At 53.5% G+C, this 116,350-nt stretch overlaps 2 protein-coding genes and 1 pseudogene across 4 annotated transcripts; 1 reads left to right on the top strand and 2 right to left on the bottom strand.

Annotated features, from left to right (window-relative positions):
* Positions 1 to 20,244: 20,244 nt before the first annotated feature.
* On the bottom strand, positions 20,245 to 40,240 carry TEF (TEF transcription factor, PAR bZIP family member; the record flags this gene model as incomplete). 2 transcript variants are annotated; one of them, XM_079715820.1, is made up of 4 exons in its annotated part: positions 20,245 to 20,460; positions 21,618 to 21,838; positions 26,415 to 26,732; positions 40,138 to 40,240. In XM_079715820.1, 4 exons carry the CDS (start codon positions 40,238 to 40,240, stop codon positions 20,245 to 20,247), a joined length of 858 nt encoding a protein of 285 aa, XP_079571946.1. The 2 variants fall into 2 exon arrangements, with proteins under 2 accessions (XP_079571946.1, XP_079571945.1); XM_079715819.1 differs by lacking the exon at positions 40,138 to 40,240 and adding an exon at positions 29,987 to 30,143.
* Positions 40,241 to 47,519: 7,279 nt separating this feature from the next.
* Positions 47,520 to 80,382, bottom strand: ZC3H7B (zinc finger CCCH-type containing 7B; the record flags this gene model as incomplete). The annotated part of the gene is made up of 22 exons (XM_079714801.1): positions 80,324 to 80,382; positions 75,526 to 75,559; positions 75,197 to 75,394; positions 74,151 to 74,309; positions 71,685 to 71,765; positions 70,802 to 70,858; positions 64,812 to 64,854; positions 63,968 to 64,161; positions 63,299 to 63,620; positions 62,384 to 62,442; positions 61,487 to 61,586; positions 59,218 to 59,379; positions 57,234 to 57,439; positions 56,126 to 56,226; positions 54,957 to 55,138; positions 52,763 to 52,848; positions 49,255 to 49,388; positions 49,040 to 49,145; positions 48,792 to 48,900; positions 48,426 to 48,559; positions 48,128 to 48,291; positions 47,520 to 47,766 (listed from the first exon to the last, which is right to left on the bottom strand). The coding sequence occupies exons 1-22, from the start codon at positions 80,374 to 80,376 to the stop codon at positions 47,520 to 47,522; spliced, it is 2,931 nt and encodes a 976-aa protein (XP_079570927.1). The 5' UTR covers positions 80,377 to 80,382.
* A 2,660-nt stretch (positions 80,383 to 83,042) lies between these two features.
* On the top strand, positions 83,043 to 83,417 carry LOC307060388 (large ribosomal subunit protein eL31-like; annotated as a pseudogene). Its single transcript has one exon. The product of its transcript is annotated as a large ribosomal subunit protein eL31-like (transcript).
* The last annotated feature ends 32,933 nt before the right edge of the window (positions 83,418 to 116,350 follow it).

Raw genomic sequence — 116,350 nt, 5'->3', positions numbered from 1 at the left:
GGAAAAGAAACAAGACTCCTGAGCGGAGGAGCGAGGGGGTAAAGCCATGGGCACAGCAAGTGCAGATGACCCCCTTCACGGAGCCACAGAGATATCCAGAGGGCAGAAATGTAAAACTAAAACTATAAAATGTTTAAAAGAAAACAAAAGAGGGCTTCCCTGGTGGTCCCGTGGTTAAGATGCAGCGCTCCCACTTCAGGGGGTGCGGGTTCAATCCTTGGTCTGGGAACTAAAGTCCTGTATGCTGCACAGCCGAAAAACAGAAGAAAAAAAAACAACAACAAGAGAAAATATTTGTGATCTTTAGTTATGCAAAGATTTCTTAGATATGACTCCAAAAGAATGATCCATAAAAGAAAAGACTGATAAATTGGACTTCATCAAAATTAAAAACTTCCCTTAGATACTGTTAAGAGAATAAAAAGACAAGCTATAGACTGGGAGAAAATGTAGGCAAAATACAGTCTTTGTAAAAGAGCTTTTATAGAGAATCTATGAAGAACTTTCAAAACTCAATTATACCATTTTACAGTATACACAAATATCAAATCACTACACTGTACACCTGAAACTAATATAATTCTGAAAGTCAGTTATATCTCGGGACTTCCCTTGTGGTCCAGTGGTAAAGAATCTGCCTTACAATGTAGGTTCAATCCCTGGTCAGGGAACGAAGATCCCACATGTCCCGGGGCAACTAAGCCCACGTGCTACAACTACTGGGCTCTTGTGCCTCAACTGGAGAGCCTGTGTGTGGCAAACTACAGAGTCCACATGCTCTGGAACCTGTGCACCACAACGACAGAGCTCATGCGCCCTGGGGCCTGCATGCCACAACTAGAGAAGAGAAAACTCAAACACCACAACTAGAGAGAAGCCCGTGCACCACAATGAAAGATCCCGCATGCCTCAACAAAGATCCCACATGCTGCAACTAAGCCCCGATGCAGCCAAAAATAAATAAAATAAATAAATAAATCATAAAAAAAAGTCAGTTATATCTCAATTTTTTTAAATCCTCAATTATAAGAAAACAAACAGCACATCCCTGGTAGCACAGTGGTTAAGAATCTTCCTGCCAATGCAAGGGACATAGGTTCGAGCCCTGGCCCGGGAAGATCCCACATGCCGCAGAGCAACTAAGCCCGTGTGCCACATCTACTGAGCCTGCACTCTAGAGCCCGCAAGCCACAACTACTGAGCCCACGTGCCACAACTACTGAAGCCCGTGCACCTAGAGCCTGTGCTCCGCAACAAGAGAAGCCACCACAATGAGAAGCCCGCGCACCGCAACAAAGAGTAGCCCCCGCTCGCCGCAACTAGAGAAAGCCTGTGTGCAGCAACGAAGACCCAACACAGCCAAAAAGAAAGAAAGAAAGAAAACAAACAACCCAGTACAAAATTGGGAAAAGATCTGACTATATCAAAAGAAGATATATCGATGGCAAATAAGCACATGAAAAGATGTTCAACGTCATTAATCATTAGGAAAATGCAAACTAAAGCCACAATGAGCACACCTATTAAAACAGCTACAATTAAGGGACTTCCTTGGTGGTCCAGTGGGTAAGACTCCGCGCTCCCAATGCAGGGGGCCTGGTTTCAATCCCAAGTCAGAGAACTAGATCCTGCCTGCATGCTGCAACTAAGAGTCCATATGTCGCAACTAAGACCTGCTGCAGCCAAATAAATAAATAAACAGACTTTTTTTTTTTAAGTTAAATCAGGGGCTTCCCTGGTGGCGCAGTGGTTGAGAGTCCGCCTGCCAGTGCAGGGGACACGGGTTCGTGACCTGGTCTGCGAAGATCCCACATGCCGCGGAGCAGCTGGGCCCGTGAGCCGTGGCCGCTGAGCCTGTGCGTCCGGAGCCTGTGCTCCACAATGGGAGAGGCCACAACAGTGAGAGGTCCACGTACCGCAAAAATAAATAAATAAATTAAAAAAATAAAGTTAAATCAAATTGAACATTTGGAAAAATAATAAATGATTTATTTTATTATTATTTTTTTTTGCGGTACGCGGGCCTCTCACTGCGTGGCCTCTCCCGTTGCGGAGCACAGGCTCCGGACGCGCAGGCTCAGCGGCCATGCCTCACGGGCCCAGCCGCTCCACGGCACATGGGATCCTCCCGGACCGAGGCACGAACCCGTGTCCCCCGCATCGGCAGGCGGACTCTCAACCACTGTGCCACCAGGGAAGCCCAATAAATGATTTTAAAAATAGCTAAAATTAAAAAGAAAGGCAATACCAAGTGTTACCGAAGATGTGGAGGAACTGGTAACTTTTATACACTGCTGGTGAGAATGTAAAATGGTACAACTACTTTGCAAATAATTTAGAAGGTTCTTTAAAAGTTAAACTTCTGCGGCTTCCCTGGTGGCGCAGTGGTAAAGAACTGCCTTACAATGCAGGGATGCAGGGGACACAGGTTCAATCCCTGGTCAGGGGACTAAGATCCCACATGCCGCAGGGCAACTAAGCCCGAGTGCCACAACTACTGAGCTCGCACCTCAACTAAAGCCCACGTGCCGCAAAACTACAGAGCCCACACGCCCTGGAGCCTGCATGCCACAACTAGAGAAGAGAAAAGCCGCATGCCAGAACTAGAGAGAAGCCCGAGTGCCACAACGAAAGATCCCGCATGCCTCAGCGAAGATCCTGCGTGCCACAACTAAGACCCGATGCAGCCAAAAATAAAATTTTAAAATAGGTATTTAATTTTTTAAAAAGTTAAACATCTACCTACAATATGATCCAGCCATCCCATTCTTATTCACCCGTAAGAAAAGGAAATAACTGTCCATACAAAGAATCGTACACAAATGTTCATAGCAGCTTTATGTGTTAGCCCTAAACTGTAAACAATCCAATGTCGTTCATGGGGTGAATGGCTGAACAAACTCTAGTACACCCACACTATGGAATACTACTTAGCAATAAAAAGAAATGAACTACTGGGACTTCCCTGGCAGTCCAGTTGTTAAGACTCTGCGCTTCCACTGCAGGGGGTCTGGGGTTGGATCCCTGGTGAGGGCACTAAGATCCCGCATGCCGTGTGGCACGGACAAAAAAAAAAAAGACAAAAAAAAAAGAAATGAACTACTGATACATGAATGAAGCTCAAAATATCAATGCTGAGTGAAAGTCCTAGCAAAAACAAAAAACAAAAAAAACACACATACTGTTTCAATCCATTTATAGAAAATTCTAGAAAATGTAAACGAATCATGTAGCAAGAGAAAACAGATTACTGGTTACTTGGGGACAGGAGAGGAGGAAGGGAAGGGGCTGGAGGGAAGGATTAAAGTGGGGAACAAGGGAATTTTGGGGGGTGATGGATTCATTATCTTGATTGTTTCACGGTATATAATATGTCAAAACTTATCAAATTATAATCTTTAAGTACATGCAGCTTATAGTTTATCAATTATTCCTCGATGAAGCTGTTGGACAAGACAAAGTCCCTGCCCTCACCAAATTCATGTTCTAGTGGGCAAGATAAATAGTAAACCTCATAAACAAATGAGAAAAATACCCTCAGGGAAACAAAAGGGCGCCACATGGTGAGAACGCGACAGAGGGGGTGGTGAGGACGGCACCCGTTCCTCCCCCGTCTCTGTGCCCCTCTCTCCCTGGGGCGGCCCCCTTCCTGTTCCCCATGGTGAACTCTTAACTCAGCCCCTGTGGGGCTTTGCACAAACTGCTCTGCAGCTCAGCTTCCTTAGCCATGGGGGGCAGGAGGCAGGGGAGATAAGGCTGTGTCCTCTCACATCTCGGCGTCGGCACGGGCCCCGCAGTCGGTTCTCTGCCCAAGGGGACCTCTCACCTGCTCTGGCTGGATTTGGGGACAGGGAGAGCAAAAATGCCAGGAGCAGGAAAATAGGCTTCTCAAGAGCCCAGCTGCCTTCCCCTGAAAGGCACCCCAGGGAGCCTGTCCCTCAGGACTCAGGGGTGCCTTCTGGGGAGAGGAAGGTTTGGAGCAGCGGGCACCCCTCTTCAGCAGGGCATGCAGAGAGGCAGGAGGGGCTGAGGCGTGCCAGGCCTGGGGACAGGCCAGGTTGGCCTGAGGCCCAGAGGGGCGGGGCAGGAGGTCATCGGCCACGGGCGAGGGGCCCACTTGGCGCTCTCTCTGGACACAATGTCCTGGACTGCTCCAGAGCTTGGCTGGCAGACAGGGAACAGTGACTGGCAGAGGGTTCGGGGAGCCGGCCGAATGGCGGGGGGCGCGGCCGGGGGGAGCAGCCTGGCCTGAGCGAAGGGCTGGTTCTTACAACCTGTCCTGCCACCTTGGGCAAGCAGAGGGCCAGCTTGTCCGGGCGGCAGGCAGGGGGCCTGGCGCCCTGTGGGGACCTCAGCAATCCCTCCCTACCCTGTGCCCTAGTTGCCCCATATCACCAGCAGCTGCCGTAACTTGAGCTGAGTTCTCCAAGAGTACAGAACCCTGCAAATGGCAGTCCAGCTGCTCGCCGTGTGGCCTTAGGCAGGTCACAACCTCCCTGAGACACAGAACTCCACCTGAAAAATGGTGTCTACTTCTTCGGGCTTCAATGCTTGGAAAGCATTTAGGATAGTTACCCTCACAGAGGAAGCCCGTGATGGAATAGTTTGCTATAATTACCACATTATAGCAACAATAACAATGTTCGTATATTGAGGGCCTCCAGGGTGCCAGGAGCTTTACCTACATTGCCTTGAATCTCCAGCAGCAACCGGAAAGCAGCTTTATCACCCTCATTTTATAGGTGAGGGAACTGAGCTCCAAAGTGACACAGCTGATATCAGGGGGCAGTGGCTCCCCCAGGAGGAACCCAGCCTCCCCTGTGGGCAAAAGGGTAAGGGCCTGATGGGTGGACCCTGGGGGGTTCCTTGTGGCAGAGCTGAACCAGGGAAGGGCCAAGGGGGTGCTAGGAACTCAGCAGCAGAACCCAGAGACCTCAGGTGCTTCCCATAGGACTCTCCTAGATGCTGATATACGAGCCACGGTAGTCAACAAGGGTTGGAGGCAGGTGCAGGAAGAGATGCATTCGTACATTCAGCAAATACTGATGGAGGGAAATACAGTCTGGTGCTGCTGCACATGGCCTCTGGAGTCGGACTGCCACTTTGGACTCAGACACTGTCACTAGCGAGCTGTGTGGCCTGGTGACTCCCAGTTTTCCCATTGAAAGTGTGTTTGTCCCTGGGCAAACCAGGACTTTTGATCACCCTACCTGGAGGAGTTACTCCACTTCTTGGTTTCCCCAGCTGTAAAAGGACACTAATTCTCACCTCAAGTTGCTGTTTAAAGGTAAAATGAACATGTAGCCCTGGACTCACACTCCAGGCCCGATAAAGGTGAGCAGGGTTAGAGGCATTTCATCTCATCCTGGCAGAGGCCAAGCAAGAGGGGAGGAAGGGAGGTGTGATTATGCCCATTTTGCAGACAAAGAGACTGAGGCTCCCATTGTGTCTGAGCAGCACCAGAGGTCTGGGCAGATACCTCCTTCATCCCAAAGCCTGTTCTTAGAAGGTGCTCAAAACGTGTTGGGTTGGCTACCTCAGAGAGTGAGACCATGGGTGGCACTGCAGGGGATCTCCAGGTGCTCCCAGGGGTCTTGTGCGAGGACAGCCGGGCAGGGCCTGCTGTGCTGCACCAGCGGGCCCTTCAGGAACAGCCTCAGCTGCAGCTGCCGGCCGGGCCTCAGGGCAGACCTGGACCACGTGCTCCCTGGGCAAAAGCCAAGGTGCACCGGGAGTTGACTGGCCCAGTGGGGCACCGCCTACCAGCCCAGGGCCAGGCCCAGGTCCTGCACTTTGCCAGGCCCTGGGAGGGGTAAGTGGAGGATAAGGACAGTTCACAGTTACCTTGCTAAGCACTCAACAGGTGCTGAAATGCGGGGTTCTTTCCTAAGACCTCAGAAGGAGGGCCTGCGAGCAGCACCATTTTATAGGTGGGGACAGTGAGATTCAGAGAGGCAGTTTACCCAAGGTCACCCAGAGGGTAGGCGGACGTACCAGTCACCACTGGCCTTCACTGCCTGACTTTAGAATTCAAGATACTGGTGGCCCACACACAGTGGGATGGGAAAAGCAGCTGCGGTAGACTCCTCAGCAGGGGACCTCCAGAGCTCCCAACGTCAGGGCCAGGGAGGGAACTTTTGGTCAGACGAGGAAGCCATGGCCCCAGCCGGAGTTGGGGCTTTCACCGCAGTCTGGGCTCCCCTGGGGGCCCAAGGACCCTAGAGAGGGCGGTTACCCCCATCCCCGCATGCACCCCCACTCACTGTGCCCTGCTGGACAGCTGCCTCAGTTTCCCCTCGGGCACTAAGCAGAAGGGGAGGATGCCGGGCCAGGCAAGGCAGCGCCGAGGGAGGCAGCCCTGGCGTCTCCTTTCCCAGCCCCACCCGACAGCGGAGCACGAGGGGGAGGGGGAGGGGGAGGGGAGAGGGAGGGGAGGGAGGGGTTACGTAATGGGCGCGGCGCGGGGCGGGGCGAGGTGGGGCGGGGCGGGCGTCAGCGCCGGCGCCGGGTAAGGGGAAGGGAGGCGCTGGGGGCGCCCTCTCCCGGGAAGAGCCAGGCTGTTCCGTCTTCTCCACACTAGGGCAGCCCCCTCCGCGCTCCCTTCCCCGCTCCTGCCCGCGAGTGCTGGGGAGCTCGGCGGGCCTACAGCTGGAGAGACCGAGGCCCAGAGCGGGCGCGGCGAACTCGCCGAGTCCCGGGCTGGGGTTGCGGAGTGGCCGAGGCCGCTCACCGTAGGGAGTCGCCTGCGCAGAGCCACTCGCTGGCTCCCCAGTGCCCGGCCTCGGCGCGCCGCCCCCTCCTCCCCAGCCCCTAGCCAGGCCTTGTCACACCTCCGGCTCGGGCCTGGCTGGGAGCTCAGCAGACCCGCCTTGAGGCCTGGAGGCCGCGCCCCCCATCCCCCGCCCGAAGGTCACCCGGGACCCGAGGGAGCTCCCGGCCCGCGTCAGCCGCGCGCCGCCCCGTTCCCGCTGGAGCGCCTCTGCCTCCCCCGCTCCCCGGCGGCCGTTCCTGCCTCCCTGCTCGCACTTACTTCATCCGGCCCGGCCTCGCTGTTATTTATATCCGAGTTTGTCTCCCCAGCACTGAAGGGAGGCGGCAGCAGGCCCGGCGCTGAGGCCTGCAGGCACACCTGGTGCGGCAAATGCCGCTCGCCGCTGGGCCCACCTTTGGCGGGTAGACTGAGAAAGTCCTGTGCCTAAGGCCTGGCAACTGCCACCGGAGGTCGTCCCCAGCCCCGAGTCCCACCTTGACGGCACTGGCTCTCCCTCCCTGCCCCTCGTCAGGGCATTATCTTGGGTCTCCGTGTTGTATCCCAGGAAGCTCCTAAAGTAGGATCATCGGGGCCACTGGGAGGCTGCTTAACAGTGCTGATTCCAGGGTTCCGCACCAGGTCCCTCTGAGTGGGCCTCCCGGGAATGAGGCCTGGGTCTCTGCATTTGCAACAGGCTCCCTAGGAGAATTCTGAGCCTTTCTAAGATTTGAGAGCGGTCTGTGCTGTGGTTGCTTTTGGGAGAGGGAGAAAGCAAACAGCAGGAGGGTGGCAGATTGGGACTGCCCCTGCTTTGATTTGATGGAGCAGGATGGAAAGACCCCGCAGGGGAGAGAGGTTAGGGCAGAGCAATTGACGGCCTGTGGGGAGGGTAGCCTGGGAGACTTGGCTGGAGAATGAATTGTGGACGCTGAGCAACACCCCACCCCCACCAGTAAAGCCCTTTAAGGCCAACTAAGGGACAGACCCCACCGTTCTCCTGCAAAGTGGGCCTTGGCCCCGCCTTACAAGGCTCAATTTAATCCCTACATCCAAGCGCTAGCTAGACCCTGGGCTTGGAGAGCGGAGTACCATACTGTTGCTGCCCCGCCAGTCCAGGAAGAGAGGCGGGCAGCAAACATACAGCAGTTACAATCAGAGTCATAACTGTGATTCGATGGAGAAATGAAGGCTCAGAGCAGAATTGTGAAGGATGAATAGGAATTCCCCGGGAAGATAGGATACAGGAGGGGGCATTCCAGGCAGCAGGAACATCTTGTTCAAGTGCTCAGAGGCCTGAAATAGCAACCTCTGTAGGAATCTATGAGCAGTTTGGTGAGGCTGAGTGTCAGGAACATGGTGAGAAATGAAGCTGGATGTGCAGGGCGCGCCTTGGCCAGGCGAGGAGGCCAGACTTGGTCCTGAGTGCATGGGGGCTTGGAGCCTCTGGAGGAGGGATGAGGAAGAGGAGGGATGGGAGGGAAGCTAAACACAGGACACCGCCACAGCAGAGGTGGCAGGGCCTCCCTCCCACCCCTTCCCTGTATCCCCATGGCAGCCCCCTATACCCACTCGCTCTGGAAGCTCAAGCTGGAGACTGCCAGGGGACACTGGACCCCATCCCACCTGGGTGTGATGTGCTGTGAGGCCTGGAGTAGGTGATTTTTGTGCTCCTGGGTCTCAGTTTCCTCATTTTATAGAAAATGGGGGCAGCACTAATCCCTGCCAGTCCCTCCTTGGGATGAGAGTGAGGAGCAGAGGAAATGGATAGGCGGAAGGAGCTTGCTTGTTCTGAACAACGTTGAGCACAGACCTAGGCACTTGCTCAGCTGATGCCTCCCCCCTGCCCTCGTCCAAGTGAGCCTTCTCCCCAAATGGTCCCCCACCCCATGCCCACCAGACTTCAAGAATCACTACTTGAGAGCCAGCACTGCTGGCTTCCAGTTCTGGAGCTGTCAGATCTCTCAAAGTAGGGGCCTCAGGCAAGTCACAGTCTCTCTGGGCCTCATTTTTCTCAGATGCAAAATGAAATGCTCCCAAGTGTTGGGGGAGGAGGGACCCCTGGCAGCCCCTCTGGATGGTGACAACCCAGGGTGGCTCTCCCCAAACACAAACAACTCCCAGGTGCAGGAAGTGCAGATGAGGACCCCCTCTGTCCTACCTTGTCCCCTCTGCCACCTCCAGTCACTGCCAGGGACATCCTGTGCCCTGATGATGTCACCAGGCCCTGGGAGCCATGGCTGGCTGTAGCTGACAGCACTCAGGCAGGGCTTATTTATTCGTATTTTATTATTTATTTTATTTTTGGCTGCGTTGGGTCTTCGTTGCTGCGCGCGAGCTTTCTCTAGTTGCGGCGAGCGGGGACTACTCTTCGTTGCGGTGCGCGGGCTTCTCATTGCAGTGGCTTCTCTTGTTGCGGAGCACAGGCTTCAGTAGTGCGGCACGCGGGCTCAGTAGCTGTGGCGCACGGGCTTAGTTGCTCCGCGGCATGTGGTATCTTCCCAGACCAGGGCTCGAACTCGTGTCCCCTGCATTGGCAGGCGGATTCTTAACCACTGCGCCACCAGGGAAGCCCCAGGCAGGGTTTAGTTTTAAACTCTCAGGGCTTGGTCAGCTCCTTGCCCCCTCCCCACCCCACCCTGCCTACCCTGTCTCCCACAGCCCAAGCCCCCAGGCCCCTCCTTGAAGCTTCTCTTCACACATGCTCTGCTTTCCTGACTGCATCCACCAGGCTTCTGAGGGCCATGCAGAGCCAGGCCATTGGCCAAATGTGTCTGATCACCAAATCCAGACCTGCCAAGGTAAACAGATGGGCCCCTGGAGGTAGACCGTGGCCTCCTGTGCCTCCTGAAGTCCAGAGAGGGCAAGGGACTTGCCAGGGTCCCACAGCCAGGGCTGGGGGTCATCAGACAGGCACTGTAGACACCTGGAATCCGTGACTGGGCCTTGGGGTTGTCACCGTCTTGATTTGAATTCATTTTTTAAAATTAATTTTTATTGGAGTATAGTTGCTTTACAATATTGTGTTAGTTTCTTGCTGTACAGCAAAGTGAATCAGTCATACGTATACATATACCCACTCTTGAATTCCTTCTTAAAAACAGCTTTTTGCCCGCGGGCCTCAAGTCTTTCTTGATGCCGTGCAGCTCAGACCAGCTGCAGAAATAGACAGAGTGCTGGGGCAGCTCCCAGTGGGACCACGGCCCTCACCAACACCCTGGGTAGGGTGTGTCCATCACGGTTGTCACATACTTACCCTCTCAAGTGACTTTAGACTAAGGACCTGTCAGCACCCTGAGCTTGGAAACTTATGTTGATCAACACCCCTTTTATCAGTGTCATATGCTGGCCTTCTGGAGAAGATTATGGCTGAAAAACGAGGTTCTGTTGGATAAATCCATTTGAAAATGACTTGGACCTTGACTCCTCACCGCTGCTCTGGGAGGCTGGACAAGGGCTGACGTACAGAGGACAGAAGGAGGTGGGATGCAAACCCAGGCTCGATGGGCAGACTCTGAGTGCAAGTCCTCCCAGGAACTCCTCATTCCAGACACCTTGCTCTGGCTGAGCCCCCGTTCTCCCCACACGTCCCTCTCAGGCTTACACGTCTACTCCCTGCCCAGAAAGAGCCTAAAAGTACAGGCCCTGGGAGGCAGCCAGCCTTCCCCTCTTCCAGGCTCCTTGGATACCTCTAGACAGTGTCTGCCAGCAGCCGCTGGAGCGCAGGCAGGGCGGGGCCGAGGCAGCTGGTGCCTCACAGCACCGCCTGGCACGGGGAGGCCCCGTGAGGCTTTGCTGAGAGGACAAATCCGGAGGCTGGACCAGAGGTCACCGCCCAGGGATGTGTCTGCAGCGCCACCTGGTGGTGACAGTGGCGCTCCTGCCACACCAGCCCTGGTCTTGTCATCCTGTCCCTGTGGGTTTGGCAGACAGTGCCAAGCACCAGGCAGGCCAGGCACCGTGAATGGGGCTGGGCTGAGAAGATCTGGGGGACAGCGCTCCAGGCAGATGGAACGGCAAGTGCAAAGGCTCTGAGATGGGAAGGAGTTGGGCGTGACCCAGGTGGAGCAAAAAGGTCAAAGTGCCAGGGGTGGAGAGGGAGGGGAAGTGGACCAGTTAGACAGCCAGGTCTCAAAGGGCTTTTTAGGCTGAGGTGACAAGTTTGGATTTGTTTCTGAGTGTGTTGGGAGCCACGGGATATGACGATGGTTATAGGCAGCTGTGAGGAGGACAGTCTTCAGGGTGAAAACAGGAAATCAGGAGGAGGCTGCCATAACCCCAGGCAGGACATATGGTGGCTCGGACACCACGGGGTGGCCTTGGGGGTGGGAGGAAATGGCTGGATTCTAGAACTGACAGGAATTGTGGACGGATTGGATGGGGCTGTGAGATAAAGCAGGTGATCAAGGATGACCCCAAGGCTTTATTCTGAGCACCTGAGGAATGGTGGGGCCCCTCACTTTGAAGGGAAAACTGAGGAGGAGTAGCTATGGGGAGACCAGGAGCCTCTGGGCAGGTCAAGGTGGAGCTGGCAAGGGAGCAGGTGGAGGCACGAGTCTGGAGCCCAGGGGAGAGGATGGGGCTGTAGACACCTGTGGGAGTTGCCGGGGCATGGATGGCACTCCAGGCCTTGAACAGAGTGAAAGACCCGGGGAGCAGGGCACCTGCTGACCCTGGGGCCTCTGACATTTAGAGTTCGGGGAGACAGGAGGAGCAGCCACGGAGGGAGGTGAATCTGGCGCCGGGGAGAGAGGGTTTCTAGAAGGCAGGAGTGAGCAACTGGGCCAAACGCTGCTCAAAAGCAGAGAAAGATGAGCTTGAGATCGACCCAGGTTGATGTGGCAACACCAAGGCGGTCATCAGTGTGACCTTGAGAAGGTGGCTTCAGTGGAGGGTGGAAGTCTGAGGGGGGCTGTGAATGTAGGACTCACTCCTGTGGAGTTTCACAGTAAAGGGAGCAGAAGAATGGTGGTAGCCGGAGGGCAATGGGGACTCAGGTTATTTAATTTTTAGGATGGAAGATTTTAGAACATGTTTTGGGCTGACGGAATGATCTTGTGGAGAGGGAGGGACTGATGACACGGGAGAGAGAATCTCAGGGGCAATGTCCTTTCCCAGGCAAGTGGGGATGGGATGGGTGCCCTTGGGAAGGGACTGGGTTACTGGGGGCAGGACACTTCATCCCTAGTAACAGGCAGGAAGGCTGAGAGGGAGGGCCCTGGAGTTGGGCTGCCTGCGTCCAAATCCTGGCTTAACCACTGACAAGGTGTGGGATTAGAACAAGTCATTCCTGGGACTTCCCTGGTGGTCCACTGGTTAAGACTCCATGCTTCCAAAGCAGGGGGCTTGGGTTCAATCCCTGGTTGGGGAACTAGGATCCCACATGCTGTGCAATGTGGCCAAAAAGAAAAAAGTCATTCCTTTTTTCTGAGCCTCAGCTTCCTCACCTGTAAAATACAGGTGGTGATCAGAGTAATAGCTGGCATCTACGGCTGCTTGCTCCACGTCAGGCACTATTCTAAGCATTTCACAAGTTTTAACTCATTGGATCCTCAGCTCAAGTGTGAGGGAGGGAGGGGGCCTGGCTGGGTGGCCTGCAGAAGGTGTGGGACCATGCAGGGGGAGCAGCTGATTCCCAAGAGTGTTGGTGAAGCCTTCCTGGTGGAGGTGACTAGGGCCTAGAGGGATGACTAGGAGTTTGTGAGGCAGAGAAGAGACTGAAGGGAAGGCTGGGCTTGCCCACACCTGGGGTGTTCCCGAGTCTGAACCTCAGTACTGAGATCCACAAGTTCAGGACTCTTGGGCAGGTGGGGAAATTGAGGCCCAGAGCAAGGAGGAGCCCAGCAAGTCTGGTGGGTTGGGCACTGGCTCCTGGCTCAGGACTCCGGCCCCAGCTTTTGGCACCTCCACTTGCTCTAGTCACGCCCCTGCAGCCTTGGCAAGGCTCTAGGGTAGGCTCTTAGGGCGATTTGAGCTTGGTCTAGCAGCTTCTCAGAGGCCTGGGGTCGGGGGCATGGCCCAGCCTTGCCACAGACCTGGGTCAAAGCAGTCTGGACTCAGACCCCAGGAAAACAGCCATGCTCTTCAGCCCTGAGTGACCCGGCCCTGCTGGCTTCCAGCCCCTTCTGCTCGCCACCATCCCCAACCCCCTGGCCCACAGGGACTTGTAGTCAGCCTGGAATCTAGGTGGGAGCGGGTACCCCCCACCCAGCTTGGAGACACCTGTAGCCTGGGAGCTGACAGAGGCTGAGCACCGTGCACGGGGTCCCGGCATCAACCTGCTCGGTTGGGAGGGTTTGCTGAAGTGAGAAGCTGATGAGAGCGCAGGGAGCGCTGGCTGGGGGCTGGGGGCTGGGGGCACCCACCTTCAAACCTGTCTCTGATTTCCTCTGCTGCTCAGCCCTATCTCTGGCTGGCAGCTTTCCCGGATTAGGTGCTGACGTCAGGAGCTGCCAGCTGGGCCAGTGTGGCACAGCCGCGGGGGGTGTATGGGGCTGTGTGGTAGTTGGGTACAGTCAAGGAAGGGGGCATGTGTCCAGCTTTGGAGATTTGTCCTCCAGGGAGGCGGGTGGGAGGGAGGACTGTGTCAGAGGAGCTGCACTGTGTCAGGCACTCGCACGTTATCTGTGTAGCACATCCTTGCTGTACAGAGAGGGAAACAGCTCAGGGAGGTGGAGCCACTTGCCTGGGGCCACAGAGCTGCTCCAACCCTGGCTGCAACCCACACCATCCGGTGGACACCCCCGTACCCCTTGCCATGGCTGGCAGCTGCCAGGCCTTGAGGGCTCATCTCTGTGCAGCTCACTACCCTCTGCAGCATTGCCACAACAGCAGCTGCCTTGTGGGGAGCACCCACCCTGTGCCAGGTGCCTGTGAGGCTGGTGCCCATTCTATAGATAAAAAAACAGAAACCCAGACAGGGGAAGTGACTCGCCCAAGATCACACCCCAAATTGGTGATGGAGGCAGATCTGATCCCAGGACTAATTCCAAGCCTGTGCTCTTACCTGCTACATGCTCGGCAGAGATCTCCCAGCTTTGACATAGTCCAAGCCCACAGCCCCTGTGCTTCCCGTGGCTGCACAAATCTCTGCTGTGGGTGAGAGCATTTGTATGCAGAGCAGAAAACACAGTGGGTTACAACAGTTCATCTCCAGAGAGAAACCTCAAGTTCACAAATCTCAGAGAAGGGCCTCGAAGGCCCAGTTGGGTCACATGTTCACTCTTTGACCAATCAACTGTGCCCAGGGCTAGGGTCAGCTAACCATGTAGCAGCCCCTGGAGACCACAAGGTGGCTCAGGGGTGGGGCAGGGCCTGCACAAGGCCTTTGCCTAAAGATTTGACCCCTGGACCAAAAGTTCTGTTTGAGTTACATCTGCCTCCCCAGGCTTCTTGGCATCTTATTCCCAACCTCAGTAACAGGAGGCTGGGGTGTCAGGGTTGCATGCACCCTGGGTCCTCTCGTAACTGCTTTTCTGTGCCCATTCCTTTTTGGCCAGCTGGTCTGGCCACATCTGCCCGGGAAACTGAGGTGTATGGATGGAGGCCAGAAGCTGCCTGAGGGGACTTCCCTGGTGGTCCAGTGGTAAGGAATCCACCTTACAATGCAGGGGACATGGGTTTGATCTCTGGGTGGGGAACTAAGATCCCACATGCTGCAGGGCAACTAAGCCCACGTGCCACAACTACTGAGCTCGCGCGCCTCAACTAGAGCCCACATGCCGCAAACTACAGAGCCCATGCACTCTGGAACCCGTGCGCCACAACTAGAGAAGAGAAAACCCGCGCACCACAACTAGAGAGAAGCCCGCACACCACAACGAAGAGCCCGCATGCCTCAACGAAGATCCTGTGTGCTGCAACTAAGACCCAACGCGGCCATAAATAAATAAATAAATCTTTACAAAGAAAGGGGAAAGAAAAAAAAAAAGCAGCTGCCTGAGGACTTGACTCTGTGCCCAACTTGTGTGGGAGCCTTGGGGGCAAGTCACATCCATTCATCCTCTGGTCTCAGCTTAAACACCACCCACAAAGAGGTCTTCCCTGACCCCTCCAATATAAACGTTCTCTCCCAGATTCCCAATCTTCTCAGCCACATCACTTACCACAATCCGTCATTCTTATTTTTACCCGTGTAACGTTTGTCTTTCCAAGCAGATTGTGAAGTCTGGAGGCAGGGCTGACACAAAATACACATTTAATAAATATTTGCCGAACGAAGTTTCTCTAACCTTTGGTTTCCCCATCTGTACAAGGGGGTAACAACATCCCCCCATGAAGTTCAAATAAGATAGTGCCTCAAAGCACCCAGACCTAGGAATGTGGTAGGTGCCCACGATGCTGGGAGCAGGGATGGGGGGGGAGGCTGAGCTGGAAGGCTCTGTAAGCTGTCACGAATGGAAAGATCCAAGGGTGAAGTTGGTGAAAAGATGGGGTGTGTGACACTGCCCTGAGCCCAAGGTCAAGAACCGTCTAGGAATTTGAATTTGAAAAGTTGAAACCCACCCTGGGTTTGAATTTTAGCCCTGCTGCTTTGGTTTGCTTTTCTGAGCTTCAATGTTTACTGTAAAATGGCCATTTTAAAAAGCCCACCTTGGGACTTCCCTGGTGGCGCAGTGGTTAAGAATCCGGCTGCCAATGCAGGGGACACGGGTTCGATCCCTGGTCCGGGAAGATCCCACATGCCGCGGAGCAACTAAGCCCGTGCGCCCCAACTACTGAGCCTGCACTCTAGAGCCCGCGAGCCACAACTACTGAGCCTGCACTCTAGAGCCCGTAAGCCACAACTACTGAGCCCGTGTGCTGCAACTACTGAAGCCCGCGTGCCTAGAGCCCGTGCTCCACAACAAGAAAAGCCACCACAATAAGAATCTGCAACTAGAGAAAGCCTGCGCGTAGCAATAAAGACCAACACAGCCAAAAAAAAAAAAAAAAAAAAAAAAAGTCCACCTTGCCAGCCCATCTCCAAACTCCAAATGCATGTTTATCCCCTTAGAAACAAAATAGTTCCTGGTCCCTCAAACCACAGGAACCCTGAGCATTAACAACACGCAGCACGGGAAGCAGAAGAGAACAGCCACGGTTGTCCACAGGCAGCTCTGGGCCTCACTGAGGAAGCAGGAAGCACTAGCTCCGCACATGCACACAGAGTGAGCGGAAGCAGCGTGAAGAGTGGGTGGAGATGCAGAAAGGGGGTGGAATTTGCAGCAGGCTCTGCCAAGGGTGGGCCACCCTATTCCGCACCCACCCCAGGAGCCTGGGCCCATCCTTGAGTAGGGATCTTGAGGACGCCAATGCTGAGCGGATCAACAAGAGGGTTCTGGTGCTGTGCAAATAGCTGCATCCTTGTGTATAACCGTGTCCAAACTTCCCTGACCAGGGATCCTAGGGATCGAACCCACACCCCCTGCAGTGGGAGCACGGAGTCTTAACCACTGGACTGCCAGGGAAGTCCATAAACTTGTCTTTTCTTATATATATATAAATTTATTTTATTTATTTATTTTTGGCTGCGTGGGGTCTTCGTTGCTGTGTGCAAGCTCTCTCTAGTTTTGGCGAGCAGGGGCTATTCTTCATTGCGGTGCATGGGCTTCTCACTACAGTAGCTTCTCTTGTTGTGGAGCACAGGCTCTAGGCACGCGGGCTTTAGTAGTTGTGGCATGTGGGTGCAGCAGTTGCAGCTCGTGGGCTCCAGAGTGCAGGCTCAGTAGTTGTGGCACACAGGCTTAGCTGCTCCGCGGCACGTGGGATCTTCCCAGACCAGGGCTCGAACCCGTGTCCCCTGCATTGGCAGGCGGATTCTTAACCACTGCGCCACCAGGGAAGCCCCGTAACCTTGTCTTAATTGTGACGGTCTCATGGATGTAGACAAAATTTGGCAAAAGGAAGACCTCTAGAATCCCACCACCAGCCCCTTTTCCACGTTGCCACTGATGGTTCCCTGTTTGGGGACACTTTTCATGAGCAGTTCCCTGTATTTCTATCAGCTGTGCAGCACTTTGATTTGTTCTAACTGCTTGGGGCCTCATACTTGTCCTTCCTGAGTAAACTGTGAGGTTAGGGGGCAAAAATTACTTCTAGCTGACAGACAAGGAAACTGAGGCACAGTGTGGTTAGGTGACTTGGCCTTGAAGTGGGGAGGAGGAGAGAAAAGACAGCCCCACAATTCTCGTCTCAAAATATTTAATTTCATTTGAAAAGGATACATTCCCCGCTTCCCTCCCGCCACATCACTCCAGCCCACCGGCAGCGGCACACTCGCACGCACACACGCACGTAAGGCCAGTGGGCTACGCTCTGCCTCTGCCCTCACCGGCTGGGAAGAAGGGTTTGCGCCTTGCCTCCTTCCCCAGCAAAGGTAAAGGAGAGAGAGGCCTGCTGGAATGCCAGCTCCCAGGGGAGGACGCAGAGCCCCACACACTCTGTCACGTCACATGCACTTAGAAAAATAAAACCAAGTGGTGTTCTGGCATCCCCAACACTGTAAGACAGCAATATCCACCTGGAAGTCATCTTTGCCATTTTCTAGAAAAATTTATTGCACTTAATTAACAGATGTTAAAGGAGCTCTGGGGTGGGGCTTTGCCATGAAAACCAGGGGCTTTCAGCCCTTTGCTCCCAGGGCCCTGGATGGAGAGCTGCACAGCACGAAGGGGCCCTTTTCTGCTGGCCCCCACGCCTGCCACCGCACCTCAAGCAGGAGCTGCCTGCCAGGGCCACAGCAGGTCCCCTCACCAGGGTGATGCTTACCGAGTCAAGGTTCACTACTACGTGCCTTCCGCAACCTCAGGACCCAGACAGGCAAACCCTTTCCTTTGGCCAAGGGTAAGAGTAACCCAGGTCCTCCACAAGGCTGCTGGCCACTGTGAAAGCTCTCTCTCTCTAAATATATATATTTCTCTATCTAGATATACATTTATTATATGCATATTCTTGCAACATTCTAGCTCATTCATTCGTGATTTGTCTGTTCTGAGGTTGCAGTGAGGCTGAAGACAGGGTGTTTAGGTAGGGATGGCGCTTCCCAGCCCACTACAAGCCCATAGAAAGCCATTTACATTGGCGTCTCTAGTCTCCAGTGCTTTTTAGAGGATGTCAAAGATCTGAGCATAGGCGCCTCAGTCTTTGGCTGTCAGCCCCAAGACAGAGACGGTCCAGCGGGGAGTCAAGGAGACTCCTAACTCCACAACAGAAACTGAGTAGGCACCACCCTCTCCTCCTGCAAGGACTTGACCCTTAAGCCTGGGAAGAAGACATGCTTACCTGAGCACCCTTTTCCCCAAAATGTCAACCTCCACGGACATCTCCTTCCTGTCCCTGCCAGGCTCCTGGCTCAAAGGGGCTCTTCTAAAAGAAGCCAGCACCACACTCTTCCCAAGTAAGGAGAGAACCAGACACCCACTGGCTGGTGGCAGGGGCGGGGGGGAGGTGTAAAAGGGGAGGGTGCTGGCCAGGCAGAAGGTGGGACAAAGAGAAGAGACATCAGGCCATCATCTCACCCGCTGGGGTCGGAAAGCAGACGCCACCCGGAGACTAAATGTCCATCCCTTAGGGAAAAAAACAGAAAAAAACACAAACCATACACTTCTGGCCAAAGAAAATGAAGAGCTTTTAAGCTGGTGGCTCTTCTACCAATAACAAAAATGAGAAGTGCCCTCTTGGTGGGTGGCCAGACCAGAGGGAGTGTGCCCGGGCGGGCGAGCTGCCCAGGGCAGGACACTGACATGCCGGATGCAACTGCCCTGTTGTGGTTACAATAGAGTGAAAAGTGTGAACACGGTTTTCATAGAACCACAAAGTAAAAGTCAGGGGCCTGCAGGGAGGGCGCTGACATCCCTTGGCCTCAGGGACCCTTGTCAAGTCCCCTGGAGAGACAGGTGTGCAGGTCCCTGGAAGGCCGTGGCGTTCCCCTGGGGTGTGGTCCACGGCCAGTGGATGGCTTCCCCTGCTCTTAACATCTGTTATGAAAAGTCTTTAGGGGTCAAGGCCCAGGACTCCAAGCCACCACTTTAAATAAAGCCAGTGGTGAATGTGACAAAGTGTGCCTGTTACCTCTGACCCCTCCTTACCACAGGCTGCCTGCCCTGAGCAAATAAATACACCCATCTCTGGGTGCCCCAGCTGACCACAGCGAGCAGATGCTTCCACGGATCTCCTTAATTAATCTTTCGGGCAGAGCCAAAGGACGAGTCCAGCTGGACACAAGAGAAAGGAGCAGCTGGGAGGTGGGCCCCTCCGCACCACACCACAGCCAGGCTTGCATGGGTGGCTGTCTCCTGGGACCCAGATCGAGGGGACTCTAGCCTATGTAAATGTCCCAAGAGCCCGCTGTTCCAAAAGAGTGGTGCTGCGACCAGGTGACCACGTGTCCTGCCCGGTGACGCCCTCCAGGCCGCTCGCACGGGGTGGATCCTGAAGCCAGAACTGGGAAGCCCTCTTCTGCTTTTCAGGGAGAGCGGACTCGGGCCCGGCCCGCACGGGAAAGCAGAGCAAGAAAGAGCGGGAGCTTCTCGAGAAACATGCCCCAGCTCCCCACCTACAGCGTGAGGGGCTGTGGAGACCAGTTTTCTGAACACCATGCAGAAGGTGCATCCCATCTCCAGGAAGTTAAGAGACTTTTTCTTTTAAGTCCAAGATCTGAGCTTGGTCACTGGATGAAAAGAAACAGCAGGCCCAGAGGCCCAGTCTGGTGGGACAAATTTGACTCAGGCGGCCTCCACAAGTGACCTGGAGAAGAGGAGATAATGCACGGCGACCAAGGCTCAGAGACCACCACCCTGGGAGTCTCTCCCCAATGGCGGATGGAACGCAGAGGGAACCCCTCACCAGGGCCTCCTCCTTCCAGGCCTCGGAGCCACAGAGAAAAGGGGTGAGGGAGCCAGGAATGGTTGGGTGCACTTCTGTTGCAGGCCCAGACGCAAAGCCCGTCCCAGGCTGTGCTGACACGCAGCCGCTGCGGCCTGGCACCCACGTGGACACTACAGAGGAGCTGGCATATCTTTTTACCTTTGAGGAAGATGGGAACGGATGTTTTTCTCTAAGACTTTCTGGGGAGGACAACAGACCCTCCCTGCCTGGAAATGCGCCCTGCTACCTGAGAAGATGTAAGGGCAACAGCCATCATGACTCATTCTGCAGAGACAGGCCTGGACGGCCCAGGCTGGAGAAGCAGGGAGAGTCAGGGAAGCCTGGGTACCCTGGAAAAGAAGAGCCCATGCTCCAGAGGTCCCCTTCCGGTCCAACTGAGACAGCCAAGAACAGAGACTAAGGCTGGGTCACCACCTCGTAGATTCTCTCGCATCCCGCCAGGGAGGAGGCTGGCCCCCAGGGAAGTAGCCGTGCTGGCCATGTGATAATGAAGCTTGAACGTGAAGGCTCCTGGGGCAGGTGCACCGCCATGCGCCCACGACGAGTCATAAGTCTCCACGCAGGGGTGGGTTTCAGGGGTCCCAGGCAGAGGTCTGAGGTGAGGCAGCGCGCCCGGGCAGGGGCACGGGTTACAAGGGCCCGTACTTGGTCTCATACTTGGACACGATGGTCTTGCACTTGCCCACCTCCTTGCGCAGCTCCGCCACCTCCGTCCGCAGGGCTGTGTTCTCCTTCTCCAGGAAGGCCGCCCGGATGGTGATCTGGTTCTCCTTCAGGCGCCGGGCGTCCCGGGACCGCTTGGCCGCCACGTTGTTCTTCTTGCGTCTCGTCCAGTACTTCTCGTCCTGTCGGGAAGGGTCCTCTGTGGGTCTCTCCTCTTTGCCATGAGGGAACCCAACCTTCCCCTCCTGCCAGCACTGCACACACCCGATTCCTCTTTTAACCCACGTGGTCCAGCCAGAATGAGAGCTGGGACCCCGGGGAAGGAGCTGCATGTGCCTGGGACACCGAGGGGCCCCGCCCTTTCCCAGGGAGGCGGGATGAGAATGCAAGCCTTTGGTGGCATCCGTGTGGAAGGAAGGGCGCTGCACCTACTGGTGGCCTGCCCTGTGCTGCTCCAACATAAAGTACTGCCTATACTCTTGCCTCCCTTAGGCACTCTGGCTGTGGCTAAGGGTGGGTGCTCTGAGTCCAGTCCCCTGAGTTCACATCTTGGTTCTGCCACTTTCTAGCAGTGGAACCGTGTGAGTTCCTTAACCTCTCAATGTCTCATGCCCCTCATCTTTACAACAGGGGATAATTACAGTAATTACCTCATACAGTTGCTTGAGGATAAAATGAGTTAATATGTACAAGGTGCTTGGCTTACCAGTGCCTGGCTTACAGTAAGGACCACATAAAGGTTTACCGTATTTATTGTTGTTATTATTAAAGCCTCAGAAACATCTCAAGAGGCAGGTATGGTTATTCCTACTTTACAGATGAGGAACCTGAGGTCTGCCTGACTCCAAAGCTTATAAGAAAAGTCCTTATGAGTTTTTCACCAGAGGGAAGGGAAAAACTGCAAAATCCTCCTCTCTCTCCCCACTCCCAGTTCCTACAAAACCACCAGCTTGAAGGCTGCTTGCTAATCCCTGGGATGGCAATACACAACTATCCTCTGTCCTTCAAAGTGAGGGCTTGTTCAACCCCAGTTTCTGTGGCCTAGTGAGCTCTTGCCCGAAGGCTGGGTTGAAGCCAGGGAAGTGAGAGCATCAGCACAGCTGGCTGCCAGAAAGGAAAGAGAGAAGCTGCAGGGAGTCATGCTGGGGCCAAATGCCACCCAACTCCTTTTCTTTCTCTCAATTGCTGCAGGATGTGGCTCTAAGCTCTGAACTCATGCCTTTCTAAACATGTCCACAAGGAGGGAGCGTCCTCTAGATGAAATCGGATGTGAAGAAGCACAGCCCCTTGGCTTCTGAACCAACACGGTACCTTCACTATAGTGGATATACCAGGTTACCTTCTGCTCATCGGGGACAAAGACCTTCTTGGCCTTTTTGATCATGGGCTGGGGCTTCAGGTCCTCCTCTGCAAACTTGTGCTTCCGAGGGTTGAACAGCTCCCCGCCTGGCACACTGGAGAGGACCAGGTCGGCAGGGTCGGGATTGAAGTTCACATCCACCTCCACGCAGTTGGGGTCGATGGGACTGGGTGTCTCCCTCTCCTTTTCCAGGGAGGCTTCTGAAAGACACAGAGGCAGGTGGTCCTGAAAGAGTCTAGACTCACTGGACAGCCAAGACTCACGTCACACACCCAGACACCTGCTTGAATCTCAAGGTTGCACAAGCCACTGCCGCTTGGAGGGAAGAAAAACTACAACAGCACCAGCCCCCAAGCCAGATTGGCATATGTGATTCAATTCAACAACACAAACATGGAAAGAATTCTTCCCTTTAGGAACAAAATGCTCAAAAGGAAACAGAGGCCCTCGAAAATGACAAAATTTTCCGATTGTTTTTTCCCCCCCAGAAATGTTAAGCAAAACATTAAATCATCATACCCCCTTAACTTCCTGTGGTTTCAAGTTCTCAAGTAATGAGAAACAGCTGAATCTCACCAGGAACTGTAATGGGTTAGGGACACAGACTGAATAACGAAATGGCTTCCATTTCTGAATCCCCTGAGAGAAATCAGTGGCTCATTTAGTCTTATAACAACTCTGAAAGGGAGACGGGTGTTAACCTTATTTTATAGATGAGGAAACTAAGGCACAAAGAAATGACATGGTTTTCCCAGGATCACATGGATGGTAAATGACTGAACTAAAATTTAAGTCTGGGTCTGGCTGACTCTGAATCCTTGTTCTTCTCCGCCCTACCTGGCTGTGGCTTTATAGTGGACATTGGATTTAAGGAACTTTCAGAATTCAAAGGTTATGTGTTAGGAAGAATCCCCTGGCGGTCCAGTGGTTGGGACTCCGCGCTTCCACTGCATGGGGCGTGGGTTCGATCCCTGGATAGGGAACTAAGTTCCCACAAGCTGTGTGGAGCGGCCAAAACAAACAAACAAACAAACAAACAAACAAAAAAACCTGTTCAAAGCTGATGTGTTATTAGAGACAATTTATTTTAAAAATCTACACCTTTGGCCTACTTGTTCAATGCTACTGATAGGAGTACACAAAATAATTATTCAGTCCACAAATACTTATTGAACACCTACTATATGCCAGGAACTGTCGTGCCAAAGACAAAGCAGTGAACAAAACAAGTAAAAGTCCTTGCCTTCATGGAATGTTATTCTAGTGGGGAAGGCCAACATTACACAAGATAAATTACAAATATCTATATTAAACTGTTAGATGCCAGGTGGATATTTGAGAGAAGAACATTTCAGAGAGTGAACACCAGGTGCATGGTCTGTGCACAGGCAAGCACTGGGATAGTCAAGGAAGAGCAAAGGAGACCAATGTGGCTGCAGTGGGTGAATGAGAGGCAGGAGTAACCGGAAAGGCCCAGAACAGAAAACATGGGGGCTTTAATCCCAATAAAGCAGTGGTGCTCAATAGGGGACGATTTTGTTCTGCAGGGGATATGTGACCATGTTAGGATGGGGAGGAGTATGTTCTACTGGCATCTAGTGGGTAGAAGCCAAGGATGCTGCTAAACATCCCATAGTGCACAGGACAGTCCCTCCCCAACCCCAACAAAAAAATTATCTGGTCCAAATGTCAATAGGGCCACTGATTTTGACTTTCACCCTGAGTTGAAAGAAGTCATTGGAGGGTTCTGAGCAGACGTGTGACATGATCAGACTTAGGTTTTAACTGGATCATGCATATAAACTAACTGTATCCTATCAAAGGGGTTAATTACAAACAACGATGAGTGTCAGAGGAGTGAATGACCAGGGACCAATGTGGTATCTATAGGAATAAACAACAAACAGTCAAGGCACCCAAGGCTGGCAACTAGACCTCCCCTGTCCTGCTGGTGGAAGTATAAATGGCTACAGCCATTTTGTACACTATTTGGCAACACCTACAAATGCTGATTGGGTACATGTCTGATGACCCAGCTGCTCTATTCCTTGGTAAATGCCCGACAGAAATGCATACAGGTATTTACCAAAGACTCACATGCAAATGTTCATGGCAGTGCTATGCACAATCCCAAACTAGAAACATCTCATGTGCCCATCAGCTGAAGAGTGGATAAACTGTGGTGTAGTCATACAATACAACAATGGAATACCATTCACCAATGAAAATGAACAAAGTTCTGCTACAGGCAACAACATGGATGATTTTCACAAATGGAGTTGAGGAAAGAAGCTAGACACAAAAGAATACGTACTACTTATGTCTTTTCTACAGAAAGAACTGAAAAATGAACTCTTTCATTTCTACCATGTGTACAACTCTTAACTTCATCTATATCGTGGCTTTTCTCTCTGTCACAGGAATTTTCCGTAAGTATGTTCTGTAAATCTATTTTGTTAGTTACTGCTGCCCACATGACTTATATGTTACTATAAGGCTAGTTATAGGAAGCTGTAAATGTGAGAGTATAAATGTAATTAACTTATGATTGTTTAAAAAAAGAAGAGAACATAATATACAGTTCCATTTACAGAACATTCGACTATAAGCAAAATGAATCTTTGGTGATGGAAATAAGGATAGCGATTACCTCTGGGGAGTAAGAACCAAGACGGGTCCCAAGGCACTCTGGGGATACCAACAGTGTTCTCTATCCTGATCTGGGTGGTAGTTACACAGGTGGGTTCACTCTGTGAAGATTCATTGAGTGGTATACTTATGATACTGGCACTTCTGGATGCCATACTTCATTAAGAAGGTTTACTTAAAAACAAAATCAAAGGCAAATGCCACCTAGGTGGTCTAAGGTGTAAGAAGAGGGCTCATTTCCAGTTCTGCCCCTACCCACACATGGAACCGGCCTTGCAGCACAACCTGACCAGCACAAAAATAAGCTGCCTTCAGGGACCTCCCTGGTGGCGCAGTGGTTAAGAATCCACCTGCCAATGCAGGGGACACAGGTTCAATCCCTGGTCTGGGAAGATCGCACATACTGTGAAGCAACTAAGCCCTTGTGCCACAACTACTGAGCCTGTGCTCGAGAGCCTGCAAGCCACAACTACTGCGCCTACGTGCTGCAACTACTGAAGCCTGCGCACCTAGAGCCCGTGCTCCGCAACAAGAGAACAAGAGAAGCCCCTGCTCGCTGCGACTAGAGAAAGCCCACGTGCAAAGACCCAACGCAGCCAAAAATTAAAAAAATAAATTAAAAAATAAATGCGCTGCCTTCAAACAAAAATTTGGCTGGAATCAGCTGAAGCCTCTCAAGCTGAACAGTTTACAGGAAAGAAATGAGGGGCAGAGGAACATGTTAAAAGGCAGTACAGGGATACAGTCAGAAAAATCTAGCATGTGCAATACTTTACAGGACAAACAATTCAGCTTCTTCAACAAATAAACTGCAAAGAAATAAAAAGGAGAGGTGGCCCCGTAGATGACACGAGATTTAAGAAACATAAGTAACTGAAACATGTGGGTCTTGTTTGGCTCCTGATTCAAATGAACTGTAAAGCAATAACATTTATGAGACAACTTTTTGGAAATCTGAATGCTGATGGATTTATTGTCAATTTCAGATGTTAAATTGGTATTTTTGTTCTGTTTTTTAAAAGAGCCCTTACAGTTTATATATATATTGAAATATTTATCGATGAAATGATATAATACCTAGGATTTGAATGAAAATAATCAGGTTAAGGGAATGGAAGAGGTTACAGAAAACAAGATAGATTACAAGTTAATTATTATAGAAGCTGAGTGATGTTTACTGGAGATTCATTACAGCAGCCCTTTACTTTTGTATTTGAACGTTTTTCCAAAGGAAAAAAAAATTGAGCCTGACAATTCCTTGCGTGCAGGTCCCCTGGGTTCCACACCAGTTCCTGGGGTCTTTCCTGGGAGACATCAGCCTATACGCCTTGAACTGAACCTGCAGAAAGCTTTGCAGAGCCCCTAAAACAGGGGCCATGCCTCCTCTGGTGGGTTTGTGACCCAGGGGCATGAAAACCAACCAACGGATCTCCAGAGGTAAAACAGAAAAAGGACAAGAGGATGCGGGAGGAATCCCAAAGATGCTATCTGTCCTGGCAGCAGAAATGCCTTCTTCATGCCAGTGCCTGAGCAGTACCTGGCTAAACAGCCAAACATCCTGGGTTCAATGTTGCCTCCACCTCCTACCAGCTGTGTTACCTTGAGCGAGTTACCTGACTTCTCGGTCTCCTCACCTATAAAATGAGGAAAATAGCATCAGTCTCATAAGGAGGTTTTTGTGAGGATTACGTGTTAATGCCCGGCACACAGTAAGTGCTAAATATTATAAATGTTAGCTGCTGTTGTTGTTACTATTATTGTCGCCTGAGCTCTCTAATCATCTGTGGCAAGGCGCGCACGGGGGTAAAGAGCAGCACTGAGCAAATGCAGAATGGATTCCTATCCTGTGAAGCCTCTGGCTGGGAGGGCTCGCTCCACCGGGCTAACCACCTGCGGCAACCAACCAACAGACAGGCTCCGGCTGCTGCCGAGGGGACTGCTGTTTTCACGTCCAGCCTTGGGGGGCCGTCCTGAAGGGTGAGAAGCAGAGGGTTTCTGCTCCCTGCAGGCCCACTGGGACCTCCCGAGAGGAGGAGCTCACTAGGTGCGTGGACACAAGCAGCCCTCAGTGGGAAGCAGATTTCCCCGGATGCGGCAGGTGGCCCTGCCCGAAGGCCCATCACCAACCTGTGCTAGACACGGTTTCCGAGGGCTGAAAGACAGCGGTGGAGGAGGATGGTGGGGACGCCGTGGAGGAGCTGGCCGACTCCTTCCCTTCTAGCTCAGCCACAGGCAGCAGCAGGTTCTGAGCCAGGTGGGTGGGGCTGGCAGGGATGCCGTTCTCCAGCAGGAACTCATCCAGGTCCATGTACTCCAGGTGGAAAGACTCGCCATCATATGGGATGGTCTTGTCCCAGATGGGTGGCATGAGGGAGGCAGAGACGGCCATGGTGCTGGCTGCTGCAGCCTCGTCTTCCTCCAGCTTTTCCTTCCCCTTTTCCTTATCTGCAGACACAAAATCTGTGATGACACATCACTCAAGAGGGTAACTCAATCCCAGGAGGCGAGCAGTGAGCCTCACAGGGTGGACCCACCTCTCTTGGAGTCCTGATCCATCCATGAATGTCAAGAGCCCACTCTATTCTCCAGTTATAACCTGGTGCTTGAACCAGGGGCACTGGTCTCCTTTAGAGGTGGCAGCAGACCCTCATCCACGCCTGGGTTTCCTAGGATGCTCTCCATAAGCTCTGAGGCCTGATGTATCCCCAGGGTTAATTCAGAATGGGCTGTGGGACTACCATCTGCCGGAGAGGTACTACAGGGAGGAAATGGAGTTTCTGACCCTTCCTGATATCTTAGGAAAGGGCTGATTCCTCAGGCCAAGAACTTTTGTGTTCTCCTGTCCTGTCCCCTCCAGCTGCGCTTCTCCACAGCAACCCAGCCCGGGGCTTGAATCCCAGCTCTGCCACCCACTGCAGTGATGTGTGACTTTAGCCATGTTACTCAACCTCTCCCAGCCTCAGTGTCCTCCACTGTAAATAAGGATAAAGCTGCCTCTTTGGTGAAGATCAGAGGTAACATTTGAAAGTGTCTTGTAGAGCTCCTGGCACACAGCAGGCATTCATTATTACCGTGAGCTTGTTCAGGGCAGGGATTGTGTCTGATTCATTTCTAGATCTCGGGGACCAATACAGGAGCAGGCAGACAGTGAGCCATAGGAAGATGTGTATAATGAATGAAGAAGGCTGGGTTTGTAAACAGACTCCCTTCAGGTTTCTCAAAAAGAGAGGGCCTGGAGCTGTCTTTTCAGGACCTTTTTCAGAGCAACCATTTCAAGAGACTTCTATCCCTGAATAAGCAGAGAAGACGTAAGGCAGGTTTTCTGGGAGGGAAGAGAGGGGCGGAGCTGTAGAAGGAGGCCTGCTCCCATTCAAAGCAAAACTAATCAATCAGTGGGGATGGGATCCCACCTAATTGTTTCAGCCCCAAAGTTATACACATGGATTGGATATCCAAGAAAGGGTAAATTAAGAAAAAAAGATGAGAAAAATGTGACAAGGTTGGAAGAAAATCAAAGTGACAGGGAGGCTAATCAGAGAAGTGGGAGGTAAAATCATGACAAGTTCATAACGGGTTTTCAAATTGAGGGAGACAACTTTGAGTTCTGGATTCTGAAATGAAAGAGAAATCAAATATGATTATGTTGGAAGTGAACCAGTCATGCACGGACTCCTAGACCACAGACAGCCAAAAAGCAGCCTGTTGGTCCAATAAAAATGGACACACCCAGTGAGTTAAGAAGGTGGAGGTTTTGACAAACAGAATTTGGTCATGGCTTCTAATACAAATTAACTCGAATTCTTGCAACTGCCTTCTGTACCGGGCTTTGGTTTAAAACCAAATGGGAAGTAAGAAAGCCAAGCTTTGGTGGGCTGGGTGGGCCAGATGGCCTCCCTGGTCTCCTTCCTTGGGATACTGACTCTACATTCTGTTCAGAAATGACTGAGATCCATGTTGGGCGGGGTCATGGGGATCAAAGGAGGCAGCAGAAGGGAGGAGACAGAAAAACAGCCCTACTAAAAGGACAAGTAACACTGAGTTCCAGGTTTTGTCTGGCCTAAGCAATTAAGCGTATTTTTAATCAGTGTTTTTATAAGATGGAGTTTTAATTGTAAGAGATGATAAAGGACTAGGCCCCTCACTCAGGTCAGAGGGATTGACATCATCAGTGGTTGCCAGTGATACAGTAAAGAGCATGTAAGGGCTAGCTACGTGACCTTGAGGAAACATCCTCACCTCTCTGAGTCTCAGCTTTCTTCATCTGAGAAGTGGGGTAATACCCTACTGGATGGCTGTGGAAGACTAAATAAAGATTATGCCAAAGTGCTTTGTGAGCATTCTGCAAATGTAAGGGAGTATTGTGATGGATGGTTATTGTTTGGTAATCGGACAGAACCTGACAGATGTGTACACCTGTCCTGAGGCAGCTTAACTCAGCCCCAGATTTGGAACAAAGCACTGCCTTAAAAACAAACAAAAGGGTCTGTGCATATGAGGTCCTGAAGCAGGAGAAGAGAGCCTGGCCTCACCTGATGTGCGGAAGCTACTGGTAACCCAACCCATAGGGATGGGAGCCTGAGAACACACCCAGGAAAGGAAGAGAAATGGCGTTTTAAAAAATAAAATTAATCCCCCCAGACAGGTAATTCACAAAAGGCCCATTCCTTCCCAAATCCCTGAACTACACCAGTGGTTCTACGAAATTCAAATCTCTCAGATTGAAATCCTACCTCAGTGCACCTAGAACTCCACTGTAGGTGGCACTCCTGCTGCTCCCTGAACCTCATGTTCCCAGGCCAAAAAACAAGGCCAAACCTGCTTTCCACATAAGCCCCGGGGACCCTTGTGGCCTAGGAAACAAGACAAAGCCCAGCCCTGCCACTGTGGCCCCAAAGACTAGGGTCAGCCCCAAACAACCAGGAGAAGGGCCTCAGTGGCCTCGTTCTAACCCTCATCCCTCTACCTGTCTCATCCCAACCTCCCCCTCAGAAGGCGCCTCCCATTCCTTCTCCTGACACCCCTCCCCCACCTCAGCAGCAGCCCTGAAACTCATTTCCAGAAAATCTCCAGTGAGTACCTAGTACCTGGGGATACTCACACGCAGGGATGAAGACAGGTCCTCCTCTCTGGAGGGGGGACGGCCATATACGAAGACAATTCGCTATCAGGGCATCTCAAACTTTAGTGGACTTTGGAATCACGGAGGTGGGGTGGGGCTCTCCTTAAAATGCAGATTCCTGTCCCAGGAGCCGCAGAGTCGGTGGGTAAAGGGTGGGGCCCAGAAATCGGCATTTTAAGCAAGCACCCCAAGTGATTCTGATGCAGGCGTCCCCAGAGAAGGCGCCCTGGAGCCTCGTTTAAGGGGCTGCTGCGACCCCCATCAGCCTCCTCAGTAAACCTTACACGTCGCGCGCGCTCCCGGCCACCCCAGTGAACCTCCTCACTGCGACCCCCACTCTACCATCTCCCTCCTGACCCTTCCCCGCCAACCCCCATCTGACCCAACCTCTCTCAACTCGTCCCCGACCTTCTCTTCCCACCCCCTTTGCCTCGCCCTCCGGGCCCCTCATCATCCCTGGCCCCATACCCCTCCGCTGGACCACTTCACCCCGACCTCCGACCTCCGAGGCCCCGCCCTCAAAAGGCCCCGCCCCTGCAGAAACCCCGCCCCCAGGCGCGCGTGGACCCCCTCCCCTCACCTAGGCGCGCCTCGCGCGGGGGGTTCTCCATCAGCTTCTTCAGGACCAGAGGGAAGGAGCCCGGCAGGCCCCTTTCCCCGGCTGCGCGCCCCGGCCCCGGGCCCGGCCCCGCCTGCGGCTCTACAGGCGGCTTCTTTCCGCCGCCCGCGTCGGACATCGTGCCCCGCGCTCTGCTCGCGCGCCTCGCCTCCCCCGCCCGCCCCCCGAGATGGGACTGAGCCGTGCGACCCGCCGCAGCTGCCGACACGGGCAGCTATTGCGCAGGCGCCCAGCGGCACCCCCGCCTCCCTCCATCCCTACCCCGCCTGCGGACAGGCTCTGTCATATTAATTATTCATAAGGCCAGGCCAACTTCCCCGGATGGCAGCCTTAGATTGGCCCGCCCCACGAGAGGGGCAGGCTCAGCCTTCCGGGCCGTAATTGGTTAGGCCGCCCGGGTAAACGAGACACGTGCGGGGCCAGGTGAGGAGCAGGGCCGAAGGCCCCGCCCCGTTCGCCTCTCTGTCACCTGATTGGTGCCTGCTGGAGTCTTGGTCGTAGGCCCTTTTCGGCGACAGCCCCTTCCCCTCTACCAGCGGTTTCACCTTCGCCTCCTTCTTCGTAACCCCTGCCCTTCTTTCGGACCACTGTAACCGCTCTCCCTTCCCTCGCATCCCAATCTCACCACCTTCTGGACGCGCTGAAGGGAGGCGGGGCTGGGAGCAGCCATGCCAGAGGGGGAAGCCTATCAGAGAGCCCCCCCGCGGGTCACGTGGAGATGCAGCCGAGTCCAGTCGCGTGGGGAGGGGAAAGAAGGAAGGCGCGGAACAGCCAATGGAGGGCGGGGGCGGGGCCCGGGGCGGTGCACGAGGCGCAGCACGTGCGGGGCTGCGGCGGGGCGGGGCGCAGCGGGCCTTTCTATTCCGGGGACTCTGCCCAGGGTCGTGGGACAGAGACGCAGAGGCCAGTCCTCACCCTACCTCCCGCGCGATCTAGAGGTTGGCTGAGGGCAGGGCCGGGGACGGCGACCTGTTCCCGTAGGGACGGCCCGAGCAGGCTTGGCCGCCGCTGAAGGGGGTGTCAGGTTCCTCACTGATCCCGGGTTTCTGGTGCGGGCGTGGCGGCCAGATAAACACTAGCGTGGAGGGAGCATTCTTGAGGCCGCGGGTGGAGAGAGAGAGCCTGGCCCTGAGCCAGAGCCAGAGTACACGCTTCCGTCCTCGCACTTACTAGCTTGTGACCTTGGGAAAGTCCAGTTGCTTCACTTGAGCCTGTTTCTTCGTCCATAAAATTTAGGGGTTGGGCTAGATAATCTCTAAAGCCCTAAACAGCTCTGAAATTCTGTTCCTCTCTAGGACCTTCCCTTCTTTTTCCTAGGGTAAAAAATAAAACAAAATTCCTTTACACAGGGTACCGGTTACACATTTTGTGGGACAACTACCTCTTCTCAAAATATTTACAGATACTCGGAGTTCCTCAGGAAACGGCTAAAAATATGAAACGTGAGGGGGTACACAAGTGTGGAGGCCTTCTAGGAAGCTGCTCCTAAGTGGCACCCAGAACTTTGTACCTCTTTACAGCACAGATCATACCGTGCCTTGGACCCAAACAAAACTAGACTCTCCCTCCCTGAGAGGGCAGGGACTTCGGCTTATTTGTTCTGTATCGGCCAGTGACTCCCGCCTTCCACGAACAGGGCTGGGGGAATGGCAGGGCCTAGTCCCTGGTTTATAGGGTAGGTGCGTGACCGCGACACCCAGCTAGGTACAATCAAAACTGGGAGTTGAGGAGGAAGAAGAGGCTGGGCCCCTGAGCAAGCCTGGAAATCAAGAGGTTTGAAGAGGGCTTCCCTGCTGGCGCAGTGGTTGAGAGTCCACCTGCCGATGCAGGGGACGCGGGTTCGTGACCCGGTCCGGGAAGACCCCACATGCTACGGAGCAGCTGGGCCCGTGAGCCATGGCCACTGAACCTGCGCGTCCGGAGCCTGTGCTCTGCAACGGGAGAGGCCACAACAGTGAGAGACCCGCATACCTCAAAAAAATAAATAAATAAAATAACAGAGGTTTGAAGAAAATCTGGGTGGTGGTCGAGGCCAGGGGATGGAGCTTGACTCCAAAATTCAAGTTCTTATGGCCACACTAATTAGACTTCAGTCACTGTCTGACTCTGATACCTCCAGCCAATTACTTCATCTCTCCAGGCCACCTTTCCTTATATGTCAGACGGCGATAGGGCAGGATTGACCTTGTGAGGCTTCCTAAGCCAGTTCATATAAAATGTACAATTGCAACCCTGCCACAAACAGTAGTTTTCATAGTTTTACTACCACTGATGGGTACAAATCCACTGCTTGGTGTATCCATCATCCTAGAGGCAGGTATGGTGCCCATGTCACTATTTAGTGAAAGTGCTAAATTGTGTACAGAAAATTTGTTGTGTTGTTGTTAGTGGTATTCTGTATGTGGCTAAACTAATATATCTTTAGGATAAACTGACCTAGTGGGTTTTTTTTTTTTTTTTTTTGGCCTCTCCTGTTGCGGAGCACAGGCTCCGGACGCGCAGGCTCAGCGGCCGTGGCTCACGGGCCCAGCCGCTCCGCGGCATATGGGATCTTCCCGGACTGGGGCACGAACCCATGTCCCCTGCATCGGCGGGCGGACTGTCAACCACCGCGCCACCAGGGAAGCCCTGACCTAGAGGTTTTTAGAAACAAATTTCAAAGGACGGTCCGAGGAAATTGATTAAAACAACATATGAAGTTTTTTTTAAAAATGGCTAGTTTGGCCGCAGAGCAGCTTGCTGGATTAGAGTTCAATGTATATTTTCATGGCTAATGTGACATTATTGAGGAGAAAAAATTTCTCAAGGTACTAGAGAAGGATTTGTAGTAACATAACAGTGGAAGGTTATAACATTCGTTTTATGACAAAGGTGGTATGTAGTAAGAGGGAGTACAGATTTAGATTTTTTTTTAAAGCTGCAGTTGTCCAAAAGGGATAATGCCTACTCTGCTTATCACCCATCCTGGAGCAACTGATTTAACAGGCGAGTGGCACTGGTGAGAAGCTCAGTAAGCAGCTTAGGGCCTTAAAACTTAGTTTTGATTTGGTCCTCTGTTCATGTACCGACACTCCCCAAAGAGGGTTTTTTTTCCCCTGGACAACCGCAGGGTAAATGGTGTGTCACAAGCACCATGGCAGGAGCATTATAAACATGTTCTCTCTCGTGCTTCCTTGCAAGCTGGGAGGTGAGCTACGCTGCCAACTGGCAGCCCTCAACAGCACCATCCTGGAGGCGGGAGCCATTATGCTCTTGTCTTCCTTCTCTGGCTGATCCGAGAAGAGCCACAGCATCCTGTTTCTACCTCTGCCTCCTATCAGTAAAGTGGGAATAACAGCTCAGCCTTGCCCCTTCTCTTAGTGGAGGAATAAATGTTGTGAGAAGTAATTAGCTAATTTCCATAGTGTTTGTGAGCCCAACAAAGAAAGAAACTCTATAAAAAGAACATGTTATTACATGGTTAAGACCTTAAAGCTATGAAGTGATACCTTAGTATTTTATAGTAATAGGGTTTCAGTGCAGCAACTTCTTGAGGGAAGTGTGGTCTTGGGGCAACAGTGACTTTGTGGGGATGGGATGCAGACCTGGGTAGAGTCTCTCCACAGCGCTGTCCAGCCACTTGTCCTTGAGCTAGGTACTTCTGCTGCCTGAGTCTCAGTTATTTTTCTCTTGGAAACAGAAATGGATCTGCTTACCTCATAGAGTGGCTATGAGGATTATGTGTGGGAAGCAATGTCAAGTGCCAGCCTGAACAGTGCATGGCATGGAGTGCGTGGGCCTCCACCCTTCCCCTTCATTCAGGTTGTGTCGGGTGAGGCGTAGGATTATTTTGGGTGAGGGGACAAGGCTGTGGGTGGGTTCTACAGTCTAAGCTACTGCAGAGAAGGGATGTGCAATGTCCATTTTCCAGAGCTGGACTGGCTTTAAATTCTACTCTTTAGTGTTCCAGAAACTTGCTAACCAACCCAAGTTAAAAATTTAATTCAGTTGAGCATATGCAGAACAGGTGCCTTTCATTAAGCCTCTATACCAATTTGGATTATTTAAATTTGAAGTTCAGAGGAGCTAAAACTCCAGCATGGGAGCCTTTGACCAGATACCGCATGATGATCTCTTTGGCCACATAGTCAGCATCGAACAGGACACGGTACGACTCCGTCTTCTGACTTACAGCACAATGTGACATGAGCCTGGTGTCTGTAAGAGCAGGACGGTGAGAAGGCTTCCATTGAGCTCTAACAAAGCCCAGTTATCTGTGTGCTTTGCGATACCAAATGCAGGAGAGCACAGAGCTTTGTTCAGGGTAGTAACTCAGTAAGTATTTGTTGGCTTGCTTTGTTGTTGGTGCTGGTAGGAGGGTTAACAAAACCTTTCAGAGCCAAGTCATATACATTTGGAACGTTATTAACGTTAAATAACAGTCACTGTGTTTGATTCACAATCAAACCTGGAATAACAAACATGAGCCATCTTTATGGCAAGTCTCCTGCCACTGGCCTTGCCAACAACTGCCTCCTTTTGAGCCCACATACCTGTGGCTGCATGGTTCTGGGCTGTGGTTTGTACCTCGGTCTCAGTGTGTCCTAGGGGAGAAGTGGCGGGTGGAGGCCCTTGGCTAACGCTTGCCCACCTCTTCAATACTCTCAAGAGTGCTAGTTTCCTGTTCGGCTTGCATTTTGTCCGCTGCCCAGTTTCGGATTGTAGAAGGGAATGCCCCAAGAGTGCCATTTCCAGAGAGCAGCCCTCACCTCCAGGCTCTGCCACGTCTCAACAGCCATTTCCTGACAGCCAAGGGCTCTCCAGTGGAAGCTGTGTTGGTGCAGTGGTAGGGTGTGGGCTCTGGAGCTGGAACACCTAGGTCTGATTCCTGCTTTGACTACTTCCTGTGTGACCTTGGGCAAGTTACTTAACCTCTGAGCCTGAGAAGGAAAGGAGTCAATTCAGGTGCACTGCTGAGACTAGCACTTGGAGCATAGCAAGTGCTCACCTGAGGTTATCACTTACCACAATTTCATGTTGGGTTGTCCTGGAAACACCCTGTTCCTCCTAAGCTACCACTTCCCCAAGAATGGGTTGTGTGTGTGTGTGTGTGAGTGTGTGAGGCAGACTTTGCAGGCAGGGAAGTGATGGCCTCACTCTTCTTTTTTTTTGCGGTACGCGGGCCTCTCACTGTTGTGGTCTCTCCCATTGCGGAGCACAGGCTCCAGACGCGCAGGCTCAGCAGCCATGGCTCACGGGCCCAGCCGCTCCGTGGCATGTGGGATCTTCCCGGACCGGGGCACGAACCCGTGTCCCCTGCATCGGCAGGCGGACTCTCAACCACTGCGCCACCAGGGAAGCCCCTCACTCTTCTTTATGACCTTCAAGGCCCTGCACGCTCTCCCCATTGCGGGTCTCTCCAACCTCACCTCTTCCTTCCTTCCCACTTAATAAAACACCTCCTGCAGCCACAGTGGCCTTTCATTCCTCAGACACATGTGTCTTTCTTGCCCCAGGACAGGGCCTTTGCAAGTGTGGTTCCCTCAGCCTGAAAGTTCTTGAGGTACCTGGCTCTTCGTCACCCTCCAGGCCTTGGCTCAAATGTCACCCCCTCAGAGAGGCTGGCCCTGACCTTCCCGATTGCTGACTCTCTGTCTCCCCGCTGGAATGCAAACAGCAGGCGAACAGGGGCAGCGTTTGTCTCACTCACCCCTGTGCCACAAGTGTAGCAAGGACTCAACACGATGAATGTTTGGATGACTGGAAAGGCACTGCCCTGAGACCTGGTTCCAGAGACCCCGGGGAATCCTGTGGGCAGGGAGGAGCCTGGAAGCCGGCCAAGCTGGGTTGGAGCCCCTCGACAACGTGTGGCCTTCCCATCGCTGAGCCTCAGCCTCCTCATCTGTACAATGGATCATCACAACTCCCTTGCAAAGCCATTTAGCAGACGGAGATGTAAAAGCACTGAGCACGGTTCCCAGGACACACCTAGGGAACAGGGGCCATTAGAACCAGGATTCATTCCTTTAGCAACCTAGCCTTGGGACAGGCCCATTAAGATGTAAAAGCCATCTGGACTGCTGGACGCTGCTGTCAGCTTCTGGCACTCGGTGAGAATGAGTTTCTCACGTTTCCCTAATTGGTGATGGGGATGGGACGGGGTGGGGGGACAGGTAGAGAAGAAGGATGAGTCCCTGACGCTGGGGTGAAGAAGAGGCAGGCCTGCATGCTGGCCCTGAGGGTAGCCAGTTCCTCTGAGCATGTTTCCTTGCCATTTAGGAGGTGGTAGTGAGGATTAGAACTAGCACATCCCGTACAAAGAAGGTCCCTTCCCGCACTTCTTCCCTGGAAGCAAACTTCATGATTTCTCAGGTTTGCTCTGGTTCCCCAAGACAGGGAGTGGAGGTGACCACATGGACCTTACTGACGCCAAGCCCAGGACAGCCCAGGCTGCACTGAGTCCACTCTCTCGCCTGTTCACCTCAATCCCCCAAGAGGAGGCTACTCAGACCCCTGCCTCTGCCCCAGCGAGTCCCACTGAGATCGGGCCTGTTATCATTCGGCCCTTTCTCTGGCCAGCTCAGCTGGGCTGTCCTGTTTGCTGCGGGGCTGTTGGCACCATGCCCCCAGGAGCCTCAGCGCGTGTTTCCAAGGAGACAGCCCTGAGTATGCTCCCACAAACTTGCAACGTCCCCTTCTTTCAAGGAGAATATCCATGGAAAGGAGGGTGGAAATGAGGGAGTGAAGGTCGGATTGCAAATGTGATGTCCGTGGAAGGAGCATAGTGCCAGGCCCAGCTGCTGCTTGCCTTTCGCAGAGAAAACAGTGTGGTACTTCACAGTTTGCAAACGTTTTCACATGGGATAGCTCATTGAATCCTGGCCACAAGCCTGTGAAGCAAGTATTCTTCTCAGATTGGGGATGGAGAGAGGCATGTCAAGGAAACCGTGCTGGGTGGCCCGCAGCGATTCTGGTTAGGAGCTCCTGACACGGGGAACCTGCCTGCTCAGCTCAAAGTGATGGCCTTGTTCAACCTCTGGTATGCTTTCATGCTACATGGTTCCCTGAAAAAGAGGCCTGAGTGACCAAAGTTGGCAGAAGGATGAGGGGCGGCCTCTGAGCACAGCCAAGGAATGAGGGAAGGATAGGGTGTAAAGAGCTAACAGTGTGGTTTGGAGAAGCCAGGTCTTTCCAGAATCTGGAAAAGGAAGTGTGAGAGCCTGGAACAGAAAGAATGGCCTCTTGGAAGAGGATCCTTGGGGGAAAAGGCAGGTGCGGAAACAGGAAGAACAGTCCTTAGGGGTCAGGGCCCAGAGGCAGAGGGGAAACTGAGTCAGAGCTTGGGGCACAGACCCACTCTCTGGTTGGACGTAGATTTCTCTGCCTACAAGAAAGTTGGTTGAACGGGTGGCCCAGAGTGAGGGACCACCGGCTGGTGGCTGTAGCCTGAAGCCGAGGAGTCTCAAGCCTGGTCAGCACTGTTGGAGGAAGTCTGCTTAACCAGGAAAGGGGGGGAGTCTACACAGGCTGGGGTGGGAGGCCCAGGGCAGCAAAAGGTAGAGGCCCCGAGGTCGGGGCTCAGGGAGCGTCCTTGAGTTAGAAAATGGAGAGGCTGCAGGGAGGTCAGAGTCTCGTGAGGGCACGTTCTCACCCTCCGCACGGCTCTCCTCTGATGCCCCCTCCTGCTGGACCCAAGGTGTGCTCTGCAGGTGACCCCCGTGTGAGCTGAAGCACAGTCACCGGGCTGGGGAGAGTGGGGACTCTTTGTAAAGAGGTCCCCGTCCCCCACCCCGGAGAAACCTGTGCCGCTCACACCAAAGCACCGGGCGAGCAGTCCTGAGGGGCAACCAGCGCCTCTGTTGCCCTCCTCCCGGGGGTCCGAAGCCAGAGTGAGGGATGCACGCGGGGGAGAAGCCCTTGAACGAGACGGGTTTGAACTGCGCGGGTCCACTTACACATGGATTTTTCCACTAACTACGTACAGTACTATCTGATCTGTGGTTGGTTGAATCCAAGGATGTGGAAACATGTACTCACGGGGTGACTATAAAGTTATACGCAGATTTTCAACTGTGAGGGGGGTTGGGCCCCTGACCCCCATGTTGTTCAAGGGTCAACTATGCTTGCTACGTGCCCACTGGAAATCCTAGTTCTGAGGGTGTGTGTACTCTCTTCACCAAGGTATATTGCCTTCAGGTGGATACTTCTAATTTTATGAAAGATTTGGAGAGTCTGGGAGCTTTGGAAAGTGGCGATGGCAGGTTAGGGGCAGTAATAAGAGCGAGGTCTTTGTGGGTTACACTGACCCCCTTGACTCTTCAACCCTCGTCCCCTTATTTCATCCACCCATTGGCATCTGTCAGTCTGTCCGGGTCTCATGCTTCTGACTCTCAGTGAGACACCACGTAGAGAAGTGACAGGAGGTGGCCTGAGACTCTGGTCCATCCCCCGTGGGCCAACCCAGCTGTACCAAACCAACTGTCCTCTGTGAGGTCGCCAGTTCTCAGCAGAGCTCTCCCTGAGACCCTGGGCGAGTCCCCTCCGTGCTGGGCCCTGACTTTGCCGTCCACGGTGCGCAGTGGGGACTTTGCAGCTGTCGCGGGGCCCTGGGGACCAGCTGGGAGCCGGGGACCAGCAGCTGCTGCCGCTCTTCACAGACCTTGTTATTCAGGTCCGAGGAGCAGCGCCCTGAGTTGCCCCCAAGACCCCTTTCCTGCCCAGCCGGGAGCTGACCCTGCAGACCCGCCGGCAGCCCAGCTGCTCCCTGTGCCCGCACTGGGCCACCTGGGCCACCCTACCTTCCCTGGGTGCCCACACCAAGAAGGGAGCCCTATTCCTCCAGCTTTTGGAAGGACTTCCAGCCTCACCTACCCACACGGGGTGTTCAGAGATGGCAAGAAAAAGTCAGCTGTGGTTCATCGGCCAGGCCGAGTTGAGAGTTTCGAGGTGATGGGCTTCTCCTGGTGAGCAGCTGGGGTCCTGAGTGCCAGGAGGGCACAGACTGCCCACAGGTGAGGCCTGAGGGGGGCCTGGAGCTAGATGAGAGAGCCCACGGAGGACCCTGCCCCGAGCTCTGGGAGCCGCCTTCTTCCCTGGGGCAGTGTCTCCATGAATGGAGCCTGCCGCCCTCCTTTCCTGAGCCTGGCTCCCCGAGCTGTGTCAGGGCAGGGGCTGTGGTATGTGTCCTCGGCCTCCAGTTTGGGAGTGGCCTAAGGGTCCCATGGGAGGAAGTCCTGTGGGGACAGCCAGGGCTGCCTGGTGATGAGATGTATCAGGTGCCAGCACAGCAGGTGAGGGAGAGGCCCGAGTAAGGTCCCTTGAGGGGACACCTGGGACTCCTAAGTCAGACTCTGGCAGCCGAGGGCAGCTGGGCTCCTTTAAAGGCGCCTGTGGAGTTTGAGCAATGAGGACCTGGCATCTTAGAAGAGAAGCGATTTGGAGAAATATTTGGCAAGAGGGGGCCCCCTGAGCAGGCTGGCGCCCAAAGTTCGCATGGCCCTGGGTCTCTCAGGCAGGACTCGGGAGACACCTGGTGCTGGCTGCCCGCTCTGCCCCTCGGTCCACACCCTCCTCCGCCGGCTCCCTCGCCCCGTGTTTGCCTGTGGTATCCTAGGAACCGGGGCTTCCAGCCTGTGGTCCTGTTACATAACAGCTTCCATCCCATCCACGGGTTCAGCCCTCCAGCGAGCGGGAGCCGAAGCAGACGCCCAAAGAAAAGCGTCTTCTCCAGACACGGGAGGCTGCCCGAATCTACAGTCTCTGCCGGTCCCCTGCCGCCCCAACATGCAGAGGGAGGGAACTTAATAAGCAGTCAGCATCCAGTGCGTACTCTCAGCGGGGCCCTCTGGTCCTGTCCTTGTCCCGCGTGAGCACGGCACCTGTCAGTGGCCACACGCTGGCCGCGGCTTCCCAAAGCTAGCAGGCCCTGGGGGCAGTCCCTGAGTGACAGTGCCACTCCCTACCGTGTCCCTCTCTGCAGTCCAGCCCTTCCTCGCCCAGGAAGAGGCCAAGGGCAGACTGCTGCTGGGAACCCTCCCTTGCTTGGAGATGTCTGTCCGGCCAATGTGCCTATGGCGGCCTCCACCCCTTGGGCACCTGGGCAGCCATCCATCACAGACCATGTCCTCTCCTACCTGTCTTCTTCTCTGGCCAAGGCAGAGAGTGCTCCAGAAGGGACTTGAGGACCTCAGGCATGTCCATGGCAGGGGCCACTCCAATCCTGTCGCAGCTCGACATGGCCCGGCAGGGGGTGCTTGCTGGGGGAGTTTAGAAGCAGCTGGAGAGGCAGGAGCTGGCCTGGGAGCCACAGGCTCTGGAGGCAGGCGGGGCGGGAGCCCGAGGCAGCCAATGGGCAGCACGGTCCCCGGCCCGCCCGTCCACCCCCAGCTCGGCCACCTGCCAGCTCCGGCTGCAGCCAGGCCTTCCCTTCCTGCTGCCTGGCAGGGCGGACCTGGCCCTGCGCCAGCCTCAGCACGTGGAGACACAGCACCAATCCTCTGACAGAGAGCCTGGTGTTATCTAACTTTGCAAAGGGAAGTTCTCCCCCAGGCTGGGAGCCAGGACCGGGCCTGCCAGGTGAGAACAGTGAGCATGCACTACACACTCTGGCCCACTGGGCAGAGGATCCCTGGAGGCTGGGCCCCGCGGAGAGCAGGGCCTGCCGAGGAAACCAGCCAGGGCTGGGCCCCAAGACCCTGGCAGCAGGTAGCTCAGCCCAAGGATGTACTGTGTTGGCACGCACAGGCACACGAGTGGGCGTCACGCACCTACCTGTGGGCTTGTGAGTCTCAAGGGGCTGTTGGCATGTTTTGATGCTGGTCCATATGCTATGAATGCACACGTGCCCTCCCAGGCATACGGTGTGCATGTGGCATGCATAATTGGGGCTTTACACCATCTGCAGAGCCTGAAGCCTGCTCTTCTAAGGGGAGTGACAAACCTGCAGCCTGGGGTTCCTTTGGTCTTCGGGGACGGGGAGAAGAGGCAGGTGCCTAGCGGACAGGTGCTGGAGGGCAGGCAGAGCAGGCACCACTGAAGGGGGACAGCTCTGTCAACCGGGCTCAGGCTCGTCCTGGACGATGTCCTGCTTCCCAGCCTGTGTCCCAGCCTGCGGAACCTGGTGGCAATTGGCTGTTTGCTGTAGTCCCCTCCCTGGCCCTCTCACCAGGACACTGGCCTCGGAGGTCCCCAGGCCACTTACCTGAACGTGTGGTTGAAGCCAAAGTTCTGTATGTCGCCCTCCACAAAGACCAACACCTGCCTTGGCCGGCTGGGGCTGGGGGTGGGGTGGGGGAGGGGGCCTTGGCTCCACCTCTCCACGCACTGATGTGGCATCTAGAGCAAGCTGCTGGGTCTCAGTTCCAAAACCACTGAATGTTGTGACCTCCAAGGTTCCTTTCAGCTCTGGTTCTGTCTCTGACGCTCCAGGTTGGATGCAGTAAGCATTTGGTTCCCTGCACCATAGCTGATTTCTATGTAGTCTTTCCCTGCTTTCTAAAATTCCATTTTGCACAAACAGCAAATACTTCAGGACGCCTTCTAGCCTCTCCTCTTCCCAACAGCCCCAGCTTATCCTCCAATTACCCTCTTTGCCACCCTAATAGTCCTCCCCAAACCATGTTCTTTTCCCAAATTAATTCAAAATTAATTTCAAGTTTTGAATACAAAAAACAGTATATGGCTCAAAGCTCAAAACTTTTGATAAAGGTATACTTTTTATTTATTTTTGGCTGCGTTGGGTTGTTTTTCTGTTGCTGCTCACAGGCTTTCTCTAGTTGTGGCGAGTGGGGGCTGCTCTTTGTTGCGGTGCGCGGGCTTCTCATTGCGGTGGCTTCTCTTGTTATGGAGCACGGGCTCTAGGCGTGTGGGCTTCAGTAGTTGCGACACAAGGGCTCAGTAGCTGTGGCTCGCAGGCTCTAGCGCGCAGGCTCAGTAGTTGTGGCGCACAGGCTTAGTTGCTCCGCGGCATGTGGGATCTTCCCGGACCAGGGCTCGAACCCGTTCCCTGCATTGGCAGGCGGATTCCTAACCACTGTGCCACCAGGGAAGTCCCTGATAAAGGTATACTTTAGAAATGTCATTTCTATCCGTGTCCCTCCTCCTCGTTCCCCTTCCTCATAACAGATTTAATTTCTTATTTATCCTTCCAGTGCCCTTTGCCTCTGTGAAACCGGGGGTGCTGGCAGTGGGGGACAGTGAAGGTGCGGAGGACCTGGCACGCAGGCTGTCTTAAGTTGACCTGTGGCTTGCAGGCTGGGGCTGAGGCTGGGCCAGTGCATTAACCATTCCTTGGCCCAAAAACACTTTTGTGTTCGAGACTGGCTGACCCCAAAGGTGGGGTGGGCAGGCGCCCACAGAGCATGATTTCAGAGGCGACAGGAGGTCCCCAACGTGTCTCAAATACACCCACCTGCCGCATGACGTTTCATTCTCGGAGATTTGTTCCTGTCAGACCCCTTCCAAGGTATGAATGTACAAAGGCTCTAAGACTGTGGCTGATTGCTCACTGCATACCTGGCACCAGCCTAGACCTTGTAAGGAATTCAAAGCTAAGTAACAGACCTGGCCAGGCAAGTCCCTTGCCTTAGGGAATTTTCTTGCCACTGAAAGTCAGTCCATGTGGCACCCCACACTCTGCAGCCAGGGTGTCCAGCTGGCAGCATCACCTATGGTTCACACAGGGGCCACATCAGCAGGATGCTGGGTCAAGCGGCTGGGGAGGGCAGAGATGGGGAGAGGGGCGGCCACAAACAAGCCTGGAGACATCCGGAGGGGCCTGCATGGCAGGCATGTCGGGATTGCCTGTACTCCTTGGGTTTCCTGCCTCAGAGGTCTAATGTCTGCTGTAGATGGCTCCCCTGGTGGGGGCTATATGCGGATGCAGTTTCCGGCAGAGGCCTCTGGGGCTTTCTCTAGAGAGATGCAGAGCTGCCCCCATCTCCACCTCTGCCTGTCACCCCACCTGTCAGAAGCAGCTTCCTGAGAAGCAGAGAGGAGGAGCTGTGGCGCCACGGGAATGGTGGTGCTCATGGCAGCCCCTAATCACAGGACCAAAGACCAGAAATGGGCCTACATTCAATAACTGCGGGCTGCTCAAGCCAACCTGGCACCTTGATGAATGAAGCCATTGACCGTAAATATCTAGGATACATCGGGGCGTGGAGACGCACGTGTGAAATACACTTGAGAAAAAAGGAAAGGTGCAGAACAGTAAGTACACGTGGATTACAATGATCCAACAACCTTTTTAAGGCTCAAATCCAGGTTCACCTCCTCCAGGAAGCCCTCCCCAGCTCCCCAGCTTGGATGAGTTGCCTTCCATGGCACCTGGCATCTCCCACCACTGTGCCTGTCACATCATCCTACACTCTTCCATGCAGAGCCATCTCCCCTGGCAGACTGGATTCAAGGAAGGCCACGTTTTGTCTGTAATCTTGTATCTCTAGGATCTGATATGGGGCAAGTGCTCAGTTAGTGCTTACCAACCTGAGCTAAAAGAGAACTAGAAGAGAATTTAGGGGAATTTATGAGAATTTAAGAATTTAGTCCACTAGGTTCACTGAAATACTGCTTATCTTTTTCTTTGATTTTCTAAGTTTAAGGGAGGTCGTGACGCAGGTTTACAATCTCTTCAGCCTGAGGATGGGTCTGCATTTTCTTCTGGGAGCTGGGCCTTGCCATGCCCCTCTGGTTTTTCACGGTGCAGCCAGGGTTGCTAAGAACCCCGGAACGTCAGCGCTGAAGGGACCTTGCCGATCACCCAGTTCCCAGTGTTCTTGATCTTTTTTTGTCTCCTTTCTGAGGGTCCTTGGAACCTTCACTGAACCTCTGGGGGCCAAGATGTGGACACCAAATGTACAGGTTGCTATGGAGACAGACTTGCTGCATCCATCATGCCTGGAGCGCAGAAGGTGCTCAATCAAGTCGGCTGCTCCTGTTACTCATCTGGTCATTAATCAAGTATTTGAGCCCCTACTGCGTAGCCGGCCCAAATGATTCCCTGTCCTGAGAGAATTCACAGGCCTTGGACCTCTGCTCCTGGGATCACTGCATACTGTAGTATGAAGTTGTCTGGCGAGAGCTTACTCTTAAACGTGTGCAGCCCCTCCCATCAGGACCCCCTCCATTACTGTAACCGCACACAATCCAAGAGATTTGAAAATGTGCCTCCAGGGACTTCCCTGGTGGTCCAGCGGTTAAGACTCTGGGCTTCCACAGCAGGGAGGGAGGGTTCGATCCCTGGTTGGGGAACTAAGATCCCGCATGCCACGCGGCCAAGAAAAAAAAAAAAAGTGTCTCTAGCAGATACAAGTGTCCCTGATTGAAAATCCCTGATCTAATATGTTCTCTTTTAAGGAGGAGGAAGCTGGGACCATGTGACTTGGATCTCCCTCAGGCCCAGAGGAGTCCAGGTTGCAGTTGGGATCACATTCCAAAGCATGTCATAGCCTCCTACCTTTCTAGAAAAGCCATACTGAGAAAGGGCACAGAGACAGCCCTCTGGAACCCAGGACAGTGCACACAGTAAAAGCAGGGAAGTGTGGGTACAGGTGGAAAGCCCCACATGGAAGGCCATGAGCCCCCTGACCACCGGGGCCACCTGTACAGAGCACAACTTGTCCCTGCCAGTGAGGCACTGTGTGAGCCGGGGTCAGCTGGGCTGCCCTGTTTACACAAGGACACAGACCTTCTGCCCCTCACCCCTTGGAATGTCTGCCTTGGGGCATGCCCTGAGCCAGCCAGCTCTGCCCCGCGAGTAAAGAGAGGCCCAGGTCCCTGGGCACAAGTGCCAGGAAGCCAGGAACAGGAGCAACACCTTAGGGACAGAGGGCAAAGTGCACACGTTTATTTTCTAGAACAAAGGCTAAAAGAAGGAAGTTTCTTTCATTTTATTTTAAGAAGGACAAAAATTGTTATTAAAACATCTACATTATTATCAAGATACTAGACCTTATGAATATTTAATATTAAAGTGTGGTATTCTTAAATTTTTTAATACACAGACATTTTTAAAGGACCATTAAATTTATCACTGCCCAGCTGAGAAACGCAGCATCCCTCTTTGCCCCATCCCAAAGGGACACTCACATCAAGGGTGCCTGTCCCCCCTTCACCACATTTGCCATGATGTCTTGTCCCTGCCTGCCGGTGAGGGGCACAGGCCCGAGCCAACTCTCTGAGCCTCTCCGAGTCACAAGTGAAATAATCACACTCATCATTCAAAGTGTACTGTGCCACACCTCCTACTCCCCGCCTGCCCCTCGCTTTCCTCCAACCCTGCGGGGGAACCAGCTCTGGCCAAGCCAGGGAGCACCACATCCCAAGGCCCCTGCAGGGATAACAGGATGGAGAAGAAAAATCTGGATTCTAATCCTGTTCTTTTGGGTGGGAGACAAACACCAATCCTTTTCCTTCCCCGAGCACTCGTGCTCTCTCCGCACTAGGCTGGGGTGGTCTGGACGCCATCAGGAGGAGTTGGGCCCAGGCAGGGGCCGCTTCTGCCCCCGCTGCCCATATCACCTCTGACCCCTCGCTCCAGTCCCTCAGTCCTTGCAAATGGCATGATGACCCTGAAAGTCCCTCCTCATTATGGCAGGATGGCTGCATTTTCCGGCCAAGTTCTTTATCTTTAGCCCTCATCAGACGTGATTCCTTGGATACCACACACATATGTAATATTATATAGAGCGATATATTTAATACCTGTGTATATATGCATCACGGGGGCGACATATATACACACTAAAAACGAGGCTGGTGACGACAGACTGCAACAGCACGGATCAGGGAAAACAAGTGTCATCAACATTCACGGCCACAGGCCCCACCTTGGGCCTCTCCTCCCCTCCAGCCACACCACCAGCACCCAAACTCCGCAGTGCTGGCCTGCTGGGGGAAGGGGCAGGGAGAGGAAAGGATGCATGCCACAATTACCAGGAAAAGGCTGGGCAGTGGCAGCGAGAACAGGGTTCTCTGCGGCCCAGGGTGCCCGCCATCATCTCAACGCACACTCGAAATGCTTGTTGGAGGAGAAATAAAGGGTATTCCATTCTCTCTGTCTCACCCTCCCACCAACTCCAGCCTCGGTCCCCAGCTCCTTCCGGGGGGCCCCACCCCTTGTGCCAATGGTGTGGGGCGTTCTGGAATGTCTAGGGAACCAGGGGAGGCTGGGTCTGCCCACAAGGGGTGGGATGGAGAGGAGGGGGTGCACGCAGACACGTCAGACGAGAGGGATGGGAGAGGGCTTGGGGGGGGCAGGGGTTGGGGGTCAACTGGGGTCCCAGGCAGCTGGCAGGGTCGGGACCAGGGAGGGGCTGGGATGGATGGTCCTAATTGTATGTCTGGGTCTAGGGGAGAAAGGGAAAGGACTCTTCTGAGTCCCCAAGAAAGAGGGGCTGTGTCCGATCCTGGAGTAGCCCATGGTGCCCATGGTCAAGTCTCCCTTCTCTCCATGTCCCCTGACCGCCCACCCTCCCCATCTCCCCAGTACCTCGTGCAGAACCTGAGCCCACGGGTGCCCTGCCGGGTACCACCTCTCCGGGAGCAGCCATGGGGAAGTGACCTTTGCTGCTATACTCCTTATGACCATCCTCAGAGGGGACTGTCCCCCTACAGGGCGCTGACACGACCAACCCCTGGGCGGTGCTGCCGCGATCCCAGCTGATTCAGAGACTGTCACATCCCTGCCAAGAGCCTGGGGGCTCCAGCTGATAAATGGCCCTGAGTCTTGTGGCCGCAGTTTGCATTCCAGCTCTACCATGCTGTGGGCTGGAGATGCTGGGTAGAGAACTCCTTCCTTCTAGGCCTGTTTTTCTATCTGCAAAACGGGGGTCTGGGCTGGGTCATCTCTGAAGCCTCTGACGACCTACAATCTACATTCAGCGGCCCACAAAGGAGAGGGGCTGGGCTGGTGGCCTCACCAGAGAGCCACGCTCCTTGGTCAGGCTCCAGAGATCATGTAGCCCAGCCCCTCCCACTCTTCCAACCAGAGGGGAAACTGAGGCCCCAGAGGGTAAGTGACTTGTACAGTATCCCCAGTCCATCCTGGGGCTGCATTTTAAAGCTGGGTGGGGCCTCCTGCCCTCTGTTCTATCCTGATCTGCCCCCAGGGGAGGTGGGGGGGTGGGGGGGGCAGGGGGAAGGACCCTTCTGCTGCAGATTCAAGTGGGGACCCCAGGCTCCCCAGCCCTGAGCGTTGGGCCCCCTTTAGGAGTAGACGGAAGTTAAAGCTGTAGGCTGAAGCTGGAGGGGTCAACCAGGCCCCTCCCTCCACAACCAGGAGAGCCGGGGTGGAGGAGGGGAGGACCTGCCCAGGGCTTCAGCAGGATGAGGACCCTGGGACCGAGTGGGGCTGCAGCTCGTGCACCTGGGTATGCACTGGGGCAGTGGGGGCAGAGAGGATGGCCGGGGGACCCAGCCCCAGCCCCAGCCCTGGCCTGCCCCGGCCCTCCTATCAGGCGCTCCGTGCCCACCCCTGCCCCCGATCCTAGGACTTCACCCATGGCCAGGAGCTGGCCTACTCCCCAGTGACGGTGGCAGCAGCAGGGGCTTCTGGGGCGGCACCAGTGGCATTCCCGTCCTCTTGCAGCAGGAAGTTGTATTTGCCGAAGTCGTCATCCCGTGGGCACAGAAGCATGTCCTTGCGGGCCTTGGCCAGCTTCTGCTTCAGCACCTCGCGCCGGTCCAGCCACTCGTTGAGCTCCTCCTGCCCGTGAGCGCAGCGGCACTTGTCCCCGTCCGGGCAGGCCTTGCCCTTCTGGAGCCTGTGGGCGGCAGGAGGCTCACTGCCCGAGCCCTGTGCCCTTTCCTCCATGGGCTGCCGGACCTGGGGCCGGCCACTCCGCCTCCCCCGACAAGCCTCTCCCCATGCAGCATCAGCCCCCGGGGAAAGCGGGCGTGGCCTGGCCTTTGCGAGGATCTGATGCCGGGCTGCAGAGGACGGGTCCCCACCTCCAACGCCACTCTGCCCCACTCCTGGGTCCTTACACCCAGGAGCAGGTGTCTTTCTGGACATCCCCACCCCGCCTCATGCCACCTCCAGGCCAAGTGGAGCCAGAGCTGGCCATGGCCTCTGCCTTTTCAGGCCACCCCACAGCCCGCCCGGCCCTGCCCTCCCGGGGGCACCTTTCGCAGAGCCGGAACTCGCCCATGGGGAAGCGGTAGGCCCAGCCACTAGCGTCGCTGTCAGACGTGAAGACCTTCTCCTTGTGCTTCTCAGACTGGATGTGCTGCTGCCACTGCTTCTTGCTGTTGCTGTTCTTGCCGCAGAGCCAGCAGTGGTAACCCATCTGGGGACACAGCCATCGTGGGCGCCCGCTCCTCCCACCTCTGCCGGGACCACTTCCCCCAGGGAGGCTGAGCCCCTCCGCACAGCCCCTCCGGGTCAGGCTCGGACCAGGGCCCCCAGGGGATGGGGTGTTACCATGATGTCGGCGTAGTCCGTGGGCATCTGGATCTGCTTCTCCCCCTCCCGAGAACTGATGGGCGTCCCTTCCCCCGGCTTCCCTGGGTTGTGCTTCTTCAGCCACATGTCATAGGTCTGCTGCATGTCCAGGACTGGTGGGCAATAGAGAATGCAGGGCCTGGTGAGAGGGGATTCTCCCTCTGCTCTGTCCCACGACCCCTACAGGACCCTTGCTGCTGGGCTGCCCGGTCAACTGGAGACCCAGAGAGGGCTCAGCCCGGTGCAGCTGGAGTGGGGTCCGGGTGGCCAAGCGAGGCTCAGCAGGTGCGCTTGGGCCTGCCGACGAGGGGGGCTGTCCGGGTCAGCCCCGCCCTGCCCACTCACTCTTGTTCTCCTTCATGAATGTCCACATGTCCCTCTCCTCCGGGCTGTGCGCAAAGGAGCAGTTCCCCACATACTGGCACTTGCGGCCGTTCTGCGCATGGATGCAGAGCTGCAGGGCAGGCATGGGGAGACCCTGCTGAGTCCCGCAGGACTGTGTCACTGCCCCGCCAGCGGGCAAGCCCTCCTGGGGCCCCACAGCCCCATATCCGAGGTCCCGCTGCCACCCTGCACCCCACCCCGGCGCTCACATCGTATTGCTGTGGGAAGTTGCGAATGGACGGCAGTGGCCTCACTGACACCCACTTCCTCTTGGCCTTGGACATCACCAGGAGGACCCGCCGCTCCTTGGTCCAACTGCAGGATAGAGCAGGCTGTGTGACCTCCACGGAGAGCCCGGCTTCCTCGCCTGCGGTGCTTAGGTGGTCCCCACCCTGCCCGTGCCCCCGCCCGGCACCCGGCTCACCAGTGCCGGGCCTTGGCGCTGCAGTACTTGAGGTCCTTGTCAGGCTCCACCACCTGCCCGTTCCTCCAGCACTGGCCACACACAAACTTCATCTGCAGGTCAAAAGTGCTAGGCCCATGGGTCCGCGGGGCACCCTGCGGAAGAAAAGGCCTGATGAAGCCGCAGGCACCAGGCTGAGGCCCCGGGGTCTGATATACAGGTGGCCTCCGGGAGCATCAGGGCCACCTGGAGCCTTGTGGGCTGGTCCATTACCACTTGGTGGTGGGAAGTGACCCCCTAACTCCAGGCCCATGGCCTCTCAGGGTGGGAGCCAGGCCTTGGACTCCTGATGGAGTGCTCTCTGCCTTAACTGGCTATTTCCCACGGGCCCGCTTACTGGCGCTGCTGGCATGTCCCTGGGCACAGCATTCGACCTCACATCTCCCTGCTTTTGCACATGCTATTCCCTCTGCGTGGAATGCCCTTCTCCATTCTTCATCAGTTCATTCTTCATCAGTGAAAGTTCTGAAAGCTTTCAAAACCCAGCTCAAGCACTACCTCCTTCAGGAAGCTTTCCCTGAAGCTCTCCGAGGTGGCAGCTGCCCATCCTATGGGCCCCCATAGTACCTGAATTACCTCATGTTGACTGACTCATCTAGTTATGAGGGCCAGGCCTGGTGGAGAGCAGGGCCTAGAAGGTGCGATGCACCTGCAGAGGGTGGGGATGGAGGAGGCTGCCTCAGGTGGTGGGACAGACCTCTGGGCAGCCCTGGACTCTCAAAGACCCCACCATGTTCATTCCCCATCCTCTGCCTCAGCCCTTCCTTTGCAGGCAGGAGGGCCTGCTCTTCTGCACCCCTGCCTGGGAAAGGGTGGGGGGGTGAGAGGCAGAAAAAGTGCCCACCCAGCCTTGCCTCCTGCCACCTGCAGCCCCCTTGCCCAGCTGTGCTGGCCACCCTGCTGTCCCTCCTGTTAGCTAGAGCCTCCCCATCCTCCCTGGAGCCTCAGATGTGGAGTCACCCCTCTGCTCTTCCTCCTCTGACACAGGAGTACCTGTGTCCTGGGCACCGCCTAGCCCAGGGCCTCCCCTGAGCAGCAGGGGGCTCTCACTTCGTTGGGTGCTGATTGACCCCTGGCTGGGAGACTTGCGGCCTGGCTCGGCCCCAGGATAATACACATCCCGACAACAAAGTAAAATCCTGCCTCTGTAACTGGGACACAGTCTGGCTAAAGCAGACAGGAGGTTTATCCGTGTCACTATAGATTTCTAGATGTTCCACTGATTCTCACAGAAGCGTAAGAAGGCCCATTTCACGGGTGAGGTAAGTGGGGTCCGGAGGGGTGCTGTGGCTTAGCCACTGCTCTAGGGAACAGCCATGCTGGTCCACTGAGCTTCCTTTTCACAACTGCACAGACTCGACAGCCCTGGGGGGGCAGGGGTCATTCCCATTTGACTGAGCAGAAGCAGAGGCTCAGAGAGGTGACTAACCCTGCCACGGGTAAGTGGCCCGGGGATAGGGACCTGGTGCGAGGCAGGGGCTCATGCTTTTCTCTAGGATGGCACAGCTGCACCATGGGCACCAGGCACGAGCAGCTTCTACCCTGGCATCCTGTCCTTGGCCTCACACTGCCACTGGCCCCACCCTCTGATGGCAAGCAAGCAAGATGCCTCATGCCTGGGCCACAGCCAGGTCCGGCACAGAAGCCCCATTCCTGAGCCAGGCCTGAGAGTGGCATCTTGGGTGAGCAGGATGCAGGGGGGTCAGGGGGATAGGAGGTGGTGAAGACTCAGTGTTCTCTCTTTAGCAGATGACGCTGCAGGTCCAGCCTGAGCCCCGCACTGCTTCCCAGCCAGGCTCCTGGCCAGGAGCAAAAATAAACCATGTGGCGGTTGGGGAAGAGGACTGAACAGGAGAGGGGGCAGAGGACAGGAGCAAGTAGGAAGAGGGGAGAGGAAGGAAAAGGACCAGGAACGAGGGGGTCGGGAGACAGGGGGAAGGCCAAGGGGGCCGGCAGCCCTGTCAGCCAGACCGGCCCAGGCCTACCCCACTGGCCAGCCTGCGCTGCTCCCTGGCTCGCTGCCACACCCAGGCAGGCCTCAAGAGGGGCCAGAGGCCCAGGCTTCTCCCAAGGTGACCAGTGCGTGGGCCTGGCATGGTGAGGGAGTCATCCCTCGTGTGTGGATGGCGAGAGGCCTCACCTCACATTCACTGTCTCCTGGGCCCTGAGACCACCCTTCCATTCCCACTGTCACCTAAAGTTACAATGACCCCTACCTCCTGGGGAGGGTGTGAGGATCAGGGGCGACGAGGGCCCCGTGCAGAGCAGGGACTCGGCAAGCTGTAGCCAGCTCCTGTGAGCCTCACACCCGCCCCAGGAGATGGCAGGCAGGATTATGATCCCCATTTCATATGAGGAACCCTAGGGGTGATGGGGATAGTGCAGTGGGGGAGGGAGCTGAGCGAGCTCCAGACAAGCTGTCAGAGAACCCGGGACCTACTCCGCTCCGTGCGCCCCGGGCAAGTCTCTAGCGTGTTCTGAGCCTCAGTCTCCCCACCTGCAAACGCTACTGTGCCCCAGCTCACGTCCCCAGGACCAGGGTGAGGATCCAGAGGGGTGGGAGGTGATACAAGCAGTGGGGGAAAAGGTTGAGGAATACCAGGACATTTACATGGTCTCAAAGGACCTCCCTGGAAGACATTCATTAATTACAAAGGAGGAAAGTGTAACTTCATAGTAGAGAAAGCTTTACTGTGGAGGCACCTTTAATCAAGTTACCAAGGTATCGCTGGTAAAGGGACAGATGGAGATGAGGTGCCTGCCTGATCAGACAATCCCAAAGGGACGGGCCTTTTACAAAACAACTGCCTCTTCAAAAATGCCAATGTCACGAAAGACAAAGAAAGACTGAGGAACTGCTCTAGATTAAAGGCGATTAAAGACACTACAAATGAATGCAGTGTGTTGCTGGGATTTGGGGAGGATTCACAAAATCTGAATAATAGTACACCACAATTTGGATAAGTACACCAATGTGAATTTTGTGATGTTGATGACTGTACTGTGGTTATTATGTAAGAAAGTGTCCTTATATTTACTTACTTATTTATTTATTTTTTGGCCACATGGCATGTGGGATCTTTGTTCCCCGACCGGGGATCGAACCTGTGCACCCTGCATTGGAAGCATGGCATCTTAACCACTGAACAGTCAGGGAAGTCCTTATTTTTACACTTAAGTTTTTAGGGGTAATGGGGCATCATGTCTACAACTTACTCTCTAATGGTTCACAAAAGTATATTTCTGTAAATAAATGTGTATGTGTATACGTACACACGCATACACACAGGACAAAGTGAATGTGGAAAGTAGTAAAATGTTAACATCTGGGGAATCCAGAAAAAGGTACACACAAATTCTTCATACTCTTCTTACAATTTTCTGGTAAATAAATTATGTCCAGGTAAAGGGATGGGGGATGGCCCTCGTGGGGGCTGACCTCACCCCCAAGGCCAGCCCGGGGTCTTACCAAGCTGCCGCTGGCCTTCCCTGCGTGTGCCTCCATCTGCTGCCAGTATTTCTTGGATTCCTGGACGATGTCTTCGTGGGTCATGCCTGGCGAGGGGGGAGCAGACACAGCGTCCCTGGAGCTCAGTGAGGAGAAAGGCAGGGGGTCTGCAAGGTGCTGGTGCCACCCCAGGCCCAGGGAGCAGCCCCACTCCCCAGTTAGGCCGCGGAAAGGCGAGGGGAACAGGGAAACCACTCATCCTGTCTGGGCCTGTTGGTTCATCTGCAGTTGGGAACAGAGGCCTGTTCCAGGCTCGCACAGAGAATAAAATGCAGGAGCAAGACGTGGGCTCTGCAGCACGGCAGGGGCCTCTTCGCACCCACGCCAGTGGCCCTGTCCCTTGGGCCAGCTGCTCAGCACCCTCCCTTGGCCTCCGCCTCCCTCAGTGGGGCCTCAAGCCTGACCCCTGCTTGGCAGCCTCTAGCGTGCTGGTTCTTAAGGCTCTGTGCCTGGCCCAGCCCGGCTCCCCAGATCACCGAGGGGCCAGGGCCCTTCACTGCCAGTCAGCAAAGGGCAAATACCCAAACCTTGTGGCCCAGACCCTCCCAATCTGACTGTGGACACTGAGCCCACCTCCGAGGGGCAGCTCACAGCCTCTTCCATGAGGCCCACCCTCCTCCCAACCCCTTACGGCCTTCTAGTCCCTTTTCCAGAGCTGATTTAGTTTTCGACCTGGTCCTATGGTTACTGCTCCGCCATGGCCACTCACCATCAGGGGCTTACTCTGGGCCAGGCATGTGCTTGACATCCATCTTCTTGCTGATAGATGTACCTCTAGCCCAGGGCTCTCCCATGACCTTGCAGTGGGGCCTGCTTAACCTCTCCGCTTGAAGTCCAACAGGCAGCTCAGACTCCCCACGTCCCACATGAGCCCTGATGTGATCCCCCCAACCTGTTCCTCCTGCAGTCTCCCCTCCTCAGAACACGGCAACCCCACTGGGGTCGACCTGATGCCGTCCTTCATCTCATACTTCATAACTGGTCCATCAGCTCCTGTTGGCTCCACCATCAAAACACACCCAGAATCTCATCACTTCTACCACTTCCACCCGCTGCCACCCTGGCTTGAGCCACACCCTCCCAGGTCTCCCTCTGTCTGCCCTTGGCCCCTCAGTTCTCCACGCAGCAGCCAGAGCAACTTCTTAAAAACACCGATCAGGTCATACAACTCCACCTACTCAACCCCCTACCCCCAAACCCTGCACACCGTATTTAGAACAACCCCAACTATTTCTATTTACCATCTAGAGGTTTTTTCACGCTCGGGTCCCTGCCAACCTCTTAGGCCTCATCTCTGACACGCCCCCCACCCAGGGGTAAGCTGCTCTGCCCTCACATCCTCACACACAGAAGGACATCCTTCCTTCTGTACCAAGCTTGCTCCTGCCTCAGGGCCTCCAGCCTTGCTGTTCCCTCTGCCTGGAATGCTCTTCCTGCCCTTCCTTGCTCAAATGTCACCTCCTCTGAGAAGCCTTCCCAGACTATCTTATCCCAAATGCCCCCACCCCGAGTCCCTCTCCATCCTATTGCTTGCTTTACTTTCCTCACAGAACTGACGCACATCTGAAATTCTATCACCCTATTTCATCAGCTCGAAGAAGACAATGATTGTTAGACGCGCCATTATTTTATGTTCCACACACACAACAAAAATGCTGCTAAGCAGACGATGACAGGCGGTGGGGGACAGTGTGCACCCCAGAGCAGATGGACGTAGGGCCTATTACCTCCCCATCACAGTGTCTGCCTTGCCCTCGCGTACACACACCGGGCCCCCGACTCGTTCTTGATCAAGCCCCTGACGGCGCAGGTGCTCAAGGAGTCCCATTAGGTGAGTGAGAAAGCGAGCGGCTTTCCACCTCCTCATCCCTGAGGCCGAGCTGACATCACACCCTCACAGAGGACCAGTGGAGGCTCAGTGAGGGGCCGCTGATGACCAGACCCCCCAGGTGGCCCGCGGGGCTCTGCCTCCCTGCCCTTCTCCCCGCATGTCCCCCTGGCACTGCCACACAGGGAGAAACCCAGGGTCTTCTGGGCCTGCAAGCTCCCTGATGCAGAGCCTGCGCGTCCTGTGACATCCAGGAAGCACTGGCTCCTCTGCTGCCCCATAGCCTGGCACCGCCCTCCTCTGAACTGTGCAGCCCCTCGCCCTCACCTGAGTACTGCTGCAGCAGCCAGACTTTGAGCTCTATGAAGCTGTGGGCGAAGTGGCAGCTGTCCTCCCGCAGGCAGCCGTAGCGCACCTCGTGGCGGCACACGTCGAACTGGAAGTGCTCCTGGAACTGGCGGACCTTGGAGTACTTGAGGGAGGTGGAGCGGACGATGTGCACCAGGCACCTGGCGGGTGGGATGGAGGGCACACAATGCAGTCCGCAACCCGCCCATTCCAGGTCGGGGCCCCCTCCCCAGGGTCAGTGCCGTTCACCCAAGGGAGGGGCTCCTCCCTGGGTGCCTCCCACCTATTAATTGCTGGCACAGGAGGGAAGAGGTGGGGGTCCTACGCTCAGGGAGTTCTGGTTTGGGCCTCAGCTACGTGGCCCTCTCCTGGCCTCGACCTGCGGACAGCTCAAAGACGCAGCTGCCAGCAGGAGGAGGGCACCAGACCCCACCCGCTGCGAGGCTGGGAGAAGGGGGCATCTCTCTTAGGTTCCCCAGCTCGATGCTCCAGACTTGGTCCTGCACCCGGAGGAGTAATAATCGAGTATCTCCTCTGGGCTGGGAATTTTAATTACCTTCATAGCAACCCTAGGAGACTGGGATCATCATTCACTTTACGGATGAGGAAACCAAGGGTCACAGTGGCCAGAGGACATGAAACAGACCATTGTCCAAGCTGGGATTTGGACCCAACTCTGTCTGACCCCAGGGCCTGGGCTCCATCAGCCATGCTGGGGCACAGCCAAGAGGAGTCAGAGGGAGCGCAGGTGGGTGCCGGAGCCCACCCAGCCCCTCCCACTCCCTGTCCGACGCCCATGTCGGGACAGTGGAGGGTGCTGGATGGGAGTCAGGGATGTGGCCCCCACCTGCCGGCTGAGTAAGCTGCTTCCAAGCCTCAGCTTTCTCATCTTCATCAGAGACACTCCTCCCCACGGGACTGCTGAGATCATTAAAATACCCAAGAGAATGCTCGGAATATAGAAGATGCTCAAGAAATGTGGTTCTGTCCTTTCCAGGTGGATGCTGGACCTGAGTCCCAAATCCTACCCGTTGCCTTGACATCCTAGGCCCACCCTCTGCTCCCCAGGCATCCAAGCTGCCCCAGGGGGACTCTCCACCCGCCCCACCCCAGGCCTGGCCATGGGCCCGGCTGTGGGTCCCACTCACTTGTTGTTATAGAAGCTATGCTTGGCAGCCAGGTTGGAGCAGACAGACGGAGAGTCCTTGGTGCCTTTGCTGATGATCCGGGGTTTACTGTCAAAGCAGATCTGCCCAGGGAGGGGGTAGGCTGGGATCCAGCATGGCCACCCAGGAGGGACAGACTGGGTTCCTGCAAGCCCTGCCCTGAGTCAGGGGAGTGAGGAAGGGAATCCCAGGGTCTGTGGCCCCCACCTCTCTGACCCCACCACCCAAACGCCTGGGGCAGGGGTTACTCCATATCTCTGAGCCTCAGTTTCCTCAACTGTAACCTGGGGAAAACCACAACTGCTCTGTCCCACAGCTTCACTGTGAAGCTGGAAAAGGATCTAATAGAACTGCAGGTGCTTTGTAAAGTATATGCAGCCACTAGGCTGTGGGCTGTGATCCCCTGAAGGGAGAGGGCAGCCCACCTGCTCTAAGAGTCGGAGGGAAGGGCTGGCTGTGTGATGGATGGGGGCTGGCCGAGCAGCACTGAACCCTGCCAGCAACCTGGACCCAGCACCCTCACTTCACAGAGATGGACCCGACACCGTCCCTGCCCTCATCACACTACGCCTGGGTGGGGAGGCAGGGGCCAGCAGCGTCTTCCGTGACAGCTTTGGGGAGGAAATGAACAGCTTGGTGGAGCTGCTGGGATCAGAGCTGAGCCTCAGAGGGTCCAAGACGTAGACACACGGGGAGGGCACCCGAGGGAGAGGGCACAGCGTGGACATAGGCAGGGAAGTGGGCAGAAAGGTGCAGTGGCCATTGAAGCCAGCACAGCTGGACGAGGAGGCATGGGGGCGGATTGGGATGAGTTCCTAGAGCACCTGAGTCTGGCCTATGATGGCAGGAAGCAAAGAGCAGATGTGGTTACTTCTCTTTCTGGCCTCAGTTTCCAGCTCCAAACAATGAGGGGACCGGATAGGATCTGGGCTCTAGCGCGATGGGACTAACTTTCTGAAACTCCCAGGACCTGTGGATTCTAAGGTCAGGCCTCCAAAACCTGCGGGTCCCAGGGCCGACAGTCCACAGTGGAGCCCGGGGGAGCCCCTCCCCAGCCCCGTCTGTGAATCGACTGTGGAGGGGCCGGTACCTCACAGAGGAAAGTGAAGATGCCCTGGTGCTCCTTGAGGAGCTTGGCGATGGTGAGGCTGCCGCGCTTGACGCCCCCCAGTGGGTCGAAGAGCAGGTCGCGGTTGAGGGTGCCCTTCCGCTCCTCCGTCCACACGTCGATCTCCTCCTGATGGTAGGCGAAGGTGCAGTTATCCCCGTACTTACAGTCCTGCTTGTTAATCATGTCTGCAAAGAGGCAACAGGACACACGTTCCGCCAGGCAGGATGGCAGCCCACAGCACCCCTGGTGGGGCCTGCGGAGCAGAAGGGCTTGGCAGGGGTGGAGCGGCGGAGCTCGGGGGAAGCGCTTCCCAGGCCAGGCCCTTCTTTGTCCTACATTTGGGTGTGGGGGCCGGATCTGCACCTTCCCGTGCAAAGCATGGCGGTCGCCGTGGCTCCACCACCCCACAAGGCTGCCTCGTATGGGTCAGGCAAGAGGACAGGTGGGAAAAGGGCTTTGTAGACATATACAAGCCGTTTTATCATTATTATTATTCTGCACCAGGAAAATACCACTGGTTCAGGAAGGCATGGGCCTTGGGGTCCAGCAGACTTGGGCTGGGATCCCGTTATTCCTGAGCCTTAGCTGTCTGTCCATAAACGGAGAACATGGTTGTTGTGTGGATTAAGTGAAACAATAAATAAAACCCCTGGGGGCCAGGGAGCAGGGAAGGCAGCACGTTTATAATCCAGAGACCTGCCGTTTCCTGGGGGTGGGAACTGTTTTTCTTTCTTTTTCTCCCTCCCTCACCCTCTTTCTAAGTCTGCCCCATTCCAGCCCCCTGCCAAGCTTGCAGGCACACGAGGACGAGCAGGCCAGATGGCCAGGTAGGTGACCCCACAGACTGCTCTGCACTGCGACCAGCTCCGCACCCAGCAGGGAGGCCTGAAGGGAAGGGCTTCCTGAGATCCAGGTGCTGCTTGAAGGAGGAGCAGAGGGTGACCAAGTTCAAAGGGCACAGCATGTGCAGAGGAGTCAGGGTTCAGCGCATCTGGGGAAAGGTTAGGACAGACGGGGACTTGTAGGCCTCATAGAATTGGGACTTCCAATAAAAAAAAAAATCAGTATACGAGCAGCAAAAAAAAAAAAGAAAGAAAATTTTACCATCTCAATCAAAAAAATTTTTTTTCAGTCCACTGGTAGTGATAGTTACAAAAAACAAAACAAAACAAAACAGAATTGGGACTTCATCCACGCTGGCCAGGGCATGGCTGGCAGAGGCCTGCGAACTCAGAAATGACAAGTCTTTAAGGTTCACCTGGGAAGACAAAGAGCTGATCCAGAAAGCCTGGGTGGGCTACTGCCACGGGCTGGGTCGGGGGACAAAGGCGGAGCCTGGAGTGGACTCCCAAAGTCTCCTTCCTCACCCAGAGTTGTCATGAGGATGTGTGATGGTGGGTACAGAAGGGCGACACTATAAAGCACTTAACAATATCAAGACTGTTCATGTCCTGTTGTGCAGACTGCACTGAGATGCTTGGCTGCTCGGGAGTAGAAGAAAGCAAATGAGGTACCTGCCAAATGTCCACTAAATGTCAACCAAGTGACATGAGCCAGAAGTGAGGAAAATGACAACATATTAAACTTTAAAAGCTAATATTTATCAAGCCCTTACCATGGGCCAGTCCCCAGTGCTTTAACATGGATTCTCTCTCCATGTCCTTCCGACAGCCCTTTGGGACCCTGCAGTGTAACAGAAACTAGCTCTCCGTGAACCACCTGAGCCTTGCACCCGGGAGCGCATTCTGCTGGTGAGGCCCCAGCCTGAGCCTAACATCCAAACACTCCCACCTGTCTGTGGAGCTGGTCAGGGCAGGAGCTGCTCGATCTGAGATGGGAATCCCTCCTTCATGGACCACACCTGTCTGTCTACCTGTCTGCCTGTGACGAGGGGCAGAGCTGCGGCCGGGCGTGAGAAGCTGGGCCTGGGCCATGCCACCTGCCCCTGCTGCAGCCCACCCACCTTTGCACAGGTAGTAGGAGCCCACGAAGCTGGTCTTGGTTGGCCGGGGCCGGATCCGCTTCCAGGTCTGGTCCTCGGAGCTCCGGAGGCGGCCGAGCAGGATGTCCCGCTTGCACTTGTGCTCAAGGCCCTCACGGTAGGTGTAGTCGCCCGCCCTGGGGCCTGTGGGGGCAGGGAGGACAGGGACTGGTTCCGGAAGCAGAACTGAAGGGTGACAGCCAATGGGCCTGAGCAATGGGGATTGGCTGCCCTGCTGCCTAAAAGCCCACCTCCTTCCCCTGGGCCTCCCGCCAGCTCCTGCCATCTCTTCCCTGCCATATGCTCCCTGGGGACAGGGGGCTTGGGCAGAGGGGAACCCCTTTTCAGCACCCACCCCCTTTCCACCACCACCCCGACTCTACAGTGAGTCTGACCACTTCAGTGTTTCCTTGGAACAAATTACGAAGACAGTGCCTGGTAGAGAGCAGGCTCTGTCCCTTTCTTTTTTTTTTTTTTTTTTTTTTTTTTTTTTTTTTTTTTGCGGTACGCGGGCCTCTCACTGTTGTGGCCTCTCCCGTTGCGGAGCACAGGCTCCGGACGCGCAGGCTCAGCAGCCATGGCTCACGGGCCCAGCCGCTCCGCGGCATGTGGGATCTTCCTGGACCGGGGCACGAACCCGTGTCCCCTGCATCGGCAGGCGGACTCTCAACCACTGCGCCACCAGGGAAGCCCTCTGTCCCTTTCTTTTCCTGCCCCGGAGAAGCGCTGCCAGACTCAGCCTCCCTCCCCTGCTCCTTTGCCTCTTCCCTGGTGCTCTCAAATCTTCTGACCAAAGGCCTCCTCTTCCCAACAGTGGGGTGGGGGGGTCTCCCCAAAATGACCAAGAGGACCAAGGTCCCTTGTGGGGACCCATGTGACATGGCTGGGCCAGCACCAGGTGTTCAGCGGCTCTGCTTCCCCAGCACAGGGGGTAGCAAGCAGTGGGCGTACGGATCAGGGAGGCTGGCGTGGTCTGTGCCAGGAAGAAACTTCCTCACAGGCATAGCCATCCAGCAAGATGGCGCTCTGCTCCCCATCCCCATGGGGCCGCGGGCTTTGGCAGGACGACTCTGTCAGGGGTGACATGCGTGTGAGGGGGAGGGGGTGGACAACAGCAACTAGATGACCTCTGAGGTCCTGTCAACGTCAGCACCTCTGAGAGGGAGAACTCTAGACTGGTAAGATCTGTAACCCTGAGATACCAAGAGAATATTCTAAAATGTCGGAACTATGGGATTCTGGCAAATGAAATACCACAAGTCTTAGAGTCTAGAATTCTGAAATTCTGGGACTTCCCTGGTGGCACAGTGGTTAAGAATCCGCCTGCCAATGCGGGGGACACAGGTTCGAGCCCTGGTCCGGGAGGATCCCACACACTGAGGAGCAACTAAGCCCGTGCGCCACAACTACTGAGCCTGCGCTCTGGAGCCCACGAGCCACAACTACTGAGCCTGTGTGCCACAACTACTGAAGCCTGCGCACCTGGAGCCCGTGCTCCACAACAAGAGAAGCCACCACAGTGAGAAGCCCGTGCACCGCAACGAAGAGTAGCCCTCACTCCCCACAACTAGAGAAAGTCCGTGTGCAGCAACGAAGACCCAATGCAGCCAAAATTAAATAAATTAAAAAAAAAAAAAGATGATTCTAGAATTCTGAAATTCTAGGTGTGCTGAAAAGTGTCTACCAACACTGGGCATCTACTTTGAATTGCTCCTACAGTCTCCCTTGGATTTGAGGGCTGGAAGCCTAGGAAGTACATTTCCCAGACTCCTCTGCCCCCTGGGTTCTAGGCAAGGTTTGAATTCACCCAGCAAGAGGTGGATGGAGAGGATGTGGACAGAGGTGCAGGCCGCCTTTCCTCGGCAGATGTGTTTTTGCAGCAGCCAGCTGGACCCTGCCTTCCTCAGCCTCTGGGCTGTGGGGTGGCTGTGATGCCGGCCAGCAATCCCGGCAGCCCCCTGGGCTCTGTGTGAGAGTGGTGGACCCTGGCTTCTGGGTTTCAGCTTGTGGAGAAGTAGCCCAAAGGCCCGGTGGAATCTCCAGGCTTCCACTCCTCTAGGCTTTCCAGCAGTTTTCAAAGTCCCTGCCTCCCACATGACATCCCTGTCTGCTCGGAGTAGCCGGTGGGGCTTCTGTCTTCCCGTACTTATCTCTGACTGGTACACTAGGGTTCTGTCATTCTGGGATTCTACACTCCTGAGATTCCCGGCATCTCTGGGCAGAGGGGTGGAGTATGAAGGTGTGACCTTACCTGTTTTGGGGTAGCAGAGCTGGCACGCCTGCTTGAACTCGTGGGTGGCAGCCAAGGGGTTCTTGATGAGCAAGGCGGTGTTGGGCATGGAAGGCTCTGGCTGTGACAGGGGGAGGTTGGCCATTTGGGGCGCTGGACGATGGCTGGTGCCATCAGAACCAGCCTGGGCACCAGAGGTTGGGGGGCACTGTGACATCCCCCAATCCCACCCAAGAGCAGAACTGCAGCCCAGGACCCTCCCTCTTCCTCCACCCTCCCAGCCGGGGAGCCCCTTGTAACATGATCCAAGAATCCAGCAGGATTAGATCAGGGTGACAGTGACCTTGGCCCAGAACCTTTCCTTGAGTTAAAACCCAACATGAAAGTGGAGAAACAGGAGTGGCCCTGATTGGGGCCTAAGCACAGGCCCTCCCCCATTCCCATCCTCTCTCCCAAGCCCCCAAGGCATCAACAGATGGGGAAGAAGGCAAAACTCAGAGAGGTTAGGTGGCTTCCCCAGGGCCACACAGCTAATGTCTAGGCCAAGGCCAGAGTACAGGCCACCTAAGTCCTGGTCAAGTGCTGTCCTCAACTCAAACCTGGCTGAGTCCTGAGACCACGGATGTTACTGACCCTGGAGAGGTTACTTAACTCCTCTGAGCCTCGATGTCCGATTTGGCCAGACAAGGGCGGGCGGTGCCCTCTGCTCACCCTCCCAGCACACGGCTGGGCCAGGAAGGATTTGGAAGGGCTGGGAAGAGACCATCTCTGGCCCGTCCGCTCTTGGCCTCCTTGGGGGTTGCAGCACCTTATCCCACGCTGAGGGCTCACCCCTGACTCTGGAGACCACAACCACTTTCCCTCCATCCCCTGGAGAGCACGAGGTACCTGCGCACCAATTCTCGCCGAGTCACTCACCGAGGGGGCTGGTTTCTGAGTACTGCTCAGGGGACGATGGTCCTGTGAGTTGGCTTCCTCTGGGCAAGAAGACACAGGGGTCACCTGCCCTGCTCTGAAGGGCATGAGGACCTTCCGAGGACTTTCTCTTCCGTATTTCTAACTTGGAGAAGCCATCCAGGCCACACATCCTCTCCCATTTGGGCCACCGCCCGGGGACAGAGAAACGTCCCAGCCTGGGCGTGTCCACCCTGTGCTTACACCTTCTGCACCCCCACAGCCCCCGGGAGAAAGCCCGAGCTCCTCAGCTTGGCTCGCGGGCCCGGTGAGACTAGCCTCAGGCCTTCAAGGCCCCCAACCCACTCCCCCTCCGGCCAACTCCACTGCTCATCCGCCAGGCCCTCTATCGCTAGGCCTGTGTTGCACTGCTTCCTCTGCCAGCACATGACTCTGCTCAGCTATCACCTCCTCCAGGAAGTCTCTGTGAAGCCCATCTGTGCCCCCTGCAGCCCCACGCACACCCCTTGGCAGTGAGCGCCCCGAGCTAGGTCTGACTGTCGGAAAGCCGATCCTGCAGAGGCCCAGGCGGGTCTGTTTCCTTGCGGGGTCCCTAGGTCAGAGTGGTGCTGGAGGAGTCCATGACCTGGCACCCCTCCCCCCAGCCTCAGGACCATCCACCCACCAATCTGGTGAACCCAGGGCCCTGGAAGGCTGGGTGAAGAGCACCACACTGCAAGTCTGGAATCCTGGACTACCCCAGCCCTGCTCTGTGACCTTAAACAAGACACCCAGCCCCTCAGGCCTCAGCCCCGCCCTGTGCTGGGCACTACAGGAGACACAAAGCCAGAAGACGTGGCCCCAGACCATGAGGCAAAACAAGAGTTGTAATCCCAACTGCACAGGGGGTGGGGGTGAGTGTGCCCCTCCAGGCCTCACCCATGAAGGAGCTGGGCTTGTCCAGGGAGCCACGGGTTGACCCGAAGCTGTCGAGGGTGTCCAGTCGGGTCTCCGAGTACGGCAGCAGGTCCAGGGAGTCCAGCGCCGAGCCTGGTGGGTCAAGGGCATCCAGTACCGAGGCAGCCAGCTTCTTGGAGGGGTCCATGACGAGGCCGAAGGAGGCAGGGGGCAGTGGGCTGGAGACGGGGATGGAGCCACCCACCACAGGTGGCAGCAGCGGGGTCCCGCCGGGGAACACGGGTATCAGCTGGGGCAACTCGCTGGGCACGCCACTGCCAGGCAGGCCACCCTGCACCAGAGACTGCAAGGTGGGAACAGAGGGAGGAGAGGGAGGGGCTGGAGGAGAATGCGAGCGCCCAGGCTTGGGCAGGCCGGGGTGAGGCTCCCCACCTCACACCCCCGTGGCCTCAGTCCTGACCTGTCCCACAGGTGGAGCCAGGGAGCTTTACAGTCCCTTCTGGACCAGTGTTCTGCACTTTTGTGTTTCTATCCAGAGCGAGTCCCTCCCCTACCCCCGAGGCCTCCGTTTCTGCAACTGCGACGTGAGATGAGGCCTTCCTTCCCCCCGACACGGGATGTGAGGATGGATGTGATGGGGTCCCAGGGGGGAGAAGGGTTCCGGGAAAAGGAGGGGGCAGCACGGCTCACCAGTGAGTCCAGGAGGGTGTCCAGCTCCGGACCGAAGACGTCCCCATCGGAGAAGTCATCCAGACTCTCGGTGCCGGGGAGGGCCCCGCTGCTGCTGTCCAGGGGGGCCAGCAGGTCCAGAACGTGAGGGAAGAGGGGCATGGGGGGCGGGGAAGGGAGGGGGGCCGGGGAGCCTCGCAGGTCCATGTAGCAGTCTGTGGATGGGGGTGGGCTCAGTAGCTGCAGGGGGTCCTGCTTGGTGGGAGTCGGGGGTGGTGTCCTAGGGCCTGAGGTCCGCCTCCAACACCTTCCCCCCTTTCCCTGGCTCCCGCCGGGAGCCCTGCCTGCCCTGCTGGCCTGACCCCATCGGGGGAGGCTAGGCCGTAGCGAAGGGAAGCCCCGTGGGGTGGGAGAGGGGCCTTCCGTTCTGCAGTGTTCCTCGGATGGGCCTGGTCAGTGCCTGAATAGCCCACCGCTGGGGTATGCAATGCCCTCTCTCAAGGACACTTTTAAAATGTGACCCCTCCTGGAAGCCAGTGAGGAAGAGAAAGGGAGAGGAGGACTTGGAGAAAGCTGGACTCCCGGCGGGGGGGTAGGGCCACTGCTACCCCACTGAGGCAGCCCCTCACCCTCCCAGGCTGGAGTGACGCTCTCCCCGCCCTGCAGGGGAGTCTGTTTTCCTGAACCCACTATTTTCTTTCATGCTTCAGGTAGTCCCCAGGGGAGGGAGCCCCCAGGAGCCCTGTCTACAGGGCTGGGGTTGGCAGGTGCTTGACCCATCTGACCTCTGGGGGTCTTGGCAGGGAGGGGCTGAGCTCTCCCCAGGGCCCATTTCCACCTCATCCTCTCATGTCAGGGACACTACCTGTTTCGATGTCATCTATGGACCCCAATCCATTGGAAGATCCCTGTGGAGAAGAGGACAGGGCAGGTCAGACAGACACAGGCTGGGAAGGCCACGGTGCCCAGCACTCAAGGCCCCTCCCCAAGTGACTACTGCTGATGCTAATTAACCAGGGGGCTGGATGGGCACAGGCCAGAGGCAGGGGGAGTGGGGTCAGACAAGCCTCACATCTGCCCCTTGCCGGAATGCCCTCAGGGGAAGGGATATAACCCCTGAGCTCCATCTCCTCACCCGTCAAGGGAGGTGTTTTACAGAGCCCTCCACGCATGTGCCAGGCAGGGAGAGTTCGAAGCTCGAAGCTGCAAGTGCCACTCTTGAATCACCAGTGTCCCCTCCCCCAGTTACAGCCCCAGGCTGAACCAGCCCAGGTGGGATCCCACTGCCACCCGTGGACCTTCTGTTGGAGGGAAAGCTGGGCCCAAGCTTGCCCTATGGCCTTGCCAAGCTCCTCATCCCCTCTGGGCCCGTTTCCTTATCTGTAAAGTGAGGATGATACAGTCATGCACCTCCTTCTACCTTAAAAAGGATGAGATCAGGACCTCCCTGGTGGCACAGTGGTCCCCTGCCAATGCAGGGGACATGGGTTTGATCCCTGGTCCAGGAAGACCCCACATGCCGCCGAGCAACTAAGCCCATGCGCCACAACTACTGAGCCACAACTACTGAGCCCACGTGCCACAACTACTGAAGCCCGTGCGCCTAGAGCCCTTGCTCCGCAACAAAGAGAAGCCACCGCAATGAGAAGCCCATGCACTACACCGAGGAGTAGCCCCCGCTCGCCGCAACTAGAAAAAGCCCGCGCACAGCAACGAAGACTCAACACAGCCATAAATAAATAAATAAATAAATAAATAAATAAATAAATGGATGAGATCACTTGACATTTGTACAGAGCTTAGACTAGAGAAAGCCCGTGCACAGCAACGAAGACTCAACACAGCCATAAATAAATAAATAAATAAATAAATAAATAAATTAAAAAAATAAAGGATGAGATCACTTGACATTTGTACAGAGCTTAGAACTGTGCCTGACACACAGGAAGTGCCGTGTTTGTTAAATGTGTAGCATCGAATTTTAAATCCAAGCCACCAGGAGGTTGGCCTGGGTAAACTAGTGTTCTCGTTCACTGGCCTCCACATTTGGCCCGAGTGGACTTGCCTGGCTCGTGTCCAGCTCTGGGCTGTGGCGTGCACTTCCCCACCTGCCTGCACACCTTTGTGCGAGCTGCTCCCTCCTCTCTACCTGCCCCAATCCTGCCAGCCTGGCTCTGTGACATCCAAGGTGAGACTGAAGCCAAGGCTGCCTCAGGCTCTGTCTGGTCCTAGAACTCACAGCCCTCCATTGTTTTTTTTTTTTTTTGCGGTACGCGGGCCTCTCACTGCTGTGGCCTCTCCCGTTGCGGACCACAGGCTCCGGATGCGCAGGCTCAGCGGCCATGGCTCATGGGCCCAGCCGCTCCGCGGCACGTGGGATCTTCCCAGACCAGGACACGAACCCGTGTCCCCTGTATCGGCAGGCAGACTCTCAACCACTGCGCCACCGGGAAGCCCACAGCCCTCCTTGTGTCTTGCTCCCCACGCTGCCAAGAGGCAGCTTTGGCACAGACACGGTGCCCACAGGCCCTTGCTGTTGCCCAGGCCGTAAGAAGCTCCCTGTGGGCACAGCACATGCAGTCTCCACGCCCAGACACGCGTGTGGAATGACTGCCTGGCTGGTACCCCCGACACTGGAGAATCCCGCGGGGATCCCCATGGCCAGGCTCGCGCGCAGTGTCTATGAAGAACCTACAGAAGGTCAGGGGATCTGGCTGGGACACTCCCCCTGTCGCAGTGTGTCCTGAGGCCACTATGTGTGGGAGTGTGGTATGTGGGTGTGGGAGAGTGTGGTGGATGTCGGGGGTGGGTGCACGGGCGCACACCTGTACACACGTATGGCACCAGGCTAGTGCGCCGGGGCAGGGTCTGAGCTGGTCCCCTCCACCGTGGAGTCCACTCTGCCTGGGCTTCTCGCAGACCCCCATCACTGTGACCAGCCCTGGCCTCTGTGCATGTGGTGGGGGCCCCAGAAAGGTTGCAGGGCTGGGTGACTGGTTTGGCAGGGGCCGGGGTGGCCACTGCCACGCACGGCACCATCTCTGGTCCCCTGGCTACAGACTCCGTGGACACCGAGGGTTGGCCCTTGTGGAGCTGGGCATTCCACCCACATCTGCTGTGGCCCTTTGGCCATGGTCATTTAGTCATTCAACAAAGATCTTCTGAGCACCTGCTGTGCGTGCCCAGTGCCACTCTGCTTGCTGTGATGAACAGCTGACACACTACGCACCCCCTCACTGCCTGCGAGGACCTGCAGGCAGGCTCCCTGTCCCTGGTCCTAGAAGAGACCTGTGAGCTGGCTGGAGGGAAGGGGTGCGAGCATTGGCCTTGCCTCGGGCACCACCGCCCTCATCCCATCCGCACCACCACCCTGGGAACCGGGCACGACTGTCATCTCCCTTGTACAGAGCGGACATAAGGCTAGGACATGACATCATTTCCTCTAGGTCACGCCATCAGTGAGAGGACGCCCACGTCTCCACTCTTGAGTGAGCTCACCACGGAGCCGAGGGGATGGGTGCGCACACATCGTCTGGCGCGTGTGGAGAAGATGCTGAGGACAGAGAGGGAGGTTGGAAGCAGACCGTGGAGTGGCCTGAATGTCAGGCTACAGTATCCGGATGATGATTAATAACAGTACTTTTAAACAGATATTTTATTATTTATTTATTTATTTGGCTGCACTGTGTGGCTTGTTGGATCTTAGTTCCCCAACCAGGGATTGAACCCAGGCCCTCAGCAGTGAAAGCGTGCAGAGCCTTAACCACTGGACCAGCAGGGAAGTCCCTCAGATACTTTAATTTACAACCACTGAGGGTTTCTAAGCTGGGGAGAGCCCCACGAGGCCAGGCTGTCAGAGTTCATCCAGCAGCAGTGTTGGAGGACAGGAAGAGGAGTCCAGACAGTGTCAAGGGGACGAGGAGGGGAGGCCAGCCACGACCCGGAAGAGTGGGATGTGACCTGAACCAGGGCAGTCACTGTGGGAAGAGAAGGAAGGAACGCAGATACCCCATAACATACCCAGCCAGGGTCTCCCCAGAGTTGCCCTATAATGCACAATCGTGCCACTATCAGCAGAAAACAAAAGGGAGCCTTAGTTTCTCTGGCTCCAGGAATGAGGCAGGAGCCCGAGATCTGGGAACTCTGTATAAGATCTGCCTGGATGACTCCCTGCCTCCCCATCACCGCTGGCAGGTGGGAAGAGGCGCCCTGCACGGCCCTCTCCAGCCGTGCTGGCTTCCTGGCTGTTCTTCGCACACACTGGGCACACTCCTGCTTCACGGCCTTTGCACTGGCTGTTCCCTCTGCCTGGTCCCCCAGACCTCCTCATAGTTCACTCCTCATCTCCTTTGGGTCTTTGCTCATGTATCTCCCTCTCACTATTTACTGTTTAAAACTGCAACCCAGGGACTTCCCTGGTGGTCCAGTGGTTGAGACTTTGTCTCCCAATGCAGGGAGCGGGGGTTGGATCCCTGGCCCGGGAGCTAAGAGCCCACATGCCTTATGGCCAAAAAACCAAAACATAAAACAGAAGCAATATTGTAACAAATTCAGTAAAGACTTTAAAAATGGTCCACATCAAAAAAAAATCTTTAAAAAAAAGGTTAGGTTTAAAATAAATAAATAAAATAAAATTTAAAAACCCTGAAACCCATCCACCCCCCACCAATAGCCTGGCCTCCCCAGCTCCCTTCTCCAAGGCACTGATCACTTTTTGTTTACCCCTTTTTGTTTGTCTCCCCCAATTAGACCAAGTTTTATGAGGGTGGGGCTCTTTGGCTGTTTCTCCCTCTGCTGTGTCCCCAGTGCCTAGATCAATTCTATGATGGGCACACAGAAGCACTCAATAAATATCTTCTGAATTAATGAATGAAATCAGTGCTATCTGCCTTCAGTGCTTTCCCAACACTCTTACGATGAAGACCTCACCAGGGACTAGGTGCCCTGGCTTCTATCTACTGTTCCAGCCCCACTGGGCCCCCTCCACTTGGTCCCTCCTATACTCTGAGCTCCTCCCAGCCTCAGGGCCTTTGTACATACCTTGCCCTCTGGAATTGTTCTACCCACACACCCTGCCCCTGCCCTACTCTCAACTTAGGGTCTCAGCTTACAGATTGCTGACGCCCAGTCTAAATCAGCCCTCCCAGGCCCAGTGGCCCACAGCTCCCCACCCTCTGCCTTTAGAGCTCTCCTCATGGTTTGTAACCAGAAATGGCTAGTGTCCATCTGCCCTGGACTGTGAGCTCTTTGAGGGCAGGGACCATGTTTGTTTTATTCAGCACGTACGTACCCAGGCCCCAGCTCAGTGCCTGGCACATACTGGACAAACTCAGACAAGTCTCCTAACTTCTCTGTGCCTCAGTTTCTCCTTTGTAATAGTGGGTAAATAGCACCTCCCTCCAGACACTGTGAAATTATTTGCGATTATGTATTCATTCACTCACTGCTATGGTCTGAATGTTTGTCCCCCAGAAACTTGTATGTTGAAATCCTAACCCCCAAAATTATGGTATTAGGAGGTGTGGCCTTTGGGAGGTGATTAGGTCATAAGAGTGGAGCCCTCATGAATGAGATTATGGCCCTTATAAAAGAAACCCCAGAGAGATCCCTTCCGCCCTTCATGTGAGGTTACAACTAGAAGACCATCTATGAACGGGGACATGGGTCCTCTCTAGACATCGAATCTGCCAGCACCTTGATCTTGGACTTCCCAGTCTCCAGAACTGTGAGTAATATATTTCTTTTGTTTATAAGTCACCCAATACATGGCTTTTTTTTTTTTTGGCTGCACCTCACGGCTTGCAGGATCTTAGTGCCCCGACCAGGGATCGAACCCAGGCCCCAGAAGTGAGAGCGCTGAGTCCTAACCACTGGACCGCCAGGGAATTCCTGGCATCTTGTTATGGCAGCCTGAACAGACTTAGACATTCACTTAATTTTATTTTTTTTGAGGACCCAGTAGGTGCCAGGCCTAACGATTTTTGGTTACAAACCATCATGACTGCTACACAGGCAGGTCCATATCTGCCTCCCTTGCAGCCTGGTAGGCCCCAAGGGCAAGGACACGCCTAACTCAGCTCTGGCCCAGCGGCAGCTCAGGAGCAAGAAGTGGTTCCCTGGGAGTCTGTTGAGTGAATGAATGAAAGTGTTGTCATGCTCTGGGGGGACAGGGGCCTACTGTGTGACACTAGCCAAGTCCCCTCCTCACTCTCGTGCCTCACTCTCCCCTTACGTGCAACGAAGAGGCAGGACACCAGCCGCCAGCCGCGCTCTTACGGCCTGTCCCTCCCCAAGTCCACCTGAGCAGTCCCTGTATGGCGGGCGGTGGGGTTTGATGTGTGTGCTGGGCCCTGCCACTCCCACCCGCAACCAGGACAAGGCCTGGTGGTCTGGTCTCAGCTGCCTTTCTCCCTCCTTCCTACTCCCACCCTGCCTGCTGCCATCTGTTTTCTTTCTCAGGGGTCCACGAGTGAGCGTACCCTGACGGTTCCCCTGCAGTGACCATTCCCAGCACCGGCAGCCACAGCTCATCCTCATACTTTGCCCCTGTGGTCACAGGAGGCCCCTCTTGGGACGCGGAGGTGCTGTGGGTCCCAGGGCTGCCCTCAAGACCCTGGCCCGGGCCCAAGCTGTCAGTCACCCCTCTTCCCAAGGCAGGGGCCTGCCTTGCAGCAGTGGGGACAAGGACAGATTGAGCCCAACCCTTCAGTGTGATACCTCTGGCCCTGCTGCTTGAGGTCATTTATATCCCAGAGAATGAGCCCAAAGCTCTCATGATGGTTGAACCAAGATAGGTTGGTCCTGGGGCGGGTTGGGGTGGGGGAGGGAGGCTTGGGGTCCTGGTCCCCATCCTACCTGATCTGCCACACCAGCCGCAGTGCCGTTACTGAGCAGAGAAAAGGTTTCCAATTCCTGTCAGAGATTGGAGAGACGTGAGAAGAGATGACGATTCTGCGAACGTGCTCAGGGTCCCACCAGCCAGGGCAGCAGAGGAGCCCTAACCAGGCGGGTGGGGTCTGTGGTGCCCTCTGAGCTCCCTGCCCCCAGGCCTGCAGGGAGTCACCTGGGTCAGATTCAGGCGTTTCTTCCTGCAACCATGGCCTGGGCAGAGGACTTCCACATACACGCTCCCACTGTGAGCCCAGCACTGTGCTAGGCACCACCTCAAACCTCTCTCCCTTTGATCCCCCAAGAGCCCTCTGAGGCGGGCATAATTTTCCCCACATCCCAGATGAGGAAAAGAGGGTGGAGAGAGAAGAACTAACTTGCTCAAGGCCACGGCAGAGATTCTAAAGCCATACCCTCCCCGGTGTGCAGCTTCCTGGCCAAATGTAGGAGCCAGATGAATGCACGTGGATCTGAACAAGCCAAACAGGTACCAACATTTCAAATATGCACCACACAGGGGTGATTTGAGAACACGAGGCTAAAGGACGCCAATGTCAACTGAGGCCATCTCCAGGGTGTTGAAATCGGCCAGGGCAGGGGACGGAGCGGGTTTGAACGGCTGGTGTCTAAGGTGAGCGGGAAGCTTTGGCTGTTCTTTCCTTTGCCAAAAGGTTCTGGAAGTCGTCCCAGGGCTTTCAGCCAACACAGGGAAGATCAGCTGCCGTCACCCCCTCTGTCCTGTCCTGGCCCCGGTCCTGTCCACGCACATCTCCCAAAGGCTCCTGGTCACCCTCTTCAGGTCTCCCCATCTCCATCCCTGCCCAGGCCCCAGCGCCCAGGGCCCACCTACCTGGGGCCTCTTATACGCCTTCCGAACTCGCAGCCCAAGCTTCTGAGCCAGTTCCTGACCAAGGTGAGTTACACTTTCATCCTGGGAAGGAAAGACACAGGGTAGGGTGGTTAGTCCGCCCTGACTCAAGAGCTATGCTCCGGACACCTGTGCAGCCCTGCAAGGGGGGTCCCTGTTACCCCAGGTTACGGATAAGGAAGCAGGACCCTGGGAGGGGACGTGGGCTTCCCCAGTCACACAGCCAGTGCGCGGTAGGGCTGGGGCCAGGAACCCATGCTTCTGTTTTTCCTTGTATGGAGGGGAGTGGACAAGAATAATTTGGGGGTTTTATTTCAATATTTCCCTTTTGTTTCCACAATTCGTCAAGTAACAGTGTCACTGTAGAAGGCTGAAATGTTAGAGGAAGAGCACCTGCTTCCCTGGATCAGCCCCACCCTCACCCTAGGCCCCTCCCCAGGGGGAGCACAGCCAACAGTGCTGCTGTGTTTCCCTACAGATCTTACCTGGGAATTTACATACGCGCATATGGACGACAAAGGATGCTTAGTTTTGCTTTGTGGGGTTTTTTTTTCTTTTTTTTATATAAGTGAGATTATATTATACCTATTATTTGTTCTACAACGTGCTTCTTTCACCAAAAAATGTTTTGGAACTCTCTGCAAATGAGGTCACAGGGATGGAACACAGGCCCAAAGGAGTGAAGTGAAGTCTAGAACGCGCCTGGTCCATGGTTGGTGCTCAGTTACAGAACCTGCATTCCTTCCTCCCTCCAAGTCTGTACTACTTTCTGTGTGCTGTGTGCCAGCCACAAGCTAGGGGCCGGGGACACCACAGTCACAGGGCAGATGGGGCCCAGGCCTCACGGAGGCTGCAGTCTAGTGGGGAAACCAATCAGTAAACAGAGAAACAGTGACTGCAGTCCGGGCTACAAAGGGACAACAGGGATCCTGTGACATCCTGTACCTTCGTCCACCTCCCCACCTCACCGACGAACTCCTAGAGTCCAGGGTCTGGGTCACCTCTGGTCCTGATGCCCAGCAAGGAGCAGGGCCCAGTCAGTGTTTACCCATAAGGACTGGAAAATGGGGGAATTCTCCAACTCGAAGTCAGAAGTCCTTGTTTGGATACTTTCCTCAGGGGAGTTACCAGCCCTCGCGGGGCCCAGCCCCCTGACCTGTACAGTAGGGTGAGAGCCACCCTGCCCCCCAACGAGTGGGTAGTCATGGGACCCGGATGTGGACCTGCTTCAGACGCTGGAGAATGTAGTACAGGTTGGGCACTAGGTCATATGAGAGGTTCTCAATTGTAAAGTAAACTGCATTGGAGAAGCAAGAATAATAAATAGAAAGTATAATACCAGGACACTTACTGTGTCCAGCCACTGTGCCAACTGCCCTGTGTGATTTTCTGATTCCATCCTCAGCACAGCCCTATGATGCATGGTATGTTACCACCCCCACTTTATAGGGGTGCAAACTAAGACTCAGAGGGGCTAAACTGTGTGTCCAAGGTCACAGAGCTAGTAGGTGGCAGACTCAAGGTTAGAACCCAAACGCAGGCCAATTCTCTGGCACTGACATCCTTAATCACTGTGCATACAGCCTCCTCTCTGCTTTGCCCACCCAAATTGCTTCTTCCAGCCCCACTCAAGCCCTGCCTCCTCCAGGGAGCCCTCCAGGATCCTGACCACTCCTGAACTTTCTCAGCCCTTCCTGGGCAGCATTTACCCTTCTCCAAGCCCTTTCACACCCATTATTTCAGAAATAAAGTAGGAAGGGCACTTTATAGATGTGGAACTGCTGTGCAGAGATGGGCGGTGCTTTGTCTGAGATCATGAAAGGGCTCTGTAGTGGAGCCAGGCCTAGACCCCAGGCTTGTCTCCATTTGTCTCCTAATAGACTGTGGGTACCTGACAGGCACAGATCTGGGCACTCTGTGGGCACTTAGTAAACAGTTGTTAAGCTGACGAATGAATGCAGAGGGGCTGTGCGCCCAGCTGTGCATGGGCTGGGGCAAGCAAGACCCTCGATTGGTTTTTTTCCCATTGACCGTCCCCACCTGATGACAGCCTGGACATCAGGTCCCAGCACATGTGGCACCCCGTTTGGTGCCCACTGCAACCCTGTACTCTCAGAGTGTGGAAGTTAAGAGTCAGACTGCCTGGGTTCAAGTCTTGGCTCTGCCACCCCCTAGCCGGGATCTTGGGTAAGTTTCTTTCTCTCTGTGCCTCTGTCTCCTCATCTTTAAAATGGGTATAATAACAGTGTCTATCTCTATCTCTAAGGATTACCACAAGGATTAAGTAAGTCAATACACACTGTATTTTCAGCAATGCCTGGTGTTAATATCAGTGTCTCAGCGGAGGAAAGTGAGGCTCAGAGAGGTGTGGTGCCTGGCGCCAGAGAGGGCCAGTGCAGAGGGCTGGGAGCCTGGCCTCTGTGGGCAAGGCTGCAGGGCCGCACTCACGTGGGGCAGGGCCAGGGAGCACCGGCTGCTGCACGCGTAGGCCTCCTTGTGGCGCCCCAGCTCGGTCAGGGCCCGAGCCTTGCGGAACAGCGCCCGGATGTTGTCTCCGTCCAAGCCCAGCGCCTTCTCGCTGTCTTCCAGCGCCTTCTCATACAGGCCCTGCCAGAGAGGAGCAGGCAGCGGCCGGTCAGCCTGTTACCCTCCCTCCCCCAGCCTCCTGCCCCGCCCTGGACTGAGGACCAGCCTCCCTTCCCTGCAGAGGAGGAGGATGTCAGGGAGGGGCTGGAGAGCTCCGGGAAACAGCTCTGGCGTTCAGGCTTAGTTGAGGGCATCTGTGTGTCCAGCTGAAGGGGCTGCTGTGGGGCACTGGCAGGACATGGAGGGGAAAGGCCTTTAAACTGTACAGTGATGAGCCCGGTCACTCCGAAGACCATGGACTGAGAGGAACAAAGGCGCCTCTAGAGGAAGTGAAATGCGGAAGGCAGCTCAGCGCGAAGAACGGTGGGAACGGGTATCCGGTAGACCCGTTTATCCAGAATGGCCTGGATCCTCTGCAGAGCCCACGGCAGGGCTCCCACAGGGTCAGGGAATGACTGCGTCAGTGAGCAAGGACAGAGAAGAGGAGGAGGCTGGAGACTGAGGGAGGAGGGAAGGAGGAGGAAGCTGGAAGTCTGGAGAAAGGAGTAAGGTTGAGGGTATGAGGAGGGCAGGAGCCCCGGGGCAGGGGCAGGAGCGCTCAGAGGTTTGCAGAAAGAGGCAGTGGACACGATGAGGGCAGCAGCCCTCAGCCCTGACGGCCCACAGACTCCTGCCAGGGCCCAGGCCACCCCGAGAGTCTAACTTAACTCATCTGGGGGAGGGCTTGGGCACCAATATCATTTAAACCTTTCTTTATTATGTATTAGCCCTCTAAAAGCTCTCCAGGTGTGTCTGCTGTGCGCTGGGGTCGAAAGCCACGGGAGCGGACAGTGGAGCTGCAGAGGCTCATGGTGGCGGGTCCCCAGTCGCTGGGCTGTCAGGGCAGCGGGAGCAGGAGAGGAGCTCACCATGGTGAAGTAGCAGGCGGCCCTGTTGACGTGCAGCTTGCACAGCAGCTCCCGGGGCAGGGCCACCTGGTCGGAGGCGGCGTAGTCAGCCACGTTCAGGCCCTCCATGTACTGCACCAGTGCCTGCTTGTAGTCCTTCTCCCGGAACAGGTCATTGCCCTCAGCGAACAGGTTCTCCACCAGCTTGAGCAGAAAGGCCTGCCGGGCAGGGTGCAGGGGGGCTCAGGGGGCCTTCTCCACTCGGCCCCAGCCCTGGCACCCGGGCCCCATGCCCCCCACCAGGGACACTCCGCCCTTCACCTTCCCCCAGCCCAGCCCCTGACGCTCACCTCATATTCTTCTTGCTTCAGGGGTAGGGTCGACCTATAGGAAAAGGAGGACACAAGGTCTGGGTGGGCCCAGAGTTCCCAGCCTCCCGGAGGCCCAGGAGCTAGAGCCTCAGATTAGAGACTGTGCCTAAAGCCGGCTCCCCAGCTCGGACCTCAGACATCACCTTGTGGACCGGGGTCAGGGGATAGCAGTTTTTTCTCCTTAAATCAACACCATGCTGGCCCTCTGTTTCCGATGGAAGATTGGATGAAGGTCTTGTGTTTGCCCCAGGGCCTGGCAGCCAGGCTTTCCCAGGTGCAGATGCTGAGAAAGAGCTCCAGCTCCAGCCGGCTGTCCTCTGCCTAAGAAGCAAGCCCTTGGGAACGACCATGTCCCCCCAGACCAAACCTGCAACTGCAGGCCCTTGGGTGGCACCCAAAGTCCACCTCAGGGCCCCTTAGTTTGGGAGTCTCTGCACTTCTGTCCCTGCCCGGAAAACCCACACAACCCCAGCCAAGGCCCAGCACTCAGAACCTAACCCCTTATGCCAGCTCAAAAAGTAGATGGGGTCTTACACACCTTCTCCTGCCCATGGCCAAAAAAATGCCAGCTCAGTACAGAAGAAAGCATCAGCCCAGGAGCCTTGAGGCACATCTCTGAGGCTAAATGGCAGGGCTGGAAGGGAGCTGGGGTTTGTCTTCTGGTCTCTCATGTCACAGAGGGGAAAACAGACATTCAGAGAGGGGCAGTGACTTGCCCAAGGTCACAGAGCAGATCAGAGCCAGGGCCAGAGGGCAGGGCTGGGGCTCTTTCTGTTGCCCAGAGCCACCGCGAACACCTGGGCGAAAAAGAGCAGCCTATGCCTGACTTCAGACTATACTACAAAGCTACAGTAATTATGACAGTGTGGTACTGGCATAAAAACAGAAAGATAGATCAGTGGATCAGGATAGAAAGCCCAGAGATAAACCCACGCACATATGGCCAACTTATCTTTGATAAAGGAGGCAGGAATGTACAGTGGAGAAAGGACAGCCTCTTCAATAAGTGGTGCTGGGAAAACTGGACAGGGACATGTAAAAGTATGAGATTAGATCATTCCCTAACACCATACACAAAAATAAGCTCAAAATGGATTAAAGACCTAAATGTAAGGCCAGAAACTATCAAACTCTTAGAGGAAAACATAGGTAGAACACTCTATGACATAAATCACAGCAAGATCCTTTTGGACCCACCTCCTAGAGAAATGGAAATAAAAACAAAGATAAACAAATGGGACCTAATGAAACTTCAAAGCTTTTGCACAGCAAAGGAAACCATAAACAAGACCAAAAGACAACCCTCAGAATGGGAGAAAATATTTGCAAATGAAGCAACTGACAAAGGATTAATCTCCAAAATTTATAAACAGCTCATGCAGCTCAATAGCAAAAAAACAAACAACCCAATCCAAAAATGGGCAGAAGACTTAAATAGGCATTTCTCCAAAGAAGATATACAGACTGCCAACAAACACATGAAAGAATGCTCAACATCATTAATCATTAGAGAAATGCAAATCAAAACTACAATGAGATATCATCTCACACCAGTCAGAATGGCCATCATCAAGAAATCTAGAAACAATAAATGCTGGAGAGGGTGTGGAGAAAAGGGAACACTCTTGCACTGCTGGTGGGAATGTGAATTGGTACAGCCACTATGGAGAACAGTATGGAGGTTCCTTAAAAAACTAAAAATAGAACTACCATATGACCCAGCAATCCCACTACTAGGCATATACCCTGAGAAAACCATAATTCAAAAAGAGACATGTACCAAAATGTTCATTGCAGCTCTATTCACAATAGCCCGGAGCTGGAAACAACCTAAGTGTCCATCATCGGATGAATGGATAAAGAAGATGTGGCACATATATACAATGGAATATTACTCAGCCATAAAAAGAAACGAAACTGAGCTATTTGTAATGAGGTGGATAGACCTAGAGTCTGTCATACAGAGTGAAGTAAGTCAGAAAGAGAAAGACAAATACCGTATGCTAACACATATATATGGAATTAAAAAAAAAAAATGTCATGAAGAACCTAGGGGTAAAACGGGAATAAAGACACAGACCTACTTGAGAATGGACTTGAGGATATGGGGAAGGGGAAGGGTAAGCTTTGACAAAGGGAAAGAGAGGCATGGACATATATACACTACCAAACGTAAGGTAGATAGATAGTGGGAAGCAGCCGCAGAGCACAGGGAGATCAGCTCGGTGCTTTGTGACCGCCTGGAGGGGTGGGATGGGGAGGGTGGGAGGGAGGGAGATGCATGAGGGAAGGGATGTGGGAACAGATGTATATGTATGACTGATTCACTTTGTTATAAAGCAGAATCTAATAAAAAAAAAAAAAAAAAAAAAAGAAAAAGAGCAGCCTAAGCTAGTAAGTGACAAGTGGCGAGAGGAGATGCCGGAGGTCCCCTGTGTGTGTGGGAGGAGGTGTCCCTGATTATGACAGTGGGGCCGGTCACCCGCCCTCTCACTTGCCTCCCACTGTCAGAGACCAGGGCCCGTCCCTCCTGCCCCAGCACTGGCCCCACCACTCTCCTCCTAACTGGTCTCCCACCTCCAGCCTCTCCTCTTCCAGCATCAGCTTCATCTTCAATAGGTCAGACCCTGTCCTCAAGGTCGCCTCGTCCTGGTGTTTAAGGCTCTACACAAGCCATCCACCCACCTGTCCAGACCACTTTATGGCTCCTACAGGGCTCGGTGCCCAGAGGTGCCTAATAAACATTTGCTAAGCACACGAAGTTGGTACGTGAGGAAACAGTCATTTTTAAAGGAGCAGGTCCTACTATGTATGCTGCAAAGCAGTCCCTCAGGAGAGCAACATATGGGTTCCCAGGAAGCCTGTTGCTAAACCTTCTCAGAGCTCCCCTTTGGGAAGGGGAAGGAGGACACAAGGCTAACATTTATCCCAAGCACAATGACCCTGGGAGGGAAGTGGTATCATCTCCATTTCGCAGGCACTGAGACCACCAGGAAGCAGGGACACCGGGATGTGGATCTAGGTCTGGGGCTCAGAGTTCCAGGTCCGCAAAAATCAGTGACTTAAAAACAGAATTCTTGGGACTTCCCTGGTGGCGCAGTGGTTAGGAATCTGCCTGCCAATGCAGGGGACACGGGTTCGATCCCTGGTTTGGGAAAATCCCACAGGCTGCGGAGCAACTAAGCCCGTGCGCCACAACTACTGAGCCTGTGCTCTAGAGCCCGTGAGCCACAACTACTGAGCCCACGTGCCGCAACTACTGAAGCCTGCATGCCTAGAGCCCGTGCTCCGCAACAAAGAGCAGCCCCCGCCCACCGCAACTAGAGAAAGCCCACGCGCAGCAACAAAGACCCAATGCAGCTAAAAACAAATAAATAAAAATAAATAAATTTATTTTAAAAACCCCCAGAATTCTTAAAATAGACAACCAACAAGGACCTACTGTATAGGACAGGGAACTCTGCTCTGTAATAACCTAAATGGGAAAGGAAGTTGAAAATGAATAGATACTTGTATATGTATAACTGAATCACTTTGCTGTACATCTGAAACTAACACAACATTGTTAATCGACTATACTCCAATGTAAAGTAAAAATTTTAAAAATAGACAGAATTCCCAAGGCTTGCCTTGTTCACCAGACTGGCCTCTGAATAAAACTCAGGCATTTTCCCAAAATCAAAGCCCTCCCCCACATGGAAGAAGAACCCCCAGTGAAGGGCAGCTCTGAGCGGGCCGGAGCCAGGAAAAGTGGCTGTGCTGCAAGCTGAGGAAGGAGAGCGTGGTGTGTGAATATAAACAGGAACAGATCCTGTCTGTGTGTGTGTGTGTGTGTGTGTGTGTGTGTGTGTGTGAAAAGGGACCCAGCTTGTGGTGAAAAGGCAGGTTGCGTTTTGCAGGTCTGTGTGAGAGAACAAAATTGGGGAGTATACGAGGGTGTGTAGCTGCAAATCCCAGTTCTGTGGGGAGTCGTATTTAAGAAAAAGAACACAAAATTAGAAACAAAGAATTGCTTAGGGAGCCTTCCAGGGCTTCAGAAAGAACCCGTGCAAGCGAGGGGCCAGGAGCTTATGCTTCATTAGCATCATGATAAACATGCCTCTGAGGGTCCATTTCAGAGAGGTAAAAGAAAAGCGTTAGTAAAAATATTTTACGTGTAAAGAAAAAGATGAAAAAACAAACATGGCATGTGGGTACAGGGGGCAAATAATGCAAAGAGATGTGGGCTTAGAGTCAGCGAGACCCAGGTTACAATTCCGTCACTTAATAGCTGTGTGACTGTAAACACGTTTCTTAACCTCTCTGAGCCTCAGTTTTCTCATCTGCAAAATGGAGACAAGACCACCTGCTTTACTGGGCTGCTGTGAAGATTAGAGAGATGATGGATGTGAAGGGCCCAGCACGGAGCCAGAAAGACATGCTCAGTAAGCAAGAACTAGGGATTTATTATAAGATGTGCACAGACAAGCAAGAGAATTAACAGGGAGCGTAGGAGCAGGCATGGAGGGGGAGGGTAAAATGATATGCCAGATGAGACCAAAGGGTAACCAGGGTCAGGGAGCGCATATGTGTGGGGCGGGTTCATGGCTCAGGGTTAGGGGTAGCTCCGGCCCCTGCTGTGCCAGCCCCTTCCCAGCCTGTCCCACCTCCTCACTCCCCAACACACAGGCAGCCTGAGCAGCAAAGGCTCAGCGAGCAAGAAAAGGGGGAGCTGGAGAGCGCGTGCTCCGGGGATGCCTCGGAGGACCCTGCCCAGCCGGGCCCACCGCACACTCACTGAATGAACTGCAGCCCCTTCTCGATGTCCGCTTTCCGTCTCTGCCTCTCCATCAGTCTCTGGGGAGAGAACACAGTCCATCAGGCAGTCAGCGGGGGCCAGTCACCATCCAACCCCCAAGCCCCCAACGTGTGCTCCCTCACTCCCGTGCTCACCCTACCTCACAGGTGCCGGGGCGGGTGGCGGGAGTGTCCCCGAGGGCAGTGACCTGTCTCGAGGTCTACACAAAGTGTCTGAACCAGGTACACAGCTCTGCCCTCCACACCCACGTCCCACTGGACTCTTGAGTTTGCACAGTGACTTTGATGGGCCCGGGCTGCTTGGAGGCTACCTGCCTTTTCCCATGCATGGCTGGGGCTGAAATACTGCACAGGATACCCTCAAGTTCAAGGGAGAAACCTTGTTTTACCACTAAGCACAATTTGGGGAGAAGAGACACAGAAAAACAATGCCGATGATCACAGCTACAATGTAGCACCACACGTGGGCCAGGCACTCTGTATGAGGGTCTCACTGAATCTGCCATGAGGCGGGTGTCATTTTGTCCCCAGTTTACCAAGGAGGAAACCAAAGCTCAGGGAGCCCCCTTCACGAGCTGGCTGGCCCCCACTGCACCAGGCCGGGGTGGCCCGGTACCTGCACCATCTCAGCGAGGTGGAGGGAATTCCCCACGTTACAGATGAGGGAGACCGAGGCTCAGCGAGGCTGAGGGATGGCCCGAAGTTGCACAGCAAGTGAAAGGCACCGAACTCGTGCAGGGATGTGCTCCGGAGATGAAGGGAGTGAAAACTGAAGGCGGGGGTGCTTAAGGAGAAGGGAGGCTCAGACAGAGCAGCTAGGGGTCTGGTACCTCCAGGGTGAGCCCCCGGGAGCTGGGAGCTCATGGCCAGATCCAGATAGCCCGCCTGGCTCCCCTTACCTGCAACCATGGAGGTCAGCTGGTCCCACGCAGTGACAGCCAGGAGGGGGCTGGGCCTTCCCTGGGTCAGAATCTGAGGCTGGGGTGCCCACGGCCCAGCTGGCCAGCACTTTCTGCCCCAGCCATTCATGGGCCCTTTCCATGCTCTGCCCCATCAAACCGTTACTGCAAGAGGATACGGGCAAGGCCGGGAGGTGGGACTGCCCAGCCCGGGACTGGGAGACGGGCCTCCCGCTTTGTACCTCGGCCCCCGAACAGCATTCACAGAGGGCCGGTATGCGGACATGGGGAGTGGATCCTCACTGCCTCACTGGCAAAGAGGTGTAAAAAGGTGTAAAAAACACCCAGCTACTTTGGAGAGGCAGCAAGTGTATCAAATTGACACCTTCTAAAAATTCTCTATTTCTTGTCCTTTATTTCCACCTGGGTTCTACCACGTTGTCCTCACATAAGGTAAGCAGGCAGGGGTCACTAAGCCCATTTTACAGATGAGGAAACTGGGGCACGAAGTGAAGTCTCTTTCCCAAGGTCATTCGACCAGTGAGCGGGCAAACAGGCCTGGAAACCCAGCATGTCAAGGGCCACATCCTGTCCCACACTCTGAGCTGTGAGACGCCATGTGGCCCAGGGCCGGCAGGGTGTCTGTGAAGCTCCAAGGAGACGAGAGTACGGAGCAAAGAGCTCAGGCCACCGGAACCTCCCTCCTCCTGCTTGTCCTTCCCAGGAAGGGTAGAGCCACACCACGTCTTCAGGCTCCCAGAACACTGTCGCACACAGCAGCTCCCCACCCGAGGCAAGGCCAGGGCCACTGGTAAGTGCTCACTACACACCTGCTCACCCTGCCAGGGCCTTGGGCCAGGGCTCCGGACTCAGACCTGGGTGTGAAGGCCAGCATGTGCACACAACGTGACTTTGGACCTCAGTCATATTCCTGCTGGGGAAAGTGGGGCTGATGGCACTCCCACCGCATTGGCTGTCGTGAGGGGTTAGACTCGTGCAGAGCGCCTGGCTCAGAGCAACAGCCCAACAACCGCAGAAGTGTGTGTCCTCCAGCACCGCTCCTCCATCCTGCCCAAACCTCTGCAAGTGTCTCCTGGGATGGACACAAAGATCCTGTTCTCCTGCAGGAGGCAGGCTGCAGTGGCCCCGGGCCGCCTGTGCCTCGCTGAGCAGGTCTCTTGGTCGGTCTCTCTGTCCTCAGTGTCCCTGTCTGTGACACAAGCTCTCATCATCCTCACACCCACGCCCCACGCAGACGTCCAGCTGGAACAGGCTGCGGGGGTTTCCTGTCTCCTAGCCTGCGCCTCTGCAGTTCCTTCCACCTGTGCAGCCATGCTCCTCTCCAGCCTGTGAACGAAATTACATCCATCCTTCAAAGCCTGGCTCCTCCATGGAGCCGCTCCTGGTCCCGTCAACACGACCATCACACACTCATTCACCCTATTTCCTGGGGGCCTGGGGTCAGGCCCAATCCTTGCCCTGGAAGAGAGGGTCTTCGGGTGGGGAAGACAAGGGTGCACCATCACCACCCAGGGAGGCCCAGCACTGGCAGGGGAGCTGTGGGATGGGGGAAGGTGCCGCTGGCCATCACACACAGGTGTGGCCACAGCTGCCACGCCCATCCCTCCACACCACCTGCCCCAGACAAGGACCAGACTCCTCACTGCCCCCATCTCCTCAAGGTCATCAGAGGGGTCTTTCAAACCACAAATCAGACTCTGTCCTACCCAGCCTAGAGCCTCTCTTTACCTTTGCTGGTCCAGTTCCCCACACCATCTTTTCCAACCCCGGCCCGGCAGGATGGCTCCCGCAAAGAAGGGTGGCAAGAAGAAGAAGGGCTGGTCCACCATCAACGAGGTACTGACCAGAGAATACACTGTCAACATTCACAGGTGCATCCATGGGGTGGGTTTCAAGAAGCGCGCCCCTCGGGCACTCAAAGAAATCCAGAAATCTGCCACAGAGGAGGTGGGAACTCCAGATGGACGCGTTGACACCAGGCTCAACAAAACTGTCTAGGCCAAAGGAATAAGGAATGTCCCATACCGTATCCATGTGTGGTTTTCCAGAAAACATAATGAAGAGTCACCAAACAAAGTCTATAAGTTGGTTACCTACGTACCTGTCACCACTTTAAAAAATCTACAGTTAATGTGGATGCGAACTAACTGGTGACTGTCCAATAAAGTTATGGAACCACACACACACACACACAAAATTCCCCACACCAGCCCATGCCTCGTGGGAACACCTGCCCTATTACGCTCCCTCACCCCCAACCTGCGGCCTCGTTCAGCCTGAAGTCCTCTCAGAAAACCTCAGTGGTCAGAGATGCATCTCTGAGTCAGTTCTCTAGGCCCTGAGGTCTGAGCAAACAGAAACAAATGCTGCCTATAACCATCCCAGTGGTAATTCCTGATAAGTCTGAAGCCCATGCCAGGGGATAAACATTCTCTGCCCCAGGCAGCATGAAGAAGGCACCTCACCCGGTGGGCGTGAATCTACTTCTCTGACCACCAAAATCCCAAAGGAGCAGTGCAGCCATGGACGTGGGCTATGGAGAGGGGTTCAGATCCCCCGAGTGGCAGTTTCCTGCTGGGTAAATTGGAGATTACAACTAGCACCCATCAACAGGATTAATACATAGAAGGCACTCATTTCAGGGCCTGGTATACCGCAGACACTTAATAAATGGTGGCTATTAGATCAGAGTTCCTGTGCTGGACATTCAAGTCAACATTTGCCATATGTCCATTATATGCAGATGAGAAGGCCAGGGTGCCTTCCCTACTCAGGTCTTACAACCTAGTTAGAGGCATGCAAAGATATCCCAGCAGCTGTATCCCAAACCAGGCTCCTGTGGTAAACAGGCTGGGATGAGGCACAAAGAAAGTGGAAGCTCCTCAAAAGGGGCAACGTCTGAATTGGGTTTTGAAGGTTGAGTAACAGTTGGCTCCTTGGTGTCAGGGAGGGCAGGTCTTCTGGCAGGCTGCATGTGATGGTTTATGAAATCACTGTCATCTTCCACATTTTATCTGATCCTGACGGTGGGCTGGACCATGCTGGGACCCACATTTGAGAGATGGAGAGAGTGAAGCTCAGACGGCTCACAAGGCCTACAACTGCTGACTTTAGGTTGGTAAAGACACTGCTGCCCTCCCCCTTCAAAGGCACAGTAGAGGCGGAACCGCTCAGCAACCTTCCCAGGCACCTGAGCCTGTGCTTGGTGTCCGTGAGCGCTTGTGTCCCACAGAAGGCAGATGTATCTGTGGAGTGACTAGGGGGAAGGCTCCCACACAAAAATATGTTTCTCTCAATTTCCTGTCCCAGGATCTATATATCGACCACTCTAGATTCATTTTATTGATTGTAAAGTTCCTAGGCCAGGGCTGGCAAATAGATTTCATCTCATTAGCACAACTGCCAGTCACCTAATGCCCCACATGCCTCCCTTTTCCTCAGTTTCCCTGCCCTGGGAAGAACATTTTTATAGGTGGTTGTTATGAATTAAATGTTTGTATGCCCGCCCAAATTAATATGTTGAAGCCCTAACCCCCAGTGTGACTGTACTTGGAGAAGGGGCCTCTGAGGAAGTAATTCAGGTTAAATGTGGTCAGGAGGATAGGGCTCTGATCCAGTATTTTTTTCTGGTAGCCTGGCTAGAAGAATAGAGATTTTGGTACCGAGAAGTGGGGTGCTGCTATAACAAACACTAAAAATACAAAAGTGGCTTTGGAGCTGGACGATGAGTAGAGGCCGAAGGAGTTTTGAGGTACATGCTAGAAAAACCCCCTGACTGCCATGAAAGGACTGTTGGTAAAAATACGGACACTAAGGCAATTCTGGTGAGACTGCAGATGAAAATGAAGGACAGGTTATTGGAAACTGGAGGAAAGGTGATCCTTGTTAGAAAGTGGCAAAGGACTTGGCTGAATAGTGTTCTAGTGTTTGGTGGAAGGTAGACTTTGCAAGCGATGAAACAATATTTAGCAGAGGAGCTTTCTAAGCCAGGTATGGAAGTTGTGGTATGAGTCCTCCTTACCACTTATGGTAAAATACGAGAGAAGAGAGATGAATTGAAGAAGGAATCGTTTAACAAAAGGAACCAGAACTTGAAAAATTAGAACATTCTCAGCTTATCCATATTGCAAAAAATGAGAAGGAGTGTTCTGAAGAGAACACCTAGGGTGTGGCTGAGCAACCGTTTGGGAAGGAGATTAGTATGGATCAAATCAGCCATCAGCAGAAGTCAGAAATAGAGATGGAATTATACCAGCAGAAAGAATTCCAGTTTGAACTAAAGGGGACAGAGAAGGCTGGATGACGGAATGAAGGAAGGCTGCAGGACTTCTGGAATTCTACAGGACAGGATCACAGAGCGATTTGGCTGCAAACATGCTCTATCCTTTAAGAAAAGGGAAATATAACCCCAAAGATAATTCAGAGATCATCAGGGCTGCCTCCTTGGTTTCAAAGGGTGGGGCTACTGCCTCTTTTTCAACAGGCCCAGAGCCTTGGGGGGCAAAGTGCTGGAAGAGCTGTGGGGGTGATGCTGTGCCCCACTGGGCCGGGAAGGGGGAATATCAAGCCAAAGATGCTTCTCAAGCCTGAAAATCGAACGGAATTTGCCCCATTGGGCTTTGGACTTGCCTGGAACCTGTGACCTCCTTCTTCTTTCCGATGAATCCCTTTTGGAATGGAAATGTCTATCCCATGCCTGTCCCACCATTGTATTTTGAAACCTTATAACTTGTCTGGTTTCATAAGTTCACAGCTGGAGAGGAATTTTGCTTCAGGATGAATCACACCTCCAGTCTTAACCATATCGGATTCAGATGAGACTCTGAACTTGAGACTTGATGCTGGAATTAGTTAAGAATTCGGGGGCTATCAGGATGGAATGAATCCATTTTGCATGTGATGAGAACATGAATTTGGGGCGGGGCAAGGGCAGAATTGGTAGACTGAATGTTTGTGTCCCCCAAAAACCTTATGTTGGAAGCCCTAACCCTCAATGTGACTGTTTGGAAATAGGGCCTCAAAGGAGGTAATTAAGGTTAAATGGGGTTATGAGGGTAGGGTCCTGATCTGATAGGATTAGTGTCTTTATTAGAAGAGACACCAGAGTTCTCCCCCCTCCCCCCGCAGGCAGGCATCACCAAGGAAAGGCCAGATGAGGCCACAGTGAGAAGGCAGCCAGCTGTCTGCAAGCACAAGAGAGCTCTCACTAGAAACCAAATCCGCCAGCACCTTGATCTGGGTCGTCCACCCTCCAAAACTGCGAGAAAATAAATTTCTGTTGTTTAAGACACCCAGTCTATGATACTTTGTGATAGCAGCCAGAGCAGACTAAGACAGTGGTTAAAAAAGATCATGTGTTCTCAGCTAAAGAGGGAGGTGAGTTCCTCGAGGGTGAGGGTCAGGCACGACTCAAACAGGGCACTTGGTGGAGGAGCAAGGAGCATGTAAGCCAAGCAAATCTCATTCCTTTTCTTATACTTTTTTTTTTTGCGGTACGCGGGCCTCTCACTGTTGTGGCCTCTCCTGTTGCGGAGCACAGGCTCCGGACGCGCAGGCTCAGCGGCCATGGCTCACGGGCCCAGCCGCTCCGCTGCATGTGGGATCTTCCTGGACCGGGGCACGAACCCGTGTCCCCTGCATCGGCAGGCGGACTCTCAACCACTGCGCCACCAGGGAAACCCCCCTCATCCCTTTTTTTTTTTTTTTTTTTTTTTTTTTGTGGTACGCGGGCCTCTCACTGTTGTGGCCTCTCCCGTTGCGGAGCACAGGCTCCGGACGCGCAGGCTCAGCAGCCATGGCTCACAGGCCCAGCCGCTCCGCGGCACATGGGATCCTCCCAGACCGGGGCACGAACCCGTATCCCCTGCATCGGCAGGCGGACTCTCAACCACTGCGCCACCAGGGAGGCCCCCCCTCATCCCTTTTTAAAGAAAAAAGATTCCCACCGCCAAGCTGGGCAGTCCCCCAACTCTGGGTCCAGGTTCTTATAATTTAGGAATTTCAAGATGGATCTGCCTCAAATGGGCTCTTCTCAGAAATACAGCTGTGAATTAGAGCCAACAGAAAATTATTCCCTCGATGTATCAGCATAGTACCTGACCTCACACCCAGGTGCACACCTGGGTTCAACTCCAAGATGTGTTCCCTATTAGCTGCATACAAGCTGCTTAATTTCTCGGTGTCTCACTTCCCTCACCTCTAAAACAGGAAAAGTAATATCTACTGTAAAGGGTTGATGTGAAGGTTCAATAAGATGTCTGACACAAGATAAACATTTAATATCAACTATTTTTATTTTATAATCATTATGATTATTTTAAAAGATGGGCAAAGAACATGAACAGGAAATTCATAGGAAATATAATTCATTAAGAAAAGTTACTCGGGGAGACTTCCCTGGTGGCGCAGTGGTTAAGAATCCGCCTGTCAGTGCAGGGGGTTCGATCCCTGGTCCAGGAAGATCCCACATGCCGCGGAGCGACAAAGCCCGTGCGCCACAACTACTGAAGCCCACGTGCCTAGAGCCCGTGCTCCGCAACAAGAGCAGCCACCGCTATGAGAAGCCCGTGCACTGCAATGAAGAGTAGCCCCCACTCGCCACAACTAGAGAAAGCCTGTGCACAGCAACGAAGACTGAATGCAGCCAAAAATAAAGAAAAATAAATAAATAATTTAAAAAAAAAAAAGAAAGAAACTATCCTCAGGGAATTCCCTGGCAGTCCAGTGGTTAGGACTCAGTGCTTTCACTGCTACGGACCTGGGTTCGATCCCTGGTTGGGGAACTAAGATCTCACAGGCTGCGTGGCACAGCCAAAAAAAAAGGAAAACTCGCTGATGACAGAAGCACATGTTAGAACAACAAGACGACACTTTTCACTCATGAGGCTAATGAGAGAAGAGAGCCAGGTCGATGAGGCAGAGGAATGAGCACTCTCCAACACTGCCAATACACTGAGTGTGTGAACTGAGGTGTCTGTGAAGCAACGTCTACCAAAATGAGCAAGCCGCCTACCCAGCAGCCAGCTTCCCTTCCTCCTCCCTGGCACTGCCCCAATACTGTTGCTTTCCCAGGTACCCCGGTGAAGCTGCACTGGGCTAGACCAATCGTAACGGTCCTCTTCCTCGCCAGGATTGGCTTGGACGAGGGCATGTGACATCACCCTGGCCAATAGGAAGGAGAGGAAATCAGCTAAGGGGCTTCTGGGAAAGACTTCCTTCACACTTAAAATGGGACAGGAGAAATAATCCCTTTTCCTGCTGCCGTATGGCAGAGTGTAGTAAGAAGATGGCAGAGAGGAAAGACTGCCCAAGGGTGTTTAAAATAAACTGACTCAATAAACTGACCCTTGAACTGCTCTGCCTCATTTATCACTTGAGATTTTAATAAACTCCATTTTGAGGAAGGAATTCTGTTACTTGCAGCTAAAAGCCTTCCAAATGATAAAATGCCCTTTCCCTTTGACCCAGAAATTTCTCTTCCAAGAATTTAACCTACCAAAATCCTTGTACAAGCCCTCAAATTATATTTGTACAGGGATTTTAAATTTTTATTTATTTATTTATTTGGCTGCACTGGGTCTTAGCTGCGGCACTCAGGATCTTCACTGCTGTGTGCGGGATCTTTGTTGAAGCGTGCGGGATCTTTTAGTTTAAGCATGTGGAATTTTTAGTTACGGCATGCAGGCTTTTAGTTGCAGGCATGCGGATCTAGTTCCCTGACCAGCGATCAAACCCGGGCCCGCTGCATTGGGAGCATGGAGTCTTAACCCCTGGACCACCAGGGAAGTCCCCAGGGAGTCTTTTTTTTTTTTTTTTTGAGAAAAACTAGAAGCAACCTTAATGTCCACCAGTGAAGAATTAGCTTAATCAATCACTTGCATTATGGAATACAATGCAGCTATTGAATCTATATGTACTGTCATGGAGATGTCTCTGTACATGGTTGAGAAAGGAAAAAAGCAGATTTCAGAACATTTTGGGTTGTATGATTACATCTGTGTGAGAGGATATTCTCCAATTTAACTGGTTCTCTCTGGGAATTGGGATCTGCCAAGAGGCAACAGCACACAGACCACTTTCCTTTCTGCTTTATATACCTCAGCATGGTTTGGACTTTTTGCAGAGAGCAAGTATTAGCCTTGTAATCTAAAATACAAAATGAGATGACTGACATCAGGCCAACAGTAGGACAGGGGCCAAATGGGAACCAGTAGCCTGATTTTAAGCCCAGTGCTCCAGGACTGCCAAAATGTCCACGGACTGCTCTTCCCAAGAAAAAGACCAAACCGTTGACCTGAGAACCATGAAGGAAACACATTGTTTTTTCCATTTTGGAGAAGGGTTTGAAAATGACAGAATTTTAAAGACTCAGATCTTCATCAGACCAGGCAGGGACTGCAGTAGCCCCTCCAAAATCTCAACGTCTGGCCCATGCTTGACACAGAGGAAGTGCTCAGGAAACGGTGGTTTGGATGAAAAAGAAATGGATGAATGAGTATCAACTCATCCAATCCAAGCATTACCTAGATAAGAATGAATGAGTGTTGAATAAATAAATGAGAAAAACTGAGACCGAGATTAAATTCACAATCAGGTAATAATATTAACATTTCCTGAGTGGCTACCATGTTCCAGGGACTGTCATGATCCCTATACACATAATACCTTCCTTAAGGATTGCACAATCCTATGAGATAGGGACTGCTATCATTCGCATTTTGTGGAGGAGGAAACAGAGGCACAGAGAAGTTAAGTGACTTGCCCAAGGTCACACAGCTGAAACAAGGTAGAGCTGGGATTCAAACCCTAGCAGCCTGGCCCCAGGACCCACACACATCACCATAATTACCCATACTGTCACCCATTAAGTAATCAGACCCAGCCCCAGAACCCTGAGTGTGTCATCGTGCTCAAGGCTCCCCCACCCCCAAAATAATTCCTCCTCTGCTCCTGAATCCCCTTCTGGCTAGCACAACCTTGATTCCCTTTCTTGGTCACATTTTAAAAATTTTTTTATTGGAGTATAGTTTACAATGTTGTGTTAGTTTCAGGTGTATAGCAAAATGAATCAGTTGTAGAAAAAAAAAAGAATCCGTTGTACATACATATATATCCACTCTTTTTTTTTAGATTCTTTTCCCATATAGGCCATTACAGAGTATTGAGTGGAGTTCCCTGTGCTATACAGCAGGTTCTTCTTAGTTACTTATTTTATATACAGTAGTGTGTATATGTCAGTCCCAATCTCCCAATTTATCCCTTCCGCCTCTTGGTCATATTTCGTGAAAGGGTTGTCTATGCCGTTCCCACATCCTCACTTCCTACTCACAGCAAGCCCATGCCCACTCCACTGAGGGTGCCTGCCAAGGGTCCTCCCCATCCCAGGGACCTTCGAGCTGCTGAGTCCAGTGGGGGACAGTTTTTTGCTGGCCTTTTCTAGGACTCTTGCCTGCGTCTGCTGGTCCTCCTCCTCCTCTGCCCAGGTCTTCCATTTAAGGGATGGTGCTCCTGCTCTCCTCCCTTGACATGCTCTCCCCAGATGAGCGCTTGCATTTCATGATCTCATGAGTCATGTCAGTGACTCACAAATCTATTCCTCCCACCAGGCTCACCCCCTCCCCAGTATTTCAGATTCACATCTCTTACCTTCTGGGAAGTGCTACCCAGATGTCCAACCCCCAGACTGCTGATGACCTCTGTGCCTTTCCTCATCCTGAACCCTCTACCTGGAACGCCCTCCTCCTCCCCACACCACCCCCAGCCAACTCCTACTCATCCTTTAAGACCCAGCTTGGATGCCTCCGTGTCCAGAAAGTCCTCCCTGGCGCCCATCCTGGTTGGGCTGGGTGTTCTTCTCACTCAACACATCCCAAACTTAACTCAGCAGCTTCTCTCCTAATCCTGCTCCTCCTCCATTATTCCCCAGCTCTAGTCCTAGATCCAACCGTCATTCTGTTCTCAAACTCCAATTCCTTCCACCTTTACCTCCCAAACACTTCTTCCCTCTTCTCCCATCATCTCCACTAGCAGGCCCTCATCATCTCTGGCCAACAGCCTCCATCGAGCTCCCTCCGATCTGCTGCCATTTGGTGGTCAGGGGTATCTGACGTACATGTCAACGTCATTCCCCCGTGCAACATCAAAACCCTCCCAGGTGCCTGCACACACACAAATGAATGTAGGTTTAAGAAAAGGCAGAAAGTGAATAAGCTCTGTAGTCCACTAATGTACCAAGGCCAGTTTTCTGGTTTTGATCATGTATATTGGCTGTATATCACCAACAAGGGAAGCTGGGTGAAGGGAACTCTGTTACCATTTTTGTAACTTCCTGTGAAGAAAGTTAGAAAACAAACAAAACCTTGCATGACACCCACTACCAGGAGGACAAAGGCCAAGCTGCTCATCCAGGTCACACAGCACCCACCCATGGCCAGGCCTGGAATGTGACACTCCAGCAACTTTGGAGCATCCAGCTTCCCGTTCAAGCTGCCCGCTCTTTCTGGAACAACCTTAATGCCCAGTGCTTCTTTAAAGCTCAGCTGAGGGCTTCCCTGGTGGCACAGTAGTTAAGAATCCGCCTGCCAACGCAGGGGACATGGGTTCAAGCCCTGGTCCGGGAAGATCCCACATGCCGTGGAGCAACAAAGCCTGAGCACCACAACTACTGAGCCTGTGCTCTAGAGCCCGCGAGCCACAACTACTGAGCCCGCGAGCCACAACTACTGGGCCCACGAGCCACAACTACTGAAGCCCGCGTGCCTAGAGCCTGTGCTCCACAACAAGAAAAGCCACCGCAATGAGAAGCCCACGCGCCGCAACAAAGAGTAGACCCTGCTCGCCGCAACTAGAGAGAGACCGCGCAGCAACGAAGACCCAATGCAGCCAAAAAATAAATAAATAAGAGGATTAACATAAATTAAAAAAAAAAAGCTCAGCTGAGGTGGCTCCTCTACCAGGAAGCCTTCCTTCCCCAAACCCCACCTTTGCACAGCACCCCAAGCTCACAAGCACTGCACCGATCCTAGTTAACTGAAATTATGTGCTCATGTTCCCATTCTCTCCCTAAACTAGGAGCTCCTTGAAGCCAGAAGCTGCGTCTGATTCATCTCTGAGCAGCACAGAGAAACATATTCTGAGTAAGTGGAGTCTCATAAATCCTAGAATAACAGTGAAGATGTGGGTTTCAGTAATCTTTTTTTTTTTTTTGGCACACCGCGTGGCCTGCGGGATCTTAGTTCCCCAACCAGGGATGGAACCCGTGCCCTTGGGCAGTGACAGCATGGAGTCCTAACCACTGGACCGCCAGGGAAATCCCTCAGTCATCATTTATTAAGCACTTTCTCTTACCAGATATTATTCTAAGAGCTTTAAGTATAATACTTGATCCTCATAACACCCCTTAAGAAAGTACTACTATCATCCTCATTTTATAGATGAGGAAACCAAGGCACAAAGAGGTGAAGTGACCCGCCAGGGTTAGTTACTAAGTGACAGAGCCGGGCTTTCAACTCTGGCAGTTGGACTCTGGAGTCCACGCAGTGTCACCTCCCGACTCAAAAGTGCTCCCTCACCCCCACAGGCCACCTTCAGCCTAGACCCACACTGCACCCCGCCACCCCACCCCGAGCACTCACCTGCCCCAGTGCAGCCTGCAGACGGGCCACGCACAACATGAACACCACCTGAGGTTACGTCATCTCCATGCCTGGTACTTCTCCTGACTCACCAGGCCCTCGATGGCTTACTCAGAGAGACCAGGAAGGCTTTAATTTCGCAGTCCCCGACCTCACTCATCAGCTTTCTGGGTCTGCATTGAGCCCGAGGACCCTCTGCCCCAAGGAGGTCAGGGAGGGGTCTCAGCTCATTTCTGGAGGTTACATTTCTGGGCGTGAAGCAGCTTCTATGGCAGGGGTTTTGAACCTGGGGCCCAGGGAGAGAATTCAGGGGTATGTGACCTTTCTTCAGGGGTCTGGGAAAACATCTGCAACTTTTTTCACTAACTCCTACCTGATATTTAACATTCCACTCGATTATGAATGTAGGCAATACACTCAGTAGTATCAGCACAAGAAATCACAGCTTTTTCCCTGTCAAATCTCAGCTACTGCAGACACAACAAAATATTGTTCATGCTCACCACAACTTCAAAATTACGGTAGTTACATTAGACTCACTGCAGATCTTATTTTTTAGTGCATTGATGTAAAAGCCCAGCTGTAGTTCAAGAGAATTGGTTTTCTTTGTAACCCTGTGTATTTTACTTTATGCGTTTAAAAAACGCATAAAGAAGGCATGCATGGGCTTCCCCAGGCTGCCAGATAGGTCTGCAGTACAGAGGTGCTTGAGAAGCCCTGCTCTCAGGAATCAGGTTATTTATCCCTACAGTAATCTCAAAAGTAGGTGCTATTATCCCCACTTTCCACCAAAAAGCAAGACTTACAAAAATAAAGTCTTTTTTTTTTTTTTTAAATGAGGCTTGGAAGGATCTGTGACTTGCCCAAGGCCACACTGCTGCATGGGAAGCAGGCTGCAGGTACTGGCACCTCCAGGCTCCACCAGGAACATCTGTCCAGGAATGAACACGCAATGGATACCCGCAGGCCTCAGCAACCTGCAGTTTGTTTCTTTTAACTGGCCACCTTGAATAGAAACCAAAGTTCAAGAAACTTCCCCCAGGCCCCCTCCACGGCCCCACTATAAGCCAAACTAAGAGTCAGCTGCAAAGCGTAATCTCCACCCTCCCACAGCATTCTGGTTCCAAAGGGCTTTTTTTTTTGTTATTTATTTTTGGCTGTGTTGGGTCTTTGTTGCTGCATGCAGGCTTTCTCTGGTTGCAGCGAGCAGGGGCTACTCTTTGTTGCGGTGTGCGGGCTTCTCATTGCAGTGGCTTCTCTTGTTGTGGAGCATGGGCTCTAGGCACACGGGCTTCAGTAGTTGTGGCACGTGGGCTCGGTAGTTGTGGCTCGTGGGCTCTAGAGCGCAGGCTCAGTAGTTGTGGCGCACGGGCTTAGTTGCTCCGCGGCATGTGGGATTTTCTCGGACCAGGGCTCAAACCCGTGTCCACTGCATTGGCAGGCAGATTCTTAACCACTGTGCCACCAGGGAAGTCCCCCAGTGCCACCAGGGAAGTCCCCCAAAGAGGCTTTTACTTTCTTCATCTTGTCTTTCTTGTTCGCAACAACCTAAGGGCCCAACTGCACAGAAGGGTTCAAACCCACATCTTTCTCCAGGGGCCCAAACTCTACTCCTACTTCTCCACCTCCAAGACCCACCTGCTAGGCTGCTAAAGTGAGACATTTAAACAGTAACTCTTTTTTATATATATATAATAGAAAAGTAACAGAAGCTCACTGTAAAACAAACAAACAAACAAACAAAACAAAACAAAAAAACCACAGAGCTTGCCCAGAGTCCAGAGCTCAGAGTGACTGGTTACCATTCTTTTTTTTTTTTTTTTTTTTGAACAATTTGAAGTCACTGCTCCTGTTCACGGGAGGAGAAATCCCCACCTGGGCACCAAGAGTTTCATGGGCTGCTCTGCACAGGGCCCTGAGCTGGTTCTAGTCCCAGCCCTGTCCCATGCTAGCTTTCAGGGAATCAATCTGAGCCTCTTTTTTGTCGTTTACAAGATGGAGCTAATGATATCCACCTTCCAAGACTATTTTGTAGATTTACATAGTCCCCTCCGCCTACACACACCCACACCCACACCCACACACCCAGAGGAGGTCAGAAATTTGTGTTTCTGCTGAACTGGGCACCATCAGAGAATACTTGGCAACTTTCAAAATTATCCTGTAAGTACTTTTCAATCAGTCAACCCCAATTTCTTTGCAGTTTCTTTCTAGGCCACTCTTTTTTGGCAAGGGCTGTTCTGGACCACCCTGCTACTATTATTCATTTACTCAACAAATAACCACAGGACACCTTTGTGTGCAATGGGCTCTGCCAGATGCTGGGGGAACAAGGTTAATGAAGTCCCTGGCCTTGGACAGCTTGTGGTCCATGCATATAAAGACAAATAAAAAGGCCAGTGTTAAATGCACAAGTGATACAGTTAAGAGTTACAAAGAGGGCTTCCCTAGTGGCACAGTGGTTGAGTCCGCCTGCCGATGCAGGGGACACGGGTTCGTGCCCCGGTCCGGGAAGATCCCACATGCCGCGGATCGGCTGGGTCTGTGGGCCATGGCCGCTGAGCCTGCGCGTCCAGAGCCTGTGCTCCGCAACGGGAGAGGCCGCAACAGTGAGAGGCCTGCGTACGGCCAAAAAAAAAAAAAAAAGAGTTACAAAGAAACTAAAATAGGAAAAGTGGCAGGGAATGACGGAGAGGGGGGTGGGCTGGGAGCTTAGCGAAGGCCCTTCCAAGGAGGTGGCATTTAAAAGGGACAATTAGGAGCCAGTCACGGGAACATGGGGGGAGTAAGGGCACACCTGGCACAGGGTACGGCGAAGACAATGGCCCTGAGGTGGGAACAAGCTTAGAATTCAAGGAAAAGACAGAAGGCCAATGAGGCTGCAGTACTGAAGTGAGGGCAGGCCAAGCAGGAAGGAAGGGGCAAGGGACAGGCTGAGGCTGGTCAGAGAGCTACACACGGGCCAAGCTGGAGAGCCAGCACTGTGCTCTATGTGTGCCAGGAAACCACTGGAAGGTTTTCAGCAGAGGAGTGACAGGGTCTCATTCTTAAGAAGATCCGCTTGGCTGCTGTGTTGAGGATGGATGACAAGAGGGAAAGGTGTCAGATTAGTTAGGAGGCTATCGCAGTGGTCCAGGCCTGGATCAAGGTGAGCGGTGGAGAAGATTCAGGAACACTCTGGACGTTATTAAATGTTCATGGCAATCACAACCATGCCCTCACACCGGGTGGTCTTTATAGCTTTCAAAGTTCCTTCATTTAAGTTTCAGAGCAAACCTGAGGCAGACGGGACTGAATCAGTGAGGCCATTTCTCAGAACAGGAGACTGAGGCCAAGACTGACGGGATGATGGTGCCCCAGCTCATGCAGCAAGTGTGTGCTGGGACTGAACAAAAGGCATGACTTTGGACTCCCTGGCCTGTGTTCCTCTGCCTGCAAAGGGACAGGGTATGACATGGAATGCTCCAGAGAACAAGAGCTTAGATGAGCCTCTGAAAAGCCCAGAAGGGTCAGAGCCTCGACTTTGCCTGCAGCCCTCGAGGAAGTGCTCGATGGATTCTCGCTGGCTGACCCCGGCTCTCAGTGTCCGGGAATCTGACACCCAGTTCCCTCTCTGAGTCATGGTGTGGACAAGACAGGAAGAACTGGGGGGTGGGTGGCCCCTCGGGTTTCTTCTGAAAAACAGAGACCTCTTTCACCTTGAAAGATTATCATGAGGATTAATGAGAGACTGTGGGCAAAAGCATGATACAAATGTTAGATCATTCGGGTTTCCAGACAGATAAGAAAAGAGCTCCATGGAGACTGAAAGAGCTTGACAGCATCTCTCCTGCAGGACAGCTAAGACCTTGGACTCGGGAGTCCAGCAGGCCTGGATCCCTCTGATCCCCTGCTCTACCTCAGCTGTGTGATCTTGGAACCTCAGTCTCCCCATCTGCAAAATGGGGCTGTTAATAGTTGTTCCTGCCTCAAAGAGTCGTTAAGAGTATTCAGTGAGAGAAAGCGCAGAAAGCACAAGCACAGGGCCGGCACAGGGCCGGCCCACAGCCACATTCCAGACATGGTGGCTGCTGTCGCTACTGCCACTGTCACCATCAAGCCTTGGTCTCAGCCTCTGATTCGGGGCTCGGGAATTGCTGCGGAACTGAAGTCAACTAGAGATGTCTCCTGGATGCAGAAATGCTGCCGCCCCTTCCCTCTGGGCCTCCACAGCCTGATGGGGAAACAGCGCTAACACACCTGCAGAAGCCATCAGGGCGCCTGCAAAGAAACAGACTTACTAGGAGAAATAAATAAGGTGGGAAGGAGCCCCATAGCTGGTGATGACAGAGAACGGAAAACGAGCCTGTTTTCTATGGGCCATTAAATGTGATGAAAGGAGCTGGCTTCTGTGGAGACTCCTGGGAGCTGACACATAGCAGTCACTTCATCAACCCCAGCTGAGGCTCCAGTTGAGGCTGCAGCCAGACTTCCTCAGAGGATACCTCCACCTTCTGCTGTCTCACCTTACCACCACCAGCCCCGTCAGCCTCCTGCCTCCTCCCTCCCAGCCTTACCTAGTCCTCCACTGGGCCAGCTCAAGAGGCAAACTGCCCGGGTTTGCCCTTCAGCTCTGTCACTTACACGATGTCACTTAACCTCTGTGCCACAGTTTCTTCATCTTTAAAATGGGGACAATTATAGCGCCCACCTATAGGACTATCATTAAGATTGAATAAGCTCATCTAGGAGAAACCACTCATGACAGCTGGCCACTAGCTAATTGCTGGATTGGTGTTTGTTAAGTTACTACAAATTTTTAAACCCCTCTAGTTCCTCTCATCTGAGTCTCCTGTCCCGATCTCGGGGCACTGGGCTCCTCTGAGAGGTTACCACCAAACATCATCAAACCTCAGGGCTCATTTTCGGAAAAGGAAACCTGGGCCTGGAGAACCCAAGGGACCACAGTGGCAGAGCCTGACTTGAACCTGAACTCACACCTGCCACCTGCACCATGGCTGTACCAGATGATCTGCCTGTTCCTACTTCACACCACCCTGCCTTTGTCCAGCTCAGTGCCTCTCCTTAGAATGCCCTTTCTCTGGCTTTTCTCAACCCATCTTTCTTTTTTTTTTTTAATTTAATTTAATTTATTTATTTTTGGCTGCGTTGGGTCTGCGTTGCTGCACGCGGGCTTTCTCTAGTTGCGGCGAGCAGGGTCTACTCTTTGTTGTGGTGTGCAGGCTTCTCATTGCGGTGGCTTCTCTTATTGCGGAGCAAGGGCTCCAGGCGCGCAGGCTTCAGTAGTTGTGGCTCGCGGGCTCTAGAGCGCAGGCTCAGTAGTTGTGGTGCATGGGCTTAGTTGCTCCACGGCACGTGGGATCTTCCCAACCAGGGATTGAACCCGTGTACCCTGCATTGGCAGGCAGATTCTTAACCACTGTGCCACCAGGGAAGCCCTCAACCCATTTTTCAAATGTTTAAATGGCACTTCTTCTCGGAAGACCTTCCACCCCCCAGGGCAAAAGAAATCTTCCTCTACACTGGGACATAATTCAATTTGACAACAAAATGGCTGAATGCGTCCTCCTGGCACCTCCACGGGGGCCTGGGACACAGAACGTGAATCAGACCCAGTTCCTGTCCTTGGGAAGCTCAGGTTAATCAATCATCCATATCTTTCTCCTTTCCAAGCCACAAGCTCCTCCGCCGCATCAAGCCAGGCACTGGCAGGCACTAGGAACTGAACTCGGATCTCCACACTCAGGACTCAGTCTTCCTTCCACCACCATTCTGCCTTCTGCAGTCAGGCTTCCAGAAACCTCCTGAGAGTACCTGTGAGGCCATGGGGCACAGGGCTGGTTCATTAAAACTCCCTGGCCGGGCTTCCCTGGTGGCGCAGTGGTTGAGAATCTGCCTGCTAATGCAGGGGACACAGGTTCGAGCCCTGCTCTGGGAGGATCCCACATGCCGCGGAGCGACTGGGCCCGTGAGCCACAACTACTGAGCCTGCATGTCTGGAGCCTGTGCTCTGCAATAGGAGAGGCCGCGATAGTGAGAGGCCCGCGCACCGCGATGAAGAGTGGCCCCCGCTTGCCACAACTAGAGAAAGCCCTCGCACAGAAACGAAGACCCAACACAGCAAAAATAAATAAATTAATTAATAAACTCCTACCCCCAACATCTTCTTAAAAAAAAAACAAACAAAAAACTCCCTGGCCTTGGGGAGCCTGCTGACATTTTAGCCTAAGCCCCCACCCCGGAACATTTGCCAGTTCAAACTGTCTTGGTCTCTGTTCTTGTCTACATATTTGGGATGGAGGTGGTCCAATTCTGACGCCACGCAGCACACTTAACAGTCACCCAGGACTGGTTTCAAATCCAGTCAGGTGATCTTGGGCCAGCCACATAAATCATGTGTTCCTCAGTGTCTTCAGCTGTGAGATGTAGCTAATAATGCCCACCCCTCAAGGAGCCACTGTAAGAATTAGACAGAATGTACGTCAACCTTCCAGAGTGGAAGCAATTGTGGTGAGCCCAGAATCCCCTACCTCTTCTGCACCCCAGCCAAGCATCCCCATTCTTTCAAGCTCAAGACCCACTTGCTGAAGGAAGCCTTCCCTAACTTTTTCAGGTTACCCTGAGAGCTCTCTCTTCTCTCCACTCCCACAGCATTGACCCTAGTATTGACCATTTCCTTGTTCTTTCATCGGTTCGCTAGTTAACTTTCTCTTCCCAACCAGCCTCTAAGTGGCGAACTCAACCCAAGCCTGCCCCACAGCATCGCACTGTGCTCACAAGAAGCGCTTGAAAAGTAACTTCCTAAGGTAGCCAGGACTCTGGGAAAAGGTGAAGATTTGGAGGCAGAAAACCAGGTGGGAATCCTAGCTCTGTTATGTGACCTTCCAGGGAGAACCTTCAACTCTCTAAGCCTCAGGTTTCTCATCTGGAAAATGAGGACTGAAACATGTCGAGCTGACATGGTTGCTACGGAGGACAGACGAGCCAGCATATGTGAAAGCCCTTTTGTTATAAACTAAAAAGTGCTATTTAAGGGATTATTATTTTCAGATTTTCAAATCCAAACCTACTGATGCTTCAACTTTCCTATACCTAAGACTCAAGAGCCCAGCTCTTAGCCCCAAATAATCCACCAAAACCCACATTCTTAACTGTTCATCCTAAACAAAAAGCCAACAGCCTAGAATTCACAGCATCCATGGAACCTCGTCCCAGCTCAGGGCTCACAAAATCTCTCTCCTACCTTCAGATCTCAGCCCTCCTGGACACAGGTTTCTCCTTCCCAGCTCAAGGAAGCCCACACCACAAATCTATTCCAACTGCGACTGGCATTTCTAGCTTGCAGACCAATTTCCATGGGAAGTGAAAATGGGGAAAGACGACCAAGGTGGGTATGGTAGTATGTGGGGGGAGGGGGGGAAGTCTTGGTAGTAGAATTAAAGATTCTGCTGGAATTTTGTGTCCAATAGTTGCTAAATGTACTATAATTATCACATTTGTGTGAAAATCCAAGGATCTGCATTCTGCTGTTTTCATGGGACTGGATGAATTGCAGGCACTGAGGAAAATGCTAAGAAGTTGGAGTTCAAAGTCTTGTACCCAGGAATCAAAAGTCCCAGTAAGCAATCCCAGAGAAATGACATCCCTGAGAAAGCTCATGTGGACACCCCAGTCCCTCATTCTGGGCCCAGGCCCCTCCTCCAGCCCCTCCATTCCTTCTCCAGCCCCTATTCTTACCCATTAATGCCATGTAGGTATCACACCCATCAGAGTCTATCAGAGTGAATCCTGATTTTTTTTTTTCCCCTGGGAATACTGCTTTGTCTCTGTGAAAGACCCCCAAACCGGGCACCTTATAAATATCCGAGCCAGACAGATTTTAAGAGGAAATCGGGGAAAGGAAGGAGCAGGCCGGGTGGCGTCCCTGAGGCCCGCGGAGGGCAGGAGGGGGGTCCGAGGCCAGGGTGGGTGGCTCCCGTGCACTCATCTCCCGGGGGGCCCCCCAGGTGCTGGAGCTGTCCCCCGCAGCCCCTGTGCGCCCCTGGTAGGACGACGGACCCCTCGCAGGCCTGAGCCCAGGAACTGATCCCGCGACCGGAAATGCCCCCCCCAGACCGCGCCCCCCTTTCCTGCCGCCCTCTCCCCCCGGGCCGGGCCGCAGGCCCCGGATCCCCGGGCTCGCGTGGCCGCCGCAGCCGGCAGGGGCGGCCCGTCGGCGGCCGCGGTCCTCGGCCCGCGCTGCGGTCCCTCCAACTCCCGGCGCTGCGGGCCAAGGCGCACACAAAAGGAAGGGGCGCGCTGCCAGCGACGCCCCCGCCAATCGCCTCGAACCCCATCGCGGGAATCGGCAAAGCATCCGCGCACCCCAAAGCTTCGAACGCCCAGGAGAGAGCCCCCCACGCAATTAGTTCCAAGACACCCCTCGGGGGGTTGCAGAGGCAGCCAAATCTCCCAGCGGCAGGTGCCCCCGCCCGCACAATAACTTTGAAACTTTGGGGCAGGGCACGGGGGCCGGGAGGGGGAGCCCCAAAAAGAAGGAAAGGGGGGTTGGGGGACTATTTATTTTTGCAAAATGCACTCTCCGGGTGTCCCCGCGCAGCTCCGGCCTGGTCAGGGCTTTCCGCACCTCCTCCCAGCCCGGCGCGGCCCCCGGGCGCCCCGAGCCCTCCAGAGCCGGCCGCTGGTTCGCGGTCGGGCCCCGGCCTCTGCCCCGTGGGGCTCGGGCCGCGCGCAGCACTCACTCACCTCGGCCGGGCTGCGCTCCCCGCGGGCCTGCGCCGAGCCCGATAAATGGTATGCTATGACTAGAGGTATGATTACGTTATTATTATTAGTAATAATAAGAGTAAATGCTATTTAATTACGGGCGGCAGCATCCTGCTCCCGGCGCCGCCGCCCCGGCAGCTCCGTCCATGTGGCTCCGGAGAGCTTTACTTTCATTTCCAGCCCCCTCGGCCGGCCGCTCGCGGCAGCACCCGCTGGAGGCACCGTCTCCCTGCAGTTCTTCCTCCTCGGGTCCTAGAGCGCGGCTCTCTTCGCCGGGCGCCGGGGGTGGGCGGCGCGGGCTGAGCACCTGGGGGCGGAGGGGGCGGGGAAGTCCCCCTTCCCCTTGGAAAGCTCATGCCTGGAATTCACCTTTATCTTCTTTGAAAGTGTCCTTCCCTCTTGGGGCTTTTCTTTTGGCAATTCTGCATTTCTGGACTGATGCTGTTCTAACTCAGCGCCTCCGCCCTTCCTCATGTGTGTAAAGAGCCCCCGGGGTTTCCAGATGCTTTCAGTGAAGGCTCCCCAAAACTCTAGATGCCTTGTGCCCTTTTCAGGATGAGGACCAAAGGCTCAGAGAGGAATCAGGACCTCCCTCGACTGTTGTTGTATGTATGGGATCTTTCCCGAAAGGATTTGAGGCTGCTTAGAAGACCCAGAAGGTAAGGGGAGGTCACCAAAGGAGAAACCGGCTGTCAGCATCCCTGGCACTGACACAGAGCTGGCCAGGTTCAGGTTGGATTTGAATCCAGAGCTTCGGATTCCAAATACGGTGTCATCCCACCCTACCACCACCTGCCCTGTGGATTCCTGAGAGTTCTCTACCCTCTTCATTTTACACGCACACACACACATATGTATGTATATGTGCATATAGGTACATATATATGTGTGTGTTTATATATATTAATTTATTTATTGAGGATTAGCTGTGAGATTTGTAAAGATTTTATCTTTACAAATGTTATCTTTTTTTTTTTTTTTTTTTTGCCGTACGCGGGCCTCTTACTGTTGTGGCCTCTCCCGTCGCGGAGCACAGGCTCCGGACGCGCAGGCCCAGCGGCCATGGCTCATAGGCCCAGCCGCTCCGCGGCATGTGGGATCCTCCCGGACCAGGGCACGAACCCGCGTCCCCTGCATAGGCAGGCGGACTCTCAACCACTGCGCCACCAGGGAAGCCCTACAAATGTTATCTTTTCCACATTTGTGCCAGAAAATCTTAGGGACTAGAGATACATCGCTGAGATAAATTTTAAACACGCTGTGGTAAATGCTAGGAGGGACCAGAAACTGGCACAGTTTGCCTATTTAATTCTCACAATAATCCTGGGAGATTGGTTTTAGCATGCCTGTTTTACAAATGGAAAACTGAGCCTCAGAGATTAAGCGACTTGTTCAAGGTGGCAGTTCTGACTCCAGAGCTTGTGTGCTTTACATGACCTCACACTTTTCACTATCTGCCATAAGGGAGCCTTGAAAGAGGGATAAAAAGCACCTGCACCGCTGGAATTTCTCAAACTCTTCCTTCTGTGGGTGCCATCTCTCCCCTCACTACGCTAAGATTAATAAACAAAAAGGCAGCCTCTGGCATAAGCGTGATGGACATTTATGTCCAGAAACGAAAAGCAGAGTCCAGTGGCCTTCTGACTCACTGCGAGGAGGGCCTTGTTTAAAATGAAAACCTTTAACCCCTCCCACCACCTCAGAGATTTTTTTTGCCACCCTGCGGTTTGCAGGATCTCAGTTCCCCAACCAGGGATTGAACCCAGGCCACGGCAGTGAACGCCCAGAATCCTAGCCACTAAGCCACCAGGGAACTCCCAGAGATTCTGATTTAGTATTTCTGACAAGCACGGCTAGGTCACCTGTAATAGTCCCAAGATCGTGGGCTAAAGGCATATACAGGATGAGCCTGGCAATTTAGGGAGCCTGGGTGGTATGGTGGGGCTGTCACTGAGGCAGCATGAGAAAGACCAAGGTCTGTTGGAGTCCCAGCTCTGCCACTTGCTAGCTGTGTGACCCCAGCCTATCTTGCAGCATTAGTCTCCTCATTGGTAAAATAAGGATAAGAAAACCTAATCAACATAAATTTTGTTTCAAGGACTACAATTAAATAATAGCTGTAAAGCATATAGTATAGTGCCAAGCCCACGGGGATGAATAAATGTTCGTTTCCATACCTCCTGTACAATTTATAGTGAAACACTCATGACAATTTATCAGATTAGGTTCCATTGTTATTATCACTCCCATTTTATGGGTGAAGCTGTTGAGGCCAGTTGGACTACTGCATCTTGCCTCAAATGAACTAGCTGGTGAATGGTGTGGTGATTCTACTATCCCAGGCTGCCAGTGGAATAACACATATCCTTAAAAAAGGACTGGAGGGACTTCCCTGGTAGTCCAGTGGCTAAGACTTCACGCTCCCAATGCAGGGGGCCTGGGTTCAATCCCTGGTCAGGGAACCAGATCCCACATGCCGAAACTAAAAAAAAAAAAAAAAAAAAAGAAAAGAAATGAGGACAGTCCATCATTTAAGGAGGATTCAGCTGGACACCAGCCCTCCCCTCTGCTGCCTTCATCTCTTGAATTTGGTATCAACTAGTTAAACTATCTGAGCTGCCTGAGATGGTAAATGGGCCCTTACAAGACCCCAACCAGAGGTGGTGGTACTTTGGAGAGAAAGGCCCCAAAGGTGGCACCAACAGGTTGCCCTATGTCCCCACATTAAAGCTGAAATAGCAGTAACAGCCACCACTTTTTATTTACTTATGAGTCAAGCACTTTGCACATGTTGATTCTCTTACCCTCCTCAAAACCCTGTAAGGTAGGGATTGTTTTTACCTGTTTCAAGGTGAAGAAACAGACACAAAGCAGTTAACTGACTAAGAAAGAGGTAGAGACAGAATTCAGTCCCAGGCCCATCCCTCTGTAAGACCACAGCATCGTGATGTGGATATCTTAAATCTGGATGTATCACTGGTTACCCCCAAGAGCCTGTCACAGGAGCGGGTCGCTGGAGAATGGGAGGTAGACACTCATGCTCTGACCTTTGAGGAACTGACGGGTACATCATTCAGTTACCCCTTCTCCAGCGAGCACCTCCTGCTCCAAGCTTAGGCCTGCCATGGCTTGGACCCCAGAGATGCCTTCTTATCACCTGGGAAGAGCCTGAGTGCATGGCAGTCTTAACTGCAACCATGTACAGTGTTCATTCACTCACTCAAAAACATTCATTGCCAGGCCCCACACGAGGTCCTGGGACTGCAAATAAACCCCTTTCCCCACAGCTCCAGCACAGTCCCAGGTCCCAGCCCTCCAGCAAGGCGTCTTGGGGTTTAGGGAAAGACCTTGAAGGTAAAATGCACCATTTTAGGCTCAGGTTGGGGATAATGAGTACTTTCCCCAGAGGGTTACTAAGAGGATTAAGTGAGTTCCTGCATGCAAAGCATTGATAAATGTGTGATTAAATAAATAATAAATAAATAATGCATTCTTCTGGGAAACAGTCCATAGAATTCAGATTCTCAAAGGTGAAGGTGATTTTAAAAAAAAGAGAGGGGTGGACCCATAAGCCTAGAAGCTGAGATAGGTTATAATACAGTGGATGAAATGCAGGTGATAAAACATAGTCACATTTGTCCCCAGTATGCTTGAAAATGTTCAAGCATACAGAAGATTTTTTTTTTAGAGGAAAGCACATTTATTTATTTATTTTAATTAATTAATTTTTAAATTTATTTTTGGCTGCAGTGGATCTTCACTGCGGTGTGCGGGCTTCTCTCTAGTTGTGGCGCGTGGGTTCCCTCTCCTCTAGTTGTGGTGCGCGGGCTCCAGGCATGTGGGCTCTGTAGTTTGTGGCACGCGGGCTCTCTCGTTGAGGTGCGGGGGCTTAGTTACCCCTCGGCATGTGGGATCTTAGTTCCCTGACTAGGGATTGAACCCACGTCCCCTGAATTGGAAGGCGGATTCTTTACCACTGGAACACCAGGGACGTGTGGTGGTCCGAACGCGGGTTGGAAAAGAATTTCCAGACACAAGGCAGAATGTAAAGAAGATAGAATTTATTAGCGGGAAGGGTCGCTGCCAGAACAGCGGGCCGACTTCCTACTAGTCTGGGAGAATGAAGCCTGAACATGTACTGTTGATCAGTTTTTATAGCCAGAAAACAAAGGAATGGTCCGAGGTGTAATTTTGTTTACTGACTGGTGGAGGCACATACACCTTCCTTTTATAGGGTAAGAGTGGGACAGGGCAGATGCCTTTCCTTATCTGGGACAGGTTCCGTTGCCCAGGTGGGCTCCAAATTTCATAACCATTGCAACATGGTGGTGGGGAAGGCTACTGATTAAGAATCCGGTAGGGGGTGTAACGCTGACACTTTTTCAGGCAGGGTCGTCCTTTGTCCTTGAAGCACCATTGTCCTTGGAGCACCACATTCCCCCCTCTTTATTTATAGGGCCAATTCCTTGACCCTAATGGATACCTAACTGCCTAATTCCCTCTCAGGCATTCGGGAACCCCTTTGTGAGGAGAAGGGGCGACAAACTCTCTCTGGCTGCTTCCTGATGAGTGGGGGCATCGTGGGGCCCTGGGTTCCCGTTGCCTGCTCTCTGTCAGGGTGTATCTAGGGAGGAGTGCGGGCCGCATGGAAAGTGATGGCAGCTTGTTCAAAGGTTGTACAAGTGTTGTCTGGCCGGTATTCTTGTTGCATCACCATTTGGAGGTTTATTTGTTGTATTCTGGAAGAGACAAACTTAACAAGGAGGTTAAAAATACATGGCCCGAAGATTAGTAGAAGTAGAAAGGCTACTATAGGACCTAGGAAAGGGGTTAGCCAAGAGAACCAGGACCAGATATTAGTCTTGAAGTCCCACCAGTCGAGTGCCCCTGAGACTGCTCCCCTGTAGAATCCATTAGCTCTTTCAATAATGGCTCGAAGATTGGTCTGGACCTTGCCCGATTGGTTGACAAAAGAACAGCAATCCTCCTTTAACACTGCACAGGTCCCTCCTTGATTAGCTGTTAGGAGGTCCAGAGCTCTTCTATTTTGTAAAACCACTCCTGCTAGAGAATTTATTTGTTCTTGTCGAGTGTTAATTTGAGCTGCTAGGCAGGCAATCTGTTGTGTGAGTTCAAGAGACAGCTGTCAGGCAATGGAGGTACCTCCAGGGGAACTTGGTGGAGGATATGGGGTGAGATTTTAGCTAGAGTAGGCTTCGCAGTGGCTATTAAAGCCATATTTACTGGGGTAAATGATAAAGTAACTTCAAGTTTTGTTAAAAGGTCCCGGCCTAACAGGGGTGTTGGACAGGCCAGGAGAACTAGGAAAGAATGGGTGAATAGAGTATTCTCAAGGGAACAGGGTAAGGGAGGTGTAAAATGGCCATATGAGGTCTTTCCGTCTACTCCCATTAAGAGGATTGAGGAACAGCGAGTGGGACCAGAGAAGGAGGTCAGGGCCAAGTAACCCCTGTGTCAGTTAGAAAGGTTATAGTAGCCCCTGCCACATCCAGGGTTACCCGGGGCTCCTCCGGTCTTATGGGGAACATAGGCACCTATAGATTGAGCCGTGCACATCTGCAGTCATCCGCATCCAGGAGCCCCAGATCTAGAGCGCAGTCCGGTTCTTACCCCTGCTAGTCAATTACCACCGACAGGGGCAATTGGCCTTGACCTTGGCCCACGGGGCTGGGACCTGAAATGCCCTGAGTGTTGGGTGGTCGTGGCGTTGGTCTCCCCGCTTGAAGGCGGCAGGGACAACTTGTCTTCCAATGGCCCTTTTGGTGACAGTAAGGGCACGGGGGATCGGGTGGTGGGGTGCGGCCGTTCCTGACACTGTGCCCCTGCTGACCGCACTGGTGGCAGCTCAGCGGTGGTTTCTGAGACAGGAGAGGGGCTCCCGTGGGTCTGTTTTGGGAGGGACTGAGCAATGGCAAGAGCCATATACTGAGCGTGTCGTTGTAACTCTTCTTCCTCTCCTAGTTCTCGTCTGTTCCTAGAAGCCTCCTCCCTGTTGTTAAAGACCTTAAAGGCCGTGTCAAGTAGAACAGGAAATGGGGTCTGTGGCCCTTGCTCTAGTTTCTGTAATTTCTGTCTGATGTCAGGGGATGCCTGGCTTATAAAGTGAACTGCAAGTATAGCCTGATCCTTAGGGGTCTCAGGGTCTTGGTTGGTGCATAGCCTCTACTCATTGGGCCTGAAAAAGGGCCAGATTCTCAGAGCGTTCCTGTGTAACTTCTCTGAGTTTCTTATAATTGACAGGTTTGATGATTGCCTTTTTCATACATTCTAGTAGACAGGTAATCACGTAATTTCTCCTAGTGAGCCCTCCTGCTGGCCCATTTTCATTTGCCTGGTGTCTCCATCCTGGATCTGCCCGTGGGACTGCCTCTGCCCCCGCTCGGTTCTCATTAGGATTTCAGGCGTGTGCCTTATCTGCCCAGGCCTGAGCCACGGCCTTGATCCTGGCCTTTTCTTCATGATGCAGCAGGTAGTTAGGACCACATGAATATCTGGCCAGGTTAAGTCAAAGGCTCTAGTTAGGGCCTGGAATTCCCTGATGAAGGTGGGGGCGTCCTGGCTGAAGGAGCCCAGTTTCCCTTGGATATGAGAGAGATCAGACATGGGGAAGGGGACATGAACCCTGATAGTACCTAGGGCTCTGTTAGCGACCTCTTGTAGGTGAAGCATATTGGGACTGGATGCTGAGCTTTGGGCTGCTCGTGACCAAGTGTGAGGAGGGGAGGGAGGGTCTGCTTCTGGGTACGGAGGTAGGGGTTGGGGAGAAGGTTGAGGAGGAGACTGGTGAGACCAGGGACAAGAAGGCTCATCCAAGATACCTGGTGGAGGGGGAGATGGGGAGGGACGAGGTAGTGAAGCTGAAGGAGGAGGGCGGGAGGATGAGGCATTAAAGCAGCAATGGAGAGACACATGCGACAGGAGTCCCTCAGGCTCAGATTCTGACCGAGGGCCGTGAAGGCCAGCACGGACGGAACCTCGGAATCCTTTCCTAGTTTCCAACAGTAGAGATCAAGTTGGAGGACTGTGTTGTAATTTAGGGTCCCGTTAAGAAGCCATTGTTCTTGGCACAGGGACATTGTTTTATTTAGAACAGTACCTGGTGCATGTAGACATTCAATAAAGAAATAGGAAGGAACATAAAAATTACTGAAATTGTAAGAAAATGTTTTTCTTTTGCTTTAAAAAACGGAAATATGTATGGTTAATGATTATGGTAATGTTAAACATGAAAATAAAGACATGGGAAGAAAATATACAAAAATGAAAAAAAAAAAAAAAGAAGCCATTGTTCTTGGTCCCTCAGTTTGTACTGGGGCCAAGCCGTGTTACAAAAGGAAATGAGCCTCTTCTTGAGATTGTCTGGGTCAAATTCCTTCCAATTCCTGAGAATACAGCCAAGAGATGAGTCTAAGGGAATAGACGTCTCTGAACCCATTCTTAGCCTCAGTGCGACTAAGGCACCAATGACCAGAGAGGGGAATTCCCGGAAACCAGCTGGGAATTGACTCACTGATAGAAAATTCTCAGGGATGGGAAGGAGCTCTCTCCCAGGACAATCTAGAGGCAGTGAGGTCCTTTGGAGTCAGTCCGAGCTGAGGAGAAAGAAGCAGGAGAGACAGAAAAGAGGACTGAGGATTCTGCCTTCTAACCCTACCGAGGAGGCGGTGGCCAAGGGACTGTGGGCTTTGTGCTTTGCTTCGTCCGCGGTGTGCCTCGCATTGCACGGAAGTCGTCTTGGCAGGGGCGGACGCTCTAACAGCCTGGTCCGTTCCGTGGCCCCCTTATCTTTTCACGGGAGCCTTCAAGCGGCAGGCACCCTAACGGCTTTTAAATGCCTGACCTGTGCCCGCACGATACCAATCGGCCTAGTCCTCAGTCGGAAGGAAGACAGAGGGATCCTCACCTGTCTGGGCGGCAGTTACTGGGGCGAAGTGAGCCGTGGAGCCTTCGGAGCACACCAGGATGTTGCCCTGGCCAGAGTTCCTCTGTTGCTTTCACGTCAGCTTGCCTGTTCACAGAGAGTCCCAAGGAATGAGGAGAGGAAGTGGGGAAAGAGATCCCCCTGGAGGTCCCTGTACAGGCCACCAAATGTCTTTGTGCAAACGCGGGTTGGAAAAGAATTTCCAGACACAAGGCAGAATGTAAAGAAGATAGAATTTATTAGCGGGAAGGGTTGCTGCCAGAACAGCGGGCTGACTTCCTAGTAGTCTGGGAGAGTGGAGCCCAAACACGTGCTACTGATCAGTTTTTATAGCCAGAAAACAAAGGAATGGTCCGAGGTGAAAATTTCGTTTACTGATTGGTCGAGGCACCTATACCTTCCTTTTATAGGGTAAGAGTGGGACAGGGCAGATGCCTTTCCTTATTTGGGACAGGTCCCGTTGCCCAGGTGGGCTGAGGAATTTCGTAACCATCGCAACATGGTGGTGGGGATGGTGATTAAAGTCCCGTAGGGGGTGTGTAACTCTGACACTTTTTCAGGCAGGGTCGTCCTATGTCCTTGAAGCACCATTGTCCTTGGAGCACCACAGGAAGTCCCTCAAGCATACAGAAAATTGAAAGAACTGTATAGCCCTATATTATGCTACATTTGTTAAGATTTTGCTGTATTTGCTTTATCATATATTTATCCTTCCATCTATCCATCCACTCATCAATCTACATAACATTTTTGTTAAAAACGAAACAGGTAATTTTTAACTTTCTTCTTTATGCTCTTTTGCATTTATACTAATTTTTTAAATTGCTGTCAGTTTTCATTTAAAAACTGAAATAATTTCCATTTTGGAACAAAAGAATTATTAAAAGGAAATATAATCTACCAAAAGGATTTGGTACCAGGAAACCCTTCATACATGTTAGACCCAAATTTAAGCTCCTCCCCAGACACCATCCTTTTCCATCTTATTCAACACTGGATTCTGGAACAGTGCCTTGTACATAGTAGATAACTACTGGAGTAGTTATCCAGTAGTTATGGAGTAATGGAATGAATGAATTCTTTTAAGTATGGTTGTTTATCGCGGTTAAAAAAAATAGTTAAGGGAGCCCTGGGCTTGAACCCAGGGGGGAATGTGGTTTGAGTTATCTTTAACAGATGATGTAGCAACCCCCTCCCACCAGGGGAGGGGGCAGGCTCTCCAGCAATATGGGTAGACCAGGCCCACCTGCCTCTCCCCCGGGGCTCAAGGCCAGCATCCAGTTGGATCTTGGGACTTTCTCTCTACATTCCTCACGTGTCTGACATAGTTCGGGCATTTGTTTTTGATCTGACTAAATGGCAAGTCTGCAGCCTTGGTAGCTCTACAGGAAACCAGAATAAATATCGTTTATTCCATTTACAATTGGCAATTAAGTTTGTTTTCAGGCACAAGAATGGAATTTAAAACACTCAGTTAATGTAAACCAAACTAATCAGAGGCAGTCTGCTTTTCTCTTCAAAACATTAAAAGAAAGAAAGAAGAAAGGAAGGAAGGAAGAAAGAAAGAAAACAATAAAAACCGCTGCACAATAGAGAGAAGAGGTCTGGAATATCCACTCTCCCCTTATTCTCACCTCACACGCACAAACTGACTTGTTTTCCATGTGTATTGAAAAGAACCCTAGAGATCTGGTTCTATTATCTCTTGTTTAAATTACTGTGTAATTCGGGCAGGTTACTTGACCTCTCTGGGCTTCAGTTCTCCATCTGTTGAAAAGAGAAGAGGGATGGCCTAAGATGGTTCTATCTGTCTGTCAAAAGCTTTGATTTCATTTCTGGGGCCAGGCAAACAGACTAGCTCTCAGGTGGTAACTTGAGAGAGAGTTGGAGAAAGGGAGGGAGAGAGAGAAAGATGACGACAAATGTGTTGATTGGAAACGCTGATGGTTCTGGACTCTTCAGACTCACTGTGCAAACCCCCTTCTCCTTTTTTAAACCCTAGTCTCCCCATTTTATTTATTTATTTATTTATTTATTTATTTATTTAGGCTGTGTTGGGTCTTCGTTTCGGTGCGTGGGCTTTCTCTAGTTGCGGCGAGCGGGGGCCACTCTTCATCGTGGCGCGCGGGCCTCTCACTGTCGCGGCCTCTCGTTGCAGAGCACAAGCTCCAGACACGCAGGCTCAGTAGTTGTGGCGCACGGGCCTAGTTGCTCCACGGCATGTGGGATCTTCCCAGACCAGAGCTCGAACCCGTGTCCCGGGCATTGGCAGGCAGATTCTCAACCACTGAGCCACCAGGGAAGCCCTCTTCCCATTTTAAAGGGGTTTGAGAGAAAATCTAGATTCAGGAGTAACAGAATCTCTTTGCTAAGGGCCTGGGTTTGTGATTTTTAGCTTTGAATGTGAATACCTGCAGGCAGAACACCTACACACCGGTTCTCCACAAGCCCCACTGGACCCCTGTTACCTCCTATTACTTCCCAGGGCTTTGAAGGCCATTGAGTTTCTGCTAAGAATTCTCTTGCAGTTGTGAAAACCTTATGATCCATCACCCGGAGGAGGAGGAAGGGGCGCTGCCTAAGATGTTCTGCCGCCCACCTCTTCCCTTTGGGAGGTCTCCATCAGACAAATGTCTCAGAGAGTAAAACTGGAAATGGAAGGGCTGAGGATCACCCCGAGGAAAATTCAGACTGATTTGATCAGTCCTAGCTGGAATCAGCACAGGAATAGCATCAGGCCTAAGTGGAAGCTTTTCAGCCTTCTCAGATGATGGTTCATTTTAAGGAAACACCCCGTGACCCTGACTGGAATCCAGTTCAAATGAGGAAACCTGAAGCATCTATGATAGGCCAGACCCCAAGAGGATGCTGCTCACATAGAAACAGTACCTGCCCAGAGGCTCTCCAGGAAGCTGCCAAGAGGACTGTTAACTCTGTGAGAAAGCTCTCAGACCGACTGCTCTGGGGGCTTGCAGCTTGCTATGGGCCCCAGAGGAAGGTGACTCATTCTGGCTGGAGTCGTGCAGGAAATCCTCCTGGAGGAGGTGGCATTTGATGCAGGCCTTGCAGGCAGAGAAGGAGAGGGAGGGTGGAAAGAGGATCCACATCTCAGTAGTTGTGTGAACCAGGGTCTGGAGCTTCAGTTTTCTCATCTCTGCTGGGAAGGGTGGCAATGAGGCCCACTTCCTTTGTAAAGATTAAATTAGTTGTATATGGAAGGATCTGGCACATAATATATTTAACCCTGAATTGCAGGTAAAGCAAAAACACGTGTGTGGGCTGAGTTGTGAGAGGTAACTTTGGAAAAGAAAGCTGCATATGTTGAGGGTGATTATGTCTGGGAGCTAGAGTTTCTTGAGTAATGTTTACCTTTCTCTTTATCCTGTTCTGTATTGCTTGAAGTGTTTATAATGAACACATGTTATTTACATAATGGTTAAAAAGTTCTTTGTGAAAAGAAAAGCTGTTTGTGTTCCAGTTACCTTAAAAAATTTGAACCTAGAGAAAAGTGGGAAAAATGTTCAAAGAACTTCCAGAGACCCTTCGCCCAGATTTACTTATTTTATTTATTTATTTTTTACCTTTTGGCTGCGTTGGGTCTTAGTTGCGGTATGCGGGATCTTCATTGCGGCACGTGGGATCTTTTGTTGCAGCGTGTGGGCTCTACCTTGTGGCGCAGGGGCTTCTCTCTAGTTGTGGCGTGTGGGTTTTCTTTCCCTACTTGTGGCGCGCGGGCTCCAGAGTGCGTGGACTCTAGTTTGCGACACGTGGGCTCTCTAGTTGAGGTGCGCGGGCTCTGTAGGTGTGGCACACAGGCTTAGTTGCCCCATGGCATCTGTGACCTTAGATCCCCGACCAGGGATCGAACCCGCGTCCCCTGCATTGGAAGGAGGATTCTTTACCACTGGACCACCAGGGAAGTCCCCAGATTTACTTATTGTTAACATTTTGACACATTTGCAGTCTCTTGCCATATATGTATGTGTGTATATATATGTATATACACATTTTTTGGAGCCATTTGAGAGTAGGCTGCAGACATCATGCCCCTAATTATTTCAGCGTATATTTCCCAAGAACAAGAGCAGTCTCTTACATAACCCAGTACAATATAAAAACAAAAAAACAGGGACTTCCCCAGTGGCGCAGTGATCAGGAATCCGCCTGCCGATTCAGGGTACACGGGTTCAAGCCCTGGTCCGGGAAGATCCCACATGCCATGGGGCAACTAAGCTCGTGTGCCACAACTACTGAGCCCACGTGCTGCAACTACTGAAGCCTGTGCGCCTAGAGCCCGTGCTCCACAACAAGAGAAGCCACCGCAATGAGAAGCCCGCACACCACAAAGAAGAGTAGCTCCCGCTCGCCACAACTAGAGAAAGCCTGCGCGCAGCAACGAAGACCCAACACAGCCAAAAAAAAACCAACAAGTCTAACGTGGATACAATGCTATGATCTAACATACAAATTTTGCTGTCTCAATATTGCTATAGTAATTCCCCCCATCCCCACCCCCAAGATCCTAGCCAGGACCACGTATTGCATTTAATCATCGTGTCTTTTTAGTCTCCTTTAATCTGCCACAGCTCCTCAGCTTTTCTTTGTCTTTCATGACACAAACATTTTTGGAAGAGCACAGACACGTTATTCTGTAGCATGTCCCTCAGTTGGGTATGTCTGATGTTTCCTCACGATTAACTTTATGCGTTGCTGAATGGATGGTGATGCTGTGTCCTTCTCAGTACATCACTGCGGGAGGTGTGCGATGGATGTCAGTTTGTCCCGTTATTGACGTTAAGTGGACCACTTAGTTAAGGTGGTGTGGCAGTTTCTCTACTATAGAGTTACTATTTCCTCCCTTCCCCCCCTTTTTAATTATCAAGTAATTTGGGGGCTATTTATGTGAAATCCTCGAACGTCCTTCCAATTTCATGGCACGAAATAGGCGAGGCTTTCCCTTTAGGAAATGGACACCTAGTTCTTGCCGAATAGATGCAGCAGCGAGCCTTCCGCCGTACCACCCTTTGTCAATAAAGTTACGTGAACGTGAACCTTTCCGGAAGGGCTGAGGCGGTCGGGACGCAAGGCATTTAGGGAACTGTAGTCGCCCTAGGAGCTCGCGGCTAGACACCGCCCAGTGGCCTCCCAGAGAAAGAACCAGAAGCCGAAAAGGGAGGGCAAAGAGGGACGAGCGGAGGCGCTCTAGGATGCAGTGCATCACGGGAGTGGTAGTTCAAGCTCGCGGTCCTTCGGCGTCCTGCCGCGCCCCGCGCCGGAGAACTGGACTGTTATACCCGATAGGCCACGCGCGCGGGGGAAAGGGAAGCCGGCCTTGGCCTCCAACAAATCAAATCGAAGGAAAGAAACTGCCGGCTTTCAAAATCCTCCTCCTCCGCCATCATCTGCCGCCGTGCGGGGAGCAGGTGGTGTTGGAGGCTCGAGCGGCGAGGACCGCTCGGAGAGCTGACAGACAAGTGGGCTGGGCATCGGGGCCGCTGGACTGGAGGCGGCGACCTCCACCTGACCTGACCCGGACCCTAAATCAGTCCCCGCCCCGCCGGACGGACGTGCGCGCTCCGGTCGCCCCACGCGGCGGTGCCTCCTGTTTACGGTAGGGTCGGGGTCCCTTTCCTTTCCTTGTCACCTGCCTGGGATGGGGGCGGGGGGCGGCGCGGCCCTGGAACTGGACGAGGAAGGTGTGGGGCCCCCGAGCACTCTGTGCGTGCCCCCTCCGCCTTCTCCCCTGTGCCCTCGATGGCAGAGCGCGATGGGGGTGGGAGTGAGGGAGTTGGGGGGCGTTGGCCCTTTTCACACGTGGGGAGACTGAGGCTTAGAGAGGGCGTCAGGCCCACCCTGGCCGCCCAGCCCGCAGCTGCCAGCAGTGGCGTCTCCTGTTAGCATCGGTGTCATCTGGGGGCGGTGCGCGTCTGCCTGGGATCCGGGATGGGGTTCCCGTGCAGCGCGGCTGTCATTTGCGGCCCGAACTCGCGCGTCGCTCCCCAGCTGCCGCCTCCCAATAGGCCCACACCCAATAGGCCCACACCTGGGCTGGCGCCGCAGCCCCCGGACCGGCGTGAGTCTCTGCTGACGCTTGGCAGGAGCCGTGGATGTGCACCTAGGAAAATCTGCGACGCTCCTGCGCGGAATGGAGAGGAGTGTGTGTAATTACCGTTTGTCTGTGCTTTGCCGCTGGTCCTTTGCAGACCTTGGACCAATCAGTTCACCACTCTGTGCTTCAATTTCCTAGTCTTTATAGTGGATGGTGTGTGTGTGTGTATGTACGTACCGGACTGAGAAATGGGTCCTCTTTCAGCTGAGAAGTTTTGTGTTTCCATTCCATCTGGAGGCCTCACCACCATTTTTCTAGCCTTAAATTGTCCCATTCCATAACTCAAGTGGGGGGGGCGTTGAGGCTATTTTATATTCAGTTTCATCTCCTCATTCATTGTTGGAGCAGCTTCGAAATGCCCTGCCTCATGCAGCAGATAGAGTGATCCTGTCAAAACATCGTCAGATCACGGTCTCTCTTCTGCTAGAAACCCTCCAATGGCTCTCTGTCACTCAGAGTAACAGCCACAGTTCTTAAAATGGCCTTTGTGACTCGGGCCTCTTGTTGACTGTCTTTCCTCATCTCTCACCTCTTCTCTCCCTCCCTGTCTGTGCTCCAGCCCCGCTGGCCTCCCTGCACTTCCTCTAATTACCCCTCTTCCCCCACAAGAAACTTTGTGTTTGCTGCTTCCTTTGTA

This window comes from Hyperoodon ampullatus, assembly GCF_949752795.1.
Source record: "Hyperoodon ampullatus genome assembly, chromosome: 11".
Taxonomy (NCBI): domain Eukaryota; kingdom Metazoa; phylum Chordata; class Mammalia; order Artiodactyla; family Ziphiidae; genus Hyperoodon; species Hyperoodon ampullatus.
The sequence above is the reverse complement of the archived record's forward strand: the minus strand, read 5'-3'. Positions and strand labels throughout refer to the sequence as shown.